The sequence below is a fragment of the Syngnathus leptorhynchus genome, chromosome 2, assembly GCF_054491065.1.
Source record: "Syngnathus leptorhynchus isolate UIUO chromosome 2, UIUO_Slep, whole genome shotgun sequence".
Lineage (NCBI taxonomy): Eukaryota > Metazoa > Chordata > Actinopteri > Syngnathiformes > Syngnathidae > Syngnathus > Syngnathus leptorhynchus.
Window position 1 is genome coordinate 21,431,587 of NC_141196.1, and position 114,513 is coordinate 21,546,099.

Genomic DNA, 114,513 nt, shown 5'->3' on the forward strand with positions numbered 1-114,513 from the left:
TGCTGCTTTGTCCCCACGGGGGTCCCGGACGTGCTGGAGCCTATCCCAGCGGTCATTGGGCAGTAGGCGGGGGACACCCTGAACCGGCTGCAAGCCAATCAGAGGGCACACAGAGACGAACAACCATCCGCACTCGCACTCACACCGAGGAGCAATTTGGAGTGCTCAATCGGCCTATCACGCATGTTTTTGGGATGTGGGAAGAAACCGGAGTGCCCGCAGAAAACCCACGCGGGCTCGGGGAGAACATACAAACGCCACACAGGGAGGGTCGGAGGTGGAATCGAACCGGCACCCTCCTTACTGTGAGGAGGACGTGCGCCACCGAGCCGCTAATATAATAGAAATATAAAAATAAAATTTTATTTTAAAATTAAGGCCATTTCAGGCGGCTTGGTGACGCACTGGGTAGCACACCCGCCTCACAGTTAGGAGGGTGCAGGTTCGATTCCACCTCTGCTCCTCCCTGTGTGGAGTTTGCATGTTCTCCCCGTATCAGCGTGGGTTTTCTCCGGGCTGATTGAGCACTCCAAATTGTCCCTAGGTGTGAGTGTGAGTGCGAATGGTTGTTTGTCTCTGTGTGCCCTGTGATTGTCTGGCAACCAGTTCAGGGTGTCCCCCGCCTACTGCTCGATGACGGCTGGGATAGGCTCCAGCATGCCCGCAACCCCCGTGGGGACTAAGCGGTTCAGAAAATGGATGGATGGATGAATTAAGGCCATTTCCAAGTGACCCCAAACTTTTGAACGGTAGTGTACTTTGCATCAGGATGAGTTTGACAACTTAGCATGATTGAAGTCAAGTAAGTCTTTTTCGCCAAGTCAGCACAGTGGGAAAAATGCTCAACTCAAGGTTAACATATTCATATTGGTCATCGTGTTTTAGTCAATTATTCACAATCAGATATATTTAGTCAGTCTGTCTTCATCTGGGGGTTGTCAAAGATCGTAATATTTTACACCAAATGATGATCCAAGCATCTGACTTCCATTTTTAGGTCAGCACAGTTTTACTCATCATGTTCTAATTGACAGTCATCCTGTTATGTATGCATACACTGAAACTTGCAAGTTCCTCATTTGGCTTACTCTCACTGCTCCAACTCTTTGCAAACACTGCCCTGGAAGCCTCTGGGTGCCCTCTCTGCAGACAATCACAGCTCCCATATTGTCTTAAACACCAGAGCCCAATTTAAAATATGCACACAAAAGCCTTTTTTGGCCCTTGTAGGACAATTAAAGTTGTTTTCTTTGTCTGAAAATACAAGATTGCGATCAGCCCTAAAAATGTTCCAGTCCACGAGATGGCTCAGCATTGTGCTTCGTACTTTAGACATGCTTAGCTGTAAGTCAAAGCAGTCTAAAATGAGAGTGCATGGTGGGCGTTTTGGAGGATTCAAAAATAGAATCCTGGGCACCCATCACCTCCTTAACACTAGGACTACCAACATTTTCACACAACTCCTTTTTCTACCAAGATTTGGCAGCGCTGGGTTACTATAATCTAATTAGGCCACTTTTTCTTATGTACATGAGCCATTAGATAAGAACGTGGTAAACAGCAATAGGTGTGAGGGTGAAAAACAAAGATGCCAAGTGTTTATAGCACCCTCTCATGCTCAAAACAACTTTTAGTCACAGGAAAAATCTGATATTTGGGATGAATTATCCTACCGGGTAGTAGTAATGTTGGATTTCCTCAATGGGGAGGGTGCCAGCGACACTCCACAGCATAATTTAATACCAATTGTCTATGCATCAAATTACTCAATTCACGTTCATACTCACCATTGAGGAAATCTGACAGCATACAAATCTGACTTTCGTTTTTGCAAAATCTTTATATCCAATGCATTCTGGGATGTTGCAAATTTACAACATTGGCCTGGTGTGGTAAACTAACAGTGAAGGCTGAATATGTATGAAGACTATTTTTGTTTGCGTAGCCTCCTGTTAATGTTTGTAACAATGTTACAAAGTGCTTTACAATGGTAGAATGACAAAAACAACTTGTTAGATGAGCAAAGGGAGAAGTCCTCCAGTGACGTCAAACTCAAAAGTCAGACCCAGGGATAGAGGATCAGACTTATTCAAGAGGCATCTCTTGATCACACTAGCAATGAGAAGACTTGTGACCTACATCTAGTCAGAGCATTCTTGAAGGGTTAATTTGTCTCTAACTGATATAGTGGTACCACTGATGAGTTTTAATTCTTGTAGAGCTTCTAACAATTCTCTTGTGGGTTCTGATGTTGATGTCTTCATGAATGTGGTTCGTTTTATGACATTTAAAATTAACGTGCTTCACCTTTTTAGATGAAACATTCTTTCTTATGCCTACTTTCTTGAGATCAGAGTGCCCAGAGGAAACCCACGCAGCCACAAGGACAAGATGCAAACTCCACACAGGAGCCGGAATGGAACCCGCAACCTCTGCACTGTGAGGCTGATGTGCTAATCAGTGGACCTTCGTGCCGCCTCTGGACAGATATAATTGAACAAATTTAACATTTATTGTAATAGGAGTATGAACCGGTATAAATAATAATGTTTAAATCTGCACAATAATAATATGATAGCTTCCTCATTTGCTTGGTAGAAAAGGCGACTTTATGTACCTAACATTTGGACAAAAAAAAATCTTTTTTTTTCTTGAGAGTAAACATAGGTTATAAAATGTATTTCCATGCACAATTACAGTGTTATTTCAGCATATCTTAAAGAAATCCAGTAATATCCCTTTGTTCATGGCGAGAGATTCAGTACGTGCATGTATTTCCGATGATGTCTTGCCTTCCTGGCTATAACTAATTAGAGTTGCAGCAAGACGTGATTCCAATTGCTGGGTGACTGCAACCCCAACGACCTTTCAATCCAACCCGCAGAACCGATTTCATCCAAAAACAGTTACAGAGTGTGAGTCACAAATTCTGCTACTTGTACAGCAAGTTATAAAGACCCATGTCATTCTCCAAGCATGATGCATGTTTAGCTCGCAATGAGGAAAATGTGAAACAAAAATCGCAGATTTTCAATTTGACACTGGTCCAAAGTGATCAAGCTGTCCCTTGCGGATGTTTAAAATCAGTCAGTTTCTTGCCCAAGGCCTCTCAGGATTACCAGCTATCCAATTTAAATTCTTTTCTCTGATCTCTCGCTTCCAAATTAGGATTACATTTCAGACAATGAAAAGAGAATCATGCAGTTGGATTTAAAATGACATGACGTGATTACAGCTACAATCACTTGTTTTACGTTTTTATTTTTAAGAAACATGCTAAATTGGGGACAAGCAATGTGGCAATTCATTTTAAATCTGATATGAGAAGACAAAAGGCAAATTTTAGATGGCTTTTAAAAACGTTTTCAAAGAAAAATTGGCATATTTGTAAGGTTTGGTGGGCAGATTTAAATTTCTATTCTATAACCACCATCTCTTGATGAACAAATTTGCGAATAATATTAATATTGACTATTAATAGAACTTACTTGGGGATTATTATAGAGATGAAAGAAAACTTTGTCACTTCAAGTTCTAATCACTAACGCACATCCTTCATTGCAGCCTTTGAATAGTCCCAATTGTTCTCACTAATTAATGAATGTTTCATTGAGTTTCTCATTCACGTTCTAACCCGGAAAATTACCAAGTGTATTACTTATTTGTCTTTTTAATCAGAGCTATTTAGTAATGTAATTAATTTCTTTAACTGGAAACACAATTGATTCATTAAGTAAAGGGAGATTTTCCTTGTCCTTCTCCCAGTAGTAGTGCACCTACTATTCAATGTTCTATTTTAAGCATGTAAACTATTCATTCGAGTCCAATCCCATTCAAAACACATTTAAAGATTATGGAATAAATTAAGTAAAATTAAGTAAAATTAAATTGAGTATTTAAAGATTGTTCACCAAACTCAAATCTATTTATTTATTTATTTATTTATTTATTTATTTATTTATTGCTAAATGCTTGGTTTGAGGTTGGCACGCCCAGGTGTTTTGACTTTTTTGGGAAAACATTTCAGTAATGTGATTCAGTAACAGAATCAAGGAATTTGTCAAAATAATTTCAGAAATATGTTGGACAAGTTTCAGTCATATCACTTTTGAAATTAGAAAAATCATTCATCATAAACATTCATCATAGATGTTTCCTCATAAATCACTGCCAACCGGATTGACATAATACACACAAATATTTTTTTTAAACAACATTACAATTGGCTGTGTATTCAAATTAAAAACTGAGTATTATTTTTCAGTATATTAGCACCATTATTGAATGCAGAAGTATAGTTGTGCTCACTTGGCTCTCTTTATCATCATAGACAGCAAAGAAACCTTCATTGAAAGAGTAAATGTTTCAGAGAATCCATCCATATAAATCATTACTGTATTTGTTGTTGCTCAGTTATTATATCTAAAATGACGATGACTATAATCCTCCCAATAAGAAAAGAAACATTCCTTCATGTCATTATTGGCCAAGAGTCACAAGACGTATCGATTCCAACTGTCTCGCACATTAATACGTATATGGTTATCCATCGAGTAATCTGTCTGAAAAAAGGGTGGAGGGCCAGAGCAAACAAGAGCCAACACACTAAAGTCTGCAAAACATTTTATAAACCAAAGAAGTGGGCAAGGAGTAAAAAGGTTGCAGAAGACATGTAAGAAGAGCAACACTGCCACCTACTGCTGCTGGGTCTGACCCGCTAGCAGGCTTTGACATCATCGCAGCGTTATTTAGGAGGAGACAACAGGCCTTGCCAAACACTGTCATATTGTGTTTTCCGGTTAAAAGAGACGACCACTAATTCATCTGTTGTGCCGCTTATGGGGAATGAGCATATGTTCACTGTAACTACTGCAGGATTTCACTGCAAGCTGGCGATGAAAAGTATAATTCACAGGTTTAATAGAGATGGATTTTTTTTTTTCCTCAAGCAGCTCTCAAGGTGAGTGTATGATTTATGTGGCATACATCCTGTTGTTGGTCTTGCTTAATCAATTGACAGCAAGCTACAGTATAAAGCAATCTGCTGGAGGAGTGAAGAAAATATTTCTTTTAACTGAATCGCACTGTTCAGGTTAACCTTTTACATAGTGTTCTTATTTTCACTGCGCTGTCAAAATCAACTTAATTTCTGTCTTTGCCTGACTGCTTGTACTCAAATGAATGCTATTCTTGCATTTTGAAAAGCAGCTTTCCTTTTTCCAGTGAACCTCGTTGTTCTCTTCCAAATGTTAATGATTTTTTTAAAAATCACGTTTGGTTTTTTATTTCATTCTCATTCATTTCCTTTTTCCAGTGAACCTCATTGTTCTCTTCCAAATTATAATGATTTTTAAAAAAAATCACGTTTGTTTTTTATTTCATTCTCTCCATTGCAACTCACATAGCATCTATAGTCTAGAAAGATGCGAATCATTGTGAACTATAACTGGAACCCACCAAATTGCAAAAGAATTGCACAACAGAAGAATATACATACGTAGATGTAATGAGAGTCAGGGGATGAGGATGGTGCGTATGGAGACTGTTGCAAGGAAATATTCAGTCTTTCATCTCCTTGCTCAATAAATTAACCAAATTCGCAACGGAAAAATCGAACCCAAAGTCAATGAGTATAGAGCAGATCCAATACATCATCTTGAATTTGTCCGCTTGAGCGTGAAGATGATACATAATTTTATTATTTTTTAAAGAAGAAAAACACTTAACAACAATCCCAGGTTCTCCTCTGAAAACTAGGCCAACAACGTTATGTGCACTTATGAATCCATCACCCAAGATTAAGTTCCAAAGTCTGATATTAAAATGACCTCCTGAAATTACAAGACACTGATTAAATGCAGCCCCGCTTACTGGTAAAATAAATTTATTTTTAAAAAAGACAAATGTTTTTACTCGAAGCTGGTTGAGGGGAAACTTCACCAACACGTCATGCATCTTTATCAACAATAATGTGATTACCTCCAAATCATCAGAGCCTTTTGGATGTTTACATGTGTGTGTCATCATAATGCTCTCACACCCGATAGATATATTGAGTTTATCCCCGGTCTTGGCATCTGTTCATTTGGCACTATCTTAACACTTAATAGAAGCAGTTAATTTTGTAATCACTTGATTAACTGCAAAGTTGATCATCTTACTTCAATGTTTTATCATGCAATGTTATGTAATTTTGTCATGTTATTTTAGGTAAAGACTGCATAAAATAAGTGTATGGTATGTAGTGGCTAGCAAACCTCCGTTTTCTGCTTTTCATCAGGTTTTTTTGGAAGGTGTATGGCCTTGTAAATTAAGTGACCCGTTAGGCCATTTTACTTGGACTTAATTATCAAAGACACACATTATAAATTAGTCTCATCATGACCCACATTTCAGCTTATACAGCTCTTATATCACCACTATGACAGGGTTGAAGCTGAGAACCTCCCTAATCAATTTTTTATCCAATTCTTACTTAAATGTTGTGCTCTCCATGTGATAAGTCCATTCTATTTCATCACCTACACAGTGTATATCGATGGGTAAGTGCTTAACACTTCTCCCTCACAGTCTAGAGTTCCAAGTTCCAATGTTTGTTGGAAAAGCTTTGTCTTAATTTGCTTGTGTGTGTTTCCTAGGTATTGTTTTTTCTCTAAAATGTCTGTTGTCGTGAATGTGAGTGTGAATTGTTCATACAGTATGTGCCTGAGATTGACTGGCGGTCAGTCCAAGGTGTATCTCTCTTTCTCAAACTCATCTTGGCAAGGCTTCATTAGAAAATTAGAGTACCAACTCCAAACTTTATAGAAATTTTCTTACTGAATGCTTCAAGTTAACTTTTCTAGATGAATTTGTTGTTTTGTCGTAAGTTTATTACCAATACAGATCAACAGCAAAGCACTTGGTTTTCACCACACATGTTCTTTGCGTTCAGCTTTTTACGCACCAAAGCAGAAAGGTTGAGTTTATATATTAAGGTCATAAAAAGGTGACATGCTTAAACATAACATTCCAAAAATGTCCTGTAATTTTCATCCCATAATTTCCCAACTCACTAAACCCATTGCCAATAGCTAGTCACCCAACGTTGTTTTCTCATGTTTTCGTGATAATAATAATAATCACATTGATAATAATAATAATAATAATAATAATAATAATAATAATAATAATAGAAATCAAAGTCGAAAATATAGGTCGAACCACATGAAGCCATTTCTAATTAAAATTTGCTGTTGACCAACGTCATTGGACTTCAAGGTAATTGAACTTCAAGGTAATTGAACTTCGTGTGGGTTCAAGCAGTATAAACTGTCTATATTCAGAACGTAAAACAGATTAAGGCGTTAAATCCCAAAGTCAAGGACTGACTGGCCGCCAATGACTTTTCAGCCTTGCCTGCTGTGAGAATAGATAAACTTGGAGCACATTCTCCTTGTCGTAAACTTATAGTAATAATCGTCTCGCTTCCCTGTGGGGAGACACAACCTTCTCCTTTGAATGATGACAAGTGCGTACCCTCCATTTCCTCTGGCTGGAGGCTCTGGTAAGTAAGGGGTGTATAAATGTCCTGTCTCATATTGTTGCCCAGAGGTGACCAAAACACTCATTGTATCTACCCACCTTCCTTCAGCTTTTCCACTGGCTATCATCAAAGAAGTTTGAGATGTTGCTGAGCAAAAATTGCATCACACTCCTTAATGTGCGTGGTTGTGAGAGCAACCTCTACTCTTGCAGAGCAATGATTGAAATCCCACTAAAGGCTCCTAAATAATTGTTTTAAAAAAATGGTGTGGACATGCATCTTGTCTGATTGACACAATTTTATGTATATCACGTTAATCCACATGGCCATCTTGTCTGATTGACACAATTTTATGTATATCACGTTAATCCACATGGCCATACATCAACATGGTAGTAGTGTTTTTTATCTGTTTGTGAAATCTGTGTTTAAGCAGTATGTTTGCTCATATCTGCATCACACCGCCCATAAAGCCTAGGGGCACACTTGGTTAAAAAAAAGAAAAGCAGCAGAATAATGAATTATTTTACATTACAATTCAGTGCTTATACACTCATCAGAGGCAAATTCTAATCAGATCCAAAGTTCAAAAGCTGAGCATGATTGTCTTTAATAATCCAAAACTGTTGCAGAACGTTCTTGAAAAGAAAAGTACGGAGCTTGAAACGAGCACCTTATTATCAATGCATATCACCAAACTAATTCAGAACAGAAAGCAAGACCCACAAACAAGCGGCAAGTGCTGACATTTCTATGACATTCTGCAGGATCCAAACTTCAGGCAGGTAAGGAGTGAAAAGGACAAGCACGCAGGTAACAAACATGATCATTTTATTTACAATTTTGTCAAATGCCCATTTATTCTTAAGTCTCTAAGATATAGTTATGCTGCATGAAATTTCCAGTTCTACTAGTCCTAAATAACAAATGCAATAATGCACAATGAAATTCAAACTCTGGTGATGTTTAAGATTTATTTATATTAATTAAAACGGTGTCATAGTTCTGGTCCTAACTCAACATTTTTGATGAGTTGATTGGTGTTTTTACGTCTCACCAGAATATATTCTTTTTACTTCTGTTGTTTATGAAATTAAGATGAACTACAAGCCGTCCTTTGGATATTTCCTTATAGCAATTGCTATCACTCACGGCGATTGTTCTACAAGACAATTTCGCTTCAGCATTAAATTCACTTTTTATTGTGGATTCACTCTTGCGTTCATTGTGTCGGTGTTGTGCGTTCAACAAGATGAGTAACATCCTGCACAAAGCCTCTACACAAGCACAGTTTGTCTTCGGCATCTGGCGTGGCCTATATAGCTCAAACCCCAGAACAAACCCCCGACAAGCCCAGCCTGTGGTCCACCCTACCGGAACTGAATTGCTTTCAAGAGATGCAGAGGGGATCTCTGTTTAGGGTTGATAGATTATTTTGATCATATGACTATGTTGGAATGTAGACTATAATGATAAACCAAACTTATCCTGCTCTCACAACGCAGTAAAATAAAGTGGTTGCATCCTCTGCTTGATTGACCAGCTGCAGAAGAAGCAATCAAAGTCGTTCTGTTTCCCCCAATGTAGTAAAACAACCCCTGCTCTGATTTGACCAGAGGCCGGGGGTTCACCAAACCTGTCCACTCTTACCCCCACCCTGCTTTCTCTCAAGAAATACTCTCTTGCAACAGACGAAAGTCAGAATTCGTTTGAACATCGCTGTATGCACAGTGACAAACGTTTTCTCCACTTGCAAATGCTAAAAGGGCATACTGTCTCCCATGTGGTTCTTGCAAATAAATTGGAGTGAGCACCACTCTAACAATCTCGGTTTGCAAGATTTCAAAGATTCCTACAGTGTTTGATACAGTGAATGGAACACTCACGTAGCCTATCCACATTGCTGACGGTGTTGTTTTGAAGCGTGGCTAGCAGTGCTCATAATTATTTATTATCAGTTGTTTACTGGGGGCCTAATGTATGTATATGGCCCGGCTACATTTCTTGATTTGAAAATTCGGCCCAACTGAATTCGTAATTGAATAGCCCTGCTGCAGCGGTAGTAAAAGCAAAGAGCTCCTTTTAGACGTGTGTGTCAGCAAATTAAACTGTAGTTTTCGTCCTGTCTTTGATGAGTATGCACGAGTAGCCCTTACTAATATATATTTTATCTTTAATACAGAGACTTTCACTTTCACACAGTCAACTGCAGGACACAAAACATCTTTCACATTCACTTCCACAGCAAACATTAAAGAATCAACTTTAAGGTTAACATGTTGACCCAAATGAGATTGTTTAGGAATAAACGAACTTCCGTATAAAATTGTAGTTTAAAAGATGGCATCCGATCAGAGAAAGCACTGGAGAGTTCTACCTACCAACTGCCTGTTGTTTTCATGTAAAACATCCTGTAACAGTACAAACATACCTTACATGACACTTGCACATGTGAGAACACATCTGCAACCGGTGTAATTACTGGAGGAAATCTGTGTTAATAATTGCTACTTTCTTCACTCTTGACGAACAATTAACAGGTATGAGCGATCACAACCTATATTTTGGGTCATATTCTGTCTCCTACCCAAGCCACTCCACACAATCGTTCAATTAAAGGAGACTGCATCTGGCAACCTCCTTCTGTGTGCAACTGTGTGCAAGAACTATGCGAAGAAATGTCCAGACTGAGTTCTGTAGTCACTGTCTGTTGATTGAACAGACAGTGACTACAGTTAATGGATCCCCTAGCGCCTCGCTGAGCTCATGTCTGGCATCACTGTCGACCAGAGTTGTACTGGACATCAGTACCAGCATCTTCTTCATGTAGTTTTGATATTCGATGTATCATTCGGCATTATGGGTCAAACTTAAAAAGCAAACACATAATAGGACACAAACTAGAATGATATTCAGAAAACTTCTGCCTAAGGCAAATGATCCTATTGTGGATAAGCACCAACTTGTGCACATTCACCCACCTCCTTAATATGCCTAGATGTTGTCATTAAGATTCATGTATTAGTCACACAGTAATGAAGGCAAATGATGATTTAAAGATATAAGATTATGTTTTTATGTCCCATGAAGGTGATGCAAAAGTGTCATGGTTCCAGAGAGCTGACTAGTTTCATTCATGAAACTGTATGGTGTTTAAAAAAAAGGGTGGGGCTTTGTATTATACACATAGATCATCGGTAATGTCAATTATGTATTGATATTGACTGGTATAAATTATTAAATTTGCCGCATATCTATCTTTCGGTAAGGTAGGGCTACTCACTAACTGCTCCATGTGAACGGAATATTGCACGCTTGTGCTTGTACTGTATTTTTGTTGATAAAATATAACATTGATACCAATTTCTGTGTTGTCTCACCACATCATTAACTTATTGAAAAAATATACTTTTATGAAATCCAAAGTTCTCAAGTTCTCAAATTTTCAAGTGCTTGGATTTACTTTTGGGGTGCTTCCGCACTGCTAAAAATGGGCTAGACATGCCCATGGTAAAAAATTAAAAAATAAAAAATATTACCTTTTATCAATTTATCAATATTTTGTTCTTTAATTGTGTGTTCCCTTGTTTTGTACCACTAAACTACAATAAAGACAACATTGACTCAGCAAGGGAAGTTGCATATGGCTCTCTTAATGGTGGCAACATCCTTTAGGGACCTTTGAGAACTTAAAAGTTGCTAAATGACACTGCCACCAATTAACGTATGATAGGTTTATAAGATTTTTTTTTCATAGTCGTCAGGTACAATAGTGGATAGGGAACACTAGCTGGATAGTTTGTTCAATATCTAAGAACATTAAGCTAGTCTCAGTTCATCAGCAAATGCTGATACAGAGCAGACATAAGTATTTTTTGTGAAGCTGGAGTCTGTGTGCGTAGAGGTGTGTATCTGTGTGTATCTGTCTATCTGATAGTGTGAGCTCTTCAACAAATTGGATGCCATTTTGTGACACCTTGTGTATGAGCATAAGGGCTGACATTGAATGTGACAATCAAAATGCAATGACTAAAAGAAAATGTTTGAAGTACACTTCGAGACAATATAACAAGTGTAAAATGAATGTTTGTCACTGAAATTTCGACACAAGGTTTTTTTCACTCATGTAAAAGCCACAACCATAGTATGATAAAAAATAGCAGGAAAGGTACAACTTTGAACACAACAAAGTCAAAGAATAGCCACAACCTGAACAGTCACTGTCAAAGTGATTAACTGGATAGATTTTTGTCCAATCTCTAGCTGAGCAAGGACAAAATGTCTTTCTAAATTTCTTTTAACTCAAGGACACTGAAACTGGGGAGAAATTGGGGAGTTGATTGCTTAACGCACTCAGTTTTTGGTATGTGTTCATTTATTTTTCTCAAATTATAGTATGTGGTAATTTATGGGAAAACTCTATTCCAGGTTGAACATTTGTTATGGTAATGTCATGTTAGTTATTTTACCATTAAGCTATGACCTAATGTGTCGCTCGTAATTTTGTAAATCTGTGTTTTGTTCTGAAGCCTTGATAAGGTTATTATGTCAGAGAATCCACAACAGCATCTTACTGAAATCTGACAAGTGTGAATGTAACAAGTACACTTAAAGGGAAAGTCGATCCCCAAAATGTCTTTACAATATGCTGCATGTACCCCAACTAGTCTAAAAACGGCATTCTGATTCAATTAGTTTTGTGGAATATGAAATAAATTCACCCGTTTTTATCATCTTGCTACTTGCTGTCGACTGACAATGATATCACAGTTGCCAGGTCTCAGGTTACAATCAATCACGGCCCAGCTTCAGAACACTCTTGACTCGTGATTGGCTGCGACTTGAGGCCTGGCAAATTCGATGTCAATTTCAGTTGACAGCAAGTGTCAAAATGGCTGAGCCCTGAATTAAATAAAAACAGGTGGATTGTATGTGTGTGTATGTGTGTGTGTGTGTGTGTGTGTGTGTGTGTGTGTCTCTGTCTGTCTGTCTGTCTGTCTGTCTGTCTGTCTGTTGACCCCGATTTTATTGTGATTCAATGCATATGAGGAAAGCTCTGTATAAAGGATTCAAATGATTGTCAAAGACATTCAATGTGAAAGACAGAAGTAATGTCCCACAACGCAAAATTATTTTACACAATATCCTATGCGTATTTATTGTCATTGCAAAAGTATTCATATAGTTTATCATGAAACTGGCTGTTGAATATATACATGGTGTTACTGATTAAACAATTTGTATGTACTACAATGATTGTGGTTGCAGTTGAATCTGACTAATAAACAATAAACTAATAAACTGTTTCCTAATAACCATGTATTCTTCTGCCAATCAAAATTGACGTTTATTTGTATGCCGAATTGTTCATATCAAACTGTGTACTAAATACCGTATTGGCCCGAATATATGACGATGTTTTTTGCATTGAAATAAGACAGCAAAAGTGGGTGTCGTCTTACATTCGGGGTCTAGACATTATAACCATTCATAACACTAGATGCCGCCAGATATCTTTAATGTGAAGTTACGTCACTGCGCCTTAAGTCTCACGTGATTTACCCCATCTTATCACAATTGTTGGAGCTTGTGCGCAGTGGTAAGTTAAAGGTTGCAGGTATCGACTGAGTATGTTGCTGTGATCGTGTGCGTCTTTGACACAAAGTGAGGATATACAGTTCATTGTTACTACTGTCCACTGATGTGCCGTTTGTCCGATCGCGGTTTTCTTTGTGTGCACACTCTTTGATTGACAGCTCCGGCGCGCTCCTTTAAGTTTGCCTCGCATTGTACGAGTAGCCGTTACGCAGCGGCACGGCGACTTACGGTCGCCAGCAAATGTATCTCGTTGACTTATGTTTGGTGTGTTTCCGAGAGTATTTCATTCATGGCTATTTAGTATAGCGGAACCGTTACGCGCAGTTAGTTATGTAATGTGTGCCGTCCACGAGTGTTGTGTGACGTGAGAGGTTGAACGCTGACTTACATGTTGTATTTCTGTCTGTTGCAGAACCACACACACACACACACACACACACACACACACACACACACACACATCCCACAAACCACACACACGCTTCACACAATACCCTTTTGCCAATTTGCTTGTATGCTCCTATGAGCCACAGTGCCTGTTACTTTTTTGCCAATAATTCAGTAAAGCAATCAAAACTGAACCACGTCTTCCCTCCTGTGTTCCGAGCAACACCCGGGGGCGAAAAGAGCATAACCATTCCCCTATAAAGCCCTCAGGCTCCCCAACAATAGCGGTAGCAGTTTGCATTATTTTATTGCAATGTTTTTCCTTATTCAGATTTTTTCAAGACTACAGTTAGAGTTCACTTTGATGGTGAATGCAGTTATTGCAGTTTTGTTGTTTTATCACAGTAGATTGGTTTATTTACATTTCAAAAACCAGGAGCCATTCATTTACAAATGTGATTGCACTTTAGTTTACATATTTAAATGTTCAGATATTAAGATGTGATAGACAGTTTTTGCATTATTTGAATGAGGCAAAATAACGTGCTTTTTCTCTCGAATATATTGTTATAATCATTTGTTTCAGATGTAATCATTTTCTGTATAAAAATTAAATTTGGTGTTCAAAAAGTCTGTATTTTCAAACTTGAGACTTGAAAAAGAGGGGGTCGTCTTATAATCGGGGTCGTCTTATATTTGGGCCAATACGGTAATGAGTACAGAATATTTCTGCTGGTGAATTCACATGAGAACATATTCATTTGCTTGTCATTCCCAACATGCTCTCATGTTTCAAGACATTACCATTTGTTCAAATGTTTGTGCATATGCTCCATAATGGAGTTACTGCTACAAACTTGGTGAAAAAAATATGTTTACCATCCTTCCTTTCATTTTCTTTGACACCTGTTTTGACCCCATATTGACATTTTCCATTAGCAGCTACCAGATGGAGTGAAGTGGCTGGAAAAAATAAAGAAGTCCAAGAATAAGGGGAGGAGATAATGGTTGCAGAAGCTGACAGAAATTTCAACAATGGCAGTTTGTCAGGATTGGGTCCACACGGTCATTTCCAGTCCCTTGACGCGCTTGTTCATCTGTCTCCATTTTTTTTTTATCTCACATCCTTATCCAGTTTTCTCTTCCCTTCTTCAATCATGGTATGACACTTTACAGTCTACACATGTGCATTGCTCCGTTTATATGGACTCGAAAGCTTGCTTTTGTCGTTCACCACATTTAAATTATAGCTCATTTTCCTAGTGTTGAACGTTGCTATTTGTTATCCCATCTATGGCAAGTTGTATTGTGTTTTAGCTATAAACTAGCCAATATTCTCTAGTCAAACTTGTGTACTAGTTTAACACGCACATGTAAATCTCTGTTTTATGTTCGGTTTGACATTAAACAACAACTGGTTTCCGTTTAAATTCAATGCACTTTGAACAAGTACACTAAAATAAGATAAAATTAGACTTTTTTGTGAACAGATTGTAGTAGTGTTTTTCACACATCCCCTTTTTAGTGATCTGTCATTCTATCATTTTCCCACTAATGTGAAATGTTGTCGCTTACTTTGAATATAACCTTATAAATGACCCTAAAACATTGCAGTTTGAAATGCCAAAAACCATAATTACAATATGTATTGCTTTAATACAATTTATATGGGAATACTGCTGTAAAGTATTGCTCTAATACAATTGACATGTAAATACTGCAGTAGAGCGTGTCAACGTTTCTCATGGAGTCACATATCTAAAGCACTGACAAAAAAGAAATACGACTGCAGAAATACCTGTCAATACCGTCATTGATAGATCAATCAGAGACTTCATTGCTTTGACATTAACATATTCAAAATGCCAACCTCTTTGTGCAACACTTGTGGATTTATGCTGACACCCGCTGGGCTGATTAAATGTGCTGCTTTGGAATAAAATACAACCTTCGTGAAAGGAAAGGGAGGAAGTCAGAGAGGCCAGGCTCACACTGCATGTGTACGACACCTTAATTGCGTCAATGATTATCTCTCCACATTATGCTTTCTCTTTTCATATTTATCGTTGTGTCCAATTTTCATTATGTCCTTCATTAAGGAGCATAAATAACTTGCGTAAATGTGCCAGCACGCTGCGACACACCCAATAACACTGCCAAGTGTTATCCATCTCGTTCCCTGTGAGACGGCATTACCTGGCTGAATTATGTCTATGAGTTGCCAGTGGCCCCTCCCACTCAACCAGGATGGCAGTCCTCATATGGCAGCATTAACTTTTCAGGCTTTATTGCATCTTCTTTACCCAACACGTACCATTAATCCCCTTAATGGCCACCATGACCTCTTTCACCGTGTTTCATAAAATGAAAATATGAATAAAGCCCATTACAGTGTCAATTGTGGACAGTCAAAGTGATAAATCAGTAAGCTCTATCAGAGGGATTGCCCCTGCGAACACTCAGCTTTGCTGCATTAAATCAAACTCACTGTTTGCCTTGTCATGGATTGTTTTTTGTACACATAAGGCTGAAACATTTTTGAATGGTCAACAGTATGAGTCTTTTTTGTCCTGGAGAATGTGTGTCTCTTAATTAACAACTATAGCCTTACCTTTTTGGTTAGTCCGCTTTTTCAAAGTATCGCTTTTACACATATTGTGGGACGCCACATTTGAAACCTTTCCCTGCATTTTTTCCATGCTGCACAAATGTGAACTCACTCCCGCAGCACCTCCTCTATTGTGCAATCGCTCATCACGAGGCACCACGGGAAAGTCTACCCATTTTTCCACCCAGTTTGATATCCCTGGCTGACTTGACCGACTTGAAAATGTTTCTAACGGGGTTGGCAGTGACACACACAGCGTGCTGTGCTGTGTCGTCCGACTTGGCGTTCCATCAATGCTTGCCAATTGCAAGGAGAAAAGATCCTATTGAGGACCGGGCAGAATCAAACGGCATTCATACTCACAATTACACCTACAAACAATTCGGAGTGGTAAATTGACCTACCATGCATGTCTTTTGGAACGTGGGAGGAAATCGGAGTACCCGGAGAAAACCCAAGCAGGAACAGGGAGAGCGTACAAACTCCACACAGGAAGGCCGGAGCCAAAATGGAACCCTGCGCCTTTGAACTGTGAGGCGAACTGTGAATTGTGCCCTCCACTGTTTGCCCATCAGTCGCAGGGGACCCAAAGAGTCGGAAAACCAGCTGCATTTTGGAATATCAGTAAAGAAGAAAATGTGATTCCTCGTATATTACCATGCTGCCTTCTCTTTTATACCATAACATTTTGAGTGGATAGGTCCATGTAGTATTGCATTATTAGATCAACTTTCAAAAACATTTAGCCTTTTGTTTTATTCAACACTTGTCTCGTTTTCTCCTCATGTGTTTCGTACCTGAAAGGAAAGTCACCGAAAAATTTGATGTCTCCTTTAATTTTCGTCAATCGTGGCCAAAAAGCATCTGCAGGCATTAATGGTTAACACTGCTCCTAATAAAGCGTCACAAACACTTTGTTGTTCAGGGGAGTACAAACTAGTTTGTGAAGCAGAACAACAATGATAAATGTTTAATGAAAAACACCTACTATGACTTTGAGTCTTCTCTTTCTATTTATAATTTTAGGATTCACCATTGCCCTTCAAATGAATTGGTGAAGGAATTAATTTTAAATCTCAACAAACAACAGGGAACACAGTTCCCCAGACACAAATCCAATCCTTCATTCTCTTTTCTAAAATGAAATGTGATTTACAATCTCATATTTCAATATAGGAGTGGTACAGACCAAGACAAGAGGGGACAGACAGTGTAAAGCTCATCAAGATGTTTGTACTCCTTTGAAATCAATAAAGCACATCTTCATGAAGAGCAAACTAAATCTTAAATTTCTTCTGAGCCGAGTGGATACAAACCAACCCGGCAAACAATATGCACAACAAATTAATAAGCAATAAGCAACACGTTCAATATCATATAAACATTGTGTATTTGACATCATTCATCCTCATAAGGGAGCTGGAGCCTGTCCTAGCTGACTTTGGGTTACACCCTGGACTGCTTTTCTTTAATTGAACCTAATATGTATAATTTAGGAATATTAAGGAACAGGGTGACATCAGGTTAACCCTACACAGAATGTTCAGAGCTGAGGTTCAAACCTTTGAAGTGTCAGGGAGATACAATGGCCACATAATAAACCATTTCATTTTAATATTTCACAAATCCATGGGCAGACAAACACTCACTGATGAAAAGATAACCTTGAAGGTGGACAAAATGAAATGAAACTTCCGCCTAAAATGAAAGTGTGGTGCATGTCCTTCATGTTCCTATGCAAAAGGTGTCAATCATAGACGAATAATAATTCAGTAGAAGACAAAAGCACAAAAGATCCCTGTCCTTTCAAACTTATGTATTTTCTGCACCATAAGGCGCACTTAAAAGCCTTTAATTTTCTGAAAAAACGAAGGTGCGCCTTTTAATAAAGTGCCCCATTTATGTGGACCGAATTCCAAAATCTGTAAATGTTGTGTGGCTGCCATGTTTAGTGTGCAGTGTGTGAGTTCAATATGTAGACAATATGTTGACCCGATGAACCAATCGGAGGAGATTACATTGTACGTAAAATACATAGGCCGGAGTGGTAAATCAATCAGAAAACTGTACGTACTACGTAGAGTACACACCTCCGTTGCCATTGATGAATAAATACGATCGGTTTGTGCAAAGGAAATTGCATTTAGACCCTCTAAAATGGCATCGACAAAGAGAGGTGCTTAGGAGGCACAAAAAACAGCTTTCCGAAAAGCCGGGATCATTGCCGAGGAGCAAGGTGACGACAAGAAAATGACGAGAGGGAACATAGCATGTTTAATGGTGAACTTGCCCAACTCTTTAATTTGGATACACAAGATGATGATTTTGAACAATTTGCGTATGAAAATAAATCAACAATCATGTAAGAACAGTACAGTACATTGTTAAGTCGTAGAATAAAGTTCAACTGAACTCATACAACCGAACTCACTGTGTTACTTCTGTGACTTTGTTTTTTTAGTTTACCGTAAGTCATGACACGCATGTGCCCTATAAGGCAGTGCGCCCTATGTGTGCCCTACAGAAGAGCCCCCGCAATTAAGTCTGCTCCTTTTAACCCGAAGCGCCTTATGGTGCGGAAAATACGGTACATACGGCTAACATATTTGAGATGACTCCTTTGTGTCGGTTATCAGCATTTGTAATTATCCCACATGATTTGGCCCCCGTTTAGACAATGACTATGAAGTGAAAGGATGCATAAATTGTGAAAGGCTTTCAATTTTGCCTCTATTTATGCAAATGTTTTTGTGGGAGTGGACTGAAATTGACATCACAGTTGCCAGGTCTCAGGTCACCACCAATCAAACCTAACCAACCTGTTTTCTGAAGCTGAGCTGTTTCATTCATATTCCACAAATTCTATATTAATCAGAATGCCATGTTGAGACTAGTGCAGGCACATAAAAAAATATTGTAAAGAAAATGTGTTGATTAATTTCCCCTTTAAAGAAGTAAATGTAATGTAAAATATCGAGTCCTTGTTCTTCAGTGTTCTAACTCTAACTGCTTCAATGTTAAGGATGATTCATAATTTCTTCACTCAAACCACCTCTAAAGACCGCATATGCTTCACAAGTTACAATGTACCCTGCCGTTCAAAGGTTTGGGGTCACCCATGCAATTTAGTGTATTCCATGAAAACTAACATAATTGCACAAGGGTCTTCAAGGGTTTTCTTATCAACCATTCGCCTTTTAACACAATTAGTCGACACAATGGATCATTAGAACACTGGAGGGATGGTTGCTGGAAATAGGCCTATATAGACCTAGTATGTAGATATTGAATTAAAGAACAGACGTTTGCAGCGAGAATGGTCATTTACCACATTAACAATGTAGAGAGCGTATTCCTGTTTAGTTGAATGTAATCCTCATTGGAAAATAGCAACTTTATTTCAAGGACATTTCTGAGTGACCCCAAACTTTGGAACAGTAGTGTATGAGAGACACATTGTGTTTGATTTGTTTCACTGCAGCTTTTACCAACCTAAATCAAACAGGCTGTGCCCAAATTCGTTGGGTGCATCCTCCCAACTGACTATTTGTGCAAGACAGTAGACCCCTTTATTGATCACCTGCCAATCTCATAGAAATAACACCAGGTGAAGTCAAAGGGAAGGTCTGATAGAGGGCTCAAAACAAAAACTCAACCTGCTTCTTTTTGTTGTGATGCAGCAGTCCTATTTTCAGGCCTTATAAAATTCACCTCACCTCTGTCATTCAGCCATGTCCCTACTTCCTCTGGGGAGCTGGTCACATTTTTAGCATGGATTCATTTTCTCAGCTGTCAAAGTGTGCCCTCTCCAAGCTCTGCTCTGTGACCTAACCTGTCAAATTCATATCTGTACACACATCACCCAGTTAGTGTGCACAATCTCTTTGGAAAATATGATTTTATCAAGTTTCATGCTACTCATTACTGATGGTTGTGAGTAGGTGTGTACGGGTGGGGGTGGGGGCTTTTCCTGCATGTGCTCTGCAAGGGTCCTGTTAGAGGTTGTGAACAAAGTGGGTCATGGCAGAGGTTAGTGCTGCATTAGTGACTGTCACTGGCAGGAGAGGAGAGCACAAAGCCTTGGCAGCCTTCTCCCGCTCATTCACAATCACACGCGGACACACAGGTGCTTTGTGAAACTTTGTGACACTGTCATGGATAGAAAGCAGCAGGCCATGACTCACACAAAGGGCAATGTCTGGAACAGACAGACGCAGCCAAGCTGTCTTTTGCTTCTACGCCCACACATGCATGGGACGTTTGCATAAGACGGGACATTTGACCCGCCAGAATTCCAAACTCTTTGCCCTTGCCTTCTTCAGTTTTGCCCAGTTTTTGATGAAGTTGTTTTAATGACATTGATTGAGGTTGAGTCTTTATGGAGCCAATCCAGTTCCTAGAGCTGATATCTCTAATTACTTCTTACTTCCTCTTATGGTTCAATCACTTCAATAAAAATGTAGTGATCCAAGCTGTTTCTGTTGAGTGCCACGTCAGTCAATGATTCTTTTTTTTCTCCTGTTCAAAGGCTTTTCACTTTCCTTCCTCAGAGTGTCATGGATAATTGAGGCAAAAATAAAGAAGCACTGTAAAAGCTGATTAAAAAATCTCACAAAGCTGAACTCCTCACTCCCTTTTAATGCACAAGAAGAGAAGACAAGTTACACAACTTCCACCTCAGGGACCCACCCGACTTTCTTCCCAACTTTGCCTCTGCCTCGTGTCTGGGTCATCTGAGGGAGAAAACACAGCTTTTTGATGTGCATCTTTGAAGCTGCCGCTATGACTGGGGCAAGGAGGATGAGGCTGTTGTTCACAGTTGGCGATGCACTGCTGCTCTCCCCCAGGGAAGCCGCTTCAAAGAGTGCCAGAGTTTGACCTTTCCTGGCTCCACATTTAACACCTTCTTAAAGTGCAGTGCCATAGTGCCAGATAGCTTTTTTTTCCTCCAAGCTTTTACTTATGTGCAAAGGGGAGAATTCTACTGATGGTCATCAAAATAGTTTTATGCGATGGTGATGATAATAATGTGCTTGTCATCATGTGGAATGTGCTTTGCTTTATTTGACCAAGTTAATCAGATCTGGTCTTTGCAAGTTCTGTAGAGATTGCATCCATCCATTGTCCGACCATTGGTGTCAAACTCAAGGCTCGGGGGCCAGATACAGGCCGCCACGTCATTTTATGTGGCCTAGTAGCCAAATTGTGCATTGAGTACAAATTGTCTTCACTTCAAAAAATAGAGATATTGCCAACAATTTTTATTAGCATTCACCTTTTTAAAATATTTGAACAATTTTTACTAGTCTCTGATTTCAAAACTAGTTATTCAACAGTTTGTTGTGTAGCCCATACTGTGTGTAGTATAAGGCATTGACCGTTATAATGGCCCTCTAATGGAAACTATGGCCACGATACGGCCCGCTACAAAAATGAATTTGACACCCCTGGTCTAGACTCTTTACAGTAGAACCTTGAATGATTGGAGGAAAGGGAAACCATGAGATTCAAGTACTTGTAATGTACTTGAAAACACCCAAAACAGAATAAAAAGTATAGTTTTGTCCTGTTTTTGTGGCCTACGAATGACCAGTTCACTACAACCGTATGATGCGGTCACACAGACACGGTGCAAAGTGTCATTTCACTTTGATCGTAGGTGGTCATTTCTTCTTTTTCTGCAGAATATATGAACTGAAGACGAGATGGTGGTTCAACTGTTGGAGGTGAAAATATCAGAAGAGCCATCCATCCAGCCATTTTCTGTACCGCTTTGTCCCCACAGGGGTCGCGGGTGTTTTGAAGCCTATCCCAGCCGTCATCGGGCAGTAGGTGGGGGGACACCCTGAACTGGTTGCCAGCCAATCGCAGGGCACACAGAGACAAACAACCATCCACACTCACACCTACAGGCAATTTGAAGTGGTCAATAGGCCTACAAAACACATTTTGGGGATGTGGCAGGATACCAGAGAAAATCCACACAGGCACGGGGAGAACATAGAAATGGAGGTGGAATTGAACCCGCACCCTCTGAACTGTGAGGCGGCTGTGCTAACCAGTGCCCTATCGTGCCAATTGCAGTAGAGTCAATACAACTCAATAAAAATAAAAAAAATCCTGTGCTGAAGATACTTTGCCCCTGGTGACTAATTTAGAAACCATCTCCAATAGCTTCCCTATTGGTAAGCTCTGGCACCCTCTGGCTGCTGAGCTACCACTAGTTTAAATACAGAAATAAACCAACCACTGGATCTAAACTTTTCAAATACCCAGATATAAAACATGACAAAAGGTAAGAGTGTCAATTACATTTCAATTTATGGAAAGAAAGCATGAGGTAAAATTGAAGTGCTGTTATTTGATTCAACAAAAATAAGGAAAATGTTAGAAATAAAATCTGAATTCACTAATGACTAATGAAAGTCTGGTTCCTTCCCCCAGACATGTATTGCCATTGGTTCGGATGCAGCACAGTGCTGGCTTCATATATTACTTGCTAAACTTCAAATCTGACTTCTGTCTTCACAGGTGGCGGTCATCACAGGGAGGGGACCAGGCTTTTGAAAAATCTCATCCTGTATAGTGGAGGGAGTGGCAGCAGAGAAGTCACGCTGCTTAAGAAAGAAAAAAAATCTCCTTTTCTATCTCAGTGCCTGCAGCGCAAGCTTTCTGCCTCCCTTTGCCTGTAAACAAACATATCTGAGATATAAACTTATCCAACTGTTCTCTATTTGTTAAATGGCAGGACAGAAGAAAAATATAAACAAGTGCAGTAAGTGTCCTCATAGCATGAATATAACGATATCCAATTTTTTTTTCCTACTGCTTTTGGATTATTATGAGCAGCAGCAGCAGCAGCTTCCCCTGACTCAGCCTCCCCTCACTTGATAGAGCCATTTCATCTTTAAATGGAGACAATTTATTACAAATCAATCAATCAAATTTAATTTGTACTGCTTGTGATACATAAAATGAATCTCAAAGTGTATTACAGTGATCCCTCGTTTATCGCAGGAGATGCGTTCCAGAACCACCTTGATAATAAACAAAGATCCGCAAAGTAGAAACGGTGTATGTATTAATTAGGAATTTAAACAACTTTGTATTGAAATTTCTAACAGTGTTTCTTGTTGGCTGGTAGAAGGCAAGGGTATATTGTAAGTCAATTCAAAGTATGGTTAGGCTGTCCCAACTCTTTCTGCACGACAGTACATTTTTTCTTCGTGCGCTGTCGTGTCTTGTCTCCACTCTCGTCCTACTGGTCGGCTGACACACCCTCCAAGCTAGACTTCGTCGCGGGTCGCCAATACGAAAAAGTGTGTGCTAATTGGAACTGTTCGCCATCACCCGTCCTGTATTACCCGCTGATTAGGGCCTTACAGCGATCATCATTCGCCGTTTCATCTGTTTTGACACAGGAATCCTTGCCACCTGATTCCCGTTTGCCTCATCCGCTGTGTAGCGGAATGCCTGGCTGGTTGTCTTCCTTGACAAACGCATGCCTTCCACCTGATTCCCATTTGCCTGATCCGCTCCATGACACACGACGTGAGCACGCTGACCAGCTTGTCAGTCACCTCGTGCACCTGCTATGTTGACGTTCTAGCCTCCCTTTTCCTCTTTTCAAATTGTTGCACATGGTTGTTCTGCCTCTTCGTGACAGGCTGGATGTCGCACTTCTCTGCAGTACATTGCTCGTTATCCCGTCACTTATAAACCCGTGAACATTCGCGAAAGGTGAAGCGCGAATTGGCTCGGGATCACTGTATAAATATTTTAAATCATACTGGGTACAGATCAAGGAGGCTCGGTGGTGCACTGGGTAGCACGTCCACCTCACAGTTAGGAGGGTGCGGGTTCAATTCTACCTGTGTGGAGTTTGTAGATTATCCCCGTGCCCCCGTGGGTTTTCTACGGGCACTCTGTTTCCTCCCGCATCCCAAGAACATGCTTGTTAGGCCAATTGAGCACTCCAAATTGCCCCTAGGTGTGAGTGCGAGTGTGGATGGTTGTTCGTCTCTGTGTGTCCTGCGATTGGCCGGCAACCAGTTCAGGGTTTCCCCCGCCTGCTGTCCGATGATGGTTGAGATAGGCTCCAGCACGCCCGCGACCCCCGTGGGGACAAAGCGGTTCAGAAAATGGATGGATGGTACAGATCAATGTCTACTCACGGAGCAGTCTACATCACTATCAGATTTCCCATGATAGTTGTCTTGGAAGCTCTTCAATTTGTGTTCCATTCCCTTTGACAGAAGGAAAATAAAACTCGAGTCATATCAAACAATCAGTGAGTTGGTATCACCTTAGGTTGGTGATTGGGCGCTGTGCAATGTCAAACTTGGTTCATGGTAAATTACAGCCAACAGCTGTAATCAAATAATGTATTTTCCGCACCATAAGGCGCTTCTGATTAAAAGGTGCAGACTCAATTGCGGGGTCTATTTTGTATTCAATCCACACATAGGGCGCACCGCTTTATAGGGCGCATGCATGCCATGACTTATGGTAAACAAAAAAAAAAACGTCACAGGAGCAAGACAGTGAGTTCGGTTGTACTATATTGTACTGTACTCACATTATTGTTGATCAATATTCATACGCAAATCCGTCCAAGTCCTCATCTTCTGTATCCAAACTAAACAGTTGGGCAAGTTCGCCATTAAACATGCCGAGTTCCTTCAAGTCATTGTCCCGTTGTTCTTCTGCAATAATTCCTGGCTTTCCAGAAAGCTCTTATTGTGCCTCGTAAGCATGTCTTGTTGTCTGTGCCATTCTAGAGGGTCCTCATGCTCTTTGCTTTGCACAAACGTAGTATTTATTTACTATCACTGGCGGCGGAGCTACGTACTCAACGTGTTACGTTCAGTCCTCTGATTGGTTTACCGCACCGAGCTACATAAAACGTAATGTCCTTTGATTGGTTCGACGGGTCTACATATTACGCCTGTATATTACGTATCTGTGTGGCGGAAGCCACACAAAACAACTTTACAGATTTGCACAAACGGTAATATTTGTTTATCAATGGCGGCGGAGATTGATTGTTTTTTTGCCCAAATCTACATAAAACATATTGTCCTCTGATTGGTTCATCGGGACTGTATTATACGGAAGCCACGCAAAACAACTTTACAGATTTTGGAATTTGGTCCACACAAAAGGCACACCTTATTAAAAAGCTCACCTTTGTTTTTTGAAAAAATTAAAGGATTTTAAGTGTGCCTTATGGTGTGGAAAATACGGTAAATAAACTCACCAGATCGACCAACTGTTTCACTGACCATTTACAATCCCTGATCTTTTTACGTTCTCGTTAAGTGAAGCAGGAAGTATCAAAAAGCTCAGGGTGCCCAAGTTGATCAGGTTTTCTTCCACTACTGAATTGTTTGGCTTATGTGTCCGATTCATGTGGGTCAAAACAATCGCCCGCGCCATCGCACAAACTTAACTGGCTGGTGCTTTTGCAGGAGGATTAATGTTAATTATTTTTATATTCTGTTTGCCGGGACACTCGAGCCAAGGCTTATCATACAAATGTATTCCTTGAAGATGAAGCAAAAGACCATTTAGATAATGAATATCTCTATCAACCATCATAGTCTAAAATAATCATTTGTAAGTTGTCAGCTTTGTTATGAAGATAACATGATCATTTATAACTCTTTTTAAAATTATTAAAATTACAAGAGGGCGGTATCACAAAGTAACTTGTGGTGCTATGTTCCTAGGGTTGTGACCACTGACGAAGATGATGTAAAGGCGATTCAGAGGTTATGCAGTAATTATTGTATTGCAAAAAATAATATAATTTGATAATAAAAAGATAAGATAAAAAGATAATATAATACATCAGATGATATAATAATAGATAATATATAAAGATAAAATAATAACATAATAATCAGGAGCTGATGCATGTAACTGAAAAAGGAGAGTTTGGAATCTGTGATTTATTTGTTTTGCTTGGAATGACACATTTGCTTGTACAAAGTCCTTGTGTTATCGAATTTGACATTGACATACTTCATAATTAATAATGGATTTAAAATGGACTCTAATTGTCCTTTATGCAAGGTGGTTATCTATGCTTGACTACAGTAAATATAGGTCACTTGATTTATTCCTGTTGGGTGAAATTTGAGTTCACAGCGAGTCAAATGTTAAAAAGACAAAGAAGCAATAAAACATTTTTCTTTTTATTAGGTTGTGAAACTAGTTTTGTCAAACTGTGATAAACATGACATTAAAATGTCACATTTGTCATTACGTGCACAATTGCACAGACATGATATTGATGCTGTTGTATTGATAATGTGAGAGTAACTGTATTGGAATACATTTAAAGTAACCCTTCCAACCTACGTATGCATATGAATGTATGTATTGAACATATTTGTGCCTAAGGGAATGCTGCTTACATACCAGAAATGAACTTATATTTCTTATGCACAACTACACTTTATCTTTACTACTCGCGCCAGCCAGGAAATCCTTTAACGTGATCAGAACGTGACATATGGTGTTTATCTGTCACCGAGTGAACTCTGCCATCGTGGCTTTCTCACTGTTCAACTTCATCTGAACTCTGCTGTATGGCCATACTGAGTAAATGACTTAGTGGCACTCAAGAGCAGATAAGCATACCCACAGGTCACGATGTTAATAAGAGGAGCAGAGTGTCACGCCAACTTGACAAATGACAGGTGCTACTACTGTGCTCTATGTCTTGGAAATGTTGCCAAGTGGAGATGTTCTCTGTACCTGAATAACCCAATAGGTCTGCTCCCATTTTCATCTGCAACTACTCCACTGCACTGAGGCCTCAAACAAAGGTAAGCGTGTTTCTCTGTATTCCCTCAAGATCTCAACTTTGAAAATGTACATGTATAATAATCAGGATGAAAGTAATAAGATCTATTATTCAGCCAGTCCACCCTGCCAAGAGCCTGGCATCCTGCCAGCAGGGATGGATGAGCGTCGGGCCAGATAGAGCTCATTGCCAATGTCGTAATGCCTGGTGCTGGTGCATTGTTAAAGATTACTGTTAAAATGATTCATTTTCAAGCCAATAATCTGCAGTACATTATAAGACCTCCACAAAGGCTCTGTGTAGTTTCCAAATGACTGCACAATATGTTTTCACCTTGAAACAGAAGCTGAACTTCAAACCTGGAGTATTAATCACAAATGTGATTTAATTAATGACACTAATAACAATTCTGCACCAACAGGAAGACCAGCCAAGCACTAGGGTAGGGGTTGACCTTGAGGATACACTGACGGAATCTACAATTATTACACGAACACAGGTGTTTTCCTTTATTTATTATGGGTTCTTTATATTCAGTCTGATGAGAGCCGTTAATCCTGAACTGGTTGACCTGCCTGAAAGGTTCATACCGGGATGGTTAGATTGCTAAGCATGTTGGACATGCTCAGTGACCAGCAACATTTCCAGAGCCAGAGAGGAGGTACAAGCTGGTTGGAACAGAAGTTCTGTGTGGAAATTTTGTTCTTCTTCTTTTAATGAACAAACCTTGTTAGAAGCATGGCAGCAGCATTGTGGCCCTACATTTCTGGTTAACAGAGCAACCCAGCAATCCAGTCAGTTTAGACTCTAAGAGACATCCGAGCCGTCATTCGACCGACTTTTTGTTTTTACTTCCTTTTACTTTTACGACTTGAGAGCGCTGCATGGCGGGAGTACACACAGGCATATATTCATTCTATCTACATAATATTAACGCAGCATTTTACTGAGGCACTCACAGTAGTGGAAGTGTTAGCATGGACACATAAATGAACTAGCATAGGCCCCTCAAGGCTGAAGCCAGAGAGCAGCCATCTTTTGTTGCACTTGCCACTGATTCAGTCTTCAGTCTTTTGAAAATAGAAGTTAAAACTGTGCCTCTCTAAGAACAAACTTCACTCATGAGATGTGCTCTCTAGAAGTAAGGTTTGCATTAGGGTTGGGAAGTTTCACCGATATGCATCGGAAAATTGATACGACCTGTAAGATGCAGTTGCATCATATCGTATCGCACTGGATCGCATTGTTTTAAAATTAAATCGTACTGTATCGCATCGTATCGCATCTTATCATTGGCAATTCCATGAATCGTGAATGCATCGAATCATTGGCAGTGTATCGAGATGTGTATCGTATCACTTTGATGGTAAAGATTCCCATCCCTAGTTTGCATATTGCCGCGAATTTGTCAGAACAGGCTTTGCTTTCTTCTCATTGTTGATGGTCCTGACATCATGATGCAGCTCTTAGAAATATACTTTAAAAGACAAAATTAAAAATTATAAATGTGCATGAGCATTTCCCGGACTTACTGGTAACTGAATGCCATACACGATGGAATGTTTGCCTTAGAGACAGAATAGAATAGAATAGAATATTTGCCAAGTTTGAGCATGCCAAACAAGGAATTTGAACCCTGTAGATCTCGGCCTCTGCACAACATTTGGGTAGCTAACAACATTGGGGACGACGTGTGCAAAAATTGACAATTATTCTCAAACAACCCCTGATCTTAAACTCATAAATATAATGTATAAAGCCATAAATATAATGTATAAAGCCAGAAATAAATGCATTCAAGATGGCCACTGGTGGCTTCTTTCCTGCCTCCTGCGCATGAACTTCATTTTCCCGTATGTAGTGGAAGATTTTTTCTTCATTTGTCTTCATGGCGATAATACTGAACTGCCTCTCTGTCGCCAAGGCTAGGGTTAGCCTGTTTTCCAAAATTCCTGTTCTTTAATTTACTCAATGTCTTTTCAGATTGAAAGTCGTCACAGGCAGCTATAGTCGACTGGCAAATTAATTATGTGTCTATTTTTATTTGGCTATTACTCTTTAAACTGACACAAACTTTCAAAACAAAAGTGAAATTTAAAACTTGCACTCTCAGTACCAATAGCATGAAGACAAGTCCTGATAGCATATATGTGCTGACCTAACCAAATCAAATATGTATTGTCGGTTTTGCGCCACTCACCCTGTGCACTGCAAGCCACTGCTGTAGCACACAAACGATGAATGTGTGAGTCAGTGTGGTAGGTGCAGTGTGAAATTTATTTTCATTTCCTCTTGATGTTTTATTTTTCTAAAATGTGTATCCATTGTAATGTGTAAGTGAACAGTCAAGTGGAAATGTTGGGTTATCTAATAGACTATAAATATGCAGAATTCATCATAAGTTGTGCTTTTTTTCATCAGGTCACCATTCTATGGCCAAGCCATCATGGGTTTTGTCCATCCTGTTTCTGCTGGTACTCTCTGTTCCACTGGTTGCCCCTGGACCTACCCAGCACCTCTGTGGCTCCCACCTTGTGGACGCTCTTTATTTCGTATGTGGAGAGAGGGGCTTTTTCCACAGTCCAAAACGACTTCACAAGAGGGAACTGGAACATTTGCTCAGTAAGGCCATGCAAAATCACCAGAGAAAAAACATTCTTCATCTTTTGTGGATGTGTTAACAAAAAGTGTGGATTGTTTACTTTGATATTTGGTGGTTAGGAGCGAATGCTTCGAGGGTTTGCATCTTCAGTCTACCACTCATCCATGACAAATGTACACCACATTCAATTATATCATTTGTTTACCAAACAAGCATATAACATTTTATTTTGAATGTTAAACAAATCTTTCATGTGCCATGACTATTGTGTTTGTGGAATATGAGTGAAGCATCAAAATGTACCCATTTTCTTCTATCTCTGGGGAGGGCCATTTGGTCCCCTGCGGTCCACTGAAAATGACATCACATTGGCCATGGCAACTGTAATGTCATTTAACAAGTCAATGGAGAAAACATCTTTTAGCCAAAACCACAATTTGCATGAGACAATAATAACCAAACCAATATGACTAATTATGCATATTTTTTTCAATCTAAACATCGACATTAATATTCTATTTATACTTTGACTTTTCTTATTCAAAGTGACTCAGATGAGTGGTAGAACTGCACCATAGCACCCTCTATTGACCAGCCGTCACAGCGTACACAGCAATACTCAGCAGTAGTGCCTTTTTTTACTGATACTTGAACTTCATCATTTACAAACCACTTTAAAATCATGCACCCAGATCAGCATTAGTGTGCAAAGCACACCTATCCTATCTCAATTCAACACAGTGTCAACCAAACATCCTCATTAATTTATTCACAAAACAAACAGCACCTCAAACAATACTGTGATGTTTTCAAGTTTAGATGTGACAGCTTTGATGGACTTTATTGGAGCACTACCATATCCCCCAAATCACTCCCTCAAAGTGATGTGATTACTTAACTATGCTATTAAGGCTCCATCAAAGTGTGATGAGTCCAAATGTATGAAGAAGTTGCGTTTCACACAGGAACAGCAGACATACTTGACTCGCTTATGGGAACTTTCTTTATCTCTAAGGGTTCCTGTCTAAAAAGGCCAGACAAGAGCAGCAGCTGTGGAAGAAATTATCTGGAGGCGATGATTCCAAGGTGAAGAGAGGCATCGTGGAGCAATGCTGTCATAAGCCATGCAGCATTTACCACCTGGAAGGCTACTGCGACTGACCCCTCATACAGATAGAACCCCTTGTGAAAAAAAGGTCCTGAGGTCCATGTTAGGTGATGTACTGGCTGTGTTTGAACGACAGGAAATAAAGCTTCATGACCCATAACCCGAGGCTTCTCTTTGCCAAGATGTGACTTGTTAGGATATTACAGCATGTTCCAGAAACGTGGGTTTCCATCACCATTTCAAAATATGACAGCAATACTCCAGTGCCCTCTGCTGGCCAACCACTGACATGGCCACAACTTTTTAAACATTGAATGAGCCACATTCAGAAGTGTTGAAAGGTGACTTTATTTACAAGATCATCTCACTTGATTTTTGATTGTTAGTAAAAGAAGCATTTGTTGATCATTCCAAATACACATCTTGAGCATTTCTTTGAGAAATACAAGTCCTCTATCCCAATCCCTGTGTAGTAAAGATTATACAACTGCAGTGCTATTGAAACAGTGGCGAATCATACCTAAAAAGATTTTTAAACCTCAACACACACACGCATACGCACCACGAAGCTCAATTATCGCCAAAGTCATCTAGTTGAATCTCTTTGCTGTGTGATTTTCTGCGAGAAACATTTAGATGAAAAAAAAAATCAGTCAATCATATTTTAGTTTTAATTTACAATTATATAATAATTATATATTAGTTTATAGTTAACTATGTTTGGTTCTATGTAATGTAAGGTTCTATGTAATGTAAGGTTCTACTTAAGTAGTACAAGACAAGACATGGGGTGCTCACCTTCTTTCAGAGGTGTTGCGGTCTCAGTGTACCTGTTCTCCTTATTATGTTGGAACGCTTTACTCGGATCAAACCGGCTCCGAGCCGGGGGTTTTGATTTGAGGTGATTTGGATTACTCTTCTGACGGCTCAACTGGGAGCGGAGCTTCAGCACCTCCTACAAAGAGACGCACACAGCAATTGAGGGAAAAGGCAAGAGCAAGGTAAAACTTCAGATGGGTTTTTGTCTTTCAAGTCATTGCATGAAGGCCAACTACGGTCAAATTCCACTGTCTTGAAAGGTACTTTGCGGCACACTCAATATTTCCTCAAAGGAAGGGAAAGCGAGACAAATATTGGCATTTGTGTGATAGAACTATATTAATAATTTATGTCAGAACTAAAATCTCCCCCTGAAAAAAAACAAAACCCCGAAAGAGATGTAACGGTATTTTGGCACCCAACAATACACTTACTGATCCCAACCTTTTGGGCAGAGTGCTTGATTTGAAACATCAGCCTGACTATGTCACGAAAGTAAGAGATCACAATTTCCTCATTGTAAATGATTGTACAGACTATCAATTAAATTCAGGGATGAGAATTTTTCGCAGATTTCCGTGTTTTTTTTCTGTCAAAAGTATCATTTTCGTGCATCGTGTAACTCCGTTGAGAATTCTTTTTTTTTTATATATATGGGGGGAGCGGCCGGCCAGCTGGCCGGGCAACGTTAGCCTCGGGGACTTGTGAGCGTCCCCCCGCCCGCGGCGACGGCATCTTTAGGCACATCTCAAGACAAAATTAGTTAACATGTGAATACGGAAATCGACTTGCCTCTGTAAACCTAACTCACTGGCAGCAGTGATGCGATAACATTGCAACATTGAGTGTATTCATAATATCCTGCAATAGTTTCATTAATTGTGCAGTAGTGCACCCTGACTGGACCAAAAGCCAACCGCAGTCTAAGTGTTGTTGGAATTCAGCTTCCCAGTTGTATTACCTGTTTCAGGTTAAAATTCTCATCCTTTAGCTGCATCACATGTTTAATCTTCTGCTTCTGATTCTGGTGACCCAGTAGACGAGCGTAAGCATCTGCAAGCTTGTTTATTTCTTCCTGGTTTGCTCCATTTTCGTTGATGAGTGCATCTCGTTCAGCAGCAAAGTAATTCAACTGCTCCTGGAGGTGCCACAAAATAAGAATATTGAATGAAACCAAGTGTCTAATTTCTTGGGAGTGTATGAGCATCATTCTATCAATTAAATTTGCTCCTTTTTCACATTACAACTATAATACAATCTATCTTAAGTGCCACAGCCCCGATCCCGCCAGTAACAGTGGTCCCTTGCCACTTTGCGCTTCACCTTTTGCCAATGCACTACTTCGCGGGTTTATGTATGGGAGAAATGCGTTTAAATACACGCCGATAGCGCGGGGCATGCCTGAGCAACGTGCATCACTGCCGACAAGCGCGGGAAGCGTGGCAGCCAGCCTGTCACACACGAGGCAGGACAACCATGTGCAACACGGACTATTTAGGGAACGCGAAGAGGAAAAGGGAGGCTGGATGCCAACAGAGCAGGTGCGCGAGGTGACTGCCGAAGCAGTCAACGTGCTCGCATCGTAGAGGCAAACGGGAATCAGGTGGCAGGCGTGCCTGTGTGCGTCAAAGCAGATGAAACGGCGTGGATTGACTGGCGGCGAACGGCGTCTATATACTAATCAGTTTGCTTGCATGGAGGATGACAAAATTTGGAGAATGACAAGGTGAAATTTAAATGGTTTGGACAATTTTAAATAAACGGTATATCAACAATTAATCGATCATCATTATTGTTTAATTCAGTTGGTTGTTGACAAATCGATTAATTGCTGCACCGGTATTATTTAGTGTTTGTTTATACTGTTTGGAAGAGACTAACCTCGAAGGGTTTAACCTTAGCAAACAGCTCCTCATACTGTGATCTCCAGTGTTCTGTCTCAGAACTTGTAGAACTTTGAAAGAGAAGAAAAGGATATTTGCAAGGTGTAAATAAATGTATTTATTTTCCCTTAAAGGAAAAAAAAAAAAGTCCACCTCTCTGCTTCAATTATTTGTTTTTGGAGTTTCTGTTGCTGCTCCTCCATCTCCCACTGCAGTGTGACCTTTTCCTGAGTCAGCATCTGGACTTGGTGCTGCAGAGCGTGCCATTCGTGTTGTTGTTCTTCCATTTTACACTGCAAAACCTCCACCTTCTCCTCTGTGAGGGCCGTGTGCGCCTGAAGGTTCACACACTCGAGCTGAATTTCATTCAAGCGAGCTTGAAGCCGCCTCTTCTCTGTATCTGCCTCCGTCAATGACTGCTCTGAGAGTTCAACTTGAGCGAAGAGTCGACTTTTTTCTTGATCTAGTCTATTGAGCTCAGTCTGTAGCCTGAGAACCTCTGACCTAAGCTGTTGGTGGTCTTTAATTTCAGCCTCCAGTGTCGTCCTTTTTGCCTCAAGCTCCGTTTGGTATTTAGCTTTTTCCTCTTTTTCTTGTTGCAATTGTTCCATTACGTTCACCTTTTCCCTGCAAACTTCCTCAAGCTGTTTCTTAGCCATTTGTTCTTGATAGTGAAGCTCAGCAAGATGCTGTCCTTTCTGCTCTTCAACTTGCCTCAATGCTTTTTCCTTGCTTTCTGCCTGTCGCTGAAGCTCCTGCTCTAACTGAGAAATCTTCACAGTATGGCTGGCCTCCAAGGCCTGCATCTCCTGAACCTTTTGAGCGAGACAAGCTTGCACCTCCTGCAAATCTCTAAATTAAGATAAGAGAGTGAAATTAATCAAAAAAAGGAAAGGCTCAAATTATTTTTAACAGATGATATAAAGAGGCAAACCCTGAATTCTTCTGTCTTAGTTGGTGCTCCTCATCTTTTTGTTGAATCACTTTATCCATCTCCTCTTTCATCTGTCGGGTCACTCTTTCCATCTTCTCCCCCAATTTTTGATAGCTTTCCTCTGCGCTCCTCAGGGCATCTTTGGTGCTTCAGCAGACAACATAACCGTAAGCTCTTTGGACATTGGAATGCTCGTAGCAAGACAGATTTGACAACTCACCATTCCAGCTCTGTAGACATCTCATCCATTCTCTTCAATGTGCTTGAGTGGGCCTCTTGTAGTTCCGAATGTTCCTCTTTCAACAATGTCAGGTCACTGCTCAGAGGATAGACTATGATTATTTAAGTGTTGAAACTGCTCGGTTTCAGCCATAGTTCTCAGCCCTTATGAAACTAAACAAGTTACATGCTAATGAATAGGTCGCCTTTATGTTTTCATAACTAAGAATAGGCATTTTAACTTAGCTATACGAATAATTCCATCAATGATGAAAAAAACACTCATTCTGTTCTGGATCCTTTTGCTTTGCAGGGTGTGCACATCTACACAGTGTCCAAAATATTTCCTGATCGTTTGTCTTCATTAAGGAAATTGGGAGATAGAAAGGATGGACCAGGCTGTGGGACACTAATGTTATTTATCCTGGGTAACAGATGTGCTGCTCAGCTTGAAGCAGCAGTGTCAGCGGCGGTGAATGTCAAATATGCAGAATTTCAAGAATTTAAACCCACATTGAGTTGAAAATATTAGTTTACTGACGTTAGACATTATAACTGAGAAACGTGTAATTTTGCCTTTTTAAGCCAAATATTCCATCCATTTTCTGTAATGCTTTATCCCCACAAGGGTCGCTGGCGTGCTGGAGCTTATCCCAGCAGTCATCGGCAACACCCTGAACTGGTTGCCAGCGAATCACAGGGCACACATAGACAACCATTCACACTCAATCAGACCTAAGGACAATTTAGAGTGCTCAATTCACCTAGCATGCATGTTTTTGGAATGTGGGAGAAAACCGAGTACCCTGAGGAAACCCAGGCAGACACAAGGAGAAAATGCAAACTCCACACAGGAAGGCTGACCCGGAATCGAACCCTGCATCTCTGCTAATCAGTGTAAAAATGTAGTCAAAACATTCTGTGAGCCGCCTTGAAAGATAGCCAGGATTGCTTTTAGTTGTTCTAAATTCTCCAAATCCAAATTTATAGATTTCTCATTTATTCCTGTGAGGACAAAGCAGTTTGGATAATGGATGGATGGATGGATAGTGAGTGACATTTGAGTAAAAAAACAATTCATTCAGATTTTTCTAGGCCATTATGCTGCCAATTGACAAAAGTATGTCAGGGTAAATGCCCAACGAGGTGAACAATTATCAGGGATTAATGGTCAACAAGGAGGCGTATGTGGCGGGCGGTTGCCTCAGCAAAGTGCCTTAATCCTTGATAATTGAGGACTGCCACAGGGAATTAAGAGTTATACCATGGTCATCTGTCCAAAATCTGTGTTTATTATCATTATACATTTAGCAATTTTGTAACCCCTCAGGCTGGCTACGCAGCACTCTGTTGATCTTTATTGACTGGGTGGTTGGACAAAATTGTAGCATTGTCTCGACATTTTAAACCCATGTTGTTCTCTTTGCGTTGATTTTATCCTTCTCGTCTGCGAGTTAAAATATGTTGTAATTACCAAATAAAGTAAAAGATCAAAGAATCTATAGTGTTTTCAAATCACCAATTCTTATCCCCTGAGTACTTCAAACGTAGTTCCTAGAAAACTTGATTGTCAGGCCGCTTGGCTGTTTATTGCTTGTCTGATTTGGAACAATTAAATGATTGCTTGACAGGCACTACTTGAAATGTTCGAAGGGTGTACATCAGGGTTGCCCACACGTCTTAAGCATTTGAGCAATTAATTCAATGACCAAGCCAAAATGAACTGCCTATAATGAAAGATAAAAAACATGTTTATTTACAAATATATTGACAGTTGTTTATATTTATATTTTATGGTCTATTGGTTCTACCACTCCTTGGTTCAAAAAGCTTTCAAGTTTTGAAGTTGATAAGCTATACATTTGGACTGCGTTGCACCAGTGACATTAATTCTATTAAAAACATAAGCATCTTTCTTATAGGGTTATGGTTAAAACCCAAACTAAAAATGTGCCCATAGATCAAGGAAAGGTTTACTTATGAAGAATGTTTCATCTAGGTTTTCTAGATATCTTTTATCTTTGATTCTCAGCCAAAGCCTCGTTTTCCCTCTCTTGAAATCGGTTAAATGTGTTTTCTCCTGGTGCTGGATTAGTTTGATTGTTTGGTGTCTTATTAGCCCATGCAAGTTGGGCATTTTCTAAATGCAGCATCAATGAGTGGAGAATCTCGCTCATATGTCAAATTTTAGCTCACAACTCAGAACTCAAAGATCCACCAAACCACTGGTCGCGCTCCAAAAGTCAAGGTACCGCTGTATTTTCTCTGACCGTGCATTCAGATTTGATGTTAACTCACCGCTCAAAGTGTTCCCTCAGTTGTTTCTCAATCACATTCTTTTCTTCCTGGCTCTGTTCCCTTGCTTCACCTCCTCTTTGTGCTTGTTCCTCCATGAGAGCCAGCTCTCCCAGCACCTCCTCCAACTCCTCATTCAGCTTATTTCGGCACTCCTCTGACTGCTGCCTTTCTTGCTCAAGCAGCACAGTCAGACAGTCTACCAGAGCCTGAAGGGAGGAAAAAAAAAAAGAATGACCTTGATGAAATGCTTTCAATACATCAGTATGACAGGGAAGATATTTTATAAAGGGAAAGGAAATTCCTTGCAAGTAAATAGAGTGAATGACCCTTTCTTTTGCCAGTTCCTCAGAGAGAAGAGCATGCTCGTGCTGGATCTGAATCTTTTTCTCTTCTTCATCTCGTTTAGTGTCCTTCAGCAGTTGGAGCTCTGTGGTCAACTCCTTTAGTCTCTTGAAGCCCTCTTCTTGAAATGTGTCTAAAAACAACAACAACAACCTTTTTGTTGAATTTTTTTACGGTTGGTTTTACTCATATCGGTGGGTGAGCATACCTTTCTCCTCTGCCAACAGCAAACACTTCTTTTCAAGATGTGCCACATCTTCACTCATCTTCCTCTCTGTTTTCTGGAGCACCTCCCGCAGCAATATCAGTTCAGCCTCCTGCTGACCAACTGTGGCTTGAGAGTCCTGAAGGTCTTGGTTGAGGAGCTTCAATTGCGTCTCCAAGTCACTCAGTGACTTTTGGGACTCCTTAAGCTCTAACGTTTGGCTCATCAACATCCTCTCCACTTCTGATAAAGCCTCCTGAGAGGCCTGCATCTCAAGCTCACATTTCAGCAGATTGTCCTCTTTTTGCCTCAGAGCAACGTCTGTACTTTCAAGCTTTGCTTTGCACTGCTCGAGCTCCTGCTCAAGGTGTCTGCAGAACATGCAACCATTATTTGTGATCTTTTCTTTGACTAAAATTTGACACCCTTTTAGGGAACTCTTACACATTCACTTACTTCATGTTCTGCAGCTCGGAGTTACAGACGTTGCCCTGCTGTGTTGTCTCTTTAAGCTTTAATTGGAGATCCTACAAAAATGAATCTTTAAATTAATGCCCAATACGGATCCTTGAACAACTTTTCTGTTTCATACCCACCTGAATCTGATCATTTGATGCATCCAGATATCCTTGGACAACCTTGATTTCCTCTTGGAGTTCCCTAATCTCAGCTAGGAAAATATCATATTGCAAGGAAGTGGAAAAGAAGAAGTTAGTCAATCAAATGTGATCCATTACAACAACTTGATTAAAAATGCATTTACACTATAGTAACGCTCAGTTTTGAAATATTTCATTTAACAATCTAATGTACAAACAACCTGAGTCCTATGTCTATTTTAAGATGCTATTATGAAGGCAGTGGTTCTTGGCTGTCCACCTACTTTGTGGGCTGAACGCGAACCGTTTGGGTACATTTGAAGGCCCAATGGGATAAAGCACTGCAATTGAGTTATCTCTGCTCGTACTCAGCGAGCCTTTCAGCTTGCATCAAGTAAAAGGCCAGAGATTTAATATTCATTTTCTCAACAACAGACTTGATTAGGAATTAGTTCCCGAAGTGTTGTTCCCGTATAGTATAGTTTAGGTATTTCCCATTACAATGTCCTTTAAGGACTTGTAATACCAGATTCAGTTTATTTCTACTCAAACTTAAAATGCGATTGCCGAATCAAACGCCAGATTTCTTTCTATAGGCAAACGACATGGCGTATCACTCAATAGCGAGTGGTGGGTGAAAGGGGGCGGCCTTGTCAATGACTAGATGTCATTTATTCCTAACATTGCGCTGAGCATTAAATGGCAAACAAGGGGATTATTTTGGCATCTGCGAGACTAGACACAAAAATGGGAACACCAGATATGTATCAAATTGTACAATATTGCTCCTTTCCACATTAATACCTCAATGTGGGATCTTCGGAGGTACACTTAAAAGTATCTTATGAATTGTCTGTCAAATGTACATGGGCTTCAAAAAAAATTCTCGCCTGTGGCCTATAATAGGGATTAACTGACCATGTAACCTGCCATTCTGTTGTGCAAACTCCTCATTTTGGGTTTTCATCACTTCATGGAGGTCCTCTGTGAAAGACAAACCAAACATTAACAGAAAGGAGAACAAGGTGATCTGCTGCTCATCGTCCTTACCCAAGTCATTATTCCTTTCTGTTAAAGCTTTGACAGTGTCCTTGCTAGCTCTGAGATCGGTTTCTGACACCTTGAGCTGACCATCGGAGCTGAGCTGTAGAACACTTAGCTCCTGCACTCAGAAAAAGTCGATATACATCTGAACATTTGAGCTAACAGTTTGTCGTTTTATTGTAATATGACTAGTAATGTAGAGTTGTAATGAGGGGAGTGGGTAACCTTATTTTTGCTGTCCAATTTGTTCCTGGCTTCCATCAACTCCATTGTAAGTGAATTGATCCGCTTTTTCGTTGTGTCAGCTGAAACCTGGGAGGAAACATATTCACTGTCAAAGCGGCGCAAACGAGCTCTAAAACATGAACTATTATGTACTGATGGTGTGACAGTTTAATTTAAAAATAATTTCATTGCATATTAAACAGAAGACTTTTAGGCAGAAGAAACCTTGTTTTTCAAAAAGTCATTGACTTTCTTTAGTTCCGCTTTCTGTCTTTCAAGGGTGGTGATGTTTGCAGTGAGACCGGTCTTTTCCCTGATTGCCGCCAACAGTTTGGCCTCCACCTTTTTAAAATCCTCCTCAAGGGAGAACAACCTTCGATCTTGCTCTCCTCTCTGCTGGACCAGTGAGCGGATCTGCAAGGATATCAATATCACTACAACTGCAAAAATAAATCTCAGCTTTTGAGAGTAGCAGAATAGCCTTCTTTTTCTATTATATTAATTGCAGTGATTGAATTCTGGTAGCTGTCATCCGGGTGAATTTACTTCCAGGGCAATTTGTCTGAATTTCCATATTTTTAACCTTTCGTCAAGAACAAGATTGAGGGACTCACTGATTGCAGTATTAGCTGAATTTTCATATTTTAAAAATTCTGTCAAAAAGATAGCAGGCCATTGTGTGTGTATGTAAGTAAAATTAATACAAACAAATAAACATTATTGCTTTGAAGAATAAGTCAACCACAACATTTTTAAGACTTCAACTTGGGAGTGGCATTCAAAAAATGCAGTGCACGTACTACAGCCACCAGACTACAAACATTTTAGTGTCACTCAACATTGTCATGTGAAGTCAGAGGCCAAAATAAAAACCAATGCTTAAAAATATCACTCATTAACTACACTCCACATTTCAACAAACATTTCACCACTACAATAACATGAGGGACCAAAACTGCCCAAAATAATAAATAAATATGAAATTTAAAAACAAATACCAAAAATAGAATTAGTTAAATTTCATATTATAAATGTGTAAATATACTTACTCACACGCATGCACACATGTAAATGAAAATAGAAACAAAGGTTACGAAATACACACGTAAAATGAAAAAAGTAAAACAAAATTAAAAAAATAACAATTTTAAAAATAAATAAAACATAAATGGGGCGACTCGGTGGAGCACTAGTTAGCACGTCCGCCTCACAGTTAGGAGGATGTGACTTCGATTCCACCTCCGGCACTCTCTGTGTGGAGTTTGCAAGTTCTTCCCGTGCCCGTGTGGGTTTTCTCCGGGCACACCGGTTTCCTCCCGAATCTAAAATACATGCTCGGTAGGCCAATTGAGCACTCCAAATTACCCCTAGGTGTGAGTGTGGATGGTTGTGCCCTCTGACTGGCTGGCAACATGTTCAGCCTAGGATAGGCTCCAGCATGCCCGCGACCCCCATGGGGACAAGTGGCATAGAAAATGGATGGATGATATATTGTATTGTATCATTATACTGTATTATATTAAATTACATTACATTATATCATATTATATTATGTTACGATATGATAAAATATATGGTTAGGCTCCAGCACGCCCCCGACCCTCGTGGGGACAAGCGGTATAGAAAATGGATGGATAAAACATAAATGTGGAAATTAATACAAAAATAAATCCATAAATTAAATATCAATCAATATGAAATACAGAAGAAAATGTTTTTTTTTTTAAATACGGGGGCGTCGTAAGTGTATCTTTTTGGATAAATGAGAATGTCGCATTGACTCATCACCCAGTGCAGTGTAGTCAGCACACAAATGAGCATTATTGGACATAATATTATGGCTATGAAGTGTGAATTTTTTAAACTTTTGCGAGTGTTGTGACTGCTGTATTGGCTTGTTGAGATATGATTTTCTTTTTTACAGATTCATTAAAAAAAACGTATTTTTGTCAATTCCACACAAATATATGAATTAAAGAAATGATCATTGACTGTTACAATATTTTGCCATTTAATATTTGGGTAATTTTTAAACAGAAAAATGTGCAAAAAAATAAGTGACTAAAGGCTTAAACCTTTAGGAAATTATGAAACTAAAATAAAATAAATCAATTTATGAATGAGTTCAGAAATACCTCTGGTATTGCACTTGTTGCTGCAAATTGACGGTAGGTTATTGTGTGGGTGAAAAAACTTTAAACCCTTCACAATGCAACAGAAGCTGGACAAACGAAGCACGCGTTTTCAGGCACACACAAGAAATAGAAGATGAGAAAATTTTTTTGAGAGACATGTCACTGAAGTGTCCATGCGGAGGCCACAACGCATCACTTCCACAGTCAGTGTTGGTGGACAACATTCTGCACCACTCAAACCATTTCATTTTATGAGATACCAAAAGAATAATCGGCCAGATTTGGCTGGGCCCGACTCAAGATTTTACCTTTTGGCTAAGGTTGGACTTGGTAGCTTCGACTGCTAATGAATAAGCAGAGCTGCGTTACATCAACTTTAAAGCCACCAGCTCTTAATATGTGTAATAATCTATGTTGCGACCATAACATAAATATGGACAATCCATAACAGTTGGCAGCTCTGTGTGATATTGCATTGCAGAAATATATTTATCTATTTCAAAATGCACCTCTTTCTCCAATAATCGACGCTGTTTCATTTCCAAGGAATGTTCTCTCTTTTTTGTACTTGACGCCCCAACCTGTAAGACATTCAAAATGCCAAATATGTTAGATGGACTCAACTCAATCCATCCCATATTATTACTATATAATTTACTTTATTCTAAACGCATATGTAATTTACCATTCCATCAACAGATACTGTTCTTCTTACTGGAGATATCAGTAGAATTCTTGAGGGTGACGATGGAGGCACTGAACACCCAGCTGAAGAAAACAATCATGTTACAGGAATGTTGTTGCAGTTATGTGCCGGTCAGAGTAACTTGTTACTAACCCGCCTTGGCATGTTTGAAGCGATCTGATTTTTCAAAGGAAGCAGGTCCCTTCGGTTCTTCAGGTTTGATGTCATAGATGCCTGGCGCTGGGGCGCAACCTTGGGTAAAAGTATATTTTCATAGTCTACAGCATTTCCGTGGTAATAATACAGCTATACGTATAGTGTAATTGTGCTTTTTGCATACAAGTCATTCCAAAGGCGGACATTTTCCACACCCTAAAAGAAATGTTAAACAACTTTCAAAATCCAGAAAAGTGCACTTGTATAAACTATAGTCGTCGTGAGATAACATGCAGCTGGCTGCAGTGAAATTGTAAAAAAATATACAAAACGGTTAAATTGATCTCGCCGGGGGTTAGCGCCCCAAAATCTGACCCTAGAATCAACCAAAATAACGCACGCACGCACGCACGCACGCACACTAAAGGTTCGGTAAATGACATATTTTTCCAAATATGTCAGAATTATGTGGTATCGCGGGTATATAAATGTTGCAAGTAGCTTTAAGCATTTCTGGGGCGCTTAGACGACTCTGTCCGTTGTCACGTCTCTACAGTCCTGCATGCATTATGTTGTTGCAAATCCACATTGTTAAGAAATATACTCGCTTTGGCCGATTACAAACACGTTACTTGATTTTACTTACCAACAGCTTCGTTGAACCTTTTCAAAGGAGCTCTCGGGAAAGACATAACGAATCTAAAGATTTAGATTGTGTTTCACGAGTCGTGGTCCAAACGTTAAGCGCAGCTCACAATGCCAGCAGTAAACAGCTAGCGACGTTTCAGCGCTGAAATTTCAAAATTACGTCACGTACGCATTTCCGGGTATTGGACCAATGAATGTTGAGTGTCCCAGGATTACGCAACCTATGGCGTCTTTACCTCGTGCAGAGCGATGACATCAACCACAAAAGTAACACCATACAGCTAAAGTTATACAGTATAATATAATATAATATAATATAATATAATATAATATAATATAATATAATATAATATAATATAATATAATATAATAATATAAGCATGAAACCGGAGTGCCTGGAGAAAACCCACGCGGGCACGGGGAGAGGATGCGAACTCCACACAGGGAGGGTCAAAGGTGGAATATAACCGGCACCCTCCTATAACATGCATGGTAGGCTGATTGAGCGCGAGTATGGATGGTTGTTCGTCTTTGTGTCCCCTGCGATTAGCTGGCAACCAGTTCAGGGTGTCCCTGCTAACCCTGCTGCCTGATGGACTGCTGGGATGGCCTTCAGCACGCCCGCGACCCCCGTGGGGACAAGCAGTATGGATGGATGGATGGATGGATGGATGGATGGATGGATGGATGGATGGATGGATGGATGGATGGATGGATGGATGGATGGATGGATGGATGGATGGATGGATAATATAATTATCCGTGGAGACAAGCGCTATGGATAATGGAGACAAGCGCTATGGATAATGGATGGATGGATAATGTCATAATTATGGATTATAATGTTTATAATTATGTTTGTGATTTGTCCCGGGTAATAATTCCCTTAAAAAATGCAAAACATGATGTCTTTATTTATGGTGAGCCAAGATTAAAAAAAAAAAAAAATCATTGATCATTCCAGATACACAATGCCAGAGTCAGATACACAATGCCCAATTCAAACTAAGATACTCAAGCATGACACTAATTTTCAATTAAACATGTTTTATTTCATGGAAATACAACATAATTTCTAATCCTATGCAGGACCACTGTTGTACATTTGATAATCTTTTCTCCATTTTTAATACTTGACTTCAAAACATGGTCACTGGTACAATTACTTAAACAAAGCCTCATGTCACAAATGGAGCCATTGATGACAATAAATTACACTTTCATGCTAAGGTTTCGCAATGATACATTTGTGCCTTTTTTACTAGATAAACCTGCAAATTAACAACTAATCAAAGTTGAATAAATATAATAAAAAGATAGTTATAAAACAACATTTCTTAATTAAAAATTATTCCGAAAAAATTCACAAGGTAGGGGTTACTGAAGAAGTAATTTGTGATTCCTGTGAAAAAATAGGGCTAATTTAGCTTATCTTGATAGCACTGCTAAAGCTAAAGTAAAAATGTCCAACAATAATCATTACCGACTATATTCAAGAAATGCTTAATTAATTCTATGTAACTTTTTGTATCATGTTTGCTTCATTTCTTACATCTACCAAACCAGCGTGAGCCACACACACTCCAAACTGGTTTATCTAGTACAGCACTGTCATCATACACTGAGAGGTTTTTGTTGTTTAAAACGCCAGAAAAAAGCAAAACGTGTTCACCCATCATTGTTTTTTCTTTCTAAATAAGGAATACCATCAGTGTATTCATGAACAGTATATAAAAATTGTTCGACAGGCAAAAGAACGAAAAAGAAATTAGTTTTCCAGTCAGTAGCAGACAAGTATACCAAGGATGTGTAAATAAAATTATTCATCGTAAAACAAGAACAATTACGACACCAAACACTTCACTTAATTCGACTGTAAAATTTACATTGAAACTAGCGTTGAATAAAAAAAAAAAAAAATCATGACAAACAGAGGGGTTTGGAGGTGGTGAAATTATTAAAAGCAAATGAAACCAGCCAGAGCACATCATTCCCTTTAAAGTCAGCAAATCATCAAGGTAAATGTATGGAGTAAATGTATAGAGAGAACGTCTGTCTGGGCATATCAGATGATTACATCAATGAGAAAAAGATACTCTGGTCAGCAGACGTGAGCCCATAGCATCTGTAGTAAGTAGTGCAGCTGGTTTTGTTGCTCAGATTTATTTGGTCAACTTGAGTGATTAGCATCAGACTAATCAGCAAAAAATCCTATTTACCTTATTCTGTGACTCACAGATTCACAGACCTGAAGTACTATTTTGTCATATGTTTACGTAATCCATTCTTGTATGCAGTTGAAAGAATAAGAAAGGGCATGCATGAATCATGTGTATGTTAAAATAAAATAAGATGTGAAGATATACCTTCATCTCTGGTCTTGCAGTTTCCACTACTGCAAGCATTTTCAGTTTGAGATGATTCATCTTTTAATTTCCTTTCGCCAATGTGAGGAGAAATTAAAGTAACTCTGAATTGAAGGAGACCAGAGATTGGCAAAAAAATGCATCACATCCTTCGAGGAATGTGTGTTTCATTGTATGCTGTATTGGTTTTCAACAAGTGGTAGCCAGGGATTGGTGTATAGGAGGCTGGAAACAGCGAACATGCTCCACAGTGGAACTGTCTGTCTCCACAGCCTTCATGTACTTGTTTAGGATAGCAAAGATTTCATTGTTAAGAATCTGGTACTTCCTGATGCGGTCTGCCATCTTCTTTAGTGGCTGTGAAAAAGACGATAGTGAATATATGAATTGCAGTTATTCAACAATGGGATAAATATTCAATTGTACTTCATTTCGGAAACAGTAATAGTATACCCACCACATTTTTGATGATCTCATCCTTGCCATCTTGTCTTTGGACTTTGAGCAGGTGGTAGCAGAAGTCAAAGAGATCAAAACGACGTTGCTGTCCCAACAGAACAATGACAGCACAGCCGGCCCAGTTCAGACCATCCCCAAAGCACTGCCTAAACGTCAAAACACACAAGTAATGCTACACATCTGACTTACTGTGGTTAATTGCAACTGTATGTGTTTGGAGTTAAGTATTACAAATATAACTAAAGCCACAGGCACATAGATTCAAGTAAGGTAAGGCACAGAAATCTCAGAAATATCCCAGAAATAGTACTTGGTATAAATATTCTTGAGGGATGGGCGAGTACCGATACTAGGTATCGTATCGTTGCCAATACCAGCCTTATTCAAGGTATCGGTACTTGTAGCAGAGGTCGATACCAGTATTGGTTGCTCTCTTGTGGCCGTTTTACTAATAGGAACCACAAAGTAGACGTTAGAAGGATGAAAAATTGTCATATATTCTATACAATTGTAAGGAACATTGCTACATCTATATTTCTTTATTATATATTATTTATTATCTGTCATTGTTGTATATGGCGGGGAATTTTATGACTTAAGAGTTTTCCTTAATTTCCTTAATAGTATCTGTGACGATTTCATAATTGAGTACTTGTATTGGTATCAGTTTAAAAAAAGCTCTCTAATTTTACCTGGTGGTAATAACATGACTAGTGCTACAGAATCTTATCTCCAGAAAATTAACCAGTTTGGATCCATAACAAGAGTCCCACTGGATTTTTTTAAGGCTTTGTTGTGGTTCAAATGGCTAGCAAATGCAATCCAGAATGGATTTTTTTATTTATTTATTTTTTTGCCCGCATGCAAACAGTATCTGATTTTCAGTCTTAACAGATTAATTCTAACTATCGTCGGTCTCATATGTGGTCCGAAATCGGATCCGCATCTAATTTTTTACAATGCAACCCCAGTCGTAACGGCCAGCTCACATATATCTGACCTGGAAGTCATCATGCACTCAGTGGAGAAGGAGAGACTGCTTGGGATAGAGATAAGATTATTTTGATTGTCCATGAATCTGCAAAAATTTTGGAATAACTGTATTAACTTTACGTTGGGCTTTAATTTAATCCCGCTTGAAACTATTTTAGGTCTCCAAATTACTATTGGTATTTGTTATCATTGACTACTCGTAGTGGTATGGGTCTGAAAAAAATTGGTATTGCGGCAGACCTCAGGACCAGGCCTCTCACCCAGCAGGCCTGCAGGTAGGGTTTATGTATGTTTCTTGTTACATCATATTGTTTTTGTTTCTTTGATCACTTGTGTTTTGTCTCACTTATTGGCAGTCAGTCTTGAAACAGAGACGTGTTCCTTAATTCTTCCACAGTACATCTTTCCATTTTGACATACATCAATTTGGCGTTACTCACTCTGCTGTGTACTCATGAGTGCCCACTGGAATGCAATACACAAACTGCATTGCACTCCAGAGGCGGTGGAATTCCATGCACTCGTCAACATGCATGACACCATTTGTGGGAGGAGGCCCACGCCACACCCCATCTTGCAAAAAGCTCCGGATGCGGGTCAGGATGACCTCAAACATGGAAAGGCCGCAGCACAGGCGCTCTTTGGTCAGCAAATCTCCCTCACGTGCAATGGCAATTTGCTACCAGAAAGACAAAACAATGAAATTACATTAGTGGTGTTTTGGGTGGCCTGTTTTAGTTTTAGTCTATTCTTTGCTGTCATTTTAGTTTTGTTCATGTTCATATTCTCTTTAATGGAGTCAAGTTTTAGTCAAATAAAGGTCTGAGCATTTGATACCTATTTTTATTTTGGTCAGAATTGTCTCCGACCATTTTAGTCTAGTTTTATTATATAAACGTGTGTGTGTGTGTGTGTGTGTGTGTGTGTGTATGTATGTATGTATGTGTGTGTGTGTGTGTGTGTGTGTATATATATATATATATATATATATATATATATATATACACACACACTTTTTTATTTTTTAGTTTAAATGGGCACAAAGATACCTGAGGGGTCCCCAGCCTCTCAATCAGAGGCACAAGGTGAAGAGGGGCATACTTTGCTTCAAGCCTTTTCATCCTCACTTCCAGACGCTCCCCCTCTACACATCGCAGAAACATTTATTAATGTGACGTGTTACACACTCAAAAAAACAAACAAAGAGTCATCCATTCTGTTTGAATAATTTCTAGCCAAAAATACCTTTGATGTATACTCTCGGCAGAATATTTTGGAAGGGGGCAGCATGAAGAAGGTCACACACTTCTTCCTGTGACTGATATTAAAAAAGTATACAAGATAAAATAATTTGAATGAGCTGTAATTTAAAATAAAGCACACAAACAAACAAAAACAACCTTCCAGAGCATGCATGGAAGCTATGAAGTGATATTAAATTATTATTCATTCACCATACTTTCCACAGTCTATGCATACTGTGTCAATTCGATGTCTACATCTGAGAAATCTAATGTCTAATGTTTAGGTATGTTTTTGGTAGTTTAAAACAATGAGACAATTTGAAAAAGACACTTTTGAGGGTGTCAGTGTCACTGTTGATTTGGCAGTGAAAATGAAAGCATGTGGAATTGGGTTGATTGGAGGCCAGACACACAAGACGGGTTCTAGTTGATGCAAAATGTTTTTTAAGGGGTTTAAGGACAGAGCTCTCAAATCTTTCGATAACAAAGGGCGGTCTGGACTTTCCTTTGTGCACATGGACACAGTCATTCTAGAGCAAAAAAGGTTTTCCCAAAACTGTTCTTATTGAATAATGGAGCTGTCTAAACTAAATGAAGCAGAAAATGCTAAATAATTTATTTGTGCATTCATGACAGGAAGAGCCATGCAATAATAAAAGCAGGACACATGCACCTATGTATGTTAAAATACAATAAATGTATGTACAAATGTGCATTTAAAAAGGTTAGTTTTAAAAGAAAGACAGATGTGCAAACAAGAACATGCATCTAGAATCAGAATAAATGTATGGAAGCACATGACTGCAAGGGAACCCTCCCAAAATGTGAGACACCTTCCTTCATGGATGAAAAACACATTGGGATTCTTATACAGTTGCTTGTTATTGTTTTATCACTAATTGCCTTTCTTTAGATCGCAGATAATTCCACAATGTTTTTGTAGGCCTGATGGGATATAAATCATGTCATGCAAACAGTACAAAGAAAAGAAACACAGCAAGCCAAACTAAAATGAGAAGAACAGAAAGAAACAAGTCATTTCAAAGTTATCTAGATAGCAATAAACAAAACCCATGTCCTTACCACCTGTGGTTGATGCCAGCGTGCAATGAAAAATAGAATCATAGTTTCAAGATTAAACTCAGACTGGGGCCTGAAAGACTGCCTGTGATAAGTGATTTTGAGAAAAATCAACATCTTAAATAAGGCAGAAAACTTCAGGCTCCCAGACAAACGACATAAGACATGCACAGTCCAGGCTGGCGGCTCTTATTATACCAGCTCAAACTGTCACGCCAGCCGTAAAGTTAGTCTTACCAGAGCTTGCTCGATGAGCAGGCAGAAGAGGATGGCGTTCCCCACCTCCCTTAAGCTCTGGAAGACATCTGTCTTGAGCTCAGCATACTCAATAATATCCTTGAGTTGATGGTGGAAGAACTCCAAGATCCCTACAATAAAAGAGTATGGGAATCTCACTATACTCTTTCTATCAGCTAGACATGACAAAACTCAAATATAAAATATTTTTCCCCGCCACACATTACCAAATCAAATGTGTTTGGTAAAAAGTACACTTCTAATAGTATACTTCTAATAATCTAAGACTACTGGGATGAATCGAAAAGGATTTGTTGACCCACATTGCGACAGTGCATGAGAGGATAACTGAGTGTACTACGATGTCAAGCAAGCAATTCGGGTCCGAACAATAGTAATCTAAGGATTATTAAACAATTCTCTTGGGCATGACAAAAATGTAATCTGAATTTGTGGGTCTAATAAAACATGCAAGAAGGCCATTTTGAATAGATTGCAAAGTGGCTCCTTCTGTAACCTTTCAGTGTTACAGTTGTTGAAGCTGTAAAATATGCTTTTTTTAGGATTCGGCCTCCTCTGATATCAGTAAATATTTCTTCAACCTAACAATTTGCTGGTTAAACGCCATCATGATTTTACACCAGCTGGAGCCACATCCAACTAGTTACACAAATAGCCTAAAACAATTCTGCTGAAATTGATTGGGGCATTGTGAGCTTCACTGACATGTGTCATTGGTTTTCATTCATAAATATGACAACAGCATCGTAAAAATCACTTCATTGTATACATTATTATTATTATTATCATCCTTATCATAGTTTTATGATATAGCTGCGGCACAGCTATGGTGGATGTAGGGGTGGACATGAATACAAACGATTAGTGTGGAGGGCCTGTCTCCACATGCACATTTCACAGATCTATGATCTCCCGGAGCAACTTGACATCGCCCGCCCATGGAGGTCTGCTTGCAGTTCTTTTAAAACATACTTTGTGGGCTTCAAACTCCTGGATGGATTTCAGCAAATCAGAACTTAATTTTGTAAAGTAAAATACAGTGCCCGTCACTCTCTCTCTCTCTCTCTCTTAGATTGATGGCTAATTTAGTCAGCTGCATTTTCGCCATAAAAAATGTGTATCTGCAAAAACACTAAAACCCAGTCTAGTTTGCCTCTGCGCAGATTTTGACCATGCATCACACGAGACTTGCATTCAACACAAAAATAGATCCCAGACGGCTCGGCAAAATTGCAAACCTCTGGTCATATTGTGCTGAACACAGAGTCAAACTCCTATGTCATAATTCAAATTTTTGGTCTGTTATTACACTTTATCCCTTTGCCAGCACTGGTAACTTTCATTAGTGGCAACCTCAACGCCCAAATCAAACCCCACCAAATGAAATAAGATACTGTAAATCCTGACATTTTAACAAATGATGCGAGTTTGACATCTTCCAAATTTGTTTGACTTTTGATGCATAGTTCTTTTCTGAGTATCGTGGTTGAACTCCAAATTGTAGGACTTTTGACTTTGAAGGTTCCACTGTTACATGAAGTTTTCTATACAAATTAATGATGGTAAAGCGCGGGTAATTTACGGTCAAAACAGAGGACAAAGGCTTACCTGGGGAGCCATATTCGTGGCGGGGTAGGCGACAGATTTTGGGCATAACTTCGATGAGTGTTTTTACATACTGCAGAACGGTGCCCTGTAACTGAGGGGACAGAAAGACGATGCATGTCATGTTAAGATTCCATAAAAAATAGGTGGAATTGACATGTTTAGAAAGGCCAAGTGGAAAATGATGATGAATACCAAGCTCTTGACAATCTTAAGTAGTTCCTCCATCACAACAGCAATGCCTTGGTAACCAAGAAGACGACAAATAGTCTTGAAATGAGGTGGGCCAACAAAGTTCCTGTACGAGCTGTATATGTGAGAGTAGGCAATGTTCAGAGGCTAGGAGGAAAAGAGGAAACAAAGAAAGAGTCAGTATCAGCCAGCAAATTACATACAGTGACAGTCGGTTTCAACCCAAGGAGTTGAAAAATCATTTTGAAAATTAAATGTGTGGCAGACTGTGGCACACCTTGGATCCATACAGGTAGTAAGGTTGTACATTGGCTGGCTTGTCTCTCTGAGGCTCTTGGGTGAAAGGAATGGCTGTGCGTACAAATCTGAAAAGAAAACATGCTTAAAACAATTCACTATTTATACAAGGTGCATCTGAAAACACAAACAGACCGGTTTGTGGATCCGTTGTAGCAATAATTAGGGAGGAAATCGAAATTGAGCTCCCAAAAAACATGAAGTGTAATTCGACCGTAGGGAGCTGAGACGTTGTGATTGGCCTCACGGAACATGGCATCAAAGCTGTCCAGGGTCATGTGCTTGGACAGAAGCCGGTGGGTGAGTCTGTTGATCTCCAGAAGCCACTCCAACTCCTGACCCCAAGTGTGATGCAAAGTATTGCGTTTAAAACTTATATTGAAAGTTGAACTACGGTATGTGATCTTTACCACAATAGATGTGAGATCCTCGCTTTCAAAGCGACTGATGGCATGATCCAGAGACTTATACATGGCAGCAGAGATCCTCTGGGTGATAAGACGGTTTAGGTCAATGGAGCGACCCAGAAGCTGTAGCACACAGAAGGAACAGAGTAAAAAAAATAATAATATGTGAACTGCACAGATATACAATACGCTCGAGTTGTTTTCAGTACCTGCACATGTCTCTGTTTTAGCAACGTCTCATAGCGGTTTGAAGGAGGGTATGGTATAATCACCCCATAGTTTTTACACTCTGCCCGGAAGCGCTTATCAAGCAGAACACTGTGGGGAGGAAAAAAAACTCTTAAATGGGTACAAGATATTGCGCCAACAACATCAAACTTAATAAAACCAATTCACACTTCCTACCTGCCAGCCATTGCTTTGTAGTAGGCAAATATCTGATCAGCTAACTTGTAGACAAACTGATCAAAGCAAAGGTTTACCTGTGAAGGAGGAAAAAAAACGTTTCAAGAAACTGACACAAAATAATGACATTTGAATTCAATTAACCCGTCAAGATTACCTCTGCCTCAATTTCATCATAAAGGAACTGCTTCTTGAACTTCGTGAGAGCATAGTAGCCACTGTCATTGTACAAATCTAGTGGATACAGCACATATCTAGGGAGATGAAGAAAATACTAAATGCAAACCATTTTGCTCAAAACCCATTTGATTTGTTAAGGAAGTCAGACTCACTCCATCATTGACGGTTCCTTGGTCTCCAGGATGTGGTCAGTGAGAATCCATGGCATGGACATCTCAATAGGGAACTGGATTCTGCGACCCATGGTTAGCTCAAGGAAGAACTCTCTAAACCAGAGCTGGGACAAGTCACAACACTGCTGCAGGGCCTCTGGACATTGAAAGAACACAACAAAGCGAGGTACAGTATTTTGTCAAATAAATGCACATTGTACTTGACTCATTTTTTATATAGTTATCCTGTTATATAGGAAACCATCGCAGCCATACAACTATTAAGACACAAAAGGAACTTAATATACAATTTGGTGTGTTAGGAGGACCATTTTCACTTATCTGGGAAGGCTTTCAGCAATATTTTGGGGCCTGCCTTTCGGACATTAACATTTGCAAGGTCAGTCACAAGAGGCCCTGACACTCAAACTTGGGTGAAGTTCATCTCAATGGTGTTCAATTGAGGCCTGGATGATTGTGGAACAAATAAAAATCCTGACTATTTTGATTGAGATTGATTAGTGATTTAAAAGCTTTGCTAACCTGGGAACTGGGGGGATTGTATTTTGCACAATTTCCTGTGGAAATGTGTGTTGGTTAAACAAACAAAAAAGTCCTTGGATCTTTGCATTCTTGAATTTTGAAGAAAATAAAATTCTTTGAATCTTTAAAAACTCATCTTTAAATATAATTCAAAATTTAAATAACTATAATTTCAAATCTCAATGGTGTTTAATTGAGGCCTGGATGATTGTGGAACAAATAAAAATCCTGACTATTTTGATTGAGATTGATTAGTGATTTAAAAGCTTTGCTAACCTGGGATCTGGGGGATTGTATTTTCCACAGTTTCATGTGAAAATGTGTGTTGGTGAAACAAACAAAAAATTCCTTGGATCTTTACATTCTTGAATTTTGAAGAAAAGAAGATTCCTTGAATCTTTGAAAACTCATCTTTAAAATATAATTCCAAATCTAAATAACTATATCAAATCTTTAATAAATTAGCAAGTAAGTAAAATAAGAATAAACTGGAATAGCAATTGAGAAAAAACCCAACCAAAATAAATACATGTTTCGGTGCATTTTGGCCTCTTAGGGGCAGTAAAGTGCCATGCATGGATAGAGTTACATGCTTTCGGCGAGAACAAACGAACTCTAAAATAGTTCAATTATTAATTAGAGTTCAATTAATATAGTCTCTATTAATATGCGCTGTTTCTCGCAGATTGAGAAGATATTTTGTGTGAATGTGTGTGAACGTTTATTTAATTAATTAAATAGGATGTAATTAAATAGCTTAAAGTACACTCAGGAATGGTAGTCACATATGCTACGCAAGCAACATGCTGCATTCAGTACTTTCACAATGTCTTGAACTTGTTAACACACCGCGCCGTTCTGTACATGTTTAATCACTTTTGTTCCATTATAACGTTTTAAAGATCAAGAGAAGCCAAGATCAAATTTCGATTAATCGCCCAGCCCGAGGTAGAAGTTATCCAATCATCCAACTAAGCCTATCTGGAAAACACTTTGTGCACTCGGGCAAAGTCATGATGGGAAGCAAAAGAGCCAAAATGTCTGGTTAAATGAATCAAGATTCAGGGGTAAGTTGTCATGGACAAGGACCCCAACCAGTGGTGGTTCTACACTGAATTACTCCCTGGGGGAAACTAGTATTTCCGGTCGTGCCGCCGCCGCCCTGGGAGGCCAGCCGTGTCACCTGTACCAAAAAACGCTACTGTAGGAAGGGGTACATATTCTCACGGGTTGACTTAATGTAATAGGCCTGCTATTAGAATTAGTACCCCCTCTAAACTTGCTTGGGGAAGGGGTACCTATTCAAATTTGCTACACTTGGTGAAAACACCCCCAGGAAGACACAGAAAACGTCAGTGAATGTCGAGGCTTCACCGTTTTAAAATAGGAAGAGGGTACCTATTCTCGTGGGTTGACTTATTCTAATAGGGCTGCTGTTAGAATTAGTGTCCCTCTTGGAACTTGACTTGGTGTGGGGTGAACCTGTTCAGATTTGCTACACTTGGTGAAAACAAAATATAAATTGATGCTGCCATGAACTGGGACCAGAAGAAAATTAAGACTCTTGGAAATGATCACCAGCCTTGAGGATTGAAGCCACCGCTCATGCCACCCCCCACGTGACATAAGAAAATGCTGCCTCGTGTCGCCCGTGCCAAAAACCCCAACTGACCCCAACTGCCTTGTTCAAAGAGGATCACTATCTGTGGAGATGTTGTCCTCACCGCTGAAGTTGAGCAAGTGTGTGAAGAAGAAGGATTGTTTGTGAAAGTCTTCTATGGCGACCACAATGGGTCCATCTAGACTGCTGCGCAGCGTCTTTTTAGAGCCACTCTTGTCAGCGATCAATGACTCCAACATAGTGCGCACCATGTACAGCTGCAGGGAACACAAAGAAGGACTTTGAAGAAAGAAGAAACCACACACAATGCACTGCACACTGGACAGTTTAATGAGATTGATTACAAGAGCAACTCTATTACATACTATACTGTACTATCCAATTAATTGTAAGAGCAATTGCAGTACTATTCTCTTGCTACAACTGCAGCAGTAACCATAAAGAAAATTATATATTAAATATATTACCAATGATGGGAAGAAACTGTGTGGAATTTAATTGTCTTGCATTGATGTAATAAATAAAGTGGCCGATAAGTGTACAGTATTTGCAAACAAACAAACATTAGTTGAGAGGAATCACACACCAAAGCATTTTGACTTGATGCTCATTTGTGTCTGTCTCTTTTGATGGTAATAACTCTAATGACTCTTACTTGTGTGCTCGAAGGTCCCACAGCTCTCCGCGGCACCTTGATATCAAAACCTCCTTTAGGGTCCTTCTCCCCCCTCAGACACGGATCATTTGGAGGTTCCCTCGCCCCCTCCCAGTCACAAACGGTTTTACGAATAGCTTGAAGAACACTGAAGAGAAAGAAAATGGGATGATGGAGCCACACAATACATTGCATGGGTACATTGTACTTAGTTATCTACCTAATGAGGACATTCTTCTTCTTGCGCACAGCCTGGCGCAAAGGCTCTCGGAGTGTCATTTGGGCAAAGTCCTGCAGAGCTGCGTAGATGGTATTCCTGATAGCCTGATTGAAAACGGACTCCATTCGGCCCATCAGGACCTGATAGTCACAACGACATCGACATGAGTACTGAATGTATAGAACCACATTTGTAACAGCAAGAACATTTTCAAAATATGTAGATAAAAGACAAAAGCTGCTTTGGTTGTCGGAATGGGAGCAGATATAAATCATCTCAAAAGTGTCAAGAGACCAGGGGTCTTTTGTACCTGAAGGCCTTTTATCATGGCAATCACTTCCACCAGAGCAAACTTCTCCTCACTGGTGTAATTATAACGTGTGGCTCGTTCATACTCTTCTGCTGTGCCCGGACAGTCCTTATTACAAAATTTATCTGTGGGATGGACCAGCTTCCACGAATACTGAAAAAGCCAAAAAGGTTTGATTACTTTACTTTAATACAGGTCATCAGGTACACCTAGACAATCCTATTAGGCTTCTATAATACATGAGATGTATTATTCTCAGTTTGAATGGATATGTTTTAGTTAATATTCATATATTTATCATTGTTTCAGTCGTGTACAATTACAACTACAACAAATCAGTCTACCTATTTTCATGGGTTATGTGGTCCCATTTGATTTTGGGCAAGAGGCAAGGTACAACTTGAACTGGCCATCAGTCAATCACACACTGTACAAACCAAACAATCATTTATACTCACATTCACATCAATTTGCAATTTACACCCCATTATGCACCTAATATGTACTGTATGTTTTTAAAACTTTGAAAGAACCCTGAGAAGACCCATGAAAATACGGTACGAACCAAAGTTTGAACCCTTTTGAATCCCTTCAATTGTGATGCAGACACATAATACCCCAAACTTTTTTTCTTCAATTGCGTTGCACGAGAGGGGAAGAAAATCCTCTCCGGTAATTAAATAAGGTGACGAAAAAAAGGAGCCAAAAAACCCTTAAAAATATAATCGAGCATGATCATCTTCGTAGGTAAACTCTCTGATACAACTCTTGTGTTGGATCACCAAAATATTGTGCAGGTCTACCAACTGTATTGAGCAAGCTTTCCTTGGCAATTTGACAAGTATTACTCACAACTTCCATGACATGCGTACTCCACTTGGACAACAACTGCAGACCCCTCAGTGAAAGGTCAAAAAGCTCTCTGTATTCCTCATCTGATTTCTGGCTGTCCAGACCTGAGCCCGTCACCACTTCGCTGTTGCTATAGCGCGCCAGCTCAGAGATGAAGCGAATGTGGTCCTCTCTGATCTGCACCATTTGCTCACATAGGTTGTATTGTGGTGAGATGCTGCTCTGGGTGCACGTCCATCTGTGTACAGAGGGGAGACACGGGAGGGTTCATATGCTTCAAGAAGGATGGAAAGCCGTTTATATGAAAGTGGGTATTAATGGGTTTCTTACTTGGACTTGTTTTCCTCGTAGTGAGCACTTGTCTCAATGTAGCGGGATAACTCTATCTGCATGTCTCCAAATAGTGGCACCACTTGAAGCTTAAACACACACGAAAAAAAGTCTCTTCTAATTTGTTTGATTTTGGACAAAAATCTATTGAAAAGGTCAAACTCTTACTTTAAAGAACTTGTCGATCTTGCTAAGGTTGATCCTCTTTTTGGCATCTAATTTGTAGATATTACTCACATTTCCATCCATCAGGTACAGACCAAAGCCCATCACCTGACATGAGAGGTACATACGTGTTGTTTTAATGTGGAAAAAGGCAAGCTGAAGCACATGACTACCGTATAAGATCGGGAAAGAAAGCATTAAATGTATGTACCTTGAGAAGCATGTGCTTTTCACTTGGAGTCAAATACATCTTGTTCTCATAATAATCTACACAGATGTTGACAATATCTGCCAAAAGTTCTTCATAACCTGGAATCACTTCCAACTGTTGGTGCAGGCACTACAAAAACACACAACGGGAAGGAGAGAATGTTAAAAGTGTGTAAACCTATAGTTGGACATTCAGACATTTTTCAATGCTCACTGGGCAACCGGCTCTACCAACAATACAGTAGCTTTTTAGCAAAACCAGAACGCTGTTGTTGTCCTGCTGGTGATACCAGCAAGGCTTCACATGTACCAGCAAAATTACACAATTTGGAAGGGATAATCCAAGGAGTAGAAATTAACAGGTAAACCTGAGTGATCCTGTTGTGGTTGGCTAAGAACATTGAAAGATTTTGAGATTCCTGGATGGACTGAGGGTCAGCCATCTTCCTCAGGAACTGAGCAGCCCTGGAGACAAAGAGAGTCCAATATAAGAACCACTTCCCTTTTGGAAAAGCAATATTGAGAAGGGTTCCGTGGAACAGTACCTTTTATAAGCAGAATGATCATTCTTTACGCTACACTTCATGTTTTTCAGTTCGTCCAGTACAGCAAACATGTTGATAAATTTTCCCAGAGTGAGCAGATAGGCCTCAGAAACAAAGTCTTTCCTTCTCTCAGCATGGCAGAGACGCTTCACTTCGCTACAGAAACGTTCTATAGCTTTCCGCTACATGAGGGAAAAGGAATTGAAAACCATAACACAGAACTATTTGCAGCAATATTTGGTTGATATAAAATAGTACTTCCTTTAGCCATTTATGCCTTTACAGATGCTTAAATAATCACATCAAAATGTCTTACTTGGAAGTACATAAACTTCATGAGCTTGGTGACTTCTGGCTCCAACACTTCCACTGTTTTCTCGTAGATCTCAACCCTGTTGGGTTGCTCGTTGCATTTCACCTAATAAACACAAGAGAGCACCATTACATATCTTGCCAATGTAATTCTGATATGGAACTACAAATTAATTGTAGACATTTCAAATTTGGGGTCAATTCAGGACCTTATGTTGAAGTACATGATAAGTTGCTCCGATAAATAAAAGAATGCTGACAAGTGGTTCCAAAAAATATGAATACACCTTCTACAGTATATTTTTTTGTGCTTTCTTGACGGGTGAGAGGTTTTCTCCCCCACCCATCAAAAGAGGAACTTGTGGGTTGACGATAATACAACAAACACCATACTTAATTTTACAGTACTGTGAATTAAAAGTAAACTCTGAGTCTACCAATCAACATTCGTCTGCATGTCTGTATGTTACCTGCGGAATAGCTCGAGAGCAGCTTCTCCAAGTGTAAAGCATCACTGCATACTCATGTCCTTCTTCCAGCATTTCATTCTGCACAAAGTGAAAAAGTAATCATGATGTGAATGATGTTCAACCATTTAAACAATATCTCCAGTCATAATCCAATTCAAATAAAAAATGTAACTTTATATTGATAATGACTTTATGGTCATTACCTAATGGTGTCAAGTATGCTTACTCATTAGTTCCCCATTAGTACCAAACATACAATTTAAAAAAACTGATAGAACATCTTAGATGAAAAAAAACATACATTTTTCAAACCGAAAGAACATTTGAACAATTTTTTTTTTTTTTTTTACCTTTGTTAATTACACACAGCACTTTGACAATTAATTGTTTTGCATTTTACTTTATGGAGGTTTGTGTTTAAGCTAGAATGTCTTCATGGAATCGCACATACAATTGTTCTCAGATGAGTAACCTGTTCCATAATGAATGTACACTTTATTAATATTTCAGCAGTGGAACAATTCTTCCATTCAGAAAGGGGTGAGACACATTTCTCAATCTCTCTTGCTCTAGTATCCTCAAATAGACTGGCTTCAGCCTAAGTGGGACTTCCTGATGAAATAGAGTTGAATAAAGCACAGCTTCCCCTATTTGTAAGTCCAGTCACATTAGTCACCTTACAACCTCATTCATGGAGGAGGAAGTTGAGAGGAACTTTGCCTGGCTCAAGTGTGTGATCATGGTGATATCAAAACTATAATCAATTTGCAGAGGCTGCACATCACATTTGGCTTTGTCGTACTTATTAGATGGGGAAAGAACAGATCGGACGTCCATACTATTGAGGCCAGTCACATTGAACTGTTTGAAAATAGAAAGCAGGCCTCACCATGCTGGAGTGGACTGTAGCTTGCTCAATATAACGAGCGATGCCAGTCACAAACGCGTTCCTATCTTCAAAGTTGGTATCAAAATTGGCCTGGAGAAGAAGAGATTAGTGAGCAGAGTGAGACACTTTGACACTTGTCAGGTGACAGCATGGGTGGGGTTGTACCTGGTACATAATGGAGGAGGGAGGGGGTTCAATGCATGGCTGCTGGTCTGGGAGGGGCAGTTCCTCCAGCAGGTCCACATTGGATAGGGCATCTTCCAGGGTCACGTGGGTCGTCATGGTTACAAAACCTCACTCACACCACACTCAAGTCTGAAAGACAGAAAGAGAACATGAGATGAATAGCCAATAAAAATCCTACAGAGTGACTAGACATATTATGTGTTTTGTCTGTGGTGTCTTGACGACGACTATATGGGGTGAAGCAAGCTACTTCTACATAAAGCAGAGACCAGAGTGTGGAAAAATGCCCATGGCGACAGTACGTGAAAGCAGAACGAGTGGAGGCAGAACTTAGTTAGCATTAATACCAAGTATTGTGCAAATCTGTGGATGTACCGCAAGCAGAAGGCACATTGCCATCTAAGGCTGTCACTATCGAATCATTTAGAATTGATTATTATGTGTATCATTACTTTGATTAATTGTCTAAAAATGGATTTTGCATGAAAGTTGATTGTAAAATAGTTTCCCATTAATTTTTATAAATTATTATTGTCACTGATTTTTATTTGGCATTCATTAATGATGAAACAAAAATAAATACAAATTAGCAATATCGCAGTGCTCACGTGGCTCACAGGCGTGCTGGAGCCTATCCTAGCTATCTCTGAGAACTAGGTGGGGTTCACCCTGAACTGGTTGCCAGTCAATCACAGGCACACATTGACAAATAACCATTCACGCTCACAATCATACCTATGGACAAAACTACCATTGTCACGACTCGGCCTCAGTTGCTGTATTGTGTCTTTATGTTACCATGGTTTCTGTTCGCGTTGCCCCTCCCCTCCTGTGTTACCTCGATCATTGTAACCACAGTCACCTGCCTCTTGTTACGTGTTTTGTATTTAAGTCCTGTCTGCCCCTCACTCCCCTGTCGGATCATTGATGTCTTTTTGGTTCCCGTCCTTGTCAAATCTGTTTCGGTTAGCCAGTCTGTCGGTTGGTCAGTTAAGTTATGTTAGTTTGCCAATTCCTGTTTGTCTGTTCCCCATCATCTTCCCTTCCAACTCCCTTTTTCCTCAATAAACCTGGGTCCAAGCTGCATTTGGTCACCCTGCTCCATTCTGATCAGTGACAACCATGCATGTTTTTGGAATGTGGGAGGAAACTGGAGTACCCGGAGAAAACCCACGCAGGCATGGGGAGAACATGCAGCCTCCGCACAGGATGTCTGGAGCTGGGATCGAACCCTCAACCCCTGAACATTGAGACGCATGTGCTAACCAGTTCTCCACCATGCTGCCTGGTTAGTGATGATTACACTGAGACAAAAACCCACTTCTGTATGCGCTTTGTCCGTCATTTCTATTTTTTAAATTTTGCCATCTATCAACTATCGTCGTCATAATGGGCACTCATCAGCATGAGTGTCTGACAGGATGCCTAACTCCGAAAGCAATATACAATTATGTCATACATCATCTTCAACGCTGCTAGGAGTGTAGTGTTCCTCTTGAGAAAGTGCAGCCTTTGCCCTTTTATTCATGACAATCACTACTAGCACAACTGTGGCAACATAAGCTCTTAATGCTCATCATGGGTCTCTGGGAATTCGTGTGTATATCTGACCCAGCAGACAAAGTTGACAGGGCCAATAATCGGCTTAATATGCACAGCCAGAAGCGTAAAGATGCGTGTGGAAAATAAATGAGCCAGAATAAAGTATTAGGTGTGACCTGCTCAGACTCTGAGTTTCCACCTGGTACTGCAAAACATCACATTGTTGACCTTATTCATTGATCATTTTCATTTCCTCAAATGAATTAATATCGACCAGAGCTCACCAATTCCAGCCCTCGGGGTCTGGTAGTCCTGCTTATGTCTCCCTGGTGCTACATTCTCTATTCAAGTGATCAGATGAACAGCAAGGTGTACAGAAGCTAATCATTTGAGTCAGGCGTGTTGTAGCAGTGAGACATGGAAAACAACATGCTGTTTTCCAGAGGACCAGAATCGGTGGTCCCTGATACAGACTGTCTGTCCGTCCGTCCTTCCATCCATCCATTTTCTAAACCTTTTTTCCTCCCAAGGGTCGCGGGCGAGCTGGAGCCTATCCAAGCTGACTTCTGACAGTAGGCGAGGAACACCCTGAACTCGTTGCCAGCCATTCACACTCACTCACACCTACTGGCAAATACGATAGCTCAATCAGCCTACCATGCATTTCTTTGGAATGAAGAAACCAGAGCACTGATGGAAACCCACGCAGGCACAGGAAGAACATGTAGGAAGCTGGCACCAAAGAACAGCGTGACAATGACGAGAGAGAACTTGGCATGTGTAATGGCGAACTTGCCCAACTGTCACATATAGAAGATGAGGACTTTGATGGATTTGTGTATGACTATCGATTAACAATAATGTGAGTACAGTACAGTTCACGATTAAATAGTAGAATAAAGTACAACCAAACTCACTGTCTTGCTGCCATTACGTTTTTCTTGTTCACCATAAGTCATAGCATGCATGCACCCTATAAATGCGGTGCACCCAATGTGTGGATTCAGTACAAAATAGCCCCCACAAATTGAGTCTGCACCTCTTAGCCCGAAGCCCTATGGTGCGGAAAATACAATACTCAGAAACAACCTCAAAGAGATAATGTACAAAGTTGTTCCAAATACACGATTTTGATTTTATAGACTTGGATCACTCAAAAAGACTGGTATGTAATTCTCCTTATAGAAAAGTACAACTTTCTAGACGTGACTAGCGTTTAACAGACCTGCTGAGCGTAGATCCTATTCACATTTGTGAACACAGGCTTTTAAAGCTTTAGTTGGCTGAAAAAACTTTCCCACCCTATACTAGTCTCTGAGTGTGCATGTGTGCTCATCACCTTTACACAGCAAAGGGCCCCTCTTCTTCACAATGGAGTTTAGAAGAGCTAGGACCATTTTATACAGTCTGGAGGTTTTTTTTGGGGGGGTCAGGATTAACCGTATTAATACATAACATTTCTAGGCAACTTTAAAGCTCAAAATCATGCCTTCGTGGGTGTGTATGTGTGTGCGTGCATGTACTGTATTTGTGTGTATGATGGATTTATTGTTACTTGCACTGTTAATAAATAAAACCCTGCAATAGTACTCAATCGATGCGATTGTTCTAAAAACTGAAAACTTGACAAACACGAGATTATGACTTTTTATTTTATTCAACTTTGCTTTTACATTTGACGTGCTGCAGAATTTCCATTTGGGAAGGAAATTCACCTTTTTCCCTTTTTGACTAAAAGTAACACAATCTTTTGGTCCAATCTTAGGAAGAGGTAACCCGATCGGGTTTACAAACCGAGATGTTCGAGTTAGAAAAGAGAGGTCAAGGGGTCTTATTCAAAATTTTAAAAACATGATTTTTAAAAACATTTCATTTCATGAAAAACATGATAGGACATATTCAGGTTTCTGTGCGCATTTACAGGGATTCAATAAAAATGAATACTGCCAATATTTTGATTTTAAAAAGGTTATTGACTGCATGTAAACATTATCATTGTTCTGCAACTGCCCTAGGTGATCTATGACCTGTTAATATGCTATGACATTATTTCAGAGTAATAGTTCCCTTTTGGCAAGGGATTTGGCACCATCGTCTCACACCTTATGATATTGCTGAATGGCCTCAGGTGAGTGTTTTAGCGAATTCTAGTTCCAATAGAAAAAAATTACAACTAGGTGTGCGCATGAATGGCTGACAGCCAATAGGCGCAGATACCGTTGATGTCTACAGTGAAGTCTGTGGATAACAGATGGTAGGTGACTAAGCAGTTCTTCCAGGATTTACAATTTAGGGTAGCTCTACTCATGACAGGATCAACCAATGAACTTGCATGAGAAAGTGACCCTGTGATATAAAAACAAAAACGGCACAATCAAACAGTGAGAAACAAATGAGAAGGTAACATGGACAATGTACTTCCATCACTCAGATAAACATACTGGATTATTAAATTAATACATCTACTGTGCAATTCAAAGTATTATGGCAAAGGAATGTTTTTTTTTATACGATTGCAGAGAACCGTGCCCAGAGTCTTATACTACTCAACACACTGAGTAAAAGTGTGTCAACTAAAGGGTCACACTACTCAATGTAGTCCCCTGCCCCGGGGTTGCCTTTGTTACATTGATTCACCCCCACCAAACAAAACCACTCTAGAGCATTTCCAAACACACGTTCCAGCAAAGTCTGTGAAGTGTACAGTATTGGACATTGGTTAGTATGACCTGACCCCATCAATGACATGTTTTTATTTTAGACCAGTTACAATGGACGCTTGTTTAAAAACATGTGACCAATCACATTCATTATTCTGTGTAACACAGAAAACACAGGGTTGGGAGGGTTAGGGTTAGCATTGCAAGTTACGTGTTAAAAAAAAAAAAAAAAAAGTCGTTAGTAATGGAATCCAAGTTCATAATGTGAAAGTAATTTAACTTGACCAACTTGAAACTTGAAAGAAAAATCAGACAAACAAAACATCCCATGCTAGAATAGAGCATAGCCCGTCACATGGCACAATAATCCACAGGGCTATGCAGGTAAACTGGTAGTCTACCCGGTTTACCTAGATAGGTTGACTATGTTCCAGTCTGTTATGTTATATTGGATTGGCATTCTGTGAAGGGGGGGTGAATGTGGAATGTGACTTTACGTCACAGTACAAGAGTGTGATATGACTGCCGTAAAACAGTTTGTGGGTCGGAAAAACGTTGAGTGCGTGTGTGATGAAAAATAAACGACAGTGAGCACGTAGCCGTTGTCCGCGTGTTGGTGAACATAACACATGGTTTCGGAAATGCTAGGGGGACCCAGAATACCCATAATTCAAATCCAAAGCAATACATGTGAAGGAGACATGGTACCCACTTGTGGACCTTGCTATAAGCATCGTTTTCTTTACACCTAGAGGCATTACATTATTACAATGTCAAGAACAGGACGTCAGATTATCTGCCAGAAATATGAAATTGCTTGTTTAGTAAATTGTACATAGCCACACCATGAAGAAGACTACATTACACAAACTAAAAAGATCTGCTATAAAAAAAAGATATTCTTAGAATACACATCTACCCGAAAGGGTATCTTTTGTGTAATATCTTAATTATTGTGACTATTGCTTACAATTAAATCGCAGGGACTGTTTTCTTATTTTTGCATAATAAGCTAACGGTCTCATTTTGATCAAGAAAGTATTGTGATGAAATTTTCTGTAGGCATGAGAAAAGAATCTACGTGATTTTGCGGTAATAACAATCAATGTGTAGATTTGCTCGAGAATTGAATGTGACCGTGATCTTAAGAAAAACACCTATGAACACTCACATTATGTCCCAAAAAATTATAGGCATGCCATTTGAAACAAATGTTTATAATGGAATACCTCTCAGTAAAGATTATTCTACCGAGTTTATGTGCTGAATTAAACAATTAGAGACACATCAGATGACGTAGTGTTGTCCAAATACAAACTACACAAACAACCACAATATCAAACACATTGTTAAAAACTAATATTTGGACTGTTGCAATCAAAACAGAGCCTTATATTTGGTGTAACGCACAATGCGTGAAACTACTCACTGGGTGTCATTAGATCATTTACTTGTAGCCAATGATGTGTTTTGAGAGCTGGACAGACAATTATATATATATATATATATATTGTATTTGATACTGATGTTGAATGGCGCTTTTGGAGGAAAATTCACGGTTTAGACAAGAGTAATATTTTGTGAAGCATGAGGTCAACTACAAATCGTGAAATCACAGCTTTGGGTGAGGGGCTCAATTACACATTCACAAAATAGTGCGGAAGGCGTGAGAGATAAGGAAGTTCAGTGTGCACGGCTGTATGCACGACGATCACGTGATGACAATGGTAATTGTTCATTTGAACGTGGAGCAAAAGTAGGCGAAAATTGAAAGTCATTTGAGCATCAGTCACAGGCCCGCAGGCGTGCCACCGTGAGAGCAGTGAAGCCTCTCCAATGTTGACACCTCGCTCACTCTCATAGCCACGCTGAATCTCCTACCACAAAATAGCGAGTCGGTTATCAGACGACTTCATTTTAAATATCACAGGGGCAGTTTTTCCCTCCATTTGAGAAGGGGAAAAATCGCGTGGCCTCCATCACTTATCCGTGCACTTGCTGCGCTCTCTTCACCCCACCCATCTCACATCAGCGACGATGCTGCTGGAAGCTAACGGAAATTCCGTGTGTGGAAATAATAAAAGAGAGACTCTCGTCTATCAGTCAGGAACGCCCAACGACCCACTAGTGTCTGTAAGCACGAAATAATACCGAGAATGATGCACCGTACGAGCAGGAAGTGAGGCGGAAAAAAAATGAGCTTCTCGCTCACTCTCGAGCCATCATCAGTACACAGATCACATCACGAGCGAAACCACGCTCATCTTTGAGAGACGCTTCATCCATATCAAGGCAGCCACATACCTGCAAATTTCATGTCCGTCCGACGGTACAAGAGGGCGGGCGGACAGTAGTGCGTTCTGCGACGCCGTTCCGACCTCTTCTCTGCCTTTAGCACGTCTTGAGACGAGACTGATGCTCTATTTTTTTTTTTTTGCCCCAGTGCCTCCCCAGCTCTAATCCACCCCACACAAAGAGCAGAAAATGGCTGCAAGTGCAGTTTCTTAAAGGGACAGTCTCACTGGCGTCGACATGATCAGGATGACAATGAGTCAAACCTGATCAGCTTTCCTCAATGATTTGTGTCCACAGCAACCATCTACTTGAGTCTACGTGTTGAACTACAAATTACACTAATGTGACTTTTAAAATATCCTTGAATCCCATGATTTGTTAAAAGTTAATTGAGGAGAGACAATAGAAGTTACTTGTATTCAAAGTGTCTTCAGTGAAGTAAAAATTAGACCGAAATGTTTAAAATAAGATTTAGTTGGGTTTCTTTTCAACTATCATGTAGACTACCCGTTTTAATAACTTTTGAAACATTACAAAAATATTTCTCTGTACATAAATGAGAGTAACTTACATAGTGCTCGTACAGCGGAGCCTCGGTTTTCAAACACAATCCGTTCCAGAAGGCTGTTCGAGAAGAGAATCATTCGAATTCCAAATCATGTTTTCACATTACAGATAATGGAAAAAAAAAATTTATCCGTTCCAAGCAAAAATAAAAAATCATCATTTTTTCATTTGCGCGTTTTTGTCCAATCGCGCAACTGCAGCGCGCCGCCGAACGCTCAACCATAGCGCGTCGCTGACCGCGCAACTGCACCGCGCTGGTCGCAATTTTGTGACAGAGCGGCCGCTGACATTTCGAAAATATTATTAAAGTCCTGATGTACTTTCCAAAATTTAGGTGGACCTCAGTGCGCAGGAAGTTTATTTTTGTCCGATCGCGCAACTGCAGCGCACCGCGGAACGCGCAACCGTAGCGTGTCACCGACTGTGCAACTGCACCGCGCTGGTCGCATTATTGTGACAGAGTCGTCGCTAAAATTTAGAAAATAATTTTAAAGTCCCGATGTACTTTCCAAAATTTAAGTGGACCTCGGTGCGCAGGAAGTTTAATTCTGTCCGATCGCGCATCTGCATCGCACCGCCGAACGCACACGGCTGGTCGCATTATTGTGACAGAGTCGTCACTGAAATTTAGAAAATATTTTTAAAGTCCTGATGTATTTTCCAAAATTTAAGTGGACCTCAGTGCGCAGGAAGTTTAATTTTGTCCGATCTCTTCCACTCTGGAGGTGCCCACGGTGAGAGGCGCCGAGCAGGTGTGGATGTGCCTGCACATTGGAGTCCACCCCGGTGAACGAGAGCCTTGGGGTGTAGGGGACGGGTCTTGACTGTTGTTTGTGTCTATGCACCAAACGGCAGCTCAGAGTACCCACCCTTCTTGGAGTCCCTGGAGGAAGTGCTGGAGAGCACTCCTGGGGACTCCATCGTTCTACTGGGTAGTTTCAATGCTTACGTGTGAAATGACAGTTAGAACTGGAAGGACGTGATTGGGAGGAACACCTGCCCCAATCAGAACCCGAGCGGTGTTCTATTACTGGACTTCTATGCTCAACATGGATTGTCTATAATGAACAGCATTTTGCAAACATAAGGATGTCCATGTGTGCACCTGGAGCCAGAACACCCGAAGCTGCAGTTTGATGATCGACTTTGTAGTCATGTTATCAGATTTGCAGCCGCATGTTTTGGACACTCGGGTGAAGAAAGGGGCGGAGCTGTCAACTGATCACGACCTGGTGGTGGGTTGGCTCCTGTTATGGAGGAAGATGCCGGTCCGACCTGGCAGACCCAAACGTACTGTAAGGGTCTGCTGGGAATGTCTGGTAGAATCCCCTGTCAGAAAGAGCTTCAACTCTCACGTCTGACAGAGCTTTTCCCCCATCCCAGGGGAAGCAGGGGACATTGAGTCTGAGTGGACCATGTTCCATGCCTCCATTGATGAGACGGCCGACCGGAGATGTGGCCGTATGGCGGTCGGTTTCTGTCGTGGCAGCAACCCCCAAACCTGTTGCTTTTGTTTGAATTCCTTGTTCTGAGGTGCGGCTCAGCGCAAGTCATTTTGATGCAGTCTCTTCAAATACAAATGAGATACTTCACACCCCAGTCCTTCAAGGACACAAGATGTGCACCTCTCTTTCCAGTCGGACATTTTTGTAGTTTTTTAGCCGAGGTAGAGTTTACTTGCATCGCAAACTTTTTGATTGATTAAAAGATGTCAACGGCAGAAGACTTGTCCATACCATACATAACACATAACAACATCAATCCCCTCACAATATTTATGCACACGTAAACAAGCACTCCGGTCAAGTTAACCAGTAAGCTAATGCTCACGTTAACGAGAAGCTAACGAATTAATTCAACGCATTATTGTGTTCCCCAAGACTAATAGAGCACCTTCGATGCAATCCATCTGATACAACTAATTGAAATACACCCACAAGAAGCCAAAACAGAGCGCACAGCTCTAAAATCAGCAGAAAGACTGACGTAATGCTATGAAAATGAGGGCATCATAGAATAATATGAAAGTGAAATACAGTTTATTATTTTTGTGTCATCTCAAGCTTACCGCTTTACTGTGTCGGTCGTTTCCATGGATTGAAGGAACTGAACCATCAGTGAAACAAAGTCTTATCTTCTCTATACTGACAAAATATTTCTGATACACCCATCCTTGAACAAGCAGAACTTTGCCCACTTCTTTGAGGGTTCTGATGCTAGGGGACGGTGCAATAATTTGTGTGGCTTGATGCATCCAACCACGGAACATTATGATCTCTCCACTTCGGCATTCTTGGTTATTTTGACTACAAAAGTCTCTCCGAGTAGTAATAAAAATGCTGGATTTGCAAAACCGTTTGGCCACACACATTCCCTAATTTGGTAGTCCTGCCCCAAAGGATGTGACGCAATAGATAGAAATACGTAATAGAAAATGGAGAAAACTGAATGTAGTAAAAAATAGTCCTCAAACAGATCATGAAAGTATCTCTGCAACACCTGGCGGGATAGATTACACTTTTCTATGATCTTGGAGACTCCGAGTGCTATTATTTATTGTTTATTTATTTGGGTTATTTGCTTCTTACTTATTCGTTCCTCTTGTCTGTTCGTTTTTACTCTGTGCTATTTGATGTGAGTGTTGTGTACTGTGTCTAGTCACCGTGGGACGGTGGGAAACGTAATTTCGATCTCTTTGTGTGCCTTGGCATGTGAAGAAATTGACAATAAAGCGGACTTTGACTTTGACTTTAAGGGCAAAACATATGATTATATTAGACATTTTGAACATATAACAGTATCTATGTAAATACAGTGCATGAGACTTATAGGTAAACGCAAAAGTTAAAGTGCAAACAGGCTGACTCAGGCACGTGTAGGAAGCATCAGTTTATAGTACAATATATGTATAAAACATGTCAAACTTTAGCCAATAATAAACAAATAATAAATAGAATAAATATAGTTTTCATTAATGTCCGGCATCCACAATTCGTATCTTGGAGTTCAAAATTGTGAAAGTTGGGAAAGCTCATGCAACAGCAGTGCAAAGGATGGACGATCCACTGGTTTCTAAGAATAAAAACACGGATGGATATTTACAAAACATATTTGAGTGTTTTGAAGCAATATGCATCAAATTCCTTCTCCCACCTCTTTCCAGCACCATTCCATGAGCAAATATACATCCTCTGGTGCCAGTCGTGGTTTAAGCAGCCTCATGCCAGCATTCAGGAAGTCTACTACCTGACCATTGGATTGGTTCTCATGGGGAAGGCGGCCTTCTGTGTAGACTTCCCACATGAGAACACCTGAAGGTGTAAACAGATTTCTTTTTGAATCAAAGATGTGTGGTAAGGTTCATGACTTCCCCTGAAGTTGTATATGAAAATATGAACCCAAAATAGATTAGCCAATCTTTTGACCTTCATTGAAACATACAGTATATGTCAAATAAGGTCATAATAGAATTCTTAAATAATTTCTTTTTTTGGTTATTTTTTAATTAATTTAACACCGTTCATGTCACACGCCTTGCCACGGGTCACTTTGCCAGTAACCTCCCACCACACCGGCAGTTGCAACCACGCGCACTCATCACTCCAATCACCTGCCTCTGCTCATCACTGATATTTAAACACCACACACCAATCACTTCCCTGTCAGTTCGTCCCCGTATGTTATCCGTTCGTTCCTGTGCCATGTGCTCTGTTACCTCCTCTGATTCCCAGTTGCCAATCCTTGTTTGTGTGCCGACCGACTACCCCGAACGCACGATTGCCAACCACGTCTCAGCCTCGCCCCCCCCCCCCCTCCCCTGGAGCTCCTGAAGCTCGATCATCCCCGATTACTCAATAAACAGTGTGTAGCATTTAGTTGCCTCGCTCGTCTGTCTGTGAAAACATACAAATTTAATATAAGGTCAACTTCAATGTTGTTGATTTCACAGATCTTTTCATATAGTCAAAAACATTTGCTGGTCATCTATTTGATATGTTATGAAAGCTCCGATTGTAGAATTACCTGTTATGATAACTGTATGTCTGCTATTTCTAGCAAACCAATCGGTGTCAAAATCGGTAAAGAATTTGACCTGTTGTGATGAAGCTAAAGCGTTCGCTGGGGGTTCCTGGTTCAAGATGGCAGCTCGGTCTGCATGTCCACAACCAGCTGAGGCTTGCTTTCGTAGTCATGTATATCTATGGGTTTATTCTGCGTTTTGCGACAATGGAGCGCAGCACTGCCACTTGCTGTAAGCGGCCCAGTACTTTTTGGGCTCCAGCATGCACTTTGAGTGGCTGGAAGTGACTGTAAGTGTCCTCGAAGACACTGCCAGGACAATCGAGGGCACCTCTGACAGCTCTTTGCTTTGGCCTGTACATCCACTTTTTGATTTCCATATTATGTATTTTATGTGCCCTCTTTGCATCCATTGCAGCCTGGTAATCCTGAAAGGGGGATCCTTCCATCTGTGGTCCCTTCTCAAGATTTCTCATTTTTCCCCTGGTAGGTTTTTTTTTTGTTTTTCCTTGCCCTTTTGGGAGCTCAAGATCAGGGGATGCTTTGAGAATAATTGTCAATTGTTTGTTTATGTGAAGCCCTTTGAGAGCTTGTGATTTAGGGCTATGCAAATAAACTTGACTTGACTAATATGTCATACACAATCATCAAATATATTACACTGTTGAATGTCAGCATGTGCAGTATATGTGTGAGATAAAACACGTTCATTGGGGATAAAAAGACAAACAACAACGTCTCTTGCGTGAGTGCACTGCCTGAGTCAGCAAAGAATACGTGTGTGGTCACTGGAGGTGGTTTTGAACAGGAAATAAGCACTTTCAGGTATTATAATTATTAAATCACTGATCATTCTTAGGATTGAAAAAAAAAACCTGTGTAAAGCAGGGACCGAGAACTAAAACCAAACCAAATTTGTCTTTTTTTTTTCACTTGCACAAAATGGCCAGCAGGGGTCCGAAGGCTGCCTACTCTGATTGCACTACACAGTTTTGAAGATGTGACTAGAAGTTCATATTTCTTGGAAAACAAAAACATTGTGAAACTAAGGTCTGAAACACTGAGTAAACTCGTGCTCTCCATTTAAAATTTGATATATTAGCTTCCCTTCTTTTACACGAAGATAGAAAACACGTTAATACAACAATACAAAGTCAAAGAACTCATGGATAGTTGAATCATACCGAATGACCAGACATCGGATTTGCTGCTGAACTTGCAGTATTTGATAACCTCTGGTGCTGACCACTTGATGGGAAACTTAGAGCAGAAAGAACTTGTGTACTGGTCATCAAGAACATATCTACAACACACAAAGTAGGAATCATCCGTGATGGCTAAAACATAGTTTTCTAAATCTAAAAATGTGCCCACTCTCATGTACAATAAAATAGAGGTGGTTCATATGTATAAAAACCAGGTGTCTTAAATTGATGACTTGCTCACGTTCAACCCACATATAAAAAATCTTGTGAAGAAGCTCAGACTAAAACTTTTTTTTTTCTCCCCCAAACAAGCTGCATTTTTCTTTTTATGTAAAGAAGCATCTTGTTGCTGTAACATCTATATCTGTGTTGGATGATGGAGAGAGGCCAGTACACTTCTATTTAAGGCAATATTCAGACTACTACCTTCATAAATTTGTGCCTTAGCTAGTCTGTAAAATACTTTTTTTTACTGTTTATGCACACAATATGTTACAAATAGGCTGGACATGTTTATATCCAAACTGAGATTTGTTGAAACAAATTTATAATCTGTTTGTGAAATTCTGTGATCAACACTTGATTGGAATTTATGTTTATGCTTGTTGCTGCCTCTTGGCCAGGAGCCCCTTGAAAAGAAGCTTTTTGATCACAGTGAGATATGTTCTGGTTAAATAACGGCTCTAAAATATTTGCCATCACACACAACTTGTGACATACCTGGTCATGCCAAAATCTGACAATTTAACTAGGTTGTTCCTTGAAACTAGACAGTTCCTGGCCGCCTAAAGTTGAAAAGGCAACAAATGAGTAAAATTCAACATGCATCACTATAACGTATTGATTGATTTTAATGATATTTACCAGGTCTCTGTGGATGAAGTTAGACGTCTCCAGATAGGCCATCCCTTCAGTGACATCCATGCACATCCCCAACATTGTCTCCTGGGACAAACACCCTTTTTTGGCTCGCAGGTAGTCTGATAGACAGCCATTCTCCATGAACTCCAACACCAAACACATTGGAGAACGCTGGGTGCAAACACCATAGAGCTGAACTAGCTTTGAGTGGTATAATCTCCTAATGGACACACATAGACATTTGCACATTGCCTCAGTTGATTACGACCGAAGCTAATAATGAATCAAGGTGTGCACTTACATCATGACTCTTGCCTCTTCTTTAAATTCTTCATCTGACATGTAATCTTCTTTTATTATTTTCAGGGCCACCTTCTTCTCCCTCCATTCTCCCCACAACACCATCCCAAATTGTCCACTTCCTAACTCTTGACCAAAGGTAATTTCTTCGGGGTCCACCTCCCACTCATCTGTTGAGCAACAGATGCAATGTATAGAGGGGTACAATGTAAAGCACATTCAAATATGACTAAATTAGAGCGTTCCCGAAGCAATTTGCTCATTAGATGTAATATTGAAAAAGAAAATGAACAGTTCAAACTTCTGCCCTCACCTCTTTCAACCATTCTTACAAATCAAAGCCACATTATATTTTGCAGCACCCCCTCCAAGAAAAAAATTTACTTCAAATTTGTCAGCCATGTCATACCAAATAAAAATGCAGGATTCCTCATGCTTCTACTGTGCATAGGGCTGCTTTGTATGTTTTTGTTTTAATAGACAACTTTGGACAATAAACCTATTTATATAAAGCACAAGTGGGAATTGATTTGAAACAACAAGCCCCATCACTTTGCAGAGACTTCAGTCAAACTCAGTCAATGGCCTTTCTGACAGCACATTCATGCAGTGTCATAGTTAGAACCATTGCTTTTTTTTTATCCCATACAAACAATCCACACCAGTAGGTACGGCTGCATAATTCAATAACATCCAGTAGATAGAAACATATATTACAACACATATATTAACAGATATTTACTTTATTGATCCCTGAGGGGAAATTCAGTAAATGATCTGTATCAAACATCCCACCTTACAAAGACAAAGTATTTAGTTCAATTGACCCGATTACATGGCAATTAATCTAATATACCACTCTATGGTTGTCATGTGCCATGGAAAACTTACCATATTTTCCGGACTATAAATCGCAGTTTTTTTCATAGTTTGGCTGGGGGTGCAATTTATACTCTGGAGCGACTTATGTGTGAAATTATTAACATTTCATTAATCATTTCACATGTTATTTTCACACTAAACCGCAAGAGACCGTGGAATAATTGGAACTGCAACTGACGATGAGTCTGACGTAAGCTACGTAGAAGAGGAAGTGCCGCATCTTCTACTTTTGGAGTTAGCGGAGTTGTTTAAAAGTGACACAGAGGATGAAGATTTCATTGGATTTAGTGATTTGGAGTGACACGGATGGTTTGGTAAACTTGTTAGCATGTTATTTTTGCTGTAATTATTTGAGTAACTCTTAATAGTATGCTATGTTAACATGCCAGGCACGTTCTCAGTTCATTGTTTGTATCATGTAACGTTAGCAATTATTCAGCCTGTTGTTGCCTCTATTCTATTTTTATTTTAAATTGCCTTTCAAGATGATATGTCTTGTTCTTGGTGTTGGATTATATCAAACTATTTTCCCCCAAAAATGCGATTTATACTCCAGTGCAACTTATAATTGTCTTTTTCCTCTTTATTAAACATTTTATGGCTGGTGCGATTTATACTCCGGAGCGATTTATAATCCGAAAAATAAGGTACTAATACTGTCCTGCATTGTACCTTTGAATGGAGTAGCAATTTCCTGGGAGCAGCCACCTGTTTGAGTGACCGGATGTCTGAGACGTGTGATCAGACCTGCCAAGTACAAACACATGCACATACACATGCGCATACACACACACACACGCACAAACACACACACGCACACACACGTACGCACACACGCACAAAAAAACACTGTTACCCATTTCTACATAGGACACTATGTCCGCAACGTAGTGGCTCAGAAAAGAAATGATTTGCTGGTGGAAGGCATTCCCCTTTTTGCATAATTGTTCATTTCATCAATTCTTGTTAAGGCAGTCGCATGTGAGAAAAAAAAAAACCTGCCGAAAACTTACCTGCAGCATTGTGTTGGTGGTAATGGATCAGCTCTGGAATGGTGCGGAACAGATATTTCTCTGCCAAGTAAAACGAAGACTCTCCTGTGTCTGTCCGCCTGATTTGGTAATGTTTAACACATGGTTGTTTCTCCCCATTAGATCTGCAGGTGATATGTTAAAGAGAGCATATGTATTTAGGCAAACAGTATTACAGTGCACATATATCATAATGATGCTTATACTGTTTACAGTGAAGATGAAATTACCCCAGTGCTTTGGTGAAGACTGACACTGTGTAGAAGCCTGTTTGTCTTGAGTTTCGAACCATGAATGCACCTTCTTTTCCCTAAATAGTTACCACACAAGAAAACATTAACATTATATATTTCAGGTCTATCCAATACTTATAACACATATAATCATTGTGAGTTGGCATTGTTATGTCACACCTACTTTTGCTTCACAGTCAGTCTGAACTGAACTGGCAATTAACAAATGATAAACACACAGTCATGCTTGCGAAACTCCAAGACAGGAAATTCAGCACTGTGGTTGTGAAAGCGTCAATGCACTGTAGCGTCACGTTGCAGGTTCATTTTGCACATGCAACACTTGTTGAGACTGTCAAATCATCTAACTTCGGTTTACAGCAGTAACCTAATAACAATTGAAATAGTGCAGTGATGTCAGTAACGTATTAATTGATTTTGCGTTTCCATATGGCCATGTTTTTTGGGTAACAAATGATTTAACAGGTCACTATTTCCAGACCAAGTCATCAGATCAAAGTACAGTAATACTTATCCAATAACTCTGCATTACTATTTTTGTCATTTTCCTTGGCAAAACGACACAGAATTTGTTTTGTGAAATAATGAAGGGAAGAGGGAAAGCTCATCTCATTTCTCCATTTGCAACTTATTGGGTTCCTCAGTCCTTGCTCCTCTCTTTAACAGGCTAATATTGTATTAGGACACTAATACACTTTCTGAAGTGTCCAGGCCCTCCCTTAGAGATAAGGTGAGAAGCTCGGTCATCCGGGAGAGACTCGGAGTAGAGCCGCTGCTCCTCCACGTTGAGAGGAGCCAGATGAGGTGGCTCGAGCATCTCATCAGGATGCCTCCTGGACGACTATGTCTCTTGGCTGGCTTGGGAATGCCTTAGGATCTCCTGGGATGAGCTGGATGAAGTGGCTGGGTAGAGGAGGGTCTGGGAGTCCCTCCTCAAGCTGCTGCCCCCGCGACCCGACCCCGGATAAGCGAAAGAAGATGGATGGATGGATGGAAATTAAGAGGCTTTTTTAAAAAAATAAAAAATAAAAACAACTATTTAAGTCAAGAAAAGTTTAAAGGGTCTTTTGCTTGCATTGTGCTTTCACCCCCTGTTAAGGCCCTCAAAGCACTTCACACGGACATTTGCTGTACCGACTGATAACGCAGCATCTGACACAAATTGGGGTTGAGTATTTTCCTCAAGGATACTATGACATGGTGACAATGGTATCAAACACCCAACTTCTGGATTGGGAAAGGAGCCCTCTACGACTGACCTACTCAGCGCTTATCCAAAAGAGCTATTTTTTTTGTGGTAAACGAGTTTGGATAACAAAAGCCAGGTTTATTAATTATTTTAATTTAGTTTTTATTCTAAAATATTTGGGAACAACTGACTCCGGAATGAAAAAATTCCAGTTCAAACTGCACTTCCAATAAAATATTCAAAACTATTGAGATGGTGTTGTCAGCAGAAGCTGCATTTCACTACAGAAGTAAGCTTATTTAGTTACTTTTAAAATCAAGCACTCAGTAAAGTAACAAGTTAATTATGGTAACAGACAATGGCTGCACGTGAGCACAAATCTATTCCTGCTGACTGGGCGAGAGGTGGGGTAACAGATTGCAAACAGATTATTTATATTTACATTCATAATGATGTGACATTTTGGAATCTATAACTAACAATTATATTTTATTGAGTTAGGAGAAAGCTGAATAACCACACGCATGCACAAACATTATGCAAATGCCACACAGTTGGGCCTGAGGTCAGCTTCAAACCCAGAACATTTCAACTCTAAGGCAGGTGTGTTTACCATTCCCGTATCAATAAATGCTTTTGCTTTTACCTCTTTGATCAACACGTCTTCTGCTTCCCTTCTGGCAATGTTCTTGTTATACCATCTTTGAGAGTACACAGATGAAGAAAAACAAGTTTTAACATAGTGCAGAAACACACATGCCTACACAATTGATATAAACAAACACAGGTAACATACAACAATGCAGTGGACTTAATAATAACTTACTCAAATCTCTCAAAGTCATTCCCTGATTTTGCAGCTATGTGTGTTCTTGGCACAAACCCATCGTTCCTGCGATGATCAGGAGGGAAAATTAAGGTCGGTTTTGCAGGTGAAATTACTTAATTGCACTATGGGCTCAACGGCGCAATGATATTGAGATCATTGTGGTAAGTTTACCCCTTTTCATCTCGAACAAACCACCAGTGAGGGTGGGAGCTGGTTATCAGGGTGTATTCCTTGTCTTTCTGAAGTGCCAATTCTCTCTCTCCAAATGGTGTGTAGTTCTGCAATGCAATAACCACCGTATCCACTGTGTCACGCATTTCAACCTAAGAAAAATTGTCAATGTTATTCTCAGTTTCATCTAGGTACTGTGTGCCCAATTACAAAAACAAAATTGAGGTACACTATATTTAGTGAGGAATACATGACCAAACACACACTGATCAATGATAATCAATGAACATTACAAAAATAAAACAAAAGGATAAATATGAAACTTTGGGGGCTGTCATTCTTTTTTTCATCGTTCAGTCACATCAAAAACAGCATCTATTATTTCATTTGTAAGAATCGGATACCTCTGAATCTGGGATTTCAGGTAATGGTTTTTTAGAACCTGTAGAAAAATCCAAAACAGGACATTTTCTTGTTATATAACAACCTGTAAAATGTTTAACAAACACCAGATAAACAAATGTAGTCCATTTGGCACATTGTTTAAAAATTAAATATTTAAACATTCACAACATTCAGGTTGTTAAAAGGTTTTGGCAAAACTTTATGGAAGATTTGTCAATAATATTAGAACAGCCACAGATTAGCCCGTAACTCCAGTAAGACAGAAAAGGGTCATACAAACCGAAAGCCTTTGGATCATAGACTTGACAGCCGATTGACAGTTTCTCTGACTGTTGGCAGCATTTCCATTTTCCATCTATCCGAAATTGGGGGTGGTATTTTTCAACCAAATTGTTATTCTTTGTCTCTATGTCAGCAACCAACAAAATAGATGAAATCAGGTCAAGATGATTTGTATTTTCTAAAAGCCTGATTAAGAAGCCTGCAAAACTGGTTCACCTTCTTTGAGAGCATGCACCCACTTCAGGCGACAATCATTGTCTGGTGCAAAAATGTAGAGATAATGGTTGTCATGAAAAACCTGCGTTTGAGAATGGAATGTTATCCATTGGTTTTAAAGTCATTTTGCTGTTTAAGTCACGATTTGACAAATGCAAAGCATACCTGGAAGGGGTATTTGTAGTCACATGGAATGGGGAGATCGGTAAAGACTGTGTCCACACACTTAATGTTGCATAACTTGATGCAACCTTTCAGTATGGGTTTTTGCTGAAACAAAAAGTAACTTCAATCTCGATGCAATCAAAACACAATCGGAAATGCAGTTGATTGTCTGGAGGGGACACCGAGCTTGGAATGATTCAACTGATCAGAGGTAAGATTTAAAACAAATAATTACTCCAAAAAATACTTACCCCAGTACGACACTCAGAATACTTTAATTCCTGTGTGTCCAGCACAAAAAATCTCTCCTTGTAGTTGGATGGAGATGTTTTTTTCTTTTGCTGCGATTTTTTGATCATCGTACCATCGAGTATCACTTGAGAGAACATGGTATCATCAACAACAATCTTAAAAACACTGAGTGAGACTATGTCAGGAAAAAAAATAAATACCACAACGTTTCCGGGTGTTGACTTTAGTAGACCACATCCTGACTCCAAGAGATGCAGACTGCACATACCCACATGGACTTCAACTGCATGAAATGATCATTTAGGCTATTCACATTTGCCTTAACTGAGTTCTCTCAAAATAATATATTGTAAAAAATAAATAAAAACATGTTTTGACATTTTTCTACTGTAGTAATGTTTCTTATCACTCTTAAGAATTATCTGGTGTAAAATTCAGAAGTTGTTTTTTTTCTATGGGTTGCAGGAAGATACGGCGCACTTACAAGCTTTTAATTTTCTCAAAAATCAAAGGTGTCACATGCCTGAGTCACCTGCCACCCAGCCGCTTCTTTTCCTTGACGTCAGTGGGTTATAGCAATGCCCACACAATCAAGTCAATCACCGGCACCTATTCCTGCTTCGTATACGGCCAACTTAAACTACTGTCACTCAGAGTGATACTGTAACTAATCTCGGGGTAATATTTGACCAAACGCTCTCCTTTTAAAAGCACATTAAGAATATAACCAGAATTGCGTTTTTTCACCTTCGTAATATTGCTAAGATTCGCTCAATCCTCTCGACCGGTGATGTGGAAATTATTATACATGCGTTTATCACGTCGCGCCTGGACTACCGCAATGCATTATTCTTTGGTCTTCCCAAGTCCAGCATCAAAAGTCTACAGTTAGTACAAAATCCTGCTGCAAGGCTGCTCTCACGGCCAAGAAAATTTGATCACATTACTCCAATATTAGCCAACTTACACTGGCTCCCGGTCCATTTAAGATATGACTTCAAGGTTCTTCTATTAACCTATCAATCATTGCATGGCTTAGCGCCTTCATATTTCGTCGACCTAGTTGTTCCTTATGTTCCGTCTCGTAACCTTCGTTCGCAAAACGCTAGTCTTTTAGTGACACTGAGGGCCAAGAAAACGTCTGCAGGGTCTACAGCATTTTCTATTCGGGCTCCAGCGCTCTGGAATGCCCTACCAATGGATATTAGAACTGCTACCTCAGTAGAAACATTTAAGACACGTTTAAAGACATATTTCTATGATATGGACTTTAATTAACCTGTAGTGGCCAATTCGGCTGGAATTTGTTTTTGCTCCCTCTATCCGATCCCGATCCCACTCCCCCCACCCCTCCCCGGCTGGGGAGGTGGTTAGGTGACACCCAAGCTGACAGCGGCTATCTAGATTCTTGTAGACCAATTCAGGATGATGGAACTGCAGCAAATTACCATCCTTGAAGACACTGCCAGGACGATCGAGGGCTCCTCCGACAGCTCTTCGCTTTGGCCTGGACATCCACTTTTTGATTTTCATATTATGTATTTTTTGTGCCCTCTTTGCATCCATTGCAGCCTGGTGATCCTGAAAGGGGGATCCTTCCATCTGTGGTCCCTTCTCAAGGTTTCTCATTTTTACCCCTGGTAGTTTTTTTTTTTTTTTTTAGTTTTTCCTTGCCCTTTTGGGAGCTCATTTTCTCATTTCTCATTTTTACCCCTGGTAGTTTTTTTTTTTTTTTAGTTTTTCCTTGCCCTTTTGGGAGCTCAAGATCAGGGGATGCTTTGAGAATAATTGTCAATTGTTTGTCTATATGAAGCCCTTTGAGACTGCTTGTGATTTAGGGCTATACAAATAAACTTGACTTGACTTAAACTCCAGACTGCCGTTTTCACGCTGTCCGTTCAACTCCTTGGCCTGCGATGCCCCTCGTGTGCGTCAGCCGATTGATACTCGTTTCTAAGCATGTCCATGATGTATCACAATGGTGTGTTATCACTGTTCACTTCACTGTTTACTCGCTGCTAGAAATAAAGATGGCAGATTAGCAATGGAGTTTGGCTGCACCCATTACTTTGTTTGGCAATGCAGCTGCAAAGACTGTGACATAATTGTTCAAAATACGTAATAGGGAATGGATAAAAAGAATGGATAGAAAGATATCCCCTAACGGATTATAAAAGTATCTCTGTAGCACCTGGAGGGATTAGATAAAATTTTTCTACATTCTTGGAGACTCAAAGTGCACAATAAAATGTATATAAAAGCTAAAAAAGTGATATATCTCCTTTAAGCAAGATATAAAATCTTTGATGAACAAAGTAATTATTCCTGTAGGCAACGCTTTTGAAACAGAAGAAAATTCCTTCCACGGAACTGGAAACAGTTTGGTTTTCATAAAGTCTTTATAATAATAAAGATTATCTTGATCATTAAAAAGATCGGCAATATAAGTTTCTTATAAGTTTTCTCTTTCTCTTAATATAAACCTTTACAATCATTCTAAATAATATCTTTGTGAGGTGAAAAATTATGCACATAACATAACTTCCAGGAGAGTAAAGTCTGTTCATAGAATTTAATAAGTAGTAATTTTGCTCCAGAAGAATTACAACTAAGAATTTCAGGTCTCCCACTTTATTGAAAATATTATTTGCCAAAACTATATTAATGAATTTGGATATTCTAGACAGTTGATCAGCCATTCAATCTTGAAAGAAAAATGAAGGGGACTAAATTAGGGTGACCAGACGTCCTCTTTTTCCCAGACATGTCCTACTTTTGAGACTTAAAAACATTGTTTGGGGGGAATTTCAAAAATGCCTGCTGATATCTGCTGATATCATTAAAATATGCACCTAATTTTGTTTTATGCTCAACAGCACTTGGAACTCTAAGGCAAAGCGCTTCAAAAGTTAAAATTGTGTTGTGTCATGTGATTAACAGGGGTTAACCGGTGAGTTGTCAAATAAGACATTGTAGTGCTTTCTCTAAGGAATACATAATTCACTTTATCATATGTGTATGTGTGTTCTGTTGTATGTTATGACGTTCTGATTAAATTTATAGTTGCGGTCCCTTTAAGAGTTCCGGTGACGTTTACCGTTGCCGGCTTTTTCTGTGAAGCGCATTGGATGTTACTTAGTCAGTTAAACACGGCTCACAGAGTCTGAATGTGACAAGTTCTCGGCTCGTTTTTACGCCTATAAAGCAATTTCCACAACATGTTATTTCCCCCCCTTTAACAACACAGACTCCAAGCCTGGAGAAAAGAGGAGCATCTATGTTAAAAACTGACCACAAGGACTCCACAAGGTACAGATTGATTATAAAATTATTATTGATTGTAGAAGTAAATTGGAAATTGAAAAAAAGAAAAAGGAAATTGATATATTATTGGTGGTTTGAATATATGAGTGTATGCTTAGCTACTGCCCGCCATATGCAAAAAGCGTATGTTGTAATTGCAATCTTCAATATCAAATTTGCATTCATGACATGCCTTGTCATTGCCTTGTCTTTCACACCTCGAAAACCGGGGTGGATGTCAAAGGGCAAAATAAAGCCCAGGTTTACCCTGTACATTTTCATCATTTGGAAAACAACTTGTAAAACAAGCAATTTTATATCTTTGCAGTGCTATTTTAAAATAATGTGATTGGATATGTACAACAGCCAAATTAAATTGCACAGACAGAATGCCTTAATTTTTTTCCAAACAGGGCAACGTTTATAATTGGAAAATGGTTCATTTAAATCTTGCAGCTAACATTTGTTTGATTCTTCAACAGCTAGGAAGTGAGTGTAAAACGGCCATGACAGGGAAAAGTAAGATTAAAAAAAAAAAATTGGTAGGCATTAGTCTTTTAAAAAGAGGTCATATCTGCAGTAATTCAAGTGAGTATTTTACGTATTTCTACTTGTGTTTATTCTCAAAGTTTCTGAGGGTCATCATGGAGACCCTTCTGGCAATCCCTCGGCTGAGGAGCCTCAGCTCTCGAGTGGACAGTTGTCCATGACTGATCTGGAGACCTTTGACATGATGTCCAAGGAAATTAATGACAAACAGGATGCAAGACTGAATAACAGAATGATGAAGCTTGGATTCAGTTTGTCAAAATTTTTGATGTTGTGGTCACTCTTGACATCTTACAAATGGAACCTGTAGGGCTCCGTTTGGTTTAATTGCTTTACTATCAAAGTTGTTGACTTTTCAGTTATTTTTGCTTGATTTCTGAGAAAAAAATTCTTCAATTCAATTTTTTCCCAAAGCAATTCCACTCTTCTGTTCATAATTTGTTATATACAGATTGCAAAGCAGTCTTGTGTTGAGAGGGGCTGATTTGAAGACATGCATGTTTCCAAGAAGACCATGGACAGGTATGATCCGTTTGACATCTGTACTGTAGATTAAAAAGACAAAAGTGAAGGCTTACGATGTTGATAATACTGATAATACTGCTCTCAATGTTGACATTTTTTTCTGTTGTAGACTCTACACAAATGACAACGTTCAATATATACGTGGTGGTGTGACTCGTGCATAGAGGGCCCTCAAGAACACTGCTCTGTTAGCGCTGGTAAATGGGAAAAAAAAACCTGTCTGCTCGTTCCTGTTCGAAATGTGTGACTGACATGACATATTACATCAAGGAAAAACAATTTTAGTCTTTTTTTTTTTCATGTTCATATTTCTTTACAGAGTAATCCCAAGGTCTACAATGGGTGGTGCCCGATGTCGAATTGATCTTTGTGGAAGCTGTTGTGGACACCCACCTGATTGCACTGCAAGGAGAGGCCCAGCAGAAAGCGGAGGAACAAGTATAGGTTTCTGTCACTCTCTGAGGCTTTGTGGATGGCCGCCTCGTGGACCTAAGCGAGCGGCGTCTGCTCGCAAGGCATCGGGAGGTCTCCCTTGTTGTCCTGGAATAGGCTCATCATCACGGAACAGGCTCATCATCACGTATAGAGCGGCCAGATATTCCTGGACGGTCAGGTGGATGAACTGAAACATCTTGCGGCCTTGATATTTATTGACTCCATAGCGTTTTGCAGGTAGCTTTCCCGATAGTCCTTCTCGTAGAAGATGTGTTGCTTTTTCATCAAGTGCTGAAAAGCCAGCTTCGCCAGCGCTTTGACGTACTCTTCCGTCTGTCTCGCTCCTCGGACTTGTCCAGGTGATAGAGCAGGTACTTTGTACATCTCGGTCAGGGTTTTGGACAGCTTCCCCTCTTTTCCGGTGTCCCGATGATCTTGGAGAACGGTGGCGGTGAGCCAGCAGAAGATGGGCATGATGAAAATGGTGCGGGATTTCTGGATGTGCTTGATGATTTACTCTTGGTCCGGAAACCTCTTTCTGAAGTAGTCCAACCTCTGGTAGTTGCTGAAGCCTTTCACTTCGGTTCTGCCGTTCACAAGCCGCACCGGGATGTCGTGGGCCGCCTGGGGCCTTGTGGTGATACAAACCCGGGCGCAGGGAAGCAGGTTCCCCTTGATGAGATGCGCCATGAGCACCTCCACGGGGTAGGCTCGGGTCACGTCCAGGTGCACCTTGCGCTCGTCGCTCAGGTCCAGTTTGAGGCGGCACTTGTGCAGACCTGCCGGCACAAAGAACAATTTGATGCTGCGGCTTTGGTAGTGGAGCTTATCCAAGTCTTGCAGGCCGACCAAGATGCTGTTCTGCCAGCGAAAAGCTTTTCTTCTCCTCCATGTTCAACACACGTCTGTGTTGGTTCTCCTGCTGGCCCAGTCCAGGACAAACTTGCACACCAGGAAGGTTTTCCCCATGCCCGCGAAGCCCAATGTGAGCATTGTGCGGATGGGCTTCTCGCTTTTGAAGATGTCACAGGGCTCAGTGGACTCCTCCTTGGCCACGCCGCATGTTCTCTTGCAGCTCCCGCTTGAATTCGCCAATCAAGGTTCACCAAGGAGTTTTAAAATTCCTGTGCTTTGGCGAGGGTCGTAAATAAATAAATAAATAAATAAATAAATAAATGAATAATAAATAAATAAATAATATACCGTAACCCGAATATAAGACAGTGTTTTTTGCTTTGAAATAAGAGAAATAAGTGGGGGTCAAAAAAATATAAAAACACACAATATATACACAATATATACAACTACTAAGGTGAGGGATGTGCAAGATAGGCAAGTGCAAATATGACATTTTGCAAGAGTTGTGAGAATTATAGTGAATGTACCGTTAAACAGTGCAAAAACAAAGTGTAAACAATGTACAGCATAGAGTGCAGATCAGTGACTGAGGTAGTGATCTGGTCAGCTGTTTAAGAGTCTAATGGCCATGGGGAAGAAAGTGTTCTTGAAACGGGAGGTTTTACATTTTACACTTCTGTACCTCAGGCCTGAGTGACAAATGTGATTGCACTTTAGTTCACAGATTTAAATGTTCAGATATTAAGATGAGACAGTTTTTTCATAATTTGAATGAGGCAAAATAACATGCTTTCTCTCTCGATTAGATTATTATAATCATTTGTTTCAGATGTACTGCAATTATTTTCTGTATAAAAATAAAAATTGGTGTCAAAAACCTTTTTTCAAACTTGAGTCTGGAAAAAGAGGTGGTCGTCTTATAATCAAGGTCGTCTTATACTCTGGCCAATACGGTAATAATACCATATATATTTTATCATATACATATATATATCATGAATAAATAAACACCCAAAAACTCACAAATGTCAGTGTACATATGTTTCTGTCAGTGTACATATGTTTTTTTTACGTTATTTGGGCCAATAAATGCAATTGCTATGCAGACACCATGTCATTTGTGTCATAATACACCAATGAACGAAACAAAACAAAAAAGGTGTCCTTTTCAGAACCCAAATCTGGTCACCCTAACTAATGTCCAATGTTTCTAAACTGCCTTCAGACTTTTGTAGACCAAGAATTTCCTTTTTTAATTAACGATGCTTGTTTCTTCTCCACACAAGGCATCTTATTAATTTCTATGCAACATTAAGGGCTAACAAACAGTGACAAAGCTGTATACACTAGACGTGAAATACTGCTTTTGAGAACACTACCATCCATCCATCCATCCATCCATCCATCCATCCATCCATCCATCCATCCATCCATCCATCCATCCATCCATCCATCCATCCATCCATCCATCCATCCATCCATCCATCCATCCATCCATCCATCCATCCATCCATCCATCCATCCATCCATTTTCTGTACCGCTTTGTCCCCACGGGGGTCGCGGGCGTGCTGGAGCCTATCCCAGCAGTCATCGGGCAGTAGGCGGGGGACAACACCCTGAATATTTTGCGAGCCAATCGCAGGGCACACAGAGATGAACAACCATTCGTACTCACACTAAGGGACAATTTGGAGTGCACAATCGGCCTACCAAGCATGTTTTGGGGATGTGGAAGGAAACCGGAGTGCCCGGAGAAAACCCACGCGGACACGGGGAGAACATGCAAATTCCATACAGGGAGGGCGGGCGGTGGAATCGAATCCACACCCTCCTAACTGTGAGGCGGACGTGCTACCCAATGCCCAACCGAGCCGTCAACACTACCATATAAGTAATACCATATATGTACCATAATACTTTTGAAGCCACAGTCAAAATTGATCTGGTCTTTGTGATTTTTGGTGAAAGATTTTTTTTATTGTCTGAAAGCCGTGTCTTTCGAAATATAAATACCAAGACATTTATTGTTGTAGCAATCAATAGGATTTTTTTTAATTGGCGTTTTTATTTTAAGAGGCGGGACTAGACGTTGTGCAATCACGTGTCAATGTAACGACCAATGAGGAATTCAGAACTTCATCGAGTGGCTGACCAATCCAAACGCCGAAACGGAATCACGAGGCTTTATCACCCAATGGAATCGGAACACAATGATTCCTGTATCCGTAATAGAACAGGGGAGCTAAAGTGTTGTAATAGCCTGTCTCTAAAGTTCGATCAAATCTTCAAAATTGTCGGACCCGAAGAGCCGCAGAAAAGGCAAGTCCAACAGTCGCAAACTCATCACTTCTATCATTTGAGCTATTCGCAAATTCCTGTTCATGCATTGTTTTGTAGAAATAAAATGCGTGTGCATTTGGCTGCTAAAAGCTAAGCTGCATGTATTTGCTCAAACCCCCGGTACGTTCAAACAGTTTGGCGGTTGGATAAATTAACTAACGCGAAAAGAATACGTTTGCTTGGCGTAATTTGCTTCTCATTAGATCGTGCATTGTCTGGTATGTTTCAAAGGAAATGCTTGTTGGCTTCGTTGCCTTCAATGACATACTGTAAAACTTAAATAGTGCCTGCTACATCACAATATCTCAGTTTAGGTGAGGGTTTTGTTGCTGAAACGTAATTCTTGAGAAAAAATATTTCCAAATTATAATATAATTATTATAAAATACAATGACAACAATAGTTTATGAAAACAAATCAACCCTTTGCCTAAAACTCAAATAGTGCCTGCTACATCACTATCTCAGTTTAGGTGATGGGTTTGTTGCTGAAACTTAATGCTTGAGAAATACCGTTTAGAATAAATATTTCCAAATCATAATGTAATTGTTATGAAAACACAATGACAACAATAGTTTATGAAAACATCCCCAGTGTTCATAATTATCCATCAATCATCATTATACATGAGGTGAGGTACATATTTCCTGGCTTTGCAAGGCCTTAACATTTCTAGCTGTAAATATTTAGTGCACTTTGAAACCCCCAAACTATACACTACTACTAAGCCTAATTCTACCGTGAATATAATAATAAAGCTGTCTATGAACACGAAAGGAAACACTAAACAAAGTTTGCTCTTCTCAGGCATCAAACTTTTTTGTGTGTCAAAGGTGGTTAATTCAGAAGAGTAAAATTACAAAATGGGACAGTGCTGAAGAAAACTAAAATAAGCCCTTAAATTTTCTTCTCTGTAATTTTCATATATCCCAAAAGATTTGCTTTGATTCACTAGTATGTCTAATTTTGTTTAAATTTAATTAAGTTTCTGATTTATCAAACACATCACTCACTTGTGAGTTTGGGAACAAGTGAGACAGACAGAGCGAGCGAGTGAGTGCGTGTGCTGTTCATTTCGGCATCACTATGGCCTCACGGTTATTGTCTTTTGATTGTTAATAAATGTGAGTTTACCGACTGATACCTTCGTTATGCAAATTAAATGCCGTAACCCTGTGAGCGTAATCAAACATGACGTCATGTTGCATTGTTACATCAAACAAATGCCGTAACCTGTGTGTGCTTTGATAATAAAATAAACGGGCATCAGCCACAATGCCTTTTCCTTGCCGTGAAAGGGAGGTATTGCCTTCAAGGTTGACATTGTTACTTTATTTCTCTCAATCATATTTTCCTACATATCACCACTTCTCTGTTGACAAGAGCCATTCCTATTATTGTTGCAGACCACCATCATGGGTGAACCACAGCAGGTTAGCGCCCTGCCTCCTCCACCAATGCAGTATATCAAAGAGTACACGGACGAAAATGTCAGCAAGGGTTTTGCTCCCAAACCACCACCACCCATCAGAGACAGCTACATGATGTTTGGCAACCAGTTTCAATGCGACGACCTGATCATTCGGCCTCTCGAGAGCCAAGGCATCGAGAGGCTTCATCCTGTGCAATTTGACCACAAACGTCAGCTCAAGAAGCTGAATATGTCCATCCTGGTGAACTTTCTGGATCTTCTGGACATCCTCATCAAGAGCCCTGGCAGTATAAAGCGAGAAGAAAAGCTGGAGGACCTGAAACTTCTGTTTGTTCACATGCACCACCTGATCAATGAATATCGGCCACATCAAGCCCGGGAGACTTTGCGAGTGATGATGGAAGTTCAGAAACGACAGAGACTGGATACAGCAGAGAGGTTCCAAAAGCACCTGGAGCGGGTAGTGGAGTTGATCCAGGGGTGCCTTGCCTCCTTGCCCGATGACTTACCGCAGTTGGAGGGCACTAACATTGCTGGGGACGGAGCAAGGACTCTGCTTGTCGGGACTGGTGTTGGGCCTTCTGTGCCGCCTCCAAGGCTGAAAACGGAACCCATGGATGTAGAGGTAGCAGCGGCTGCAAGTTGTTTGGCGGCAGGTCACCAGAACAAGATTACGCCTACCATAAAAAAGGACAAAATGTTGGACAAAGATGCCGCCATGTGTGGTATCATTGACAAAATTGCCTAGTATTCTCTCACAATACTGCAAATGATTTAAATTTAGTGATTTAAAGCTAGTATTCTCTCACAATACTGCAGATGATTTAAATTTATCACTGTGCCATAATTACCCATTTGGTTTAAGTTCAGTTTATTTAAAAGCTTTGTGTGTATTGTATTGTGGCCTCGGGAGAGACAATAATCCATCCATTGCATTTGCAAATGTGTGAAGGACTGGGGAGGAGTTAACCTGAAAATTAAACACAAATCAGGTGGCCAACGCCCCCCATATATCTAATAAAAATATGTTCAGCTAAAAGAGAAATGTTGTCTTAACCGTCATTATCACACAATATGGTAAGTCTGGGCTGTTTTTATTCTGCAAAGAATCTTAATGGAGATATAGCAATATTAGAGATGATCCATCTGCCTCATATGTGTGGCAATATCAAGATGCTGATTAGATTGCTTATGATTTTAGTATAGATGCGCTGTATCCTTCAAAAAACATGCTCAATGGGTAACACGTCCGGTTAGTAATCTGGCCATTCAACAAATAGGATTGTTTTCGGCGTCCACGATTTAGTACGGATGTTTGCAATATGGGACTATGCAACATGAGGTGATGGTTGTGAATGAATAGCGCAACATTGGATTTCAGGTTCTCACCACATCGAATCAATGAAATTCACGTGTGTTCATTGTCCCATAACAGAATTGTGTCTATTGTGTAACCCCGTGGCCAACAAGGGCTGCTTGATTAACATTAGTCGTGTCAGCAAATCACTTACCCACGCGTCATGTACACATGTGCCCAGTCTTGTGAAGAGCAGGGTCGATCATGGAAGATGACATCTCTCCAAAGTCATACGTTTGCTTTAAATTTTGTGTTGTGTCAAGTGACACGTGCGTCATTCTCAGAAGGGATTGTGTGTGCGTGTTTTTGGCAGTCCACCGGACAAAAGAAAAGATAAACCACACATTATGACTACAATAAGATTTGGGATAGGAATCATTTGAACTTTTTTACGTCTTTTTTTTTTTTCTTAAACTCACTGTCAGTCATTAGAAATATTTACTACATTTTTTTGAACCTGTGTTAACTGTACCCAATGTCCTCCTAATTGACATGTTCATCCAGAAATAGTTTGACAATGAGACCAGTTCCACCTGACAGGCAACAACTTTTGCAACATTTTGTATAACCTCTTCAAACTTGACCTTAAAGTAGTCGCACGATTAACGTTTAGGCCTAACCTATTCGGTATTATTATTATGAATCAGGTTTTGATGTTGGGGTTGTCACTCCGCCCCCTCGCGGATATCTAGACTTGGGGATTCCAGCCACTCGTGTGCGCACACGTTATGTATCCAGTTAAAAGGAATTGGCTTTCACCAGAATTGACAGAGCACAAGCGACTGTGATCACATTTGTCCTGAGGTGCTTGGTGTTCCAACAGATTTACCTCCGAGTTATGTTATGAAACTCGTCGACTGTGGGTTTCACAACAGGGTTGACGGCAAGCTTTTTAGCCAATCAGCAGCTTCGCTGCTACGTCACGTGGTCTTTATTTACGTAACGTAATGGTGTAACACAGTAACCTGGAAATATACCCGTGCATAGTATTCAGCAAAACAGGGTAATCTACGGACAGACGCGCCCACGAAAATCTTTAACATATTCCCGTTGGGCTTTGTCCAGTCGTTGGTTGCGTTTGGATCGGTGAGAGAAGCGACTACTAACTCAAAAGAGCCAGATATTTTTTTTCTTTACCTGGTGGAAAGGGAAACGTAATAGTTGCTAAATGCTGTAGTTTTATCCTAATGTGGCGAAGAGTTGTCTCAGAACATGATTACGTTAGATAAGCAAAGAAAATGTGTGCAGTGGAGATAAACAGCGGTTCAATTTTAGCCAAACAATGGATTCAAGTGGAGACGCTTTCACCTTTGCGGTGTTAGTCATACAGTAAATGAAAGCCGAGGTGGAAAAGTCTTTTCTTGGCTATAAGGGAAATATCGATTCTCGTCGCGGGTAACTGTGCTGACAGAAAACCACTACTATGGAGCTGCTGGAATGCCAACTCTGCCTCTTCCCGTTGTGGGAGCCGGTGACCATTGCCTGCGGTCACACGTTCTGCAGGAGGTGCGCGGGGACCCATTTTCCGTCTAAATGCCCGACTTGTAAAGAGAGGCTCAAACAGAGGGAAATGAGAGACGCCAAGAACAATGTTCTGCTCATCCGTGTCATTGAAAAGTGCTGGCCCGAGGACGCCAAGATTAAGTGCCACTTGCAGGAGAAGCTCCGCGCCAAGCAGTACCAGGAAGCTTTACGCGTCGTCAACGATGGAATACAGCAAGGTAAGACAAATGCAAAAAGCACATAGAAAAACATTTAACTTTTCGTGTCTTTTTTTTTATTTCTTCACGTTAACCCAAGTTTCGCAAGGTTGAGCTCGATCACCCATCCGTGCATCACAACGTCCCGCTCGGAATGCTGTCCAAATCCGCCAGGTTATCCTTTTTGTTTGCCAGTTACTGACTGCAAAGGGGCTTGCAAATATTCAATACAATGTGTTTGTATTTTTCATATAATCCGACTTTGTGCATGAAAATTGCTCCATATTTAAGTCGCCCAATAATAGCCAACTTCAGCAACTGTTGTCAAGATGCTGCAGTATAGCGGGACAACGAGTATGCAGAATGCTGCATCAAAAATTTTGAGTTTACAAAATGCACGATTTTGGGGCGTTGGAAATATGATATCTGCATAGTATGAAATATGTGACAAAAATGAACTTGGAACAGAAACACACTATCCAAAAACAGTGGTCACTATACACATTGACATCTTTCAGCCAACATTTTGGGCTTTCACATTTTTAATTATTGTCTTTTATGCACCGATGATGAAGTCTAAACAGGTGACTTTCCCCATTATTTTGCTTACTTGTTAGGCCTCAACATGCCAATGAATGAACCGTTTTTGGAAATCATGTCTTAATGATAATAATAACAATCATCACCTACAGGTTTGGACCCTTGCGACTACATATGTAATGCATTTTTTTTACTTTCGTAAACCTGAGACTTCACATTCATAAGACAGAATGTACTGCATGCTTAATTTCAAAGTATGGGTGGGACCGTCTGCAGTATTTCTAGTATGGCAGCCCTTAAGTAACAGTTTTGACAGTACTGCACACTTTTATTGTTAGGTCAGGTGCACTGGGCTTTTTAGCTGATGCATAACAATTCATTGTGTAATTCATTGTGTAACTTTTTTTCTTTCAAATTTCAGATGGCAACTCTTGTTTGGCCTGTTAAAGCAAACTTGTTTTATCCCCACCTCATTATTGAGTTGAACTGCAGATTCAAATCGTGCTTGCAGACAGAATATTTCAATCTAAAATACCAATTTGAGTTCATGTGTAAAATGTTAGAAATTCAGTTTCATGTTCAAAATTATAAACACATTTGTAAACTCATGTGTTCACCTGACAAGATTTAAGCAACACCACATGGCTTTAGCTCTTGACTCTGTACAACTCATCTCATTGCTACAAGTTCTACATAAAAATGTATGGAAAACAAATCAATACATATATCTTTTTCCTTGCTTTCATTTGTCACTCATTTCATTTTTAGTCCCAGAAGACCCAAGTCTGAAGCTGTATCGGGCTGAAGCAAACTGTGGCCTGCTGCGTTTTTCTGACGCTCTGGTGGACCTTGACTACCTCTGCTGTCTTCGGCCATTATGGACTGAGGTAAGGTAGATGCAGCAAGAAAATTATCGATCAACATGTTCTCGTGGAGACCTGGATTTCATCAGCCTGTGGGAAATTTGATGAAAAAAACTTTTTAGGCAGTAGTGCTCTGCTGCTTACCATGCCCCTTTGTGTACACAGGGCTTCTTTCGTAAAGGGAACATACTGTTGGAAATGGCTCAACAGACTGAATCCCTCATCCAGTTTCACCATTGCCTCAAACTTCAAGCTGACTTTGTTCCTGCTAAGAATCAGATCAAGAAGGTTGTTCACACCACACCCGACTATGTTGTGTAAAGTAAAAAGCAAATAGAAAAACATTTGCTTTGCCAAATGCTAATTCAGAATGTACTGAATGTTGAACACTTCATATTTTAACAACCAAATGTACCTGTTTGAGTATTTCAATCAGATCTGTTAGTATTGAACCAACATCATTCAGTCCTTTCCTTGGAGCTAAGACCGTACACAAACATGACTTATTTGCTGTTATACATCATGTTGTGGAGCCTCGATGCATCTTGTATTTTATCATACTCTTTTGTTTGTATTGTCGTGTTCCAAATGTGTAATCTAGGTATGTGTATTTGGGTTAAAATTACAGATCCTAGAGGCAGAGGGCATTTCAGTGCCAGAGGATGTCTCCTGCATCATGCAAGTGTTGGCTGATTACTTGAAGGCTTCCTACCCTGTTAGAAGCCTCAGTGGCACCCAGGTAACGCACCTCGAGGCCCTCAATTATCCACATGGCAATGCAGAGGGCAAAGCCAGGAGAGACGCCAGGTGCCAGGTACGTGCTCCGAAATGGGTGAGAAGAATGCTTGCGAGGCGTTTGCTTAAAATCTTCCAAAACTGTTTTTTTAAGAGCTCCAAAGTGAATCACGACACCAGCACTGAGTGCTGTCTCAGCCTCTGCCAAGCTGTCTCCTTCCTGCCTGCCAGTGAAAATGATGAGGAAGTGATGACAAGAAAGGAGGATGTGAATGGCAGAGGTACAGTGACAAACTATAATCAATATAGATGTTCTGGTTTTGCATATTTTTCATCAAAAGTCAATGTTTTTGGTTACAACACTTTCAGCATTCGGATATTGTGTTTATTTGTTAAAATTCACCTAAAAATACAAATATTCCATGGTTCTCAGGTGCCAGTTTACACTGCAGGGATAAAACTCTGAGCATACTCACTCTGTCAGACTTTGAGTGCCCTCTCTGCATCAGGTCAGCCTCTTGTTCTCCTCAAACAATATTGGTCTGCATGGTTGTCTGCCAAGTAGGCAGTCGGTACTTTTCAAATATTTTCTGTTCCGGCCACTTTGGAAAGTACAGTGTAACATTGTAGCATTAGTAATATTAAAGCAAACATAAAAGAAAGACAAATATATCTAACCCTAACTTTAGTTAGATTAGTTAGTAGCTAGGTTTCGACTGTCACTGAAAAGGTTTGAAGTGCATCAATTTGCTTGAAATTCAAACAAAAATAAAGAGTGCCACTGCCACTTGGGAGTTACACTTGATTCTATGGCAAAATAAAAATGTTGTGGGTCCCGCCCCACTATCTGAGAAGGACTGCCCGAATGATGGTGTGTGTGTGGTTTTTTTTCATGATTTCATATATTGTGCATTTTAAAGGTTGTTTCATGAGCCAGTTACTACCCCATGTGGTCACACCTTTTGTAAAAACTGCATCGAGAGGAGTCTAGACCACAACCTCCGCTGTCCACTCTGCAAGCAGCCGCTACAAGAGGTAACCAACCACAGTGTACCGTATTCATTGCTGTCTTATTTCACTGTCATTTTTTTGGACAGAAACACCTGTACAACTCTCCTTCTCTCTCTCTGTTTACTTGCAGTACTTGAAAAATAGGAAGTACAATGTCACAGTTGTGGTTCTGGATATCATGGATTGCCTTTTTTCATCACAGCTGGCTGAAAGGAAACAAATACATGAGGCCGAGATGGCTGAACTGTCAAAGTAGGTGCCATAAAATCTGCATTTTGGATTGATATCAAATTCCATCCCCACTCGTGATGTTATGTTGTATTTTGCCTGTCTCTTTGTCTATCCTCTCTTCTACAGCCTCACAAAGGACATCCCTATATTTGTTTGCACTGTGGCCTACCCCGGTGTGCCATGCCCTTTGCACATCTTTGAGCCGCGATACAGACTGATGATGCGTCGCTGTATGGAGACAGGAACAAAGAAGTTCGGCATGTGCAGTTATGAACATGGCAAAGGGTATGCCAAACACCTATTCAGTATTTTAACCATATTTTGAGATATACGTCGCGGCTAAATTGATGCCTGGCAATTTAATGCAGCAAGTGGGCATATGTGACCCTGAGTGGATGGAAAATGACAGCAAGCTAATCAGTCAACTGAGAATGCTGTGCTTTTGCATCCTCTACAAATATTTCCCTCCAGTTTCACTTTGTTCACACAAATAGAATTGGAATCATAATCTAAAACACAAGATACACTTGAACTAGTGCTGTCAAGCGATTAAAATATTTACTTGTGATTATTCACATTTTAATCTCATAGTTATTTGCACATTAAATTTAATGTAAAAAGTCCATCGATAGCTTTAGATAGTTTTGATACCCTTAACACAAAGAAGAGGATTGATTTTCTTATGCAGACCTTTTTTTTATTGAATTGGATTCAATGTGTATAAAAAGTCACAAACAGCCCCTCAACAGTCCAGTCTAAGAAGTCAAAATTGGGGCAATATAAAAAACACAACATGCATATGAAATATAAACAAAGACTCAGCCTATAGTGTAACAAACCATTTTTAAAGTTTGTTATGAACTTAGCAGCAATTTATTGGTCTTGATTTACCATATTAACCTTGTTTCTGATTTCTCAAGAAAGAATGTACAGACCACTCCCCATGATGCTTTTATTTCTAGAAACGGATGCACAACAAGTCTTGACTAGTGTCACCAGCTAGCGTGCTTGATGTTTTTTTCCGGCCTCGCAAGATCCGCCGAGGTGTTGTCGTTTTTCTACGGCAACAGTATGTGAAAAGAGTGCAAATTTTATCAGGCCAAAATGAGCCTTAATCACACGATTAAAAAATGTATAGCATTAAAAGCGGGTTAGATTAATCGCGTTAGTAACATGTTAAACTGAGACTACTAGTTTTAACATTTTTTATAAATTATTTTCCAGCGGTATCTTATCACCTTATTCCTACACCCCACAATCCATGTATGAAATGCGTGAGGAACCTCCGGTATAGCAAAAGCACAGTTTTATTTCTTTTACTGGGAATTTTTGGTGCGATAACAATTTCTATCACAGTTATAGACTTTAACAATGTGGGAACGCCAATTGTTGCAGTTTATGAGAACACATTTCCATCTCGCTCCCTGCTATTCTAGTGGGATAGAAGGGTGACAAAGGTTCAGTCACACGTCTAACTACTTTCTGATCTCTGTTGCTTAAGTCCTGATGAATCTGAGAAGCTCTGAGGGGTGATAAAGTTTGGCACGATTTGGTTAAGAGTCTTATTTATTCATTTATTTAACTTCAAGCAGACGTGTCTGTTCGGAGCCAAATGTACAAAGTTCAATGCGAGTGTTGTCCTGCTTCGTGCATGAAATAAAAAGGAGCACGTCAATGTCAAGGAGGTCTTTTCAAATCACTCTCAGACTCATTTGTCTGTGTTCCTCATTGTAGTGTAGAATCTGGAATCTTTGGTAGCAACGGGTTCAAAACAAGCTCTTATTAGTCACCAGTTAGACTTCTGTACAACTGCCAGCAGTGCAATAAGCGCTGAAGACATACGTAAATTCTAAGGCCAGCCCAAATGGGAGAACAATGGAGAATTTAGTGAGTAATGTAGAGTGAGAGAAAATGAAACTGAAGCGATCGGCTTTCAAGTAGCTTTCAATTGAGCAAACCTGCTCTTCGTGAGTGCAGTAGAGCAAAACAATGGAGCGAATTTAGAGGAGGTGGCTGTGAGTACACGATAGACACGGAAGTCCGCATCACAAGCCACCGCCGGTTCGAGCATACATGTAGTGTGTGCAAGTGTTTGTGCCACAGTTCGCATAAATCGCCGTCATCTAATGAGTATTCTGATGTGGGATGATACAGTGATGCACAAATACATCTCTTCTAAATAATAAAACATCACACGCATTTTGAGCACCCACGCAAACATCTCTGTAAATAGCTCAACGTTTGTAAATAGGTTATCAAATTTGTAATTAAAGGTATTTGGCATCAAAACACATTTTCATTATTTTTGTTCATGTTTTAGAGAAGGAAAGGGCTGTTGAGAACCCAAGCCAAAAAATATTAGTGTCACAGTTGTGCAGAAAATACGTCTTGCACAAAAACCTAATTTCTCCTCATTTTGTCTGAGATTGCTGATTTGAGTGAAACTAATACATTTTCAAATGATAACTAAAGAAGGGTATAAGATAGAATCATACTTTTTTTCTTTCATTTCATTTAGTACTACTCATTTATATATAGCCATAACACACAATATTTTGTTGGCCTTAAAAGAAATGAGTGAAAATGCTCGAAATCGGCTGAGATTTTGGGGGTTGTTTTTTCTGAAAATGCTTGGCATTCAAAGAGTTAAAAGTTCAGTCTCTCAAGAGAACGGAACTACATGCACTTAAACATTGAATTTTGAAAGGAAAGACGCATTGGGATTTAGCATTGATTTGCATACATTCACTGCACCACACTAATATAATGTATGTGATAAAAGCTGTTAAAATGTGAACTGATCTAACAATTCTTTTAGTGTCATATACATTTCAATAGAAGGATTGTTGAGAATACTGTAAACTAAAAACCCCCGACAACAAATAGTATATTACAATAGAATGGCAAACTATTTTTTTCCCCTGCTTTTATTCACTGATGTTTCATAGGCGGACACACCCTGGACCGCTTACCGGTATTTCACTGGGCACATGTACAGTAAGCAAACAGACATTCAAACCTACTTGGCAATTAAGATTATGAACCCATTTATTTTTGGACCGTGGGAAGAAACTGACATAAGCACAAGGAGTGCAAATGCACAAGTCATTCCTTTAAAATTGATCTGATTCCAGTGCTGGTTTGGAGTAGCTGGTAGTGCCAGTGCTCAGTTGGGTCTGAGTTATGCAACCCTGAATTCCGATTTGGCTTCATGCTGGCGGAAAGCCAACCCAGATCTGTCACAAAAACATTTTCTGCTAATTTTTGGCCAAAGTTTTGAACCATCACGGCAAACTTGCTCAGTGTCAAAGGAGTAAGAGAGCCATGATCAGAACCCCCGAACCTTCTGCTATACAGTTGGACTTGAATGAAACGGTTCTTTGTCAATGTACCTTGTTATACGCCTTTTTGGTCCTTCAATCTAATGTATTTGTTGCTTGTTTTTAGAAGTCTAAAACATGTTAACACTTTGTCACAGCAAGTTGACACAATTGCTAAATGATTTGTTCATGATACATCATGTAATATAGTTTCTATTTGCCATCTCTCCTTTGCTTTTCCCAAGATTTGCAGACTATGGCTGCATGCTGGAGATCCATAGCCTAGAGCTACTGCCTGATGGACGGTCCTATGTGGACAGTGTGGGTAGCAACCGGTTCAAAGTCTTAAAAAGAGGACTAAGGGATGGTTACCACACTGCTGATATTGAATATCTGGAGGATATCAAGGTATGACTTGCTCAAAAAGTTTCTGTTATCTGTTGAGCGTATTTGGATCAATCCAATGACTTCCACCTTTCTTCAGGCCGAAGGGAGTGAATTGGAACTCTTGCAGCGTCTCCACGACAGTGTCTATCAACAGGCTCAAGACTGGTATCAGCGCCTGGGAAGCCGCATGAGAGAACAAATCAATAGGCAGTATGGCATCATGCCTAGTGCTGAGGAGAACATTCAGGTTGGGGCTTTTGACATAAATGGAAATATATACAGTACGTCTGTAACATACTGTTAATAGTATTGGGTTCAGGGGCAAGGTGACCATAAGACCTTTCGCGTGATTGCCAAAACGGGCCGGTCAAAAACCGCATTTTTGTTCCAGTGCATCCATAGTTGGATTGTCAGACCAAAATTATTCATACCTTGGAAAATAATTGTGTTGAAGTGCAATATGATTAAATTAATGTGAACACAACAAAGTAGAGATATCTTAAGCTATTGTGTTGTGAGTATTAAAATGTTATGTTTTCATTTTCATTTATGATACATTTCAACAAAAAGCTTCAACGTCCCAAATTATTCATACTCTTTTTCAATATAGGATTGATTACAGGAGACATAAGATTTGGATGCCTTTACATTTTCAGAATTCTCGAAATTGATGACAAAGGTTGTGTTCACTTAGAATTGTGTGATAAGCACTTAATTATATACTTATTATAATTATAATTATCAATACCATTTTTGGAAAGTTGAAAAAAAATGAAAGCAATTTATCATCAACACAACATTCATTTGTATCCCTATAATTAATTACCTGTGGAAAGATTAACGTAGCATAGAGCTTTAAATGATAGCTTAGATGTATTTGTTCTATTTTTCAGGCCTCATCCAATGGTCCAGCTTGGTGCTGGTGGCTGCTGTCTGTCCTCCAACTGGACCCCGCTTATCAAACCACAGTCCTCTCCCTCTCTTCCCTTAAAGACCGGCTTGGTCACCTGCGCCTCATCCTTGAGTACTTTTCTCAGAGCTAAACATAGTGTCCTGGTAGAATTCCTGAAAAATATTTGGCTGAGGGTTAAACATTACAATACAAAATACTGATTTCAATTACGTCACAGTTTTTGGACTAAACCACTCTTAACTACAAAGGGACTCTTGTAATATCACACCTCAAGGGTAAATCAAAGCCATAAGTATCAATTCGTCACAAAATTTTAACAGGTTATTTAAAGCTGGGTTTTGTATCTGCTTTTGTAATTGCTAATCGGCAGATACTTTTTTTATTTGGAATAAAAAGCAACGTGTTTCAACACTTGTGTCTTTTGACACATTCTAGTGTTGTTTCTTGCTGAAATAGCCATTCAGCAAATGAAACTGAACATTAACTCAAAATTTACCCAGGGTATGAATAATTTGAAGTTTAAACTCCAAAAGTAGACAACGGTTACTAATTTTTCCATATCTGAATGTTGAAGTAAATGAGCACTAGATGTCGCTGTTTACTGTTTTCAAACAAAAGCCTTCCATCAGCAGGCAGATACAGTTTGAATGTCATGAATTAAAGTTTCAAATTGCAATTGAAATGACGGTGAGATTGATAACACATGCATGATGAGTAATTTTTTCAGGACTATGCAGTCTGAGATCTAGAAAGAAATATTCATTTTGGAGCTGCAACTGACGATTTATTCAATAATCAATTTGTTGGTTATTTACTCAATTAGTCGGTGTATTGGATAAAAAATAAAGCATGTTCTAATTTCCACCCGTTTATTAAAAAACAGCACATTTTGTCATATTAACAGTGCAAACAATACACAAATAAATTATGATTCACTTACCGGTTTGGTCGTGAGAGAAAAAAGGCAAAAACTCGATCCTTGTTTTCAACTTTAATTTTGGAGGACTACAAGATATTGGATACTAATAATAATTTTTACCATTTGGACAGCTTTACTTTACAAGTGTAATCCAAATAATTAATCATAATTATAAAAAAAATGATTAATTGATCATTGATTAGCTGTCAATTAATCATTGAACCTCTAATTCATTTCTAGGTATTGGCTTTACAGTGCAGACTAATTGCCCTATGCTCATGTTTAGCTCTTGTTTGTATTGTCTTATCCATGGCAGCCAGTGTTATTGCTGGTTTTATACATTTGAATATATATTAAAAAGAAAAAAAACATGTTTCGTATTAGTGATTGTTGCAATATTTTTGGTGCTCATACTTCAAGGCAATGCTATTTTTTAATGATAGACAACAACAATGTTGCTAACTGATGTTGTTGAACACATTGTGGTGGAGAATTAGAACCAACAACTGAATTTGACAACCTTTATTTTAGTGCGTGCGTTGCTAGTGAATAGTCAAGTGCACGTGTCTGTGTTTGCGTCATCTGTCATCTAATAAGGAGTCATGCTTGGGATGTTTTCATTGCCTGTAAACCTTTTTGTTTTATTATGATGGGATGGCCGCACCGAAAATGGTCATGTCAGCTCCATCTCGGGTGCTCAGAGTTATGTACTGAGGGAAAACTGCTAAATAAAATGGCCATGGTCTAAGTAGGGATAAATCCCCACTGTGGTAATCTACAATAACACCTACCTTTGGTCCAGGGTTCCAGCACTTCAGCAGGGGCCCCTCTGCCATCAATCATATTGCTTTGAGTGCCTTTGAGTATGAGCATTCTGCAAGTCTTACAGGTTGCACATAACACTCATTGTCTTCATGGCATCATTTCATATGGATTAAGTGCTACATTCCATGGATCGCCAAAGCTGCATGTTATTTATGAATTTATAAAAGGCTTAACTGGGTGTGATGATACTTTTACTCTAATGTGCCATACATTGGGTGATTTATAGAAATACTGAGTTTGTTTGTGTTTTGTAACATTAAAGTTGACTTTAAAATGACATCAATACTGCCTTTTGTATTGTGAATCACACTTGCAGGCTCACTTTTTACATTGCAATAGTTCTGCAATACTCAATTTGTAAACAATTTGATATTTTTACCACAATTCATTGATCCAAACACAAACACAGCAAAAGGCACTTCCCATATGATTGGGATTTTTTCACACTGGCAGATTGAGACAGTGGATGTAATGGTTTGTAGTCCTTCCAGAGACATGATTTACTCAAAGACTCGGTAACACTTGTCAAAAGAAAATCCTTGCCAGTTTTGTCCATTTCTGCCTGATTTGTATACCTCCATCCCCAAACCCCAAAGAACATTTTCTGAGAATGATCTTTATCTGTTATGCTATTTGCAAACTTTTTCAATGTTATAAATAAAGCTTTTAAAAAGCTCAGTGGCATTTTTTTTCGCTTTGGGTTGGTGGGTGTATTGTTTCTGACAAGCCAAATGGAAGCACTGCAATCTTGCAGTCTACAGCATAGCATCGTTTGGTTGAGAGCTCGTGGCAGAGTAAAAGGCCTCTCACAGATCACCATGGAAACAATTATTGAGAGAACTGTGAAGTACTGCTGCTGGAGAAGAGCAAAGGAATAGAATTACAGTACATCATTTAATGTTGCTGGAAATTAAAATTAGATTACAGCAGCTATCATAAATTGAATAAAGACTGATTTGATAATGCATAGCTGAAGAACGACTGATTAAGTCTATAGGCCTAATTGCCCAAGACAAATTTGGTGCTTTTAAACTAATCTTTCTCCAGAATTCTCTCCTTTCAGTAGTATTTAATATGAATCTGGTTATTACTGAACTACTGAATTTTCTTCTTTTGCACATTTTAGTGGAATCCAGAGTTAGAAGCTAATCACTAGCTCAGAGAGGGTCGCAAAAATGTGCTCAAGCCACTAGGGGGCACTCTATATCTGTAAAAGAATAGTAATGTGCCATAAATTCAAGTCAATCATACACAATAAACTACCTAATATTTATGGATGGCATTTCCGAGCTGGAATGACCACGTTTTATAGATTCTATAGCCAACGGGAAGAGCCCATCAATTTCACAAAGCAAGGATATAAATGGTTTTGAACCTGAAAGGAAGAGTGACAGGAGAATGTGTGAGTAAATGCGCATGATCAATGAACAAGCAGCAAAGCAGTACAGCACAAGTGTTTCCAGCCAACATCCTCCGCATCGGAAGCAAGCAAATGACAAAGACGTATGACTGGCTTCAATGAGGTTCTCTAAAGCAACTCGGCATCGACATCAAAGGCCTTCATTACATTACAGAAAGCTACAGCTTTTCTCCACTAAATTGATCCATCGCCTTGAACTGACTTCCTGCTTGTGTATGGTATGACTAAGGATGACAGGCGTTTTGTAGGAGTTATTGCAACTCACTGTGACTGCATGTGTTTGGGGCTATGTGTGTTGTTCTATTCCTGCGGTTTAACAGCCGACTTTGCTCACTGAGACAGAAATAATGAAGAAATCTTTGCTAGAGGGTATATTTTGGATTGGGATGGAATTTGTGGGTGGCAGATTTGTGTTTTGGCAAATGTCAGATTGAGAATGACGGGAGATTGCTTTCAAAAGTGATCCTCAAAAGCAAAAGAGTATCGAATAATGATTCAATATTCGATTTAATTATGGCACAACTCATTGGGGTCTGTCTACGGAAATATATGAGCCTGCTCTCTTTATAACAGCAAGAGAGCAACACAGCACCAGGAGGAAAAAAAAATGCAACACTGTTGTCATAGGAACACATCCTGGCCCTCAAATGCTGAATGTCAGGCGTGAGTTTATAATTAAACAACTTTGTATTTGAAGTGAAAATCAGTTTACCTTCACACAGTCAAGAAGGTGACATCCAGGACATTATTATTATTATTATTATTATTATTATTATTATTATTATTATTATTGTTGTTGTTATTATTATTATCATTATTGTTATTAAGGGTGGGAGAAAAGACTGGAGAAATAAAAAAAAAAAAAACAAGTTCGTATTAACCCCATTTAAACGAAACAAAACAAAATGTGGTGAAGATTGCCCGCTGAGAGATGGAGTGAAGGGGAAACAGGAAGCAGTGGGGCACTGCTGGAGACATGATGTAGTGCAACCGGATCGCTGGTTCATAGCATGACCGCCTGCGGTGACACACACCTGGCAGTCTTTCATTTGGAAATCCAACTTATGTAAAAACAAAAAAGTACCTTTATGTTTGTGTTGCTGAATAATGTACAACATATTGTAGTGATGCATGGGAGATGTTTTAAACGTGTCAAAAAATTCCCCCAGGGTTATTATAAGATGGACATTGTCTACAAAACAAATACATTCGATTTTTATTTTATCAAGAAAGAGCCTAAAGAATGTATGAGAGCAGCACGATTGTTTTTCTAATTCACATCTGCTGCCAAAAAAAATACCAATCCAAAATAGTAATAAAATCCTTGACATTTTGCCACAAAGAGTTTATTGAATTGTTTATAAACGTGACCTTTTGTTTGATGTTGAATGCTGACGTTATCAGCATCATAATATCCACTTACACTCTATGGGCACTACTGCAAATCAATTAAGTAATCAATGACTTTGGGCAAGACCTCTTAGTCCTTCCCCCTTGAATAAGGCACCTTAAAAGGACACTATGGATCCAACTTTGGGGAAGGCCCTTCTGCGTGTTTCAGTGCACAAATGTTCTTAAATCCAGTGGTAATCTCCTAGTCCTCACAAACATCTCCACATAAGTATCTGACATAAATATATCATACAATATATTAATAGTTGATGTCACAATCATTTCTAAAAATATTTCTTTCGAGATTATCAACCTAATGCAACAAAGATTTTAGCATTTATGTTTTTTTTTTTATCAGGAACAGATATAAACATTTACCTAATCCCCATTAAACAAGAATGAGACTGCATGGATAATTTAGGAATAAAACTAAAAGGCCTCTTGGAGCTGTGAATAACACACAATAACAGCTGCCATCGCTTTAACAAGTATTTTTAACAAGTCATGTATTCCTTTTTGCTTTGGGCTTTGTAAACACAGAAGGGTGTAACTGGGCCTTCACCATCATTTTGCATGTTCTTTCTTTGGATGAAGTTTGGAGCACTTGAAAGACAACAAGTTTTCAAATTGAAATAGACTAACCATGCATTTTGTTATTGGACTACATCCTAGGGGCCTTAAGCAAATAAGTATTAGCAGGATAGACTTTAGCAGGTATAAATGAATGGTCTTACTGTTGTACTCACTGTTGGTATGCATGAACGTGGGATAAGGTAAATTGTGGTATCATGTCAAACATTGAAAAGCGAGTCACATGCTCAAAGGAGCATATCAAAATCTAACACGGTTTCCTCCCACTTTCCAAAGACACGCATGGTAGGCCGAATGGACACTCCGAATTGCTTGTAGGTGTGAGTTTGAATGGTTGTCTGTCTATGTGTGCCCTGCAATTGGCTGGCAACCTGTTCACGATGTCCCTTTTCTGGGACACTATGAGAATGGAAAATGAATTTGCTTCAACGTATTCAACTTGTTAATTCATAAAAGGCATTTATTTGTTGAGGCCATCAAAAACAATCAAGTGCTGACATTCTAATTTCCTCAAGGTCTTATATAATTTCCACATCTTTTTATTCAATAGTTACCCGTTTATTAACATGGATTAAAAAGTCATCAGATGCAGTCCTTTTCAGAAATGATTAGTGACAGCATTCCTGCATACTGTCATGGGCAGATGGACTTGCTGTAATCTGCTTTTGCACCAGCCCTCCCACCTCCTCCAATACCGCTGTCCCTTTTCAAAGAGCAAGTTGAAGGTTTATTGGAGTTGGTGGCCTGTGATTGTGTTTTAATGAGAGAATGACTGTGGCGGGAAGATAAGGCAAGCCACTTTAGCCTGAGAAGTCCTTGGTGGGATTAGAATAATCATCAAAAAATGGCATGTCTGACAAAAAAACACACACACACACAATAGGCCACGGCTGCTCCTGTGATCCTTCTTTCCTCCAGCTAGCCATCCACAGCGACACGAAAAAGTTAATTGACATTCCAGTTTGATGGTCCATTGCTTGCACAGAAATATGACATTTCCTCCCATCTCTTTGTGGCAAGCTAAACACATTTTTTTTACAGATTAGAGAGGGACAGCAAGAATACATGAAGATGGGATGAGTATGAAGCGTACGTGTCAAAGATGTGATAGTGTGAGGTCACAGGAGACAAAATTAAAAAAGCAGCGAGAGATGCATGACGTGGCAGCTATTAACTACGTGAACGCAAAGTCATGGTAACAAGATATTATCATATTGCCATTCCTATCATTTCAGTGAATTGAATTGATAATGTGATGACTGAATTGCATTTGAAAACCAGCAAATAACATTTCAAGATGTCATCCCTTAAAGAAGCAACAACAACAGCTTTTACATTTCTCACAATCAATCAGATTTCATTGCAAAACATCACTTTTTGTTTGTTGCAAGTCCTTTTCAAATTGTGAAAGAAATTATCATCTGATATATTTTAATTCTTTCTTTAATTTTTTTAGAGTCTCGGCTCATGTTGACATTTTGCAAAAACGCTCATTACTGAGAGTATGTACTGCAAATGAATATGTAGCAATCCTTTTGCCTTTGACGCAAATTACATTTTAACAATGGCAACTCTGAATCAGTTTTAATGAGGATGAACAATGAGAAAACATTTTATTCTCGCAGTTATGCTCTATACTTGAATGTGATGCCATATACCACAGCTCTTATTGGCTGGTCTGTAGTCCCATTTAGGCAAAAATAACAAATACAGGTGAATTGAAACAGCATGGAAAATATGATTGTAGGCAGACCTCAAGTGAGGGAGAGACATTCCAATTTGCCCACATCACATGCTTGTTTAAATGTCCTATTCTAGATCAAATCTCTCTCTGCATGCACAGGGTGGATTGTGATTTGTTTTGAATCAAATTCTTCCCTGTTAACTCAGCATGTGTAACAGAGGGCCAAAGAGAAGGTATTTCAAGGCGCTGACTTCAGGCAAGCGAGGCGAGGTGATTAATATTGACATTGGTGGCAAACAAGTCACACAAACAGGCACAATTACACAGCGCAAAGCACAAGATGCAGTCCTTAACACAAGGAAATCTGGGTGTGACAAAAACCCTCAAGGCACACTGACACTTCCATATAAAGAGCTCTTTAAATGCTGTTTAAATCAGTTGGGCGAATCTGAAAGGCTTTTCTGGTGCTAATATGTGTGTAGGTTCTGTTTACTTAATGGAAGGAGAGAGACATGAAAGGATCGAGCGATAAGTTGAGCGAGGTGAGGAAGAAGGGGTGACTTGTGGCCTCTCTCTCTAGGGAAATGGGATTATGTTTCTCCGCTGTCATGTGTTCTGACATTCAGAATGTTATTAAACTTCAATAGGCAGAGCTCGGGGTTCGCTGATTACTCTTGCGATGACATAATTCATTATTCAGCTTTTACTTTTACTCACGCATGTTTGGCAAAATCTCAATCAAATGCATACACGAGTAGGTATGCATACGTTTGTATGATGCAAGTCCGGGTGCCCTCTTGTTGAAGACGTTGCTTAGATAAATGTATTAGAGAAATGTGGCGTTGCAGCTGTGAAAACATTTTGGGGTAATATGCCTCCTTTGGCAGGTTTGATTTGTGTGCCTACTAAATATGCACACTGAGCTTCCAGGAATAGGCTAAGCAATGGCGTTTAAATGTTTCCATTGTGATGTGATTGAATTTTAAGAGAGCGATTTTTGGAGCAGACAAAGCAGCCCATCCACAGTCCCCAATCCCAACCTACAGAATGATATACCGTATTGTACTGATATTACCCACGGTAAAAATTGGAATTTCCCAAAGTCGAGGGTGTATCCCGATCCGCGTATTTGGGCCTGTCCACCAGTCTGGCTGCTATGTGCAAGGAAGCTCTCTAACTTTGATCACTGTTGAAAGTGGCCCTGCTCTATAATCCCCTCATCTATCATTCTGTCTGAGGTGATGTGGGCTGCCATACATCTCTTCCCCCTCTCCCTCTCCTCCTTCTTTCTGTCTCCAGCCCGTGTTTACAACCTCCATCCATCTTCCCCTCATGGCATTGCCTGCCACCAACCACCAAGATGGACAGATGGGGAACAGAGGGAGTGAAGCAGCAAAACGGCTTTTCTATTTATGAATTAAAAAAAAAAAGGCGCAATAAAATTTGGGGACAACCCATCTATAAAAAGGGTCATCCTCCAAAACAGTGGCGAGACCTATAAAGTTCCAATTGGATAATTAATTATCCATTATAACCTAATACATTTTCATTTACAGAGCAATATATCTGGGTTAACCGTTATATATCAGCAGTTAATAGGGGAAGTGAAGACTGGAACTGTAGGCCTGTATAGACCACTGATGTGCTGAAGCAGTATTTAAGGCTGTGCTACCCCAGCTTTGGTAACTAGTAAGTCTCTTGCACAGTGTGGATTGCCTTTTATAGCCATTTAGAATCCGACCGGTGTCTTGCCCAACTTGGGGGACTGAAAGTGTCTTGGTGCAGGCCATCGCCGCACAGCTTACATGCAGAAAAAAAGGTCAGAAAACAGGCATATGTGTCAACACCTGACGTAAAACATGAAAAGATAATGCATCTGTTCAAAACAAAACGTGTTTGAAAACCTTGAAAATGCTTAATTTTGCAGTCCAAACATTACAGACATGTTTTTCTTAGCATTAATGTCAAATTCTATAAGGTAGATATTGAATCGCAACCTAATGCCAAACTAGATCGTTTACATTTCACTTGTTTGATTTTCCTTTGATTTATAAATGCACGTGCATCCAAAGCCAATGTTAGAGACCATGTAACCATAGTTTCAATATACGTACATATGTCGACCCATTCATATGTAGCATTCAGTGGCATTCGCTGTCAAGTGAATATCTGCCAAGCCATTCTCTACATTGATCATCATGCCAGACAAGAGAAAAAAGTAAGAAAAAGGAGAGCAATGAGGAGGACCCTGGTTTATTATCATTATTATTATTATTCAAATGTCTGGTTGGGTAAGTTTATAGACACGCAAAGCGAAAGTGGTTAAGATGGTTTTGAAAGAGAACTCTGAAGACAAAGGTTGGCACTCACCAACCAGGATATAACAATTTGATTGATGATAAACTTTATGAGTACATTAAATTCATAATTCAAAATCCACCTTCAGCTGGGAAAGTTGCAAATGTCACAAACGATAGAGGCGACCCTTTAATTTCCTTTAACGTACGTCAGTAAGTTGACGAATTCAATGTTCACTGCCATTGCAAGCATGCTCTACTCAGTGAGATACGGCCTTGAACATATACAATTATTATTTCATTTGACGAAAGCGAGCGGCACGGTACACCCTGGACTGGTCACCAGTCAATTGCAGGGCATGTATCTAATTACATTGCTACCTATGGGTAGTTTAAAGTCTTCAATTAACAAAAGGAGCATTGTTTAAGAATGTGAGAGAAACTAAAAGTCCCAAGAGAAAACCTATGCAAGCGTAAGGGGGGTTCATGCAAACTCCACACAGAAATGTTCCAGCAGAGATTCCATTACTTTAGAATGCAGCTGTGGATATTTCAACATGAACATCTCTCACCTCAGTGAAATGTGATCGCTGTTATCCACTCATCTAGCCTCTGCCTTTCCGTCAGGCCCCTTAGGGAAACAGCCTGAGGGGTGGATGCTGAGAGACATGAGATGTAAGATGCTACTGAATGAGGTCCCACTCTTAGAGCTGTGTGTGTGTGTGAGTGTGTGTTCACTTGTACTTTTATGAAACTATCCTGTGCAACTGCATACATTGTGTGGAGAGCACAACCTCACAAGTCATAGTTTGTCAAACGACAAGAATCAAGAGCCTTTACTAACAATTATTACAATACTGTTAGTTTGCAGCGCACGATATGAGGGTAATAGTGTATTTAGCTCCGTGGGTGTTTGTATCTATTTGCCTAGCTTATTTACAAAAGAGCACAGAAAGATCCCAGAACAAGAACCAGCAGTCATAACAGTGGCAGATATCCAAGGAAGAGATGAGTCAAAGATGAGGAGCTGAACAGCACCAGGGTCCGACATGATTGCCTACTAGCTAAAAAAGCTAATTTATCTCCATGAACGTCTGGCAATGCAAACGTGCAAATGAACCAGCTGCTAACATCAGGGGATCCACCCACAATAACCAAACTCAAGGTCGAACAGCACGCATTATGAAGGACCCCCAGAAAGGAGAAACTCTATCAAATGACCAACCTGCCTCAGCACCACATGGAAGCTCCTATCAGACAGATGAGAAGGCATATGGATCAATACATGAGCACAGCAGGGAAATCACCCCAGTCTGTAAAACCAGTACCACCAACCTATGCTCTGCCTGGATTGACTACAAGAAAGCTTGTGACTCAATGCTGCACACGTGGATTACGGAGTCAATTTCTGCTTCTACCATGTCAAGCACCCTGTACTCCTCATCCGCCCTGATTTTAAAGTGAATTAGGAGATCCACTTCGATTGGCGGGGGGTTGGCTACATTCCATCCCATAACAAACACTCTCTCCCACCTGTGAGAGTCTAGGAAAACACCAAAAGAAAGAAAATTCCACCCATGTGCACAGACAGTGATTTGCTTGAGACTTGGGTTGGGCATAAAAACATGGCCCTTTGAGTGTTAAGATCAAGTACGAGAGATGTATCACATTTTATTTGAGGTGGAAAAAAAATGTATTAAGGACATTAATAATTTGTTATTATTGCTTGATAAATTGTTGCTAACAGATTTTAGGTACTGATTAAAATCACAAATTTACGCATGAATCTTATACTATTCCTATAATTTGTGTGTAGTACAGTGTTTGGAAAAAAAAACTATTGCATCATGGTTCTATTGCTTTTCACTTGAGTATCCCCTCCCTATAAATTACTGATTAAAATCACAAAAATATGCATGAATCCTGGAGTTTTCCTGTAATTTGTGTGCAGTATAATGTTTGAGAAAAAAATCGATTGCATCATGGTGCTATTGCGTTTCATTTGAGGACACCCCCACCCCCCATATAAATTACTTTATTCATTGTCAAAAATAGAACTAGCACTACATGTCACAATTTTAGACCGGTTTATCCAGGTAATTCCAAAAGGTTCACACACTTTCATGAAATCCTGAATCCCGAAAGAGACTTCATTTTGTTGGGAGGAAAACACATCTATTTTGATTTGCTAATTGCGTTACATTTTCTTACTTCAGTGTATAAGATGTCTCATGGAACCATGACAAAGCTGTAGAAGAAATATATTCGCTGTGAATTTTCCATGCAGTATTATTTTTTTGTGCTGCTTATTTTGTTCAGGGTCACAGGGAGCTGCAGCTGAGTCCATCTGACTTTGGGTGACATCACCCTGGACTGACCACCCATCAATCACAGGCCCAATGCAAACTGGTATATTTAATCATTGAGAATACGGGATGTGTGTTATACAGTAAGTGCTTTTGATGAAGTATATTATGATGAGTGGTGGTGATACTCATCTCCATTAGTGTTTTTATACATAAAAAATATTACAATAGTAGATTTATACGAAAGTGCAGTGAAATTAAATGTAGGCTCTATTCAATCATCTTTATCACTGTGATGAGGACCATTAAATTCATTGCTCTTTTCTTTCCAGAGCTGCTTTGCTGGTTCAGGTATTTTTTTTCTCTCTATTTTTATGCCAGACAAAATGTCACAGATTACTTTTGGGATCAGTGCATCTTGTCTGAGCCAGGCGCATTACCCATCTCTGAAGCTATTGTCTAATATCCTATTTGCTCAAAGACGGAGTCAAACAGTTTATGAGGATCTTCGAAATAAGACAAATGTCCATGAACAAATATACATAGTTTATTCCTTTATTCTGTTACAAAAGCACAATGACTTTCTTCCTGGACACTTTGGCTAGAAAAAAATACTCCTCCAATTTCACCCCCTCCTTTAAACATCTTAATATTTTTTTATTTTTTAGATTCTTTGTCACATCTTCCCTAGTTAAATAAAAGAGAACAAAAAAAAAACAATGTTCTTGTGTCTGAACAGCAATTCTAAGAATAAAATACAGTGAAAAGGGAAAAAAATATGGAAATATTCAAACTGTGTTAAACTACGCACACTTAAAAATACAAACATGAAATCATTTTTAAACTTCAACAATAAAATAAAAAATAAACCAAAACTGTATTTAAACGTTTCAACAGATTATTCCACATCGGCATGTTTTTTTTTTTTATATATTTTTTTACACTATTCGAAGTGTAAAACACTGGCAAACGAACTCTCCTCTATAATACAAACACTGAGTGTATGTTTTTTTAAATTTATTTTCTTTCTTATAAATCTGTTATGTCATATAAAACCTCTCTGAATGTGAAGCCTCCACTGAGGAGTGCTGTGCCGTGTCCTAATTAATACAACAGCACAAAAGACGGAAGTATGCACACAGTTCAGGTACACAGAAGTGTCATTGCAAAGCAAACATTTGAGATAGGAAATCGTTTCTATTTACACAATAGGTGCTGATATGTATGGTTTTGGTAAACTGCCCATTTTTCATTAATAGTAAGTCATTTGAGATCTTAATTTTTTAATTTGTAGCCATAGAATTTAAAGCAGAAAAGGAGGAAGAAAACAATAGACATCTTGGAGGAAGAAGCAATAGTACAAACTGGTAATGGTAATAGGTAATGTAAATGATGGGACAGCGGGCATCCAATAAGACAACTAGCCACAACCTTCTAGTTACGTTCAGATAAAAATCACAGTTTTAGATGTAAACATTTTACAAAGTACAATGATGGTAATTTCATTTCTTCGTGTATGGTGCCTCTGATTTCACTTGTTTTGAAATTCCACTGCAGAGGAAAATATTTAAATGCATTGCAATTTCTAAATTGCAACGAATAAAATGATTTTTAAAAAATTATTATTGCGTTGATTTGTATTATTATGAATAAAACACGGAAAGGCTGATTGTAAAACGTTTAACTGTGATTAAAGCCTGACACTGGAACCTTTTTTTCAAACCCTCGTAAGACATTCTGTTCTTTAGTAGGTTAATGAAAAAATTGTCCTCTCACTTTCAAATGTAATTTGACATTAAACCCATTGTAGTACTATTTGTTAAATTTTACATAAACAAATCGTCTTAATCTTAATCGTTTTAAAGATCTTTAACTTGGGATTTCATTGGAAACTCTCATATGGCAAATTGCTAAACGCAGTTGTTTATTAACAAGAGCCTAGAAAAAATAAAACTGTCAACACCTAAATCTCGATTTTAGGCAGATTTTGGGGTCCAGAATCTGAGAATCGTGTTGACCCCAAAAGTATGTTGCATGGAAAACCTTGTTTTCTTCAGAAAGGCATGTTTTATTTGTGAGTGACTGTGGATGAGGAGCTTCGGCGAACTTCCTCCTTTCTGAATCAAAAACAATCTTAGCTATCCGTAACAGTGTAATGAAGCAGTCATAAAGATTAAACAGCCCGATTTCTTATTATCAAACGCCTTTAAATTGGTCACGGAAATTTATCAAATTAGTAGCGCTAAGGTTCACGCGGTAGTCTTTTAACTTTGTACGGTCCTTATATCATCCATTTAAAATACTCGTACTTGAAATGTATTCATGACAAGAAAAAATTGGGGTCCATTACCAAACCGCGACAGAAAGTCATGTAGGATCTAAGTGAATAAAATCGAGATTTAGGTGTATTAATCTTATTTGATAGCTCAATAGCTCAATTTAATTATTTTGATTTCAAAATGTTCTGAAAAAGCCCCACAATATTTGTTACAATTTTCAGTAAATTGTTTGAAAGAAGTATTTTTGTTAGTGAATCACTGTCAGTAAATTATGTTTGAATACAGTGCCTTGAAAAAAATAGTTGTACTTCTTAAAACTATTCAATTTTTTTTCTACTTTACAATCACAAACATCACCATTTTAATTGAAAATTTACTGTAAATGAACATAATTGTTAAGTGGAGTGGAAATGACATCTATCCACCCATTTTCTGTACCGCTTGTCCCCACGGGGGTCGCGGGCGTGCTGGAGCTCATCCCAGCAGTCATCGGGCAGTAGGCGGGGGACACCCTGAACCGGTTGCCAGCCAATCGGTGGGCTCACAGAGATGAACAACAATCCGCACTCGCACTCACACCTACAGCAAATTTGGAGAGCTCAATCAGCCTACCATGCATGTTTTTGGGATATGGGAGGAAACCAGCGTGCCCGGAGAAAACCCACGTGGGCACGGGGAGAACATGCAAACTCCATACAGGGAGGGTCAGAGGTGGAATTGAACCGGCACCCTCCTAACTGTCGGACGTGCTTAACCTGTGTGCCACTGAGCCGCCCTGGAAATGACATATACTTTTCAAAATTTTAGGCAATAGAAATCTGGAAAATGTGGTATATTCTTACTCGTGTCAATATTTTGTTTCTCTCTACCAGCTTAGCGCATCTTGACAGTACAATTAATGTGCTACTTTGTGTTGGTAATCTCAACAAAATTCATTCAAGTTTGTGATTGTAAGGTTACAAAAGTTTTAAAGGTTCAAGGGGTATGAATACTTTTTTCAAGGGACTGTAGCATCATTGGCCAATTCATTAAAACTGAATATAATGAAAATTCCATCATATGCACCACAGAGATGAATAAGAGCCAGCACTCCATCTCTAATTTCGGGAATACATTTGCCAGTAGATTCCTTTACTCTTCAACAAAAATTCAGAATAGAGCAGTGGCACACACTGGAAACCTCACAGCAGAGGAATACATTGTAAGGTCACTCATAGACACTATATTGTGCCTTTTCCTTCTCAAGAGGTCAGTCTCCAGAAAATCTTTGTGTGTACAAATAATGGTTCTATGGCACAAATACAAGGCATGATGTGTCACATGAGGTGCAGCAGCAATGCATTTCTTTTTTTGTAGCCCGAGCATGAACTGTGTGAAACAGCAAGCGTCTTTAAT

The 114,513-nt window shown here is 39.6% G+C and overlaps 6 protein-coding genes and 1 pseudogene across 8 annotated transcripts; 3 read left to right on the forward strand and 4 right to left on the reverse strand.

The window, feature by feature from the left end:
• Positions 1 to 29,363: 29,363 nt before the first annotated feature.
• Positions 29,364 to 30,694, forward strand: LOC147061230 (insulin-like). The gene is made up of 2 exons (XM_085905046.1): positions 29,364 to 29,553; positions 30,549 to 30,694. Exons 1-2 carry the CDS (start codon positions 29,364 to 29,366, stop codon positions 30,692 to 30,694), a joined length of 336 nt encoding a protein of 111 aa, XP_085761172.1.
• Positions 30,695 to 30,973: 279 nt separating this feature from the next.
• hmmr (hyaluronan-mediated motility receptor (RHAMM)) lies at positions 30,974 to 43,012 on the reverse strand. 2 transcript variants are annotated; one of them, XM_085906144.1, is made up of 21 exons: positions 42,832 to 43,012; positions 42,183 to 42,281; positions 42,030 to 42,112; positions 41,854 to 41,925; positions 39,435 to 39,623; positions 39,210 to 39,296; positions 38,991 to 39,102; positions 38,859 to 38,924; positions 37,938 to 38,011; positions 37,798 to 37,868; positions 37,345 to 37,712; positions 37,121 to 37,269; positions 36,795 to 37,000; positions 34,498 to 34,593; positions 34,278 to 34,424; positions 33,497 to 34,195; positions 33,342 to 33,414; positions 32,422 to 32,598; positions 31,440 to 31,596; positions 31,204 to 31,260; positions 30,974 to 31,106 (listed from the first exon to the last, which is right to left on the reverse strand). In XM_085906144.1, exons 1-20 carry the CDS (start codon positions 42,875 to 42,877, stop codon positions 31,232 to 31,234), a joined length of 3,000 nt encoding a protein of 999 aa, XP_085762270.1. In that variant the 5' UTR covers positions 42,878 to 43,012; the 3' UTR covers positions 30,974 to 31,106; positions 31,204 to 31,231. The 2 variants fall into 2 exon arrangements, with proteins under 2 accessions (XP_085762270.1, XP_085762269.1); XM_085906143.1 differs by having other exon boundaries at positions 30,983 to 31,260.
• An 872-nt stretch (positions 43,013 to 43,884) lies between these two features.
• On the reverse strand, positions 43,885 to 66,399 carry cyfip2 (cytoplasmic FMR1 interacting protein 2). The gene is made up of 30 exons (XM_085938458.1): positions 66,286 to 66,399; positions 59,759 to 59,908; positions 59,594 to 59,683; positions 58,705 to 58,782; positions 58,239 to 58,340; positions 57,923 to 58,104; positions 57,746 to 57,842; positions 57,379 to 57,507; positions 57,171 to 57,275; positions 57,003 to 57,091; positions 56,673 to 56,910; positions 55,821 to 55,973; positions 55,511 to 55,650; positions 55,291 to 55,438; positions 54,739 to 54,892; positions 52,472 to 52,628; positions 52,297 to 52,393; positions 52,140 to 52,216; positions 51,944 to 52,052; positions 51,738 to 51,857; positions 51,463 to 51,662; positions 51,308 to 51,395; positions 51,034 to 51,177; positions 50,842 to 50,932; positions 49,213 to 49,343; positions 47,897 to 47,969; positions 47,701 to 47,795; positions 47,092 to 47,330; positions 45,657 to 45,804; positions 43,885 to 45,556 (listed from the first exon to the last, which is right to left on the reverse strand). Exons 2-30 carry the CDS (start codon positions 59,873 to 59,875, stop codon positions 45,389 to 45,391), a joined length of 3,759 nt encoding a protein of 1,252 aa, XP_085794584.1. The 5' UTR covers positions 59,876 to 59,908; positions 66,286 to 66,399; the 3' UTR covers positions 43,885 to 45,388.
• A 3,320-nt stretch (positions 66,400 to 69,719) lies between these two features.
• Positions 69,720 to 79,070, reverse strand: itk (IL2 inducible T cell kinase). Its single transcript, XM_085902925.1, has 17 exons — positions 78,905 to 79,070; positions 78,654 to 78,758; positions 78,489 to 78,570; positions 78,271 to 78,396; positions 77,990 to 78,027; positions 77,586 to 77,737; positions 77,412 to 77,477; positions 77,232 to 77,286; positions 75,373 to 75,452; positions 75,125 to 75,267; positions 74,784 to 74,858; positions 73,231 to 73,399; positions 72,933 to 73,149; positions 72,789 to 72,853; positions 72,048 to 72,166; positions 69,997 to 70,154; positions 69,720 to 69,915 (listed from the first exon to the last, which is right to left on the reverse strand). The coding sequence occupies exons 1-17, from the start codon at positions 79,040 to 79,042 to the stop codon at positions 69,850 to 69,852; spliced, it is 1,854 nt and encodes a 617-aa protein (XP_085759051.1). The 5' UTR covers positions 79,043 to 79,070; the 3' UTR covers positions 69,720 to 69,849.
• Positions 79,071 to 83,615: 4,545 nt separating this feature from the next.
• On the reverse strand, positions 83,616 to 86,463 carry LOC147061234 (NLR family CARD domain-containing protein 3-like; annotated as a pseudogene).
• Positions 86,464 to 86,734: 271 nt separating this feature from the next.
• med7 (mediator complex subunit 7) lies at positions 86,735 to 89,393 on the forward strand. The gene is made up of 2 exons (XM_085906556.1): positions 86,735 to 86,895; positions 88,323 to 89,393. The coding sequence occupies exon 2, from the start codon at positions 88,332 to 88,334 to the stop codon at positions 89,094 to 89,096; it is 765 nt and encodes a 254-aa protein (XP_085762682.1). The 5' UTR covers positions 86,735 to 86,895; positions 88,323 to 88,331; the 3' UTR covers positions 89,097 to 89,393.
• Positions 89,394 to 90,640: 1,247 nt separating this feature from the next.
• Positions 90,641 to 100,087, forward strand: lonrf4 (LON peptidase N-terminal domain and ring finger 4). Of its 2 annotated transcripts, none has more exons than XM_085906159.1 (12): positions 90,641 to 91,426; positions 92,714 to 92,832; positions 92,974 to 93,096; positions 93,437 to 93,622; positions 93,698 to 93,824; positions 93,977 to 94,052; positions 94,464 to 94,578; positions 94,685 to 94,806; positions 94,912 to 95,070; positions 98,351 to 98,513; positions 98,590 to 98,739; positions 99,386 to 100,087. In XM_085906159.1, the coding sequence occupies exons 1-12, from the start codon at positions 91,129 to 91,131 to the stop codon at positions 99,533 to 99,535; spliced, it is 1,788 nt and encodes a 595-aa protein (XP_085762285.1). In that variant the 5' UTR covers positions 90,641 to 91,128; the 3' UTR covers positions 99,536 to 100,087. The 2 variants fall into 2 exon arrangements, with proteins under 2 accessions (XP_085762285.1, XP_085762286.1); XM_085906160.1 differs by having other exon boundaries at positions 94,757 to 94,806.
• The last annotated feature ends 14,426 nt before the right edge of the window (positions 100,088 to 114,513 follow it).

Bases quoted from the DNA above. Each gene is read 5' to 3' on its own strand.
- LOC147061230 (XM_085905046.1), top strand. From the start codon at position 29,364: ATGGCCAAGCCATCATGGGTTTTGTCCATCCTGTTTCTGCTGGTACTC. The intron at 29,554-30,548 runs GTAAGGCCATGC...TTTATCTCTAAG, and splicing joins GGAACTGGAACATTTGCTCA to GGTTCCTGTCTAAAAAGGCC.
- hmmr (XM_085906144.1), bottom strand. From the start codon at position 42,877: ATGTCTTTCCCGAGAGCTCCTTTGAAAAGGTTCAACGAAGCTGTTG. The intron at 38,925-38,990 runs GTAAGGACGATG...TGTCTTTCACAG, and splicing joins AGAAAGGAATAATGACTTGG to AGGACCTCCATGAAGTGATG. The intron at 31,597-32,421 runs GTAATACAACTG...GTCTCTTTGTAG, and splicing joins AGAATTTTAACCTGAAACAG to GAGGTGCTGAAGCTCCGCTC.
- cyfip2 (XM_085938458.1), bottom strand. From the start codon at position 59,875: ATGACGACCCACGTGACCCTGGAAGATGCCCTATCCAATGTGGACCTG. The intron at 51,858-51,943 runs GTACTGAAAACA...TGTGTGCTACAG, and splicing joins TAAAACAGAGACATGTGCAG to CTTCTGGGTCGCTCCATTGA. The intron at 47,331-47,700 runs GTATCTTTGTGC...TCTTTCTGGTAG, and splicing joins AGAGGCTGGGGACCCCTCAG to CAAATTGCCATTGCACGTGA.
- itk (XM_085902925.1), bottom strand. From the start codon at position 79,042: ATGTTCTCTCAAGTGATACTCGATGGTACGATGATCAAAAAATCGCAG. The intron at 78,028-78,270 runs GTTTGTATGACC...ATTTTTCTACAG, and splicing joins CTATGATCCAAAGGCTTTCG to GTTCTAAAAAACCATTACCT. The intron at 75,453-77,231 runs GTAAAAGCAAAA...GTAACTATTTAG, and splicing joins AAGACGTGTTGATCAAAGAG to GGAAAAGAAGGTGCATTCAT.
- med7 (XM_085906556.1), top strand. From the start codon at position 88,332: ATGGGTGAACCACAGCAGGTTAGCGCCCTGCCTCCTCCACCAATGCAG.
- lonrf4 (XM_085906159.1), top strand. From the start codon at position 91,129: ATGGAGCTGCTGGAATGCCAACTCTGCCTCTTCCCGTTGTGGGAGCCG. The intron at 93,825-93,976 runs GTACAGTGACAA...CATGGTTCTCAG, and splicing joins GGAGGATGTGAATGGCAGAG to GTGCCAGTTTACACTGCAGG. The intron at 94,807-94,911 runs GTAGGTGCCATA...TCTCTTCTACAG, and splicing joins GAGATGGCTGAACTGTCAAA to CCTCACAAAGGACATCCCTA.